This window comes from Chaetodon auriga, chromosome 6 (assembly GCF_051107435.1).
Source record: "Chaetodon auriga isolate fChaAug3 chromosome 6, fChaAug3.hap1, whole genome shotgun sequence".
NCBI lineage: Eukaryota > Metazoa > Chordata > Actinopteri > Chaetodontiformes > Chaetodontidae > Chaetodon > Chaetodon auriga.
In genome coordinates this window covers 17,443,219-17,563,355 of record NC_135079.1, presented here as the reverse complement: position 1 = coordinate 17,563,355, position 120,137 = coordinate 17,443,219, and the positions used below count along the sequence as shown (strand labels likewise).

General features: G+C 42.4%; 4 protein-coding genes across 7 annotated transcripts; 2 read left to right on the top strand and 2 right to left on the bottom strand.

Annotated features, from left to right (window-relative positions):
• Positions 1-21,753: 21,753 nt before the first annotated feature.
• On the bottom strand, positions 21,754-24,631 carry fjx1 (four-jointed box kinase 1). The gene has a single exon (XM_076734169.1). The coding sequence runs from the start codon at positions 24,261-24,263 to the stop codon at positions 22,980-22,982; it is 1,284 nt and encodes a 427-aa protein (XP_076590284.1). The 5' UTR covers positions 24,264-24,631; the 3' UTR covers positions 21,754-22,979.
• A 14,701-nt stretch (positions 24,632-39,332) lies between these two features.
• Positions 39,333-62,180, top strand: pamr1b (peptidase domain containing associated with muscle regeneration 1b). Its single transcript, XM_076732143.1, has 14 exons — positions 39,333-39,501; positions 47,306-47,482; positions 48,467-48,592; positions 49,200-49,314; positions 52,125-52,342; positions 53,097-53,204; positions 55,710-55,880; positions 56,027-56,218; positions 56,442-57,314; positions 57,404-57,580; positions 58,689-58,755; positions 58,984-59,213; positions 60,735-61,093; positions 61,173-62,180. The coding sequence occupies exons 1-14, from the start codon at positions 39,342-39,344 to the stop codon at positions 61,752-61,754; spliced, it is 3,555 nt and encodes a 1,184-aa protein (XP_076588258.1). The 5' UTR covers positions 39,333-39,341; the 3' UTR covers positions 61,755-62,180.
• Positions 62,181-71,928: 9,748 nt separating this feature from the next.
• Positions 71,929-103,043, top strand: LOC143321901 (excitatory amino acid transporter 2-like). Of its 4 annotated transcripts, none has more exons than XM_076732629.1 (11): positions 71,929-72,347; positions 90,543-90,682; positions 92,673-92,825; positions 93,231-93,481; positions 93,796-93,943; positions 94,696-94,822; positions 95,039-95,272; positions 95,357-95,551; positions 96,332-96,466; positions 96,588-96,776; positions 98,699-103,043. In XM_076732629.1, exons 2-11 carry the CDS (start codon positions 90,553-90,555, stop codon positions 98,700-98,702), a joined length of 1,566 nt encoding a protein of 521 aa, XP_076588744.1. In that variant the 5' UTR covers positions 71,929-72,347; positions 90,543-90,552; the 3' UTR covers positions 98,703-103,043. The 4 variants fall into 4 exon arrangements, with proteins under 4 accessions (XP_076588744.1, XP_076588742.1, XP_076588743.1 ...); XM_076732627.1 differs by having other exon boundaries at positions 71,958-72,347; positions 96,588-96,852; XM_076732628.1 differs by lacking the exon at positions 71,929-72,347 and adding an exon at positions 87,186-87,626.
• A 1,573-nt stretch (positions 103,044-104,616) lies between these two features.
• cd44b (CD44 molecule (IN blood group) b) lies at positions 104,617-118,245 on the bottom strand. Its single transcript, XM_076732630.1, has 8 exons — positions 117,731-118,245; positions 110,303-110,468; positions 109,589-109,731; positions 109,413-109,478; positions 107,843-108,274; positions 106,988-107,077; positions 106,746-106,824; positions 104,617-106,573 (listed from the first exon to the last, which is right to left on the bottom strand). Exons 1-8 carry the CDS (start codon positions 117,795-117,797, stop codon positions 106,360-106,362), a joined length of 1,257 nt encoding a protein of 418 aa, XP_076588745.1. The 5' UTR covers positions 117,798-118,245; the 3' UTR covers positions 104,617-106,359.
• Between the last annotated feature and the right edge of the window lie 1,892 nt (positions 118,246-120,137).

Below are 120,137 nucleotides of genomic sequence, written 5' to 3'. Positions count from 1 at the left end.
ATTAGACAGTGTGTGCGAAAGCAATATGTGCTGCTTATATCACAAAATGCAATCCTATTTTCCCAGTGAGTGTTTAAATTGTGTCAAAAGAAGTACATGTTATTGACCAGGAATACATTCATCAGAACTTCCTGCAAAGTGACTGACAGCTACAAGGCCAAACAAAGATGTATTTATTATCTGAACACAGGAAAGGGTTCAGCTGGAAGAGTAAACAAATTGTGAATTTCAACACCGATGTTAATGGCGAGTTTCTAATTATGATGTCTGCTTTCCCCTTCTGTTCACGTCCTCACCCTCCATAAACCAGCACTGAGAGACAATGGAGCAGGATTAGAGGTCTGGAAAGGGAGACAGAGAGATGAGGAAAAACAAGCTGTTCTCTGTAGAGAGATCTAAAGAGGCTATTGAGCTGGGCTTCACACAAGCAGTATTTGGCAAATCATTGTTGGCTGTTACTGTGATTTGAATGGCACACCATAAATAACCATAAACCACATTCCAAGTAAGCCCCCAGCACCCCCTTGATATGCATGATGTTGCTGTTTTTGCCAAAGTTTTTGAGCTCTTTTTGAAGAGGACTGCTCATAAAGATTGTCACTATAAACGATTTATTGTAACACTATAAGCAGAAGGGATGACTCAATGAAAACATAGCTCACTGGCAAAATCAAATTTATTTGCCTTGGCTTGAGACTCGCTTAAGCCATACGGATGTGATGATTAATACTGTGTTTTCAGAGGGCATTTAATCATAACAGATGTAAGATACTGGTTGGAGTTGAAGTTGGGATTGAGAGCGCTAATAGGCTTTTTCACATACGTCACAGAAAGATCACATCCGACCATAAATTATCTTATATTATTGAGCTAATATGAAGTTAATTGGTCACCTGACTTATTTTAAAATCCTTCACGGCATGAAACCCCGCTGGACGTTAAGAGACCGCGTCATTTTGCACAGGGCATAAAACTGAAAACAATTAAAAGGCTCATTGACTTGCAGTTCATTAGGATAAGCACTCAATATAAATACAATATGACCCGACTGATCGGAGCGGAGATTCGCTCTTGCTCTCTCTTGGCATTGTAGGGAAACTAAATCTGACACGCAGTAGGACTAAATTTGTTTACCTAAATTGTGTGTCTGCAGTTCAGAAAAGCCTGTGCATGGAATTTGGCAACACAAAGAGCATCAAACTCTCAGAAATGACAGCCAAGAGTGAAGAGGAAAGCTTTGGCAGACAGGCAGAGCAGACAGAAAACACTTACGCCTAATGCCTTGGTTTTAACATTGTCTTATCGGCTTGAGGTCAGCTGTTGCTCTCAAGATGAAATGTCCTTCAGCATCAGTAAGTCAGCACATTTATCTGTTGATATTTTATTCTGTCTCCCAGCTCCTCATTGGCCCTCTGGATCATTCTCTGGGTGCTCTTGACTGTTCCCCAACTCCCTCAACCTGCAACATAACACAGAATCAGTGTGTTGTTTTGGAAGGTTTTTTTGTGAATTCCTGAAGCCTCATGAAACAGGATACCTAAACTTTGCTGAATAAAACCTTCAAACCTGAGGTGGAACATGAAGTAAAGAGAGATGTGTTTGGTTTGATTCAGGTGTAGATAACCAGATGGATTAGTAATCTGCTTTGGGAGACAAGGCCCTGGTGCTGCACTTGCTCAGTAATGTTTATTGTCTGTCTGTCTGTCTCACTCTGTGTGTGTGTGTGTGTGTGTGTGTGTGTGTGTGTGTGTGTGTGTGTGTGTGTTTGTGGGGCAAGGTAGGGGAAGGACAGCTGTCAAGACTGATCAGACACAGTGAGTGGTGAGATACAGGTGAGGGAAGAAGAAAAAAGCACACTTTGTGCAAGAAGAGCCCATATGTAGGACAGATACAGAGCTGCATTTTCTCAACATTTTGCCACCCAAGACACAGTAAAAGCAAGATTTGACAATATTCTCTGAAAAAGCAAATATATTCAGTTTACGAATGTGCTTCAATCTGCAAAGGAAAGCTCTTACATTACTGTAAGACTCATCATCATCATCATCATTATTATTATTATTATTATTATTATTATTATTATTATTATTATTGTTATTATTATTACAAGAGCCAATCATAATGCACTTACTTGCCAGTTTATAGACCTCATTAGCTAAAGTTTACTCTGCTAATTGTAATGAGATGCTAAGAGAGGTGTTGATTCCACTTGGTAGTCATTTCAGAGGTTGCAGTTTGTGGTGCTGTTGCAATCTATGCAATCTAGGTGTTTCAAATATTTACTTTGACCTCGTTAATAGAAATTTGGTGGACAGTTTTCTGTCTACACGCCTTGTTTTTATTCATTAAACACCAAATATGGTATGTAATTTACTTCAGTAAACAACACTATGATAAAAGGCTTAACTGCTTTGAAATAAGGAATTCGAGGAAATGCAATGTGGGTTTACATTTATACAAACTGTAGAATTTTACCTGCAGTGTACCATGTATAAGAGCACAGCCCTTGGTTATCTGAGTACAGACATACACACTGCGTTATATTTATGAGCGCTTCAGGAGAGTTCACAAGTTCCTATTTCTACTTTCTTCCACCTTCCCTAAACCTCTAATGTCTGTCGTGGAGCTAAGGTCATCCATTTTCAAATTACTATACTGCAGCCTGTATTTGACATTTTTTGGAATGGATGCTCTATCATCATCATCAAGTACGTCCAGAATGCATTGTCACACGTATCACACAAAACTCTGAGTCATTACTGTCTGCTGCCCAAGGCATATCTCTACAAATCTCTCTCTCTTTGTTGCCTTCTTGTCTCTCTCTCACAGAGCAAGAAAAAAACATATTTTGCTCCCTCGTGAAAAGAGAAATACTCACTGCCACTTCGCACACTGTTTGTCGGGTGAATCCGAGTTTACGTTTGAAATATTCAAGTGTGTACTTAGAAGTGTGTGAGATTTCACACTTGTAGCATGTTTGAAACTTACACTTTTGGGATGAGGACATTTATTTTTCCTTCTGAATCGAGGACATTTTGTTGTTCCTTTCTTCTGCAAAGGGCTGCAGCTGGGTTTGTGGGTCGATCGTGAGCGTGGTAATAGAATCAGAGTCCCTCATAAGGATAAAAAAGGTGAGAGCATTTGTTTCAGCATGCATTACCAAAACTCTGACATTATGAGCAGTACAGCCTGTCACAGATGATGGTACCACATTATACACAATCTTCTCTTAACCTGTGTGTGGCTGTTGTAAGTTACAAAATCTCTTTATGGCCCTGGCCTCTATTCCCTAGAAACACACAATCGATATGCGGCTTTGGGGTTGCAGCCCTCCATCAATAAGTCATTTAATCAATAATCCCTAGAGAGCACTACCCCACATCTATTTTTAGAAGCCTGGGCTCTACTTTGGACTAGATTATTCAAAGCAAATGGACAGAGTGAGTAGTTACAGAAAGTCAGTGGGTTATCTAAACCAAACAATTGAATTATGATGCGTTGTGAATTTGTGTTTATTAGCAATGAAACAAATTAAGTGCAACCACAAATGCATCAGTGGTGATGTCTTCTCACTGATACAGAAAAACTATGCATTTTTCTATGATTAGGTAGCTATATTCAGCTCTCAGAGAAAATGATTTTGCAGACACATAAGTAGGCTACACTTAACATTGTTTTTTTTTCACTGTCCTTTTATACATTTTATCTCTTGAGGAACGTCTCTCCTGTGCACTTGAGTATTTTTCAAGTCTCAGTGAAGTGAAACTCTTAGCTATAAGGCTTTCCTTAGACACTGAAGTGCGATATCAGATGGACACACAGACATGAAGTGGGACCAAGCACGTAAAGCAGATGAACCAGTGAATCCACCATCACCGCCTATTATATCACCTCACAGTCCCTCACCCCTGCCTGCCTGTATGATCCAAACGCTGCTCTTATCATCCTCTTACACACACTCTATATCCACCGTAACTGTCCTGCACTTCTAGTCATAGTGCAGTGATGCGCAACCTGTAGTTTCCTGCGGGGTTCATGGTCCACTTTTGCTCAGTGCTGCAGAAATTGGTTGACAGAGGATGACGGTAATAACGTTCGGAATCAAACATCCACAGCTAATATGATGACTTTGAAATTCTCACTGCACTGTTTAGTGTGTGGAAGCAATTAAGCTTAGGCTTGTATTCCTGAAGCAAATTGAAATAAAGAAGCAAAGTAAACTCCATCTACGAGCTTGGAAAAGTGATCTGTGCGTAGCTTTTATCTTAGGAAGTGGCCATCCTTGAACCTACTGTTGAATTTATGTCCAAAGAGAGATTTTGGTAATGTACTGTGAGAACAGAACTGCGTGTAATAGGAATAGGACTCGCAGGTGTGAATATAGTGGGAAGCAGTCCAAATATGAATACATGGTTGCACAAATAAACTGCCACACTCAAGTAATGTCTACTTTGGAGGTGAATTCTTGTTTCTGGCCTTCACCGACTGTCACAAAAATAGTACAGAGCACAGGTGCTTACAGTGTAAGTAGGCAGACTGTGCAAAACACAGTGGAAAAAACCAACCGAACATCATATGGCAGAGGTGAGGGGCAGAATATTTTCCACCTCAGGAAACTTAGCAGCACATAGCGCAGTGCTCCTGTATGAAATAAAAACCCTTTGTGCTGTTAAATGGAGTCTGTGTTTACTTAGTTTACTAAATGTTCACTGAACAACAGAATGTACTTAAATTGTCACATGGGAATGTTCCCGAATAAATAGTCTTATTTATATGGACTTTTATGTGCTGAGCTAACAGGAGATCTTCTGTTTCAGAAAATAGCCCCGCTCTAATCTGGTTAAGATCTGCTGGATGTAGATTGATACTCTCTTCCCTCAGAGGAAGAAAAAAAGTGAGTCACACACAATGGTTGGTTTGTCTGCGGTTGTTATCTCTTGGCTTTACTCATGACATGCTCGTTTTACTGCTACATCTGTGCTTTGACAGTGGCAAACAAGTGTGAACTCTCCTCTGATTCACAGACAGCAAACAACTTACATGTTTAGGTTACCACCCTCTGAAACTTTGAGACTGAGGAAGAGGTTGTGTCAATAAAAAATATGGCTGCAAAGTGAGATTAACATCAACTATGGCTTGAATGCAAGAAAACTCAAATAAGCATCCACACAATGTTTGAGATTAACGGCCTCTTTCAACAGTCATGCGTGCTTGGCCGCAGCTGGCCGCTGTCTGCCGTGACATCATAGCCGAGGACACTATTGGTGCTATATAACAATGACATTCAGTGTTTTCCTCTGTGGTCCCTCTCAGCAGGCCCATAAACGTGGGCGCCGGGTCACAATGCTCCTCTGTGCCCCCTGACGTATGGCATCCTGGCACTGATGGACCCTGGAAAATTCTCAGGATGAATAGCTGTGCCAAGGGCCTTCGAACCCTCCAGACCCCAGGACGGCGTCCTCTGGGACTCATGCTTGATTGTCTTGACTCAGCTTACAAAATACAGAAAGAAGGACAGCTCTTAGGTGAGTGTGTTTAGAGAAAAAGAAAGAGGAAGCTTTGAATACTTAAACATTGGCCTGTTCCGACTAGGCAAGAAAAACTGGTTTTGGCGTCCAAACCAATCAAGCCATCACAATTTTGAGTGTGCTGATGATGATTTAAGGGTTTCCACACACTTTTTGTTTGGAAAAGAAATAGGAAACACATTTCCCACAGAAACCTGACTACCAGTCTTTAAAGCAAAGCCTTGCACATCACAAACCTCTCATTATCTCTTTATGCTGAAGCTGACCTTCTGAGTCATTTCATTTGTGTCCTCTGATCAGTCGAGCATTGATGTCAAGGTAACTCCACACCTGTCAGTCAAAAAGGTCGCAACGCAAACCTCATTCCTTGATGATGCGATGAGGGAGTGTGACTGCATTTGGCATAATCCCAGAGGTAATTACAGATTTAAAAGCAAATTCACTCAAATGTTCACTCAAACAAGTTTGCCTGAGGCCAACAAAATGGAGGAGAAGCTTTTGTGTGTGTGTGTGTGTGTGTGTGTGTGTGTGTGTGTGTGTGTGTGTGTGTGTGTGCGTGTGTGTGTGTGTGTGTGTGTGTGTTGCTGATGTGACTGACGGAGTGGTGAAAAAGAAGAAGACGAGGATAGAGAAAGAGAGAGTAGAGTGAGAAAAAAGAATGAGCGGGTTAGAGGAGAGGATAGAAGCAGAGAACAGTTTGAGCAAAAGGGTAGGGTAATGTGGAGAGGAGAGAAAAACAGTGAATGAAAGGATGAAGATTGAATTTCGACTTCACAGGCGAGAACACTGCCTGCGAGCAAACAAAAGGATGAAAAGATGACCTGGCACTGTTCTGAGACTGACGGTTGGACAGTTCCCCATCTTCTTGATTGGAGCCCCTCCCTCTGACTCCCTCTCTTGCTGCAAGTCTCCAACTGTCAGTGTCCAATATCAACTCTTAAAACAATTACTGGGCTGCCGGGGGCTGAGCGTAGCGCCGAGTCAGCAAACAAACATGGAAGAGTACCTGTCACAGAGCGTGGAGGCAGGCTGAGGATAAGGATAGAGGGTGAAAGGGAAAAGGGGAGGGGAGAAAGAATGGATGAATCGTTTTAAAAATGGAAATCTAATGACAGCTAAGCTTCTTATTAATTTGGCTGACACTGGGGCTGTGTGTGTGTGTGCGTGTGCACACGTGTGCTTGTGCGGTCTGTTTGTCCCCTGTCTTTGAGGGAATACGACACTCGTCACAGCAAAAGCAGATTATGAGATTAAGTGGTATGCTACTGGGAAATATATATGAAAAAAACTGGTAGCTGAATGAAGGCAGTAAATACAATGACGCTAGAAGGAAATCGTTCTTAATTAAACTTTTGTGTGGTGCGCGCATGTACAGGGGGAGTGTGGGTGTAAGGTCTGAATGACTCGTGTTGCTTGGATATGCATTCCTGTATAATACTCTACAGTACGTTGCCTCGCGTGAGATAGAGGGGGCCGAGGGGTTACCGTCACTTTGTAATGGCTTTACTGAGAGCAGGGAAATGAATCGCTAAATCAGTAGGATTGATAATCGGCTCTGGGTGGGAAATAACCTACAGAGAATCACAATGACTTTGCTTTTATCTCCTGTGCTCACAGAGTTGCCCGTCCCACTCAAGATTGCTTTGCAAGTACACCACATAATCCCAAGGGATTAAATTGTTTTTACATGGAACATGTGTAGCATCACAGTAGAGGAATTTGTAAACCATGGTAAATATGAAAAGGGGGGCTTTGATGTTAACCACTGCAGGGCCAACTATCCTTTTCCTTTTTCCTGCTCCCCTTTTGTTTCCATCCCCCCCTCCGGTCCAGTCTGTGTGTTTAGAAATAGGATCTTATAGCCTAAATTGAAAATGGGACTGCTCCACACAACACTCAACACATGGCAGCAGATGTATGGCGGGGGGGGGGGGGTTAAAGAAAAATGAGACAGTAGGAGGGAGAGACTGAAGGAAAGAGACAGAGAGAGGAAAGGGAATAGTAGGAGGAGGAAAGAGACAAATGACAAAGGTAAAGAGAGAGAGAGAGAGAGAGAGAGGAAAGGAATTGACAGACATGACTACAGAGTAGGAAGAAAGATGAGAGAGTGAGAGGGGAGGGAAGAGGAATGGAGAGGAGTTTAGAGGCTCTCAAACACTTTGCACTCCCAGCACAGCAGATGCCACATTCTGTCTGGCACAGTGATCTGTGGGCCTGCTCTATTTATACCCTCACTGTGTCACTTCAGGGCCAGCACAACACTCACAATGCACACGCACACACACACATCTAACATCAAGCTTTTGCAGCTCCTCTGCAATGACTGAAATGAGGCAGGTTAGAAAGGCTCCCTGCAATGTGAGGGCATACACAGAGACAAAATGGGAACAGGATTTTTTTTTTATACATCTATATATTTACACACACAGGTGGATACTGCACCTCTGTACAAGCGTTGAAAGTCTGCTTTCAAAGTTTCATCTGAAACTCGCATGTGAGACAAGATGCGGATTTTGCTTTTCATTAATGCCTGGCTGGTTTTAGTTGGCAGAACAGACCATGAGAAAAGGGAGAGTGAACAAACTGTGGTCTGATTGAGCAGCGGGAGGACCGGAGCCTTTTGGATCGCCCTGGTTACTGGGAATAACAGCCACAAGTTACATCAGCTTTCCACCTTAACAATGTGTAAAGTTGGACAACTCTAAGAGGAAAGTCTTAGTGAGTGTTAAACTAGAAAAAGGAGGGCGGAGGGGATGAGAAAAGAAAATAAAAGAGAGGCAGTTAGACATTTTGAAGCTGCAGCAGTCCTTTAGGCTCTTTTCTGTAAAAGTGTGTGTAGTGAGTACAGTGTGAAGATCGTATGTAAATCATCACGTGGCTTTATTCTCATCTTGGGTGGTTACTCTCAGGTGGGTGGAGGGAGAGCTCAATAACGGTGCGGCTTTAATTTAACATGCAGCACGGTGTAGAAAAAAGCAGGGTGTCTTTTCTATACTATACGTGTAATCTCATCCATGAAGCTATGTTGCATTGTTAAGAGGCAGCACCCCTGCATGTTAAATGGCCTTTGTTTGTAATCAATCAGCCCAAATGTTACAGAAGCAAAGCAGGGTTCATTACACATCCGGCTCAGAGAAACGACACCACTCCACACATCCATCAACCTCACACGCTGCGGGCCCCTGCAATATAACACTGGCTGGTTGCATTCACACACGAAAAAATACAAACACACTCACACATATACAAACATAGATAGATGCGCGTGTCCACACACTCGCACATTTGTCTGTGACCTATGATGTTATATGCAAAGTCGGACAAACAAATTCTAATAGCTCAGGAGGAGGTGGCATTTAAGAATAAGATGAATATTTTATGCAGGTGCAATAAAAAAGCTCGGAGGCAATCTTTGAAGAGTCACCTTTGATATTATGAAAAATGAAAGGCTAAATCATGTCGGTAAAGTTCTGTGTGTCTGTCAGTGTGTGAGAGTGGTAGAGGCAAACTTCAAAGATGCAAACCGACGCCTATATCTGGTCACGTAGGTTGCAAAAAAATTAGAGCAAGGCCAAAATATGAGTGTGTGAGACTGTGTAAACCAGTGAGTGAGCACTCCAGCTGTCAGAGGCACAGAAGGGGAGAGAGAGCTGTGCATATGTGTGCACCCGTGATTGTAGGAGAGAACAACAACAAACTCTTCCTCCTCTTTGAAGCTGCCCCTATCACCTTCCCACCCCTGCTCCGCGCCCCCTCCACTGTCCATCAGCAAGCCATAAATCCAAGCCCTCATCTGCCGATGTGCCTCTGAAGTTCAGGAATGCCCAAGTGGGAATTTGAGGCCCGGTGAGTTATGGGAACACCTGGGAGGGGTTACCAGAGAGGGAGAAGGGGCCCGGGTGTTCGACCATCCTTATACCTCTGAAGAGCAGCATGTTGACAGCCAACAAGGCTGATGGATTTGTTCTGGTGGTCTACTATCTTAGGTGTGGATAATATGCCTTTGAATCATGGAATAAGCATGGAATACAAGCCTGCTGACGGCAAGCACGCACCCACACACACCTATTGTTTTCCCACACACACCTATTGTTTTCCCACACACACCTATTGTTTTTACAAGACGGGAACATGAGCATGTAATACAGTCCGGCGGCAAGTTCAGATGGAAGAAATGGCAGAGAATTCGGGGATGGCAGAGAAAGGGGGGTTTTTTATATGGCTGAGGGTTATAAAAACAGAGCACGGCTGAGTCATGGCCTGGCTTGAATGTGTCGTTCCTGCCCAGCAAGCTCACATTCTTTAAGCCTGCACGCTCAAAGTCACCAACTGTCTGTCCCTGTCCTAGCTGTGTCACTACACTGCCCTCCATTTGTTTGTCTGTCAGTGAGGGCAGAGGTTTGTTTCAATCTGTGTACCAGGTGTGTGTGTCCTTGGCTCTCTTTCACTCCTCTGCTATATGCTGTACATGTATTTGCGTGGAGTGTAGAGCTGCACTGAATAATCTTTAATTTTTTTTTTTTTTAGTAATCAGTCACTTGTTTTGTCTATAAAATGTTAGAAATAGAAAACAATAAAACAAATGCCCTTCACATTTTCCAGCTTTCCATTCTCATACAGCAAATCCACACTTTACAACTATAACGGTGGCACATTTACCATTCAGCTGTAGTGAGCTAGCTGATTAGGCTAATGTCATGAATTGGTTGAAAACACTGATGCGTTTTAAAATGTATCTTCCAGTTTGCTGAAAGAGTAGTTCACGCATAGTGAAACACTCATTCAGCAGTGAAAGGGATAGATGAGTGGGAAAAGAAAGAGCAGAGGCCCTAAAAGAGAAGAAAAAAGGCCAAAAACCAAGATAAAAAAAAAATGCCTCAGTGTTGAAAGCTAGCAACATCGAAGCAGATCGAGCTAGCAATCGCAGTGAGGCTGCCTCAGAGAAACTCAGAGAGCGAGTGCCTCCTCCTCATTTGGAGGTACTAGCTCATTTATTATTTTCAAATATGAAAGACGGTGTCACATAATTTGAGAATTGCTTCCTTATGTGAATAACATGAGTAAACTGCTAGTAAAAATGAAAATCAACAAGACACAAGTTATTTTGGTTATATTTACGCACATTTTGCAAGAGAGAACTAGAAATTTCTTATTTGATGCAATAATTTCTTAAAGTGGAGGAATTTTAGTCTACGCTGGAGATTGGAACATAATTCTAAATGACTTTATTGATAAGACAAGTACAACAAGACAGAAATGCCACAGGTCAAAAGATCTCAATATGTTATTCTTAATTAAAGAGGCAGGCATGTATGAGGAGCCCCTATTTCCTAATGAGTGCTATAGATAGACACAGGGGAGGAGTGCTCAATAGCAACAGCAGACATACCACATTACAGTGTAATTTGTTAGACCATACACTTGAATAACAGACCAAAGAGTACATTATGGAGACTAAGTATTAGTATTTTAAACAATGAGACTGTTGTAAAGGAGATGAAAAAAAAAAAATTAAGGACTGTATTAAAAATAACAAGAAGCGCCAAGTAGACCCAACCATTGTTAAAGCAGTAATGAGAGAGAGACTAATTTCAAGGACAGCATAGTTAAATGAGATGAAGAGGACAAAATGTGATGAATTAGAGAAAACACTGACAAAACTAGAGAGATAACAACAAAAAATGAGGACAAAGGAGTAAGAAACCAGATAAAAGAATTAAAAAAAAAACATACTGAGCATCCAATGACGAATAGGAAAAGAAACTGAGATTCAGAAAACAAACCTTTTATGAATCAAGCCCGAAATGAATGGGATAAAATCTTGAAGAAGACTAGGCCAGGCTCTGCAGTGAGCAGCCTCTCACATTTATTCTGGCTATTGGTGTGCTGCATTGTTACCATCCTTAATTGGATACTCACCTAAGCTGTATCCCACCATCATAGAAGGAGGCTGTGATGTGAGTCAACCCAAAATACAGTAAAAATAAAGAATGTAGTGAATCATCCAATTTCAGTATTGAACGTACATTATGAATTCGTTGTATAATCTCAAAAAGAATTGAGCACTGTCTGCCTGCTTTAATAAAGGAGGATCAGACAGGGTTTGTAAAAGGACGACAAACACAGGATAACATCAGACAAACTACAGAGTGCTAGAGAGGCTGGCCTTTAATCACCAATTCATTAGGTTTATACAATCTGTATATAGAGACCCAACCACTAGAATAAAGATCAATGGCCATCTGGCAGGTAGTTTTAAGATGCCTTTGCCCCTCCCTTTTTGCATTATGCTTAGAGCCTTTGGCTCCAGCGATCAAAACCTCAGAGCTGCAAAAGGAATCAATATAGCAAAACAGGAACATATCATAGAACATTTTGCAGATGATATTATTACCTATCTCCAAATCCAAACTCAATCCTTGCCAAACTTACGACAATTCTGGAAAATGGAGACCTAGCACTGCCAAATCTCTGAGAACATTATCACCTTGCTTCCTGGAGTTTTGAGCTAGATGGAAACACATTGAGCTAATATGGGTCAGTCTCAACCTCAGGCCAGGCTAGGTGGAAAATAATATACAGATCAAAAGACAGAAAATTCTATTGTGGAAGATACACTGAGAATATGGTATGAGATTGTCAAAAAATACACATTGGAAAGAGACGGTTAACTTCTCAGACTCCTAGGTTTAGACCTGGTAAGGTGGACAGGAAAAGGGATAACAGCTGTAAGTACACTCAGAGGGACAAACTTTTTGAAAAACTCAAAGGAGAATTTAAGTTGGAAAATACGGACCTGTTCAGATATTTTCAACTAAAACAATGTTCTGATGTTACAGTAAAAATTAAAAAAAAAAAAATTTCAGCATAAGGCAATGAAGTGATTGAAATGTTGACAGGTGCACACAAAAAACCCTCATAGATTGTTTCTAAACTATACAGCAGTTTCCAAAAACAAAATGGAAGAAAATTATTGTACGTGAAATTGAAATGAGAACTAAAACTGAACATTAAACTGTCAAAGAGTGATTGGCATTCAGTGTGTTGACTGCATCAGACTTCCACTTGCTGTAAAAAATGGAGGGAATTTGGATGGAAGAATTGAATCCTCTATTTTAGTACACCCCACATAAAAAATAAACAATGGGGTAAACAGCAGCAATGCTGGAGACAGTGTGTGCAGATGAATGCTAATCCCTCGCATATTTTACGGTCATGTATAAAAATACAAACATTCTGAGACAGAGTCGCTAAGATTCTTAAGGAAATTTTATGCTACAAGACTCCCAAGGACCCCCAGATTGCTTACCCGGTGACATAATTCAGGGCAGTGGTTAGATTTTATAGAGGGAATATCTTCCATGGAAAAACTAATTCCTTTTCTAAGGACTAGAGCAGGGACACATGAACAGCACTGGAGAAAATGGACGGGTGGTTGAGGAAGGATGGGTGGTGTGCTCAGCTGGTCTGGAAAGAATGGCTCATAGAGAGAGTAGTAATTCACCCTCCTCACCAGCTGATGATCCATGTAAAAAACAAGGAAGTAAGAAGACAGCATTGATTTTGTATAGCACTGCAGAGTAGTAGTACTAAGTAAATAAGTATAAGTAAAAAGATGTTGGATGGGGTTGTTGGAAACGTCTGTCTTGCAACAGCCTCACGCACACCGCTTCAACATATGGAGGAATCGAAAGTGTGACAGGCCTGCCATGCCTAGTTGGGGTTGCTAAGATATGATTGGATAGTCGCTGTTAGGGGAAGGGGTGTTGTGATTGGCCAGTTTCCTAGAGCCCAAGGTGACACCGTCACATTACTTGTTTTGTCAGACAAACAGCCCATATCCCAAAGATATTCAATCTGCAATAATATAAATCAGACACGCTGTACATGATTAATCCATTATAAAAATGTTCAGTTTATCAGTGAGTCAGCTGATCAGCTGATCCTTTCTGTATGTGTGTCCTCTCTGTGTGTTTAAGCATCTGGAATGAAGCCATGAAGATCACTTGATTATCACTTGCTCCCTGTTACTGCCACACATGACAGGCAAAGCAGGAGGAACATAAACGTCAACACACGAATGTATAAATCACTCAGGTGCACTCTCTTTGCCCTTGCTGGAGATGTCTGTTTTCTGTCTTGGTGCATCTCACAGCCAATCTCTATACCTCTCCATTTCCTGATGGAGGCTATCAATTTTACCATTAAAACTGAGCCATGTACAGTAGCTGATCTCAGTGATATATCTCAAACCCCAAGTGTCCAATAAACCCACACCCCCTGTCTTGCTTTTAAAGGATAAATGATACAGAATAAATGAGGTGGTTCAAAAATCGAAGGAGTTGGGGAAAAAATGAAAAGAGACAAAATGAGAGAAAATAGCAGATATTCCCCTTGTGGTAGACAGAGCTATATTGCAAAAGATTGTGGAACCCTACAAAGATTTAGTTCCTTTTTCAGTGGCATTGATTTTGTGGAAGATGTCTTTGTAACTAGCTCGGATGATTAGCCCCCACCCACAATCAATCAATGCCCACAGGATCTCTTAATGGCAATGTTTGCACAGGCCCAATAGATGTGAAGAAATACAGCCCTGATTCCCAAAATGTTGGGATGCTGTATAAAATGTAAATAAAAGTGCGATCACTTGTAAATGAACTGTGTTTACCGAGACAGATTTTACAAAGCGTTCTTTAGCCCATGTAGTAGTCTCCTTTATACAGTCATGTGTTCACAAAGTGGTGAACCTCGCTCCATCCTTGCTTGTGAACGACTGAGCCTTTCCAGGATGCCCCTTTCATACTCAAATCATGATACTATCACCTGTTACCAATGAGCCTGTTTACCTGTGGAATGATCCCAACAGGTGTTTTTGGAGCATTATTTTTTACACAGTTTCCAAACCTTTTTGCCATCAGGGCAGTAGAATGAGAAGTGAAGGGAAATGAAGAGAAAAGGGTGAGAGAGGAAAAGAGGAGCAAGGAGACCTTATAAAACCAAGACAAGGACAGCAGCCACATCAGTACAACAAAGCCTTTTTGTTGTGTTGGACTCAGCCTTGCTGATTCACAAAATGATACAGCCTCCTGAATTTCCTGTAACCCCCACCCTGTCTGTCAAGTGCTCTTTTTCATTGAGAGGATATTGAAATCTCCCACATTCAGCATTTCACTTCCGTTGCCTAAGGATTCATGTTTTGCAGTGTATAAGGTTAAAACACAAAGGTTTGCACCTGAATTGCCACTCAGTGTGGAAGGAAGTGAACCACTGCACCCTGTATTGTTTCCCCTTTGGTTAGGGTAATGTAAGGGTGTCATGAAGTGCTAGACACTAAGCCTCACCCTGCAGTCGTGTCAGAGTATAATTGCTGTGGCTGCTGGCGTGGGCTGGATGTCTCAGAGTTGTTATTTGAGATGAGTCAGGTTTCAGGTGTGAAAGAAAAGGAATGTCTGTGAAAGAAGTAGTGTCTTTAAAGCATTCACGGTAACATATCATTAAAAATCAATTCTAAAAGACAAGCAGCACAGCTCGTCTGAATTTCTTCATTCATTTTAGTGTTTTTGTCCACTTCTTCCCAGTTTTGTCACTGCTAATTCATGATGTTGTCCCAGTCATTGCCAGCCATTCTATTGGCTTGGGAAGAATGAAAATGGATGTATCCACTGCTCATAGAAGTATAAAGAGAACTGGATACTGAAAAAGCTGTTTTCAATTTGTCCTCATAGCACACTCAGCTGGCCAAATACTCACAAAGATAAATGACACAAATGTAAAATGTTGAGGCTTGAGATTTGTAATTTTTAATTGACACAATGGCTAAAATTGAGTGATTTTAAGGTGCAGTTTGGATTTTCTGTAGAATCAAGCAGAGTTGTGTTTACATTCAGTGTGTTCTACCAAAACACACAGTGTGCATCGTTGAGGCCTAAGAAACGTGTTGAGTGCGTTCCCCTCCTCATCAAACATTTGCAGATCCAACTCTTTGAATATTTTAAATCTTGCTTTGTTTACATCCTTGTTTGCCAGCTCGCAGTCTTCTTCTTCACCGCCTTTGTTGTCATGCATTGCTACACTTATTTTTCACATTACTGCCAGAGACTGTCAATCCGTGGAATAGTGTGAAACCGGCACAGAGGAATAAACACGGCTTTCCTTGTGTGGGTGTGTATGCACATGCAAGTCATCAAGTGTGCAAACAAAATGGGGACATGCATGTAAAGACATCGGTCCATACTTACGGTTAAAAAAAGAAAAAAGAAAAACCTCTAGAGAACCTTTAACGAAGGTTTCTGCATTAGCAAGCAGTATTTCAACTCTGTGCTACCGAGATGTGTTTGAGCCTGTGTTTTCACTCATTTGTTGAGTTATTTTCAGAGAGAGCAACAAAAAAACAAAACCCGACTGCCTCGATTGTGATTTTGTTTTCAATGAAAACTTCAAAAATGAGAGATTTCTCTGAGAACAGCTAGTCCAAATACACAAGAAAGTGATTTCCTTGTGATACAGTAATTCAAGGTAGCAGTGTCATCAAGTGATATTATTGTCAAGGACAGAAGGGATAATAATATCTGTGAGAGATTGTCTGGCTCACAAGGCTGCCAAGATTTGTACCCAAGCCTAAGTTTATAAAATCCTGAAGTAGAATAGCCATGGAATCACATAAGCTTCATTAACTTATATGTATATAATTGTGTCACATTTTTTATACATTGCCCCATTCTGCTGTATCCTATACTAGGTAGTCCTATCTCACCTTCACTAAGGCATGTCCAATCTTGTTCAAATGACAATGATACTGCAGAGTCAGCCATAAACCCCCTAATGTTTGTCTCTAGTGAGCTCTTCCCTCTTCCCCCCTCTGAGGAGAGAGAGGCCAAAACCTGGACGCAGCCCAAATCGACTGCCTGCCTCTTATGCCTGTCTTCATCTCCACATGCCTGAGTGCCCTCCTTTTCTATCTGTACGCCCGTTGACCTGTCTACTTAACTGATTGACTGTCATGACATTTTCTCACAGTTAGCTTTAATCATTTCACAGTAACAGTGTCCCATTATGGAACAAGGCAAGCCGAAGTGGTACAACAGCCTGCTATGGTGACACAAATTGCAATTTGCATAGAAATTACCAAATTACTGTGGACTGGCGCAGCCAATTGGTTCTGTGATTCAAAACAACTACTACGACCACATGCGAGACCCCGGTACAGCCTCCAGCCAACACTAACATTCAGAGAACAAGTGGTCAGCTAGCAGGAAGGAATGTGCTGCTTCAGCACATTGAAGGTATTTTGTCATCAAGCATCACACGTCCTCTTGCCCTTCTGTCTATCGATTCTCTTTGCACTTCAGGCATGGAGAGGACGAAGCCCTTATGACACAGTCACAGCACACTGAAAGACAAACAAACAAACGAAAAAAGCCCTAAAACTCCACAGACAAGTGAGTGTTCTGAGAACGAGCAGATTTTTCATTTTCATGCTGTTGCGTAGGAGTACGGTTTTATAAATGCTAATGTCGAATCTAAATAATAAGATTCATCATTTATAAAAATTGGGTTTGCTAAGTGGTCTGTATTTGCATACACCTTTTCAGAATTATAAAAGTCATTCCTTCATTCTTGTTAGGCAGACATAACCATATGTCCAGCCGGCTAATTTGGACCAGTCAACTCTTTGTCTGGCTCTGGGGCTGATTCATAACCCCCTCCTGGCAACATTTGCATAGAAATATCTTAATTACGGCCACAGTCTCCGCTTGCTGCAGGTGGCCATGAAAAAGGTGCATTCAGCAGCAAAATGATAGATTATCTCCCCCTGAATTCGATCAGTTATTCCTTCCAGCAAAAGACAGAAAAAAAAAACAGTCATTACCATAAGCATACTAATTCACATTTACATAGAGATGAATCCAGATGCAAATGAGCGCAACGGCATGTACTTGAAACAGGTCCCCTGGCTGCACTGAGGCATCAACAGGCATCACCCAGAGGAATATCGAAATCCTTCAAGCATGTCAATCAAATGCTGTGCAGCATTTCAGTTAAAATAAGGAGGGGAAAGGCAAGGGAAAACATTTGAACACAACAAAGTCCTTACAAAGGAGCTAATGTCATGCCTAGGTAATCCTCAATTTAATAAACAAAACTGAATGTTAAGACGTGCTACGATGGCGGAATAAAGCACATGCTGAATTTAGCTCTGTTGCTACCTTTTCATTTGTCATTTGCACAGCAGCGGTAAGGTGCTTCTGGTCTGTGGAGGCCATCATTACGCACTCAGTTCAGTCAAAGCATCACATCGTATAGCTTGTTTATCTGTCAAAAAGTGTTTCACATTCTGAAATATGACATCAGACCTGTTCTCGTAATGACATGAAATGCAAATGTTTTACATGAAATCAAATGAGGCTTATCACATTCTACAGAATATGGTCTGACATTTTGGAGACAGAGCTTGAGGGACGCAGCATAACAAATAGGATGGAATTAAGTGGTGAAATTAATCAGGATTTATTTTTATGTATGCTATGACTGGCATGAAGCAAATCGTATTAAGGGAAAATAGAGGAAATCCAAATTGAGGTTTAACACTTCTTGTTTCAGAAACAGTTTAATGGATTATATGCACATCTCTGTGTCTATTTGTACACATAGTGGAGGCTATATTATGGCTCCAAATCTAATAATAACATAAAGTGACAGTGAGGAACATAATAACGTCATCTGTCTGTGTTGTCTGATATATTTCTGTCAACATCCACTGCATCAAAGATCTGATTCATTGGTAGTCATGACGAAGGGAAAAAAAAATAATGAGTGTGATGAAATGTAACAGAGTTTTGTGATGGAAAAGTTCGAGTAGGACGTAATCTTTTCCATAATCTGCAAGCATGACGGCCCCATGACAGAACCTGCAAAAACCAATTCCCCACCCAACAAAGTTTTTTGGCTGAAGACACAGGCCGTCACAGTTTAGGGAAATCTCCCGCTCAAGAAAGGCGAAATCTGACAGTTTTACGTGCTCACACACACACACACACACACACACACACACACACACACACACACACACACACACACACACACACACACACTCATCGCCCTGATTCACTCTGATTTATCAAACACTTGTGTGCTATTACAGCTGACTTTCTAAGTAAATCCATATGGTGGAGATTAACAAAGCTCGGCATCCCTTGCGATGTTTCCAGGTGCACACACTTGTTAAACTCTGGGCATGTGATTAAATGTGACGACAATCCAAAACTCACACATCTGGATAGTAATCAACTGGTAAAACTAGAGCCAATTTTAACATTGAAATGATGAGTAAAGACGAAGAGGATATACTTAGATTTGACTTCCCTTCATTTGGACATACACATGCTGATATAAAACAAGGACGGTCACTCCACATTTTTTCTCCTCTTGTTAGCTGAAATATGTGCAGCCCTTTTCTCGCCTGTCTCAGTTAGTCATTACCTTCCACTTTGTCTTGAGAAAGAATGCCCAAAGGCCCTGACCTTATGCTTTCACTCCTGGATTGGACAAAGCCAGGCTTTGTGCCAGCTCTCCAGGCTCACCACGGCCTGCCTGTCCAGCCCTTACACTGCCAAAGCCCCTCTAGTCTTAGCCCAGGCCCCCCAGTTTAGCCTTCATGGCCTGTATCCACTGGGCTGTGACTGAGTGACTCTCCCCTAGTATGTGCCGTGTTTCATAATGAAATCATTCAGTCATGCGCAGGAAGTTCCCTGCACTGTGTACCCACGAAAGAATGCTACTTATGTCCGTCCACTCACACATGGCAGGCCCGCAGGGAAGGGGACAGCTTATGTCAGTTACTCACCTGCTGTCTGGCAAAGCACCCAATTTTACTTTTTCACTCAGTTTTTACCTTAACTCGTGCAAATTACTTTGGTGTAATTAGGCATTTTTACAGGGATATTAGATTTTGTAGGTTTTGTTGCTTGATGATGATGAAATTTTGATATTCTGGTTAGACTTAGTGAATTTAGTGTTAGAGGAATAGTTTGCTGAGAGGATTGATATCACTGTTCAGTGTCAGTGTCCTGTTAGCTTAGCTTACCATAAAGAATGGAAATAGGGGGAAACAGCTAGCCTGGATCTGTCCGGACGTAACAGAAATCTGCCTCCCAGCCCCTCTACAGCTCCCTAATTACAATGTTATTACTCGTTTTTACACTCCAAATAAACCAAGTGTAAAAACAACAAACAGTTTTACAGGGGCTTGTGGGCCAGACTATTTCCTGACCAAGAGACTTCAGGAAGTCACTGCTTCTGGCCAAGAACTGGTCCGGCTCATAACCCCAGAAAACCATGACGTGTTGTTTGTGCACTTCGGTTTTTGTTTGGATTAACCAAATAAGATAGAACGTTTTAATTAGTGAGCTTTAGAGGTGCTGGTAGGTTAGCTGTTTCTAATCTATAAACTAAGCTAAGATAACCGGCTGCAGCCTTGTATTGATTGGACAGGCGTGAGAGTGGTATTGATCTTCTCATCTCATTCTCAGCAAGAAAGTTACAGAAAAAAACAATTCCCAAAATGTCAAACTGTTCTTCTAAAATGTTGATTAACACGAATAATTTTATTTTAATGTGGCCTACAGATAAATCCTGATATTAGTCTTCTTTTTAAAAACCCATGGAATCGGATCGGAGCCAACTTTGAAAACGCTTTATGTACACAGCTGGGACTCCTTCCACTCGCCTGCCTGAGAAGTGCTGGTGTGCGTGGTGTGTCCATGGAGATGATCCTCCCTCAGCTCCTCTGGAATGTTTGCAATGTGCACAAAGAAGACGATCAGCCCGAGTACCTGGGGTCTTTGCTCGGGCCTGCTGTGGGCCCCTGGCTGTATGACTGCTGGAGCCTGTGGTTCAGCCTACTGACATAGAAAACAAGCACGTCTGGAAGGAACCACACTGATGGTATGTATAAGGATGTAACTAACTGTCATACGCTGCATAATAACCTACTGCACTGCTACAAGCTAGGACAGGTTGCACTCATTAGACCATGTCACAAAGGTATGTGCATAAAGATTTTGTTGCCTGTGGGTGGGGTGGGGGGGACTTGAAGGAGTTTGCGTAGTGATCTGAAATAAGCCAGGCGGAAAGAGTGAGGGAGGAACATATGTGAACAGTTAAGAGGGTGATTCAACAACCTCTTTGATATCCACCATTAGTGTGATTACAGCTGGCATGGTCCCTTGTTAAAAAAAATGGCTTTCTCGAATGAAAGAATGCATCAGAAAAAACTAATTAGGAAAATGAAACTTTCATTTCCCATTTAGCTAACAAATGAAGTTGACAGTGATGTGAACAGTGAAGACAGATGTGCTGCAGGAAGGGGCAAGATGTGGATGAAATACAGAGGGAGGGAAATCGTGCGAGACAGGAAACAAGGAAGGGCGGCGAGTCTGGTTTAGACCTGCAGACCTGAGTTTGGCTTTGTGTCTAATCCTTGATGCCTGCAGCCTGTCGTAAATCTCTTTGCAGCGTTCGCCATTAACAGACATGCTTAGAGCAAGATGCCCAGCTGCAACCCCACACATATTAACCCTACACCCAGCACATTAACATGACCTGCTTTCCCCTATACAACAGAGCACATATTGATCCCCAAGCCCCTATTAGAGCTGCACCAGGCAGCTAGTCTGGAAAAAGCCTTCAGTTACACCTGCTTAAACCTCTGCTGCTTCTCTGCCGCTATGTAGTGACCTAGCTGGGAGAAGCATAAATCACAGATACCGACACACGTGCTGTAAGCCATGAAATGAAATGCGAGTACAAATAGAGCCACTTTTTGAACAAGATACACTCATCCCACTCTATGGAGATGTACCAACTGTAGTGGTGTGCCCTGGAGTTGGCCCTATATGCAGTTTATTTAAAAAAAAAAAAAAAAAGTTTTAAAAGAAACCAGATGAAGTGCAGAAGAGTGAGAGGCTGGAAAGAATTACGTCTTCAAAAGTTTGATCATTGACTTTCCCTCTGATGTGCTCGGAAGTCTAGAACCTGAAATCAGACACAGAGCTGGGCCCACAGTGGAACTAATAAGGAGAAGATGCTTCCAGAAGGGTCAAATTAAAGACTGATGTGGGATACAGTACAAGACAAAAGAATACACCTTACCTCCAGGCGTCATATATATATATGTACTGCTTTCTCTTGAATATCTTTAACAGGTACAGTTTCAACCTTTGAAAAACTGTAAACAAGGCTCTCTGAAGACAACGCACTAATTAATTGTGGGCTCGGCCTCTCTGCAGCACATGCGCCACAAAAGGGAGTTTTCTTACTCTTCATTCCTACAGCTTGAACCAATAAGTCACCCAACCTTGGCCGTAGCTTCACCAGAATGATGAATGTTCTGTCATCTGTCTTGTGGAAAGGAGGAAGTTTTGATATAGTTAGGGAACAGTAAAGCCCCTTTTCAAAGGATGTCAAATGATGTCAGTTGTCTCCTCCAGTTCATCATTCTGGGTGAGATTATAAAGGGGATTAGAGATTCCTGTTGTAGCGTGCCTGTGGCTGACAGAATAGCTCCTGGGGAACAGTGTGCCAGTACAAGATATTTCTCCAGCACAATGAGAGCGCTGTAATGGGCAAGTACAGAGGCTTGAAAAATCCCAGCGCTCCACACAGACTAGGTAAATATTTGATGCACTCTAATAAGGCAGTTAAGTACAAACTGCATACAAAACACAGTCTGACAACAGTTAAATTAAGTTACAGTGTATTTATCAAAAAAAAAAGAACAAGAGATTTTGGAATGTTACAATGCACGTTAAATTAGTGGAGCATCAAATTCCCAAAATAGGATGACAGACAATATTTACAACATACTTACAGCATGTATAATGGCTATGGTACACCTGTGACTTTAAGGCTGAATATGCAATCCAAACACAGTTACAGGAGTGCAGGTGCCTCTATGACAATGTACTGTGCAAACGATTTTCTATTTTTAAAAAAAGCCAGCCGGATGTCAACAGAAATACAATATTCAAGAGTCAACTTATGTTAAGGCTTAGGGAAGACACAAGGCAAGAATCCAAACACGTATGAAGCGCTGCATTATGACACCCTTGTCACAAATATAGCCTACTCTTTACAATTTAAGCTATTCAGGTGAGCATCTGTGGGGTGAAGGAGACAGGAGAAACTGGCCTTTACCATTCGTCTCTGTGAGGCATACAGTGAAAATCTCATCAGGGAGCTTATAAACATGTGTCAAATTAGTTATTTATAAAGTAGGCAACACATTCTATTCACAAGAGGTAGTTCAGCTGGATATTCAAGACAGTTTTTTTAATTCTTAATTGAATTTCTTTTTTTGTAATGCGCATCAGTTTAGCACAGGTGTGCCAGTCGTGTTGCAGAGCTCATTATACCGTGCAGGTAGCAAATCCGTCACCTGTGCGTCCTGAATGTTCACAGCTGGCTGTACTTTCCTTTGCAATACAAAATGTGTTTGTATAATCTGTCTAGCCTGTCCTGAAGAACACCAGCATGCTCGTCTGAGAGAAATCCTAATTCCGGAGACAAAGGCTCGCTGTCTCTGTAGAGCTCCAGCAGCCTTTTCCTGGAGTCTCTGCGCCTGTGCAGCTCCGCCACGCGCTGCGTGGTCCTTTTTCTGAACACACACACAGAGCTCAGGACTGTACTGTGATATTTCTCCCACATTTTCAATACACGAAAGCCGTGCACGAGTCCGGCCTCGTTGTCAATGAATACAAGGTCACCGCTGGGTGTTTTGAGGAGGTTGTTGGTGTCTCTCTCCATTACGCGCGAATCCCACTGCAGGCTGAACAGATTGCTGACGAGTCTGTCGAAGTTTGCAGTCAGGTAGTCGAATACGATCAGGTCGGTCCACTGCATCAGCTCCAGCAGCTCTGCCGTCGTCTTGTTCCACAGCTCCTCCAGCACAGGATGCAGCCCGCCGCTCTCCTGTCGGAGCGGCGCAGGTGTGACCACCCCGGTCAGGTTGGAGACCCACTCAGTGAGAGAAACCACGGCCCGATCACTCCACTGTAAACCGTCTATCCGCGCCCTCACAGCCGCCCATTGTTCACTGTCACCGCTCAGCTGGGACAGTATTAGAGGAGGCAGGTTTGTGATGCCTAACAAACTGGCAAGGTAATATGTCAAAGTTTCTCCTTGCACCTGATCCGCGTTTATCCCGTAACGCACACACGCTTTGGTCCCATCTGCAAAAGTGGCGAGCTGATTAGATATCCTGCCGCATCCAGGCTCCAGCCTCACTATCCGATATGTCCTGGCTCTCTCTCGCCATGCCCGAGCATATTCCTCTGTGAAGCCCACAGGGAGGAGGTCCTCCAGCCATTCACTCCAAAATATCCCATCCTCCACAGGGGAGCCTAACTTGACCGGGCCCTCCCGCAGCGCTGACCTCTTGTTATCCCCATTCACATGGTAATCTTGATTTCCTGCAGAGACGGTGTGATCAGTGAGGTTGTGAGCCTCAAGTCTGCCCCCCAAGTGCGGTCTTTGTGCCGCTGGGACAGCAAGCAAAACCCGGAAAGTTTTGGCAGAGAGGTCCGCTGGGAGACCTTGGTGAAAAGACCCACCGCCCGGTACCGAGAACCTGCGTTTGTGTCGCTCCAAACGGTTCTCCAGTGCGCTCCAGACGTAGAAAACACTTGCAAGGGCGCACAGGAAAAGAAGAGCGAATAAGTTTGCTGAAACAGCCTTCATGGTGAGACCACCCTACCCACCGAGCTCGGGTAGGTTTAAATGAGATACAGACAGAATCAGTGTTCTTCAATCCACAGTTGAGCTGGAGCGACTGTGAGCTGTGCGCCCCCGAAGCCCCGCGGCTGCTTCAGATCACAGGACGAAAAGGGTCTCCGAAACGGTGTGAATCTCATCCCCCGTCCTGCTCAGATGCCTTGTCATATCCTCCCTCTGCGGGGAACAGGGAGAGCATTTCGGATCACCGCGGCCGATGTCCGCTATTGAACGTCCTCCATGTGAGCCCGCTGGCGTCGTTGCCGCTTGCTGTCCGCGTACTCCTCTGCGTTTCTCATCTTCCTGCCGCTCTCCGCCGGGCGCTCGGTGAGTTTTGATATGAGGTGGTGTCGGCTCGCAGAGAGACACTAGGCGGTGAGCCACGTGACTCCAGTCCCGAGATGGTGGGCGGATCGTGGGAAGGAGGGTTCAGAGAGGAGCGGAGCAAGTGCACCGCGCTGCGTTTTGTGTGTGTGTGTGTGTGTGTGTGTGTGTGTGTGTGTGTGAGAGAGAGAGAGAGAGAGAGAGAGAGAGAGAGAGAGAGAGAGAGTGATGTGAGAGGATTGTGTGGTACTGGCAAAGGCAGCCATTATGATAATTGACTTTGGAAATAGTGTCACCATTTTTAAGTTATTTCGTGCTGAATAACCGTGTCAGTGAGGCAGAGGCAGGCAGAGGCAGGCAGAGGCAGCCGAGGGTGAACCTGCCTGAACCCAGTTTCTCCCAGATTTTGCGCCCACCTTTGTACTCTATTTTTAATTCATGATTACCATGAGGTCATTGTGGATCACAGAATGCATCAAGTAATATCAGCACATTTTTCTTTCACTTGTTTTGGCGCTGTACTCCAGCACATTGGATTTCAGATGAAAGTATCACCCGGGGCTAAAAATGCTGACTTTCAGCGTTAAGGTTGTTTGAGTGGGTTCACGTCCATATCGAATGAACAGTGTTGGAATTATTGACCTTTTTACATCCCCGATGTTAGGTCAATGATCCAGAAATAAGCATAAACAGACAAGGAAACAATTTATTCCTTTATATTATAGTGCTCCTGGCTAGCCAAGTTAGTCATCTGCTGATAATCAGACTGAAGGCAAAAAGCTCCTGAAACAAGTGAGAAGTAAAACATAGCTGCAGTGAAGGCCTTGGTGAATGGTAATGAATACAACTAAATATTAAATGTGATCATTGAGGTTTATGTAGTGATGCTCGCATTTAATTGTCTACCCTGAAATTTCACTGTCATTGTTTCTTGCAAACAGTGGCAGTGAACGCTCCAGTGTGCTGGAGCAAAGAGCCAAAACAATGAAAATACATGACTTTTCTCAGATGTAAAGACAGGACTGAATAACAGCTTCAAACCTTGCCACGATCTGTTCCTCCCATACCACTAATTAGAGGAAGACATATGAAATAATCTAAAATGTGACCTCAAGTGCACTTTGTGCTCATACTGTGTAGTAATAATTTAAATGCATTATTTTAAATGTTATAGTCAAACTTAGTCTCTCCGTGGAATTGAAGAAAATCTTAACATGAGCTCCATTTATCAGCTTTTTACAGTTTTCAACCATATCTCACCATCTCAGCACCACATAGAGTTAGCTCTCTTGAAACACACTTCAAACAAATACAGCGCTTTGTTTCAGTGTTAAATAGTTCACGCTCGTGCTTTGTATTCTTAAAGACCAACATTATTTCAGTTTCAGCTGCTAAGTATTTAACCATTTTCCTACGAACACCCGGGGCACAGTGAAGTCAGCTGCTTGTTTCATCCTTGTCCAATGCTTTTGTTAAGCCAAATGTAACATGCATGCACACAAACTCCTTTATACACATCTTCCCTCATTAAATCATGCCTCATTAGCATTCCCCCACACTCTTTACCACTCGACTCATGTTTTCACACTCTGTATCTTGAACCTTAGTTTCCTAATCAAATTAATTGGGTCATTTTTATAGCAACATGCTGGCATGCTAAATTGCCTGAGTCAAAAAGACAGCCGTAGACAAGAATACTCAATTCCACCCTGTAAACTAGAGGTCCGCTAATGTATGCTTGAAACGCTTGGAGCTCTGAAACTGCTATCTTCATGCTGATATTCGTGCTATTTCATAGCTTGAAGAAAGACATACTGAAACCACACAAAACCCATCCACACGTATCTAACAACATGTGGGAAGAGACAGGAGATGACTTCTCGTGGACAGGCAGATTGAAATGATGTGGTCTTATTGCCCATGTAGCCTTCACTTCTGATTTGCCAAGTTTGATGTTTTGGTCCTTTTTTTTTTCGCCATCAGCCGAATAATTTGTACAATTCCCCGCCTGTGTTTGATTCTGCAATGCAGATTGACAGTGGTGGCGGTGCAAAGGGAAAAACAAAAAATCCCCGGGTTGCGCGCGAGTAGAGGAGCATTTATAAGTCCTAGACTCTTAAGAAATGGTTCGTGCAGCGGTGCATGGCTGAGCGTGTTTTTCTAACATGGTCGACAAAAGACTGGGTCCTTGTGGAGGTGATTTTTTTCCATCTGGTGTTAAGAGCTGTTTGAAACAAATTAGCCTTTGCAAATTGCACACTGTGTCCCAGAAATGCAGATAGTTAGGGATACTAAATAGGCCTACTAAATACATTCAAGCATATATGGGTATAGAAAAGACACTTTAAAGTATTTTGAGTTTGAAAGAATGTGTTCTGCATGTTGTCTGCTTGTCCTGATATAAAACCCCTGCTTCGTCTTAGCTGCTTCCCTCCACTTTCACTTTAAAGCTGAGTAGCAGCACGACTCCCAAGGTCTAGACATAGGAAATGAAGAAGGCTTAAGTACATTGCTGGAATTCTGTCTGATGTGTGTTGCTTTTTAGGAGTGTGGAGTAACCGTATTTACTGACTCACATTTGTGGTGTCCCTTTCCCCCGAGCACAAGTGCGGGCATGTTCTCATATCAAACCTATCTGTTTCTTGCCATGTGTTATCTGCAGGTCAGCCAACCTCTGAGCCCCCTCACCCAACCCCCCCCCCCCCCACCTCCTGCCGCATTCCTCCCTCCTCTTTCCTCGTAAATCCCACAGCAGTCCCAGGAGAGCCGTAATACAGGGAAAAGCCTTTCTCCACCAGCCATGGCTGTCCGTGGTCAAGCGCTGCAGTGACACAAGAGAGCGCAGACCGTCTGTCATTCTGTCCGCAGCCACACAGCACACCCATCACCGGCCGTCTGACCATGCCACAGCTGTGACAGAATCTCGGGTTCTCTGTGTGGTGCCAGTCTGCCTGTGCAGATGGACAGAGGGAGGCAAAGGAGACAGAGGAGGAGAAAGTGCAGTGGGCTTCTGTCACTTCCCTCGCAGTCTAAGGTTAGTTCACGCTGAGCAATAACTCATAGGTCCCTTGACACTTTGCAGCACTCTGTTTCCTGGACTGAATAATGAATGTGCAGGGCTTCCATTAGTGTTGAAAGCTCCGATTATTTCACAGGCTCTGACAATTACTCATGCTCAGCAAATCAGGGACGGGGTCGGGGAGATCCTCAGGATGAATTCATCATCTCCTGGTTTATGTATGATGAAGATATCTGTGTGTTCTTTGGCCACGTGTGTGCTCGTATGCATTTATTTCAAAAAAAAATGGGAGAGGGAAGGAGATAATAAGAAGGAGGTATTGTGATTTGATTTAGTATTCTAGTGGTGAATGCGTATGCACACTGAACTGTCAATACCTGCCTTGAATCCAGGAACTGGGATATTGCCATCTGTTCAAGAAACCCAGCATGTGCTTCTCTCTACTCTGCTAGAATTTGGCTCCTGTTAACTTGCAGTTGAGGATGTACCATTACAATAAATACTCCAGAGACAGATAAGACATTTCTTTTAACTGCTGCTGACAGAGACACAATCTTGTCAGCGCTTATCTCAGCCCTTATCTAAAGTAACACTTCGGAATAGTGCACAAATTGCACAAAATGGGCCTTATAGTCAGCACGCTACTTTCTCGACCTCTTTTAGCAGGCACATGTTGCTGGTGTTGAATGCGAGAGGTTACGCAGTTCAACTTTCAACCACAGTGTTTTGTAAGGTGATGCAGTTTTTAAAAGTAACAGCAGTCTCCCTCCTGCCCTCATCGAGGCTAAAACCGGGGGTCTCCGAGGCAGCGAGCGGAAACAAGCAGCCTATGCAGAATCAAACCGAAGCTGTCGCTACATTGAGAGATCCTCTGCACTGCTGGGACCTGAGCGTGGCACACAGCCACCAAAGTGCTGCTTTTTTCCCCCACCATTCACTGCGGTTTCATTAGCCTGCCTTTTCCAATTTCCTGATACGCAGGCTAAAGGTTTTTAGCAATGACTGGTCGGTTGCTATTTGCTAATGAATGCGTTATTGTTAATGAATGCTGAATTACTCTCTCAGCTATGGAGGAGTAGCAGGAGGCTTGGCTTATTGATGTGCTGTACTCCCCATCTCCATCTGGTTTCCATGCAGCCGCAGTTATAAGAGGGGGGTTTTGAACCAGCAGAGGAGCGGGCCATTGAAATTCAGTGCTACACGAGGGGAACTCTCTTTCTACAGTGAAATCAGGAGGGGAGGAAGGAGATGTACGGTGGAGCCACTCGATTAAAGAATCAGTGTCCAATCTCCTGGATTACACCCCCTGACCTGCCACGCCAAATCCCCTATTAAATAAGTCAAGAATTGAATTCTTTTTACTTTCCCCTCTGCTAACTGGCTTATTGACTCAAGTGTGCTCAGTGCTTTGTGGTGAGGCTCTCCTTTAAATTGGCTAAAGGGAGAGCTTAAGAACATCTGATCTTTATTAAGAAAGTCATGACATTCAAAGCCTTGGTGTATTTTTTTGTCCAAATGAAATGCACTGTGTGATATGGTTGTGCCCCAGCTCTTATGAGGGGTCACGCGGTCAGTTAAGATTAGAGATGGTGGTTGAATGTCCTCCTAACGTTTCAGCAAAACATTTAGCAGCTTCGAGTTTAATGGGCGAGCAGCGTGAAGTGCTTGCTCTCATCATATCACACTGCAATGAATCTGCTGTATGTGAGGGAGGAGTGCTGCGGTTTGCATGCATCTTCTTGCTCAGCTCCTCTCCGCCCTCTCCAGATTTCCAACCAGTTTAAGCAATCACTAACGAAAAACATTTATCATTTTCAGCATACGGCAGTAGCTTACAGAGGGAGTACAGGGAAATCAGTGGCATTCTTTTGAGCAGATATATGGAGATGTGCGTTTAGCGTGATATCGCTCTGCACCATGCTCAGCTATCGAACAGCGCTGTTAACTTGTAGGCTGAATTGACTTGAGGGCATTTTGCTCTGTAGATCATAAAGCTGGTGGTAAGAATAAAGGCTAATTCACATTAACAGGCCTGTGCAGTGCCATATTATTGCTTGTTTGACATATCAGGCATGCCAGTTGACAAGAAACTGTTGTACCAGTCTTTGTGCTTTCATTTGGTTCTGATAGCTTCAAAGTCTCAAATGCTTCTTAGATGTAAGCTGGGCATTAGTAGAAATACTAAATGCAATATAACAGCAGAGAGGAGCTCACAGTTTGACAGCTCAGGCAGTGGTAAAAATCTGTCGTTACAGATCAGTTCATACTGAAATATCCTATAATAGGTAGACATACCCATATATATAACAGATAATTATTCAGAAAGTTGCTTTCCCCCAAGAGGGATTAATAAAGTATGCCGTCTTCTTCTTCACCTTAAATTCCATCTTAACATGAAAAACATCTTGCACCCGGCAGCATGTGAAAAAAAGTTTCTGTTATTTCAACCATGAGATTCCTTCCTCCCAGTTGTACTCCCTTTTTCCAGCTCCTCAGCAGCAGAAGTAGTAATAACAGCACTGGAGGGTTTAGGGAAGAAAAAGTCCAGAATCCAGGGCGCAAGAACGACCCCTTGGCATGTTGACCTTTTCCTATTCACCAGGCCGGTAGTGTTGACAGCACCCTGGTGGGGGAAGGGTAAACAAACGAGCCACATGGAAAAGAACTCCAGAGTTCCGCTGCAAGTAAAAACAAGAAGAAAACTCTCAGTCTCTCACTCCAAATTGGCCTGCAGTAACGACTGAGTTAGCTGCTTCTAGTTAAATTTAGAACTAGTGCAGCGTGATTGAAAGAATTGTCTAGTTTTGCAAAACTTTGTGTGTTCTTGGCACAGCGTGTCTAAATCAGGAATAATCCCTTTACTCTTATCTTTTAATCTTTGTTCCTTTCTCTGAACTGTGCTGCATAAATAACAACATCCTGCTTGTCTTCCTGAGCCTAAAATCAGCACAAGTATTAAAGATCAGCTCTTCCATGAGTTAAAATCCCAGAGAGGAGGCTCAACTATCGGCTTTATTTCACTGAAATAGAGGGGGCTTGATCATTTATGTCTGTGGCCTTGTGGAACGAGGCTTTCCCATATAGGCCTTGATGCTGAGTGTATTTTACTTGCCTATGCTTCACTGGTGCCTGGAATCTCTAATGTGGCATGTAGACGCTCGCCACTGATAGATTTGTGTCCCCTGGGACAGGTTTGTATCACTGTTGGCTGTCAGCGCATACGTTATGCCGTTTAAGCAAGAATGATCACTCCTATTAACAACAAAGGAGGCCCAATTGAATAATTTAACGTAGTGGCAGTGGCTCGTTGCTGTTAAAAGAAGGGAGTGGAGAATTGATCAAACAGCCGGCCCTCGCCCAGCTGCGGGAATATAAATAATAAAATGAGATCCGAGTGATTAGTTATGGTGTCCTGTTCCAGTTCGGTGCCTACTACTTACATTCCTTTCCCGCTGAGATTCTGGCCATGGACGTTTTGATTCCACTTTGCTTCTTGCAATGGCAAATCAATACATTCCACAACAGATGGAAGTGGGAATGATGGCATGTGCTTCATGTGAAATCTGGAAAGTGATGTGCTGCAGTGCAGGGTTCTCCTTTATTTTCTGTTCACCTTGGTCTGTACAGGTTTTTGTGATGAAGAAAATGAAAAAAAGACACATCTCTTCCACATCAGGGCTGCTTAGAAGTCTTCAAAGGCTACTTTAGATTCATCTCATTTCTCCCTCAAAAGACATTTCATGGATTTGCAGGCTCTGACTCCCCCTAGAGGAAACAGAGGATAAACAACAACATGCCTCTTCCCACAAACACTCCCACTAACTTGAAATATTTACCTCCTCGTGTACACCAAATGTCACGTTTGGGATTCGCTTTGCAGGATTATCTGAAATGGTCATCCTTTCAGAATCCTTGTGGCAAATTTGTCAGTTTCCAAGAGCATCAGACTTACTGATGGGAGCGCAATATGCATGTAAACCCAAATCTCTCCACAGTCACACTACAGTCAATGCCACATGCTGTGGCGTGTTCTGTAATCAGCTGCCTGCATTGTAGGAGGTTAGAGCAGTATGAGCAATGCATGTATGATGCAACAGTTCTGTAAGTGTAAATTTATTCGAGACAGAAACACATCCTCAGCTATCAGGAGGATTTATCGGTTACTTGAGATCATGGTGCTTTTTCTGATGAATGTCTCGAGTATCTTGGAATAACGAGTTTTGATTCAAGAACAGATTTTTTATGTATTTATTTTTTTTAGTTGTGTTATTCGAGGATGGATCGTAGGTACGTGATCCTCTCTTTGACGTTCTGCTAATTTAGTCCAGGCTTCTCAACATCATGGATTTTGCTCCAGAAAGTTTGGAATTAAGAGCCATGAATCTGTGAGGAGGATCAAAGGGTTTTAGAAATTAACTTTGTCTTTGAGAAAGTAGTGAAATCGCAACAAAAATTACAAGTGCACAGCCTCCAATGATGATAGTGGGAACGCATTAAATTTTTCATAAATTGTTAACAGTTTAAAAGAGCTGCTGCACTTTCTGTTCCTATTTAGTTTAATTTTCTCATTTTTTTAAAACTTAATTGCTCACCTTTTCTCTCTATGTCTATCTCTGTCTCTTACACACACACACACACACACACACACACACACACACAGCCTCTCTCTTTCCATTATGTAAATTCTATTACAAATCCAGACACTATTTCAGAACAGGGACACTTGTATCTCAAAAGCTTCTGGATGTGCAGTATCTTGACACACAGTGTGTCTTTTGAGAAATGCTGAAATCTTAGAATCTCAGATTGGTCTGCGTGACGTGTCTGCGTTATTTACTGTTATATCCAAAGGGAGTTTTTGGACAGATCAAGCCCAAAAAGAACAAAATGTTTGTTACATTACATGGAATGTATGTTGACTTTTCTAACCAGAATCCCAACCACCCATGAAATTGTCAGTGCCTTAAACCTCCTGTTAACTGAGACTGGCATTACATATGCATTACTGTGTGGTTTGCTGTGCGGTCAGGACCTTTGCCTAATTTCCCAAACGTTTGTGCCTTTTCATGTTTGGCCACAAGAGGCTGCTGTGCCCATATCTCTTTGGGAGAACTTTGGCTTAAAGATCACTGTGCCTGAGCTGTGTTATGTTGCCTGCTGTTGGTGCTCTTTTTGCTTGAACTTTAGTCTGAGCAAAGGGACATCAGAAAAGACAGAAAGGAGGCAAGAGGGGAGAAAAAGAAAGACTGAAGGCTTGAGAAACTGACAGTGAGTGTGTCTATTTGCACACATTCTACTGCATATTATGTTATATATTGTTTTACTTTCTGCTGATCATCTTAATTTATGAGCCCCTTAAACACAACACTGATCCAAAGTCAGTGAAACAGAAATAACAATGTATGACAGTGTGTTTTAAGTTTTTAATGTAACTCATTGATGGATTTACATCATCTGACAGAAGCAGGGAGGCACACACACTTTCATAATTTGGGTAAATTCCTGAAACAGTAGCTGAAAAATGTTCTTCTTATGGACTTTTATATCAGGCTCTCATCTTGTGTCTGAATTAATGCCATTATCTGACCATGGACCAAGCAAAAGCGAAGTGATGCCAACACTTACACCAGTAAACTTCACTTTGCTCAGAGAATTGAATGGTATTCTATTCACATAATGTGCTCTGTTACAAAAAGACACTTAGTGCCACTTAATGCTGTTTTATTATTTATGTTGTACACATGAGCTCCATATTTGACTCATTTTTTTCCTTATTTTTTCCACACAGTATCCCATTTAATTGCACTAAGGCATGCTACATGGTCAGGCTTGACATGCGGCATGGCAGAAAAAATACCACCCCGGATCCACTGTTGTTATGATGGCTGCGGAGCAACAAACCCTCCCATAAAACCTAATCCCAAATTAATGCAACTATAAATACACACGGCAGATCAAGTGTTGAGAGGGTGGAGCTCCACGTCAACACCCTGCATCCTGACGTGCTGCACAACGATCATGATCTCCCTTCTGTTTGTTTTCCACGTTAAGCCTCATTAAGGGGCTCTGTTCTATAAAACTGCGAATTCCTCCTGTCAAGTGTTCCGTTCCTCACACAAAACGCCACTTATGTCACCGAGAACATGTTGAGATCACCGAGCTCCTGTCTGGAGACTCCTCAAGCACTATAACCATTAGAAACGAATAACAAAACACAGAGAGTTCGGAGAGGAGAAACTGCTTTCAAAGTTGGAGAGGAGTAGAGGGATTGGAGCGCTGAGGTGATGTGTGTTGTAAAACGTTGGGTTTCTGCTAATGGGCTTTGGGTGACTGTTTTCCACTTTAAAGTGGCTCAGTGGTTCCAATTCTGGTCTCTCACACTGACCTCACTCAGACCAACATTTTCTTCCTTTCTACTGCCTCCTCTATATCTCTCTGACCAAGTTATTTCCACCACAATGGCCCAGGCTCATTGCTCCGCTGCAAACGGTGACAGGAAGGGGGAAAAAAAAAGATGACCAAAACAGAAACCTAGTTGCCATGATACACCAAAACAAACCCTCTCCTGTGAGGCAGTTGTCTGGTTCATTGTCCGCGTGGCTGTTCTTTAGAACCAATGACACGAGGGTCAATTTGTGATAAACACGGATCGAGGGAAGGAAATGCAGAATAAAAGCAGAGGCGCGTCTGTGGGAGACTGTGTGTCATGTCACAGACCTCATGAGTCCTTGTTGGAACCCAGAGCAGATGGAAAGTCTCCTCATTCCTCCTGCATACCTTACTTTCCCCCTCTGTCTCCTTCCCTGTCCTTCTGAGGTTTCCATTAAAAGAGTGATTTTTTTTTTTTAAATCCCAGTGTGGTTCCCTCTTCCAAGGAGGGAGTTTGGTCAGCAACTACTCAAGGATCTTTCAGTGCTACTGCTACCAGCTCCAGTTATTCTCCAACCCTCAACAATTTGATTTTCAGGGTTTTATGGTTATGCTCATAAGTCCCTTTTTTAGACCTCACAGCTGGAGTTTACCATCTCCCTATAAAATTGGATGGGCAAGACAAGATTTATGATCTTGGAAGCCGTTTGGATGATGGCCTGAGACTATTCTGAGACAAATGCCATTCACAGTATTGAAAGAGAAGGTGACCTTGGTGCACCATAGTCAATCTCCAATTTTTTTTCAAGGGGAGAGCCTTTATTTTATTGGAAAATATTGGAAAAAGTAACTAAGTTCCTTGGGTTCAAGGATTTAAATCTTGATTAAACAGTTTAAGCTTGAAGGAAGATGTGTAATAATGCTTTCTGAAGTTCGCAAACACTGGCTGATTGTGCTCTTGGCTGTGCATGGATTTTACACGGAAAGCTGATGTCGGCGGATATTTCGCATATGCTGTCATTTGGATGAAGTTGGTTCCTATTAAAATAAGTTGTTTCCTATTAAACTTTTTTTCATGTAAGGATCAGCTATGTTCAGATTTAGAGAAAAAGCCAACATTTCACTTCAAAGTTGTCAGAAGGTTTACATTATAGAGACTGACTCAACTGTATGTTCCCGGAGGTACATGTGGAAGACTTCATGCTGCATGCTGGATATTATATGGGTGTGCAGCTCACCAGGTCACACATGCATATGCATATCCTCAGACATGTGCACCGTATCTCTTGCATCCTATCTATAGACGCCCTTGAGGGTGCTATAATAATCTTTTCTTTAATGTGGTTCCCTGCTGTTGCGATCTCCTGCAGATCGACCTTTTGCTGTGGGATTAACAGGGTGTAATGGGACGTGAAATCCAAGTCATTTCCAGCCAGGGCAGCCATAGCCACATAGCCTTCCTGGGTAGAGACTCGGGAGTACAGATTTACACCTTCATAGTAAGGCGTAAATGTATTTGACCTGACTTAGTATAGATTTAGGTCAATCAAATCCAGGCAGGCACAGTTTGGAATGTGACTTAAAAACAAAGAGAGGGCGCATGTGAGCCAAAGCTATGTTTGATGTGTCTGCTTCGATTACTTGAATATATATGTATTTCGAGCACTGAGAATGCTTTGAAGCATCTGAAATTAGATGAGCAGTGGCAACAATATGGAATGCAATTCCTGAAGCACTGTATCTAGCTTAATCTAGCATGACAGACCTATAGGCACATGTGAAATGTCAGAACGGGGATTATAAACATGGAGGGGAATAGGCTTCATATAAACAGGTCAGCAAGTTCGGGCACATACCCTAAAGCACACTCAAATATGCACTGTATATCTTCCAGTATATTCAGGGTTATTTGATCTCATTTTCTCTTTCATCCTGTGTCAGTTAATATCGTATCATTAGCGCTATCTATCTTAGCTCTTTTTGTTTTCTCCTGCTCTGAAACTTTGTGTATAATGAAGGAAAAAGACTGTTGCGGTAAAAGGACAGACAGGTCCTGTCTCTCTTTAGGGACAGATAATTATGCATAAACACAGTGGCTGTGCAGAGAGAGTAGTTAACCTTAAAGGAGTTCATAAAAACAAGCTGTCTTCATAAGCAGAGTGTTCTCTTTAGCGTGCTGCACATAAATGAGAGCATATTTGGCGACCAGTTTGACACTGTCCTGCACTATTAAGTTACTAAACTGCCCCTCGTCATGGCACTATGCTCCTGGCAACAGCTGTGGCCGGCTTTGCTAAAAAGCCGCTGCAGGCATCTGTCTTACCTGTGAAGCAGACGGCCTAGTTTCCATCCGCTGCATGCAATGGAGACGGCAGGTCGTGCCATGATACAGTGAGACCGTTAGCTGCTGGGGGAAAAAAAGGCGCTCGTGTTTACTCCGTGTCTGCTCTGTAACCATAGAAATAGGATGAATGTGATGCCATGATTAGATTCCTTCATATTAAAACCACATGGCTCCATAGTCAGACACCTTCATTTTGTCTGACCCCATGACACCTCCGGGATGTCAAACAAAACCCAATCTAGTTAACGCTATTAATAATGAGCGGATGAGACAACATCTTGGGACTTTGCTTACTTTTACAAATGGCCTGTGAAAAACCTTCTGTAAGGAATGCGTAGTCAACAGTGGATGCCATTAAGTGTAATGACTCCCAGGTAATTTGTTGTGCTCCTGCCGCACCACTTCCTTCATGTTCTTGGGGTAATGAGATTTTACTGTGCGCTGTGGGCAAGGGGCCCATTCTCTCTGACCAACCACTGTCACTGTGGGGCCATCTGAGAAACTTCTATAGTGCAGCCCAGGATGAGCATGATCTGTGGGTCATGAGAAAATGTTTCCCTTCAGGAGAAAGTCTCTACTACAGTATAGTATGAGGAGTGGAGGCATCAGCAGGGCTGTGGCACGGTAACCAAAAATGGTACATTGTCCTCAAGTGAAGTGGGCAAAACATACTGATAACAACATCAGCATCAGTGTGGTGACTTTCATGGAGAACCTACTCTGTGTCATCCATTGTCAGACAATATTTTGTCAATGTACAGTGAAAACCATGCTTCTCCAATCATAGTGACTAGTGTGCATGAGGTCGATGGCAACATAAGAAGCAGTGCATGATCTAAAAAACAAACAATCTGGGTTTTTGGAGATGCACAAAATCAGCTTTCCAATTATTTTCCCCACTATGAAATTCTGAATATGTATTGAATGCTCTTACAACATATCACACTTTTGGTGTGAAAGCCCTTGTAAGTATTTCTTGTGGGCTGAGAAACTTTTTATGATAAATAAACCATTTACTTCAGGATTAAAAATACATAATGAAAGTTGAACATGTTTTCTCTGTATGTAATACAAAAAGGTGTTTAAGATCTACTCTGTATTCTTCTAGCAAAGTAGACTGCAGCTGACGTCTCTGAAAATGTGAAACCAGTGTCCACATTAACCTGGAAGCCTTGGGTTTCACATAATAAACCATTAGGCATCTGGACAAACAGTGGAGAGGTGGTGAAAGGTGGGTAGAAAGCACAGACAATATTTCCTTTCCCCCTTCTCTTCCTTGATTTTCCTTTTTTTCCTGCTCTCTCCCTATATACCCTCCAGTCTTCAGTCCTCTATTTTCTTCACAAACTCTCTTGATTTCAGCCTGTTTTTCAGCATCCCATCCAAACACACACACACACACAGACCGGGACACTGCTCCTGTGTTCCTTCTATCGTCTAAATCCTGCTGTTTTAGGAAACTGCTCGGGATATTTGATTCCCCTGCTCTGAGTCGTTTGATCCGTATTCCTTGTTAGCTCTCGCATGCTGCTTGGAGTCCAAGTGAGCGAGGAACAACAAATGAATCAATTCCAGTGCTGCATCCAGCTGAAATAAAACACACCCAAAAGATCATAAAAAACAACAAGCTTTGTTAAAAAAAACAGAAAAGTTTCTTTTCACTGGCCTCCTCTCTGTTGTTACGGTTGTGAAGTTTGAAAGCAGGTTTGCAATCAAGGGGGAAACTACCTCATTTAATTTCCTCCACTTTGCAGAATAGCAACCACATTTTCAGAACGGTAATTATCTAATTTCACATCATTTGTGCATATATGTTGGAGCTGCAACAATCAGTCAATTAATCAGTTAGTCGATTGAAAGATAATTAATCGCCAAGCAAAAATATCAAACATTTGCTGGTTCCAGCTTCTTAAATGTCCGGATTTGCTGCTTTTCTTTGTCACTTATGACAGTAAACGAAGAGTCTTTAGATTTTTCTGATGATGTTATTAGAAAAGGCTCATCTGGAAAACTTTGTCTTTTGATGATACTGTATTTGTGAATATTTTGGGAAATACCGTGTTAGAGTGAAGTGAGAGGATTTCACGTTCATCTACCGTAAACTTGTTGCTAGAACCAGTTAGCTTAGCTTCACATCACAAAAAGGGCAAATGGTTAGCCCGGCGTAATGTAACAAAATACCTACTCCTGGCCAAGAAATAGTCTGGCACATAACACTCCCAAAAACATCAAATTGTTGTTGTTGCAGTTTTTCTATGGATTAAACGAGGGAGATATAACATGTTAATAATTAAACTTAAAAGGTCTCTTGGCTGCAGCCTCATTTGGTGTACAAGCATGGGAGTGGTATCGATCTCATCTCGCTGATTTTGCAAAATACCAAACTGTTCCTTCAATCTTACATTAATCACTCACTGAACGCTATTGCTTAACACAAACACACACACACACGCACACACGCACACACTGCTTTCTGAGACCACAGACACTGAAGCTTAGCAAGGTGTGAACTTGAATAACGCTGACTTCAAGATGTTTTAGACATGAACACCAAAGCAGTGAAGCAGACATAAATCCTATCACCACATGATTGGTCTTGACAGTGTGGCAGGCACTCTGCAGAGCAAACTGGTTGTTATTTGCCTCCTTCGTTGTGTGTGTGTGTGTGTGTGCGTGCATACGTGCGTGTGCGCGCATGTGTGACAGCATAATGAGTGAAGCATCAAACTGGAGCCTGCATTCACTCACGAGCAGTGACGTCGTCTTTTGAGCGGAGTTTTTGGGAGACCACTGCAAGTGGAACTCCTTGAGAGGCTGGGCTGTAACCTGAAGCCAAAGTGAAGGGAGAGAGAGGGAAAGGGAGAGAGAGAAACAAAGTGAGGGAGAGAGAGGGAGAGAGAGATGGAGGAAGGGGGAGGGAAGGAATGAAGGGCCGAGAGAAGGTGATGTCAGCTGAGTTCAGAAAGTAAACAGAGTTCCAGACTGCAGCATGCTGTCTGTGGATCGGGGACTGCAGCTGGGGCAAACCCATGGGGGCACCCACACAATCCCCTGGACCAGCACCTTTATCTCTGGGAAGGAGGGCTGGTTCCTCTTCATCTTCCTCTTCATCCTTATCTCCTCACCCCAAGGGACAGCCTGGCCCTACGGTAAGAGACTGGCAAAGACTCTACCTTCACTGCTCCTCTTTCTGTCTCTACGTCTGGCACAGCCTCTTGGTTTATGTTCTTTGTTCTCAAAAAAGCCGGCATCAGCACTCTCTCCATCCCCTCTTCTATCCTTTAAGAGCACAACAGCGCTCAGCAAGGCTTGTAAAAGAAGACCCACAGAGAGACAGTGATGTAAAATACAGCCTTTTACAGAGGCAGCAAAGAAAACAGCACTGACAAGTTTGTGCAATCTTTGTTGTTACAACTCTTGTTCTGAAGCACAGAGTGAGGAGTAGCCCTGTGCGGCTTTGTTTATTGTCCCATTAAGACGGGCTCTGTGATCTTCATACTCCTCTCTACTCATTGCCCTTGTTCTTTGTGTGAAATAAAAGTGGGATTTTCTGTTCTTAAATAAAAAGAAGCAACAGATGGATGTGGCCACACATTCCTTGAGGTGAAGTGAGGCTGTTGAATCTTGGCACTCGTCGGCTTTTGTGTGAGAGCTTTAATCGCTGAAAATGTGTTGTGGGTGAGTTCTCCCTGAGATTCAGATCGTCTCTGCCTGTTTATCCTGGGTGACCACTTGAACTGCTGCAGGAAGACATGAGTCACGTTTGAGTCAATCACGCTGTGGTGTGTGTGTACCATACACCGTCTCCAGGACTCCAAACCAAGCCTCTGCCCTCTGCCTGATTCCTCTTTGCACGGTTATCACGCAATAAAATCATTTGTAATGCTGGTGAATGTGGGCAGAGTACAGCTGTGTGTGTGTGTGTGTGTGTGTGTGTGTGTGTGTGTGTGTGTGTGTGTGTGTGTGTGTTAAGAGAGTTCCCTCTGGCAGATTTACCTACTTATGCTGTTGTCAGCTGAGTCACTCCTTCTGAGCCCGGCTTGTTTCATAATCGTACATTATCAGCTGAGGATAGATGTCTTCGATTGAGCAACAGGGAACAGTAACTTTTTCTTTGAGCAAAACATGTTTACATGCTAATCCTGACTTCATGAACATGTATGTTTATGTGTGTGTGTGTGTGTGTAACTGTGTTTATGTCCATTTGTGCATGTTTTGTCGTCCCTAATGAGGCATTTTTGATCTATGTAAGGCTTCCTCTTCCTTAGATATGCTGTTCTTCTGACAAACTCTCTTTACAGTGTGTTCAGCTATAGTCCACAGGGAAGCTGTCAGGGCTACTGGGCAGTGTGCTGCAGGAAACAAAGAGCAAAGCTAGCATACGTATAAAAGATCGGAGAGAATGAAATCTTGGCACAGAGTAGAGTTACAAGAAGAAAAACATGGCCTCTGATGGAGCATTTGGAAAAATAGTGTGTCATATCAGAGCGTTGGTTCCAAGGTTCGGAACTAAATGCTGAAAACAAATGTGCACATCTCAGACTCCTGTTTGACCCACATATTGGTGTGTGTACATACCATTTCACCAAAGTGGATAATATACTGATAGGGTTTTCATTGGCTTTGTGGTTTCCTAGCAGAGGGAAGTTTATTTAAAGCAATCTACAGGACAACCACAGGGATCAGGGCTTGGGATCGGACTACATTCAGATACGCAATGCCCGCAGAGCTCCCCTGGGAGTTTCCCCGTTCCATGACAGCAAAATCACTCCAACCTCAAAATACCAGACAGCTGCTGTGGGCAGTAGGCAAAATGAATTATACACTCGCTCATAGAGGCACAGCACGCGCACTCACAGCTGCTGTAAAAACAACTGTTTTTTCCATGATACATCAGCATGAAATAAGCACCGTTTTGTCAGGAGGAAACTATTTATTCAGCAGCGGATATATACTGTAACCTGTCACTCTCCTCACTGGGAACTTTTTCTGAGTTCTCGCTTAATAATGGCAGAGAACAAGTATGGCTCAATGATGTTGTGGTGTTGTTGATTATGCAAAGCAGCACGGTCAAGTGAAATGCTGACTGTCTGCAGTGCTTTCTGCTGCAAGTGAAAATGTGTTTTTTGCAATTCAGGTGAACTGAATTTTGACTGAGCAATATTTTGATATTTTGCGAAATATGAGATATGTGCTTGCTTGCTGAGAGTTAGATAGGGAGATTCATACAACCCTTATGTCTGTCCGTTAAATATGAAATGCCACTTAGCTTAGCTTAGCGTACTGCAAGCAACTGGCTCAGCAAGAAATGTCCAGCACGTTTAACCTCCTGTAAAACCACATTATGTCAAATTTCAGTTTAACATTTCAAAGCCAGGCTAGCTGTTTCCCTCTGTTTCCAGTCTTTGTGCTAAGCTAAGCTAATCAACTGCTGATTATAGCTTCATTTTTACCATATAGACATAAGATGGTGTCAGTCTTGTCATCTAACTATCGCTTTAACTATTATATAATTTAGAGTGCTTTCACACCAACCTGTTTCAGTCAGTTATAACAAACCATGGTGTGTTTATGCAGCGTGTTTGGACTCGATTAGATTTCTCCTTGTGTTAAAAGAAACTATCCAAACCATGTCATCAGCTGTTTTGGACCAGAGCAAACCAGCTGAAGAGATACACATGTCCGACACAGGTGACTCAGCCACATTGCGTTGTGTTTGATAAACATGTTGAACTCATCTTGACAAAGTTCTCACTGGGCTCTGTCAAACTTTCTTTAGCTTTGTTTGGAGTTAAAAATAACTTAGTTATGATAGCGGTGTGTAGCAAGACAAGAAGCTGATAAGATACAGCATCTGAGCAGTGAGCAAGAAGAAGACAAACTCGACAATCACTGGACACAACAGAAAGCGTTGAGCATAGCTGTGTCTCTGATAACATTTGGATATCAAATTATAGCTTAATTATGCAAGTTATCTGAGACTCCAGAGGCAGCTGTGTAAAATGGGACCAAAATCGATGCTGATGCAAAATTACAACAAATTAAAAGGCAGGGGCTGACCTTGGGTTTTATTCTTAGCTGAGTACAGTGGAAGCTGCTTTCAGAAAATCATGGCACAGTTTTGGAGCTGATGCAGGCGTATGAGTTACTTGTAAGGTCAAATTCAGCACCTGCAGCACATTTTGAAGGCAGTATATCCATTTATCAATAGTGCTGTTTTTAGAGGGGCTTGTGGAATAGTTGCGTGTACCTTTTGACCGCAATATTTACGGAGAATACCTTTAAAGTTAAGAAAAATGATTCGAAACTGAACATAAATGTGAAAATAGGTTTGTGCATCTACAGGTTAGAGGGCCAAGAAGGCAGCGAGGTCAGATGCAGGGTCACAGGACTCACATGAATCGCTGTGATCACTTCGAATAATGTCAGTAATGTAATGTCAGTCTCTGGATTCCCATCAAAGCGGTGCAGCATGGTGCACCTTGGTAGCCAGTGGTTAGAACACATGCCAGATAACCACAACATCGCCTGTCAGTTTCAGCTGGAGACCGGTCACATGTCATACTCCCCTCTTCTCAGCTATCACAGTCTCCACTAGGCGACAGGGCGTCCGTTATGATGCCTGTGTCACTGCTCTTTTCATTTCTATGGCTTCTTGAGATGCATGTTGAGGAGTACATTTAGCTCAACATCTGGAATGGAAAAAAACACTTATGTAAGACCAGAAAAGACAAACAACCCACACAAAAATCCACGTGCTTAGCTGCAGGACTGAGGGGAAAAAAGAAAAAAATCTGATGTTCTGTTAAATTGAGTTTTTATGGCTTGGTGCCAGCATCTTCTCTCTAAATTCTTCTCTCACACACAGACATAGTACTAGTTATGTATGCACTGGGGAAACATGTAGACACTGTTTCATATACCAAAACACATACAGCATCAGGCAGGTTGGATGAAAAAGGTGCTAGACAGCCATGAGGCACAATAAGGAAGAACTCTACGTTATCAGATGAATGTCTTCTTAGTTACAGCACAGCTTTGACAACTGTCAGCACTTCCAGGCTGTGATTAAATGCACATTAGCCAGGGGCACACCGCACAACCACAATCTTGGGTTAAATTACAGGTCTGGGGAGTGAAATTTGCATGTTGCTGTCATTGTTGTCACTCATTCAAATACAAATTCCCGATGTCTGAAGGGGGAAGTCACGCATATACTAATGTTTTGACAAACGCCCACTCTTATAGGTTAACTCCCACACATGCACTTCCACACCTGTTCAAACCTTCCTAAACTGCTGTAAAAACCCACACGAAATTGTTACTGTCCAGCCTGTGGTTACCTGCAGGTGTTGACCTGGAAGCCTCACAGATGTGTTTTTACAAGGCAGCAAGCTTTATCGCTGAAATGAATCAATTGAAATTGCCGGGGTGCAGGCCAAAGCACAGTTATGTAAAAATGATCCTCAGTGTTGTAAATCAGTAAACACTTATTAAGAAAAGGGGATCGGCGTCCAGAAAAATAAAGATGCATTCCAGCATGCGGCCAACACTGGAGGAGAAACCTTGCAGTCACGCTTCAGAGAAAAACATAACAGTCTTATCAACAGAGCTGGAGGTCAGCAAACTGAATCCATTCACAGTGAGCAGACACGGAAAATGGTGCTGCCTGTGTTTATTTGCCTCAAGGAGGAGCATGAAGAAAACAGCTTGTAGGAATCAGGAATCTAATCCCATCAAAAATGCATGCTTTTTCATGGCACTGACTATCTGAGGGGATGCAGATGAATTTCCAGTTTTAGTGAAACAAGTAACAACCTTTTCTTCTGTAAATGAGGGTTTTCTCTGTAAGGGCAGTTACAGCCACAGGATGTCATTTCTCTATCTATGGACAAGACACACAGCAGCAATCCATGTAATGACATTACCAGGCCAGCTCATAAAGTCTTTTGACCCTTTCATGTTTACGTCCCATAAATCAGGTTTCACAGTCTCTCCGGCCAGCATCGTTTACAGACCTCAGTGAGGAAGCAGAAAAGCTGTCCCATAAGGAGGGGAATTGGTGTCAGCACCTCTCAGTCCCAAGCGGGCAACCTGTGGGCCTGAAAAATGAAGCCAATGTTGTAAATGCCAAAAATGTGAGTCTCTCGAATGGCCACTTGAGGCTGACTCCAAAAGTGAGTCAGTCCCCATAGTTCTCCAGCTTTACAGTTTTGCTCCACACAGCTAAGTTCCCCAGTCATGACAGCTGTATGTTGAATGAATTTTTATAGAACTCACTGAAATTATTTTAAAGCTTAAAGTTGTGTATAGTTATGGACATGGCCTATAGGTGATGTCATGGAGACTGCGTCCATGTTTTGCACAGTCTATGCTCAGCCCCCATGTGTCGGGCGTCACACCTTTTAAACACTGTTCTCCATTGTAAGGCAGCTCATGGTTTTGCTTTATAGACTAAACAGTAAAATTGGCCAGTAACACAGTTAACAATTGTAATGTTGATGGTGGGGGTCACATTGCAACAATTGGAATTGCTGCAACATGCCCCAAATGAATTTGGGCTAATTTTGCAATCATAACAACAATCATAGTTGTTTGAAATGTAGTTGCTTCCAACTGCATTTCAATGTATGTGAGTGAAAGCAGACGTGAGTTTGGATGGATTCCCAGTGGACCAATGCTGTACAAATTTTGCTGTAATCAAGCAATTAGCAGCTCTAATACATCATTTAATCACGTAGTGTTTTTTGGGCAAAGTGCCAGATTAAAGGAGAGCTCCACCAATTTTTTAACAGGTTGATATGTGAAAGAAGTTGATAAAAGCCATTTGTGTCTCCAAAGAGAACAGCACAAAATCTGATAAATTGCCTCAAGTGATGCCACTTGAGTCAGCCTCGGCTGGGCTGGAGACTGCAAGTCTGAAAATTAAAAAAATGTATAGGTCTGGAATAATAAAGATCTTAGCTTAGCCCTTAGCCCACTCCTTATCTGTGCTTGAGCCTAGCAGCTCGTTAGCATAACACACCCAAATCTCTGACCAAACCTTTGTTTTTGTAGGTCATGGAGGCACCAGGTTTTGACAAGGAAGAAGAATGTCTGGAATAAATGAGACAATATTTCTGGTTGTTATGTATTTGGAATTTAACCAAAATGTTTTGAGGAGAATGACAGTTCTAAGTAAGTCTGTGGTAAAACAGGTTTTCACTTGCTGTGCCATTGTCATAATGCATATTTGTATTTGACTCACGTTACAGTACATAATCCCGCTTTTAGCGCAGTGTCTTCTTCTTGTCTCAACAGACGACTCTCTAAACACACAGGCCATGCCCATGCCATGGATGTTTGTGGTTCTCACACTTGGTCAAAAGAAATCCACGAATGACAATCTGATCCCAAACTATGTGCTTCTCTCTTTTTGTCTCAGGGAGGTAGACCGCGCTAAACAAAGGAAGACAAAGCACAAAGAACGTCAGCTTTGATTGAAAACCAAAGCTTAGGGGTTGTAAGTTTACATTGCTTTTTACCACAAGCAGCCATTACTGGTGGTTAGTGTGACAGCATGGGCATTGTGTAAGGGACTAGCGTGTATGGGCTCCATGGTCTAAAAACATTTGAGTGCCATTAAATCATTGTCCTGAGCTCTATCACACGCCATGCCATAAAGACAGCGGACTGACCCCTGCTTGCTGAGCATGCTTTAAGGCTAGTACACGAATCCAGCTCAGCCCACGTTATCAAAACAATAAATGACCCTCAGAACTGACAGGAATCATAAAACAGCCTTTAAAGGACTGCAACAGCTTCATGAAGCTTAAATTCTGTCCTTTAACCCACATTAAAGTTCAGTTAGTGACACCACGCAACCTACTTTCTGTTTGATTAATGTCAATGCGAATGTCATACCTCACTGCGTCTTTGTGGAGAGATATCTGAGGAGAAGGCCAGATTGTAGCTGGACTGAGATACAATTTATGACATCATTAATGTGGAAGGGCAGCGGGGACGACTCACAGCTTTCCAAGACATCTGTGCTTCTCCTCTCGAGTTGACCGTCTGCAAACAACCACGAAGAGATGAATCACTTTGCTTTTGTGCGCCAGTGCATTTGTGCATCTGTGTCTTGGGATTCTTGCTTTCACAAAACTCTTACAAACAACAAATAGACCTAGTTTGCAACTATGGTTTTACATATAAACCAGCATGCAAGTGTGTCAGTGTGTTTTTCGGTGGGAAAGTATCAGGAAGAATAATTGGTGGGAGATGTTGTGATGATTGCAGGGCTGGGAGGAGGGTATGTACAAAACGCTGCGCTGACGTTGTGCCAAGTTTAAAGTGCAGCTTCTGTTAGTTCTCCGTCCACATCAGCCACAAGAGAATTTCCACTTGTCTGTCTCAGCCTTTAAATCCGCTGTTACATAATAGTAACCACTTGAGCTCAAAAAGAACCTTGAATCACTGGTTTCCAGTCCAATTAAACGTTGTATTTATTGGGTAAAAACTTGACAAAGAAAGCCAGTGTTTACATGCTGCTTTATAAATCACTTTCTCATTAATGATTTGATTGTGTTATTGCTTTGATTTTACCACCGTGGCATGTTTTCTGATATAAGACATATGAGAAGACATGAATGTAAACTACTGAGAGACTTGTGGTCCCCTAAAAAGGAGCTTGCAACCATATGGCATGGAAATAACCAGCCGGCCAGTGCAGAGCAGCAGCTGAGATAAACACTGAACTCACCAGAATCCTTCCGCTGCTGCTTCGGCTTCTGCGGTAACACCAAATACGTCTGCTCTCATTGTCCAACGAGGCCGATGATCACACGTGTCATTTTCTCCATGTTTGAGTCATCTTCCTGTCTATTTCTGTACACATATGAAATGGTGCTTGCATAAACAAACAGTTCCTGCTTGCTTCTTGAGTTGCTGAGCCTGACGTATTATCTTGTTTAGATTACAGGTATTTGTACAATCACTGCCCGGGCCCAGAGTGGAACGTTATGTGCAGAGGCTGCTGCGAGTATGATGTGATCCGCTGTAAATGCCCTCTACAGGGGACTCCGGTTGGCTATGCAGTGCCCTGCTGCCGCAACGCCATCAATGAGTGCGACCCCTGCATCATCCATCCAGGTAGAACCTCTGCAAATATACATATTTGAATGAGTGTTTCAGTTCGATGAGATGTTGCAAACTTCCTTGAACAGGATAAAAAATTGGCAGAGCTGTTCATTCTTTTCATAAAGTATACGTCTTTTGATTCTAGTCAGCCCATTAATCTCTTAATTAATCCTTTCTCTAATATCTGCAGACCAAATGCCGTCCATCAACTGCACAGCTGTTTGTATTGAAGCATTAGAACGACAGAAAGCCTCAGAATAATATCACACTTGGAACTTTGAATAATGAAATGGGTGTAAAATCTGTTTGTGTTACTCTTATTGTCTGTGTAAGAAGTACAAATGTGTGCATAAGTGAAAATGTAATCACCTGTGGATGTCCGCACACATGGGCTGCAGCTTGCATACCCAAACCCTTGCTTCCTTCATGTTATTTTCCTATATGACCTCCACCTACAGAAGTATGTCATGTTTTCTTCACAGCTTGAATGCACTCATGTTTTCTTTTATGAGGGAAGAAAACAGCTGTTACCTTTATGTCACGTTTTACCGTTAAAAACTCAAAAATGTTCCAAGCCCAGATGTATACAATCATAAATACCCCTGTGTGCATCCCGAGCTCATTTTAAATTATATACCTGCACTCAGGTTAGATGTTGTTGTTAACCAGAACAGTCTCTTAAGTGAAAATCCATCCTCCCAGGAAGCCAGTGCAGGGTTTTTTCTCCACATTTCTATTTCAGGAAGGAGCAATATGTTTGTACATTCTGTTATAGTGAAAGATGAGCTTAATGAGCTTAGCAGAGTTGAATTAAAGGAAGCACGGCAGGAGTCTGGAGAAGTTGATTGACACGGCTCAAGCTGTTTGGGTTCCCAGTTCTGACACACAATAACAGCTCTTTTGAAAGACTTAATGTAAACTGTTTGTGTCCTTTGTATTCTGGCCTGTCAGCCTGACTCCTGTTTAATTGTGATTTTCTTTCTGGCTCTCTTTTAGGTTGCAGTATATTTGAGAACTGTAAGCGCTGTAACAATGGGACATGGGGCCCCAGGGATGACTTCTTCATTAGTGGCAAATACTGCGCTGAGTGTCGGCCTGGCTGGTCTGGTGGAGATTGCATGAGTAAGTCTCTTCATTTCCCCAAAGAGTCAATTCTACATAGCATTGCTTTAAATGTTTTTCTCTCTTTCTTTCTTTTTTTTTTAAGTGAAATGAATACCATACTATAAGTTCTTCCCTTCCCTGCTGAATTATCTTCATCTGGGACAACAATACCACCTTGGAAAGCTGCCATATACCCAGGAGGTTTTCCATTAAGTGCTGAATGACAAGTCAGAGTCAACATTTGAGGAATCTCATAAAACAATTTAATGTGTAGCATTCGGACACTGACTATAATGTTCTTAATATGCAAATATTCTGCTGAAGGGCATAACACGCATACATTTAATTAAAAGCAGAACCTGGAGGAGCTGTTGAATGCCTTTATTTGTTGCCCCTGTGTGTATTGTGTTCATGCGTCTTTATGTTGTGGAGCACAACAGGGGGTTTATACAGTGGCTTTGGAACCTCAGACGCAATCGCTGATGGTTTGAATGGTGACCAAAGCAGCTGCATGTAGACCCTAAAAATAACAATTAAGCTGTAATTAACGGCCTCTGAAATTTAAAAAGCAGGCCAGTTTCTGCACAACTTTCCAAAATTGAATTCTTTCCCATGTGTTTTTCAGAGTGCGGTGGAGTGATTCATAAACGGCAGGGCCACTTGGTGCTGGAGAGTTACCCCAACAATGCTCGGTGTGAGTGGACCATACAGGTGGACCGTCCCTTTACCATAGAGCTCAGGTAGGACCATAAGCATTATGCTTCTGTAGTATATATTCAGGAAGGTCAATGCTGATATCTACTGATAATAGTATTTTTTGCCTACCATAAAGCATGATGGGTAAAATCCCAGGTTTGATTGTTTGTCTTCTTCATCGGCTGCAATTTCAAACAATGCTAAAAATGGTCACAGCTTGTTCAGGCTTCACTGTCACAGCAGTGCTTTAGGCTAAATGCTAACTTTAGCATGCTAACATACTCAAATTGGCAATACCAACATGCTGATGCTTAGCAGGCATAACGTTTCCTATGTTCACAATCAGAGTTTCAGGTGTTAGCATGCTAAGATTGGCACTAAACACAGTACACACAAAACCAGATGGCAATGCCTTAGATTTTAGGTGTTTCATCATAATCCAAAGAATTTGACAAATTAAAATAGGATGGAACAGCAGTAAGTTCTGAAACTTTCCGTCACGCCATGTGACTAAAAGTTACATCAAAAGATTCAACAGCTAAGTGTCTTTTCAGAGACAGTGTCCTCATTACTCTGAATAATCACAATTATTAATGGAACGACTTTAAAATGAAATGACTAAAACCATGGAGACGTCCTACAGGTTGCATCACCAACAAGTGAGCAAATAATAGTTGATACAGATATTCTGACTACAGCTTACAAATAAATACTTGCCTGTCGGAAACAGAGGAATATTGGAAACCTTTGTGTAAATAAAGTTAAAATGGACACAGTCAGTTTCATCTGGCATTAAAGCATCAGTTTTTGGGATCCTCGTTGTCCATCTGTAATAGCTATTAATGGCTGGCCTGCTTAAGTCAAATTTCCACTGAGTTCAGATATTTCCGCAAGAAGTATGTCATGGACCGATGGCAACTCTACAGCAAATTTTGGACACCACAACATTGTTTTTTTTTTTTTTTCAGGAAAGTTATTACTTTTCAGTTCTGTGATAACTTTCTATTTCTGTCATCTTCTCCGTTACCCACTTTATGGGCGAGCTTTTGCAGAGGGTTTTTAGCAGAACAAAAGCTCCATACAATTAGACACAGCCTCAGCATGCAGCGCATACACTGACGCTTTATTATGTGCATAAAAGACGTTTGATGATTCCAAGTATTTTTCTGCTGTATATGAAAGCTTTGTATTAAACGGAAGAATTGTGAACTGTGATGATAAACATGACTATAGAGATGACAGCTATTCATATGTGATATTTCAATCTCCTTTGTGACATAAATCAAACAAAACCTCTAAATGAGAAAGAGCTGCTCTGCTCAGACATAGTCTAATGGAAACTTATACGTCTGTGCCTGCGTGACTGGGGAATTGCTGGCATGGCTCTCCTGTATTTCTCTGTATTTCTCTCACAGTACACTCGAGCAACATGTTAACTTTTACAACTGGCATTAATTGTTGGGAGCTGCTGCAGGCTAACATTTAGCATTTCTGTATATCTCATTAGCGTAAGTTTTCCATGACCCCGGGGACTGTGATGTAGGGTAAAATTAGAGGATTTGGGAACACGCCAGCATCTTGTATAAAGTTCATCAATCCTTCGTGTCCGTTCCAATCTAAGGCCACGGAGATTACATCTGAAATCGCCAGGAAGGGGAAAGGAGACTCCTTTGTGTTTTTCCTAAACCAGCTGGCAGTCCTCTCAATGTCACACTCTGCCTGCGACTGAACTAAACAGCTCAAGAATTGAAAGTGTATGTAAATTTCTCCAAACAGTCATTATACTCTAATTCTCATTTAAACAGGCCCTGAGGCCGCTCCTTCTTGAAATCCTGACAAGCACACCAAGAATGTTTTGGAAATGTTAGCACATTACCTAAAAGTTCCATACCGGTAATCACCAGTTGTACGACCTGTTTTGGAAATAATGTTGATGTATGTTTATTCAGCAGTCGTGGATAGATTTTATAGACACTTAACAGCTGCTGATCTGAAATAATGAGATGCTTATTTAGACTGGGATGGGTAATGCTCGGCAGTGATTATTGCCAATTACAGAAACGTTATGACGTTTATATGTGCACTTAAAACTGTTAAATAAGCACACAATGACTGTCAACAATACATGATCTATTAAATATAGAGGTGAGAAAAAAATCTTTAGACGTCTCTACAGCCTGCCAAAGCCACACAGCCAAAAATATGACTCTGTTTGTTTTTGGTTTCTTGATTAGCCGACTGTATTATTGTTGCTGCCAGGCTCTATCGAAAATATTTCATCTTAATTCAATTATATTGGTATATTGGAGTTGATGCAGACAGTAATGTGGTCTTACAGTACTTGCCTGTACCTGTCTCAGCAGTCATCTCAGGTTTCTCTATTCCTTTAATCTGCACTGCTGCTCACAACTTAACTTCCACTAGTCTTTGTGACACACACACAAACAAAGAAAACAAACCAATAGAAAACATCAATCAAAATCTTTAACTGCTTTGGTACCTGGTTAAAATGAGGCACATTTCACAAACCGTTAAGAAAGTGAGCCATGTAATTGTGGGGCAAATCACCTTCAGCAGCTGTTAATGTATTCAGGAGCTATCATTACCGTTCATTACTTGTTTGCTGGCTGAAGGTTTTAAAGCGCCACGATGCCAGGTGGTGTGGCACTGCCAGGGAACACAGGTGCTCTCATTATCCAGGAAAACACCAACATAGCAGGAACTCGACAGAAACTTTTACGTCATGCACCAGCAGATCCAAAAAGTGGATCAAGGCTGAGTAGCGGTAAAAATCATTTCCGATGATGGAAAGTTTAGTTTGTAACATTTTCTCTTTTTTTCCCCCTACTAACAGGTTTATGATGCTGAGTCTGGAGTTTCACCACTCTTGTCGTTATGACTACGTGGAGGTCCGAGATGGGGACAGCATCAACTCACGCGTTATCGGTCGATTCTGTGGGAACAACAGACCTGCCCCAGTTCACAGCTCTGGCAACAGTCTGCACATACTCTTTGTGTCAGACGGTTACAAGAATTTTGATGGATTCTTTGCCACTTTCCAGGAGAGCTCAGGCAGGTCAAGCACTGGCGTCATTTCACAACAACAGCAAAAAACGCTACTGCTACTATTCATATGTATTTGCTACTATTAATTTACTTCTATCCTTGGTGCTATAATGCATTCCCTACCCCAAATCCTAACCCCTACTCTAACCACAGGGGAATTTTAACCTTAATCCCAAAACCAATCCTAGTCCAATAACAGCGCCCAACAAGAGCGTCTCCTTGCTTTTGACACAGTGAATAAGCAATCATTTGAAAAGTCACACTCAGTGAACAAAGATACTCCTCAGAGTCGGGGGCTACAACACATGCAAACAAGAAAGAAGTTTCCAAAGCACTATTAAAAGCATGCTGTATATTAAAAAGCCTTTAACAGCACATGACTGACACCTACACATTTCGGCAAAAGCCTTCGTCACAGTGCTGAGCCTGCTAACAGCCCCCTGAGGAAGCCAGGACCAACATGTCTTTACTTTCCAGAAATGTCCTCATTCTCAAGATCTAAAAAGACACACACACATAAGTTACCAGCAGCTAAGCCAGATCTAGTAAAAGTAAACAGAGGCTTTCTGTGTACAAATGCCCACACACATTCAGAAATGGAAAGTAACAGTGACATTTAAATGGTGCCAGCTATGAATGTGAATCCCTTGATATAGCCTGGTGTGGACAGCCATTCTGGCGCACAGATCGTATCGTTACACTGCTAATGAATAGAACATTTCTTCTCATACCCTCATGTCACACACTTGTATGTTTACAGCTTGCAGCTCCTCTCCTTGCCTGCATGATGGGACATGTATCCTGGACAGTTCTTACACTTACCACTGTGCCTGTCTGGCTGGCTACACAGGCAAGAGGTGTGAAAATGGTGAGTGTGTAACATAACTGAAGCTGCTACACTATGAAAATGCCTGAAAAGTGCTGGTTTATATTTTGGGAGTGAAGTGGATGTGGGGAAAGAAAAAAAAATGCCTGCAGGTTCTAATCACAGTGAAGAATAAACCAGTCTTAACCGCATATTGTAGGAATGACTTGAGTTTTCCATCTCTGGAGTCATCTGAAAGACATGTCTTACTGTATTGACGCTTACAAAATCTCATAATTATTTGAGTTATTTTCATCAGAAATCAGACACGCCTAGTTACAGCATATTTATGAGAATTGACTTCTTCCTGAAAGGCTTTTTTTTTTTTTTTTTGCTGTTGTTGCTGGCAGGCGGTGATTCACTGTCACAAGGGAGACGTCTGTGGTTTGGACTAGGTTCAGGCCAGCTGCCTTCCCTGTCCGTGCAGTCCCATCTATGGTTTTGGTCAATCAGCTTTTCTAGAAATGTAAAATAAGTTTCAGTGGATGTGCTGCAAATCCACATGACTGTCTACTGCTGTTTGCATGAAATTTAGCAGCACTGAACCTGACGAAACTCAGTGAGCAAAGAAATTAAAGGGGGAAGTGCTTCAATGAAAAGTAAGGAGAATTATGAATGAGGAAAAGAAAAGAGACTGTGTTTTTTAGAGTTTGGTCAGCAAACCATTCTGGCTTCTGAAGAGATCCAGAATTTGCCACCTTAAGTGTATGAGAGAGATCCACTTCATCATGTGGGGTACTGCTCAGTCAGGGTGTGGTTGGCCTGCAAGGCCTTTTATTTATGGGCATCTGGACCCTAACTTGTGTTTTTATATCCAATACACCTCCCTTAAGATCCTGCAAAAACAGACTTCCTGAACCTCACTCACTTTTTCTTGTGGTGTCATTTTCAGGGCTAAATTCGAGTCCATAAAACCAATGTTGAAACAATTCTGCTTCTGTAACGCACGCCAGCTTTTCCATTGGAGGAGACACACGTAAAAAAGGCAGGAGTTTCGTTCCACACAGCGTGCATTCATCTGTATTCCCATGAGGAATCCTCAGCTGTTAATTTTAATGGAAGAGAGCTGGGATAACGCTAATGCCTGACATTTTGTTGAGGAAATATAGTCTACATTTCTGCCCTGCAGACAGATGGAGAATTTTAAGTATGAACCTGACATCAGACGTATTTCAGGTCTCCAATAATCAGCCTGTCATCTGTTGTAAGCCCGAGCTAAAACTCATTCTGTATGAGAGAATCTTGACACGTTATCATTTAAACTCAAGATAGTGAAATTATTTCTCCCCCCTTTTCGTTTCTGTCTCTTGTGCAGTTTAATCTATTCTTGAGTTAAATCTGTTTTGGAGTGCAGTGTTTAACATAGTTTCCATGGCATTAACAAAAGGAATGATGACTTACTTAAAGTATGTGTCGCTGTGTATAGTATGTTAGCATTCCACCCTAATAACTCCAGACTCATCTCATTATGCCTGTAGACAAAATCAGACATGGCAGATGGATCATTTAAAGACCACACCACCTCAGGATACTTCGGCTTTTTTAAAAACATATTGAAAGGAGGTCAACTTCAGTTTATTTTTCCACTTTTGGTTCACCAACAGCATTCTCCATCCCCGAAGGGACTTAAGGTTGAAAATGCTGTAAGGCAAAACCGCCCAGATTATAGGGAGGGTTCCTTGGTTTGGAGCTATAAAACCACAGACAGCGCATTTCATGGATCTGACCCAACTTAAAGTCAACACCACAGAAAACCTCCTGAGGGATTGTCTCACAGAGAGTGCTGTAATGGTATGATAACCTTCCTGTTAACATGTGTGTTTGAGTTTTTGTGAACTCAGCTGTGGGTGATGCAGTCCTGTACCATAATGTTTGTGTGCACATTTGCAGTTTTCCTGTAAGATAGAAATAGACGCTCCATGCACATCACAAAATGCCAAAAGAATTGCATGATAATTTCCACATTTAGGTTTTGGATACTTTTATTTTGCAGTAGTTTATCAGAGTTGCAAACAGTATTCCTACACCACATTCCCAGTCTCTACTACACTACTTCATAAAATCTACTTTTACAACACTGGAAAATTGAACAGTTTGACCAAAGCTCTTTTATTGCATCTATTTCTCTCTCATTTACAAGCCATGTGTTAAGTCTCACTATGAACTGTTCACACTCTACCACGATGGGTGAAATTATTCATTAATGAGCCTCAATAGTAGTAGACTATGCTTTTAAAGCTCTGGACATTTTTAAATTAAGAGTAATGAGTCTGCGATGCTGGTTCGTGGGCTACCTGTCTGACCTGCAAACACCAGAAGGCAATTAACTCACTGAAGGTCTACATGTGTGGTCTCAACTGGCATTCCTCAAACTGGTGTTTGAGGAATGCTAGAGATGCTTCCTAAATCTGCTTTATATCACCCAGTATTCACTTATGAAACAGGAACATAGCGTGTGTGACAACATGTGTTCATGAATAAAATGTGCATGCCTGTATTTCCACTCAGTGGTGGGATGCCACAGGCCTCCAGTGCCCACCCATGGATCCACAGAGGGTTTGTTCCATCACTCAGGAGCACGCATCACTTTCCGCTGTGACCCAGGCTTTGAGCTGCGGGGTTATCGCACTGCCATCTGCCTGAGAGATGGCACATGGAGTGCGTCTGCCCCAGAGTGTGGTAAGATAATGATGTGAATTGTCTCTTCTGCCAAATAATTAGAATTCAAGATCTGGAAAAGTCATGCGTGTGTCAACTGCTTGTCTCTGGATGCCATACATACCGTCCCACAGATGGTGCAGCCCAATTTTCTTTCCTTTCTACAGTGTCAGTGGAAAGAGTATGTACTTTACCTCCCAAGCCAACACATGGGGACCACTTCTTGGTTTACGGCCCCAACGATGTCCTCATCGCTCTACAGTATCTGTGCTACCACCCCTATGAACTCAGTGGGAACTCCCAGAGAACATGCCTCCCTAACAACACCTGGAGTGGGACTCCTCCTGTTTGCACCCAAGGTCAGACAAAGCATCTTAAATAATGGGGATTAGAGATAATGGATGAGTCAGTGCAAACAGTGGAAAGGACCTTTTCCTTTATTTTTATAAGGATAATGAATCAGAAAATGAGTCAGTGCCTATAGCCATTCTGCATGACGAATCAACTCTGAACAAAAAGATTTGCAATCAGTTGCTGACTGACAATTCAGTAATGATCTCTCTTTATGTCCTTTATCCACAGTGAATAATACTCTGACGGAAGCAGAAAAGGGCAAAGACAAGGAAGAGGGCACAGAAACAGTTATACACAGTGACAGAGATATCAGTAAAACTAAAGAGAAAGGTCAAGAGAACACAGCTGGAGAAAAGGAAAGTGTTGGAAGGAAAGATATAAACCCTAGGCATGAGAACACAACAGCAGTCGATAAATATTCTGGTACAATTCCAGAGAAAACTGCGTCTGAGGGTAGGAATGAAGGAGAGGTAGAGGAAAGAGATACTGGGTCAGAGAAATCCACTGGAGGCAGCAAAGACAAAGTGGATGGTGAAGGCCCAGACAACAGCCTGAATACAGTTGAAAAGAAGGAACCTGAGGTAGGAAAGCCACCTGAGACAAAAGAAGGCAGTCCAGACCCAAACTTAGAGACAGGAAAGACAGATATCACAGAAATATTTGTGATAAAAGACAAAGGACAAGAAGAGAAGGAAAGAAAAGAGGAGCAGGTGAATGGAAAAAGAGATCCGGATAAAGTCGGCCCTAATGATACCAAGCTGAAGACGGTCACAGCTGAGGGTGAAAACACAGTGGAGATATTTCAACTGGAAATGACAAAAAACAACACAGTTGTGTATGATACAAAGGACACAAAGAAAGAAAATAATAGCATAGGTTCTCCAGAGACAGATAGGAAAATCATTCCCACTAGAGTCAACATTACACAGTACACCATGTACAGAGCAGGAGGTGAAGAAAGTGGGAAGCCAAAAGAAAAAGCAACAACTAAAGAGGACAAGACAGAGAAGGATTCTGCTGAGAAAACAAAGGAGGAGTTGGACAGGGAGACGGAAGAGAAAGAAAAAGAGAAGGAGAAAGAAGCCAACCAAAGCTTTACTGGTAAGACACTCGTTGATAAAAATAAAAAGGAATGCGATCCCCTTCTCCGTGGTCCTCACCCTCTCGTACTGTCTGTTCTCCTCCTGCAGAGAAACGCTGCCCTCCTCTTCCTCGCCTCTACCATGGCTACCACCAGCCAGTGCCCGGGGTGGAGCCTGAAACAGTGGAGTTCTTCTGTAACCACTCGTACGCTCTCAGTGGTGATGCCCAACGTACCTGCCAGCCAGATGGAACCTGGAGTGGCAAACAGCCCCTCTGTGTCAGAGGTACTGTCACCTGATTGGTCACTGTTTAACTATTGATGATGGTGTTTGGTTATTTGTTGAAGGTATAAATGTCTGCATATTACTGCAGTGATAATCAGCTCAGCACCTTCTAATAAGGTATATCATCTGAAGGACTTTTAAGTACGAAAGTGCACGACTGCATTGTCAATGTTTTATTAGATTAGATGATTAAGTCATTAATGAGGGGTCATGGGTATTATTAGATTTGTAGATATAAAGTACGTAAAGGGTTCTAAAATGCTAAAAGAAAAATACTAATGTTAAATGCTGATGGGTGAAGGATTCGTGCAGTATGATAATCCATCAGTCTACAGCTGGAAATGTTAATTAGTTCTTAATGGATTTTGGTCTGGATGCTCTTCAGCTCTTTGCCAAAAGCTAAGTAGTCGAACTATGCACTGGCTCGACTTTCCTGATAAATTAAAGAGCGAGGATTAAAGAAGACAAAGTAAGTCCTGCTGTGGGAGGATATACAGCAGCCAACTATATATTTTTTTCAACTTTGCAGAATAGTTGGTTCAACTTTTTCTCTTTCTTGCTGAGAGGTAGATGAGAAGATTGATACCATTCTCATGCCTGTGTTGTGAAACTGCAGCCAGCAGCCAATTCACTTGCATGTAGCTTGACTTTACGACTGAAACAGGGCAAAACAGCTAGTCTGTCCAGAGGCAACAGAATCCACCTGCACCCTCTGTTGCTCTGAAGTACAAATTTTCTTTTTTTTTCACACCAGTTTTTTTTTTTGTGTGTGTGTTTTTAGTGAAATTTAGATGCTGGGAGGCAGATTTGATGTTTAACATACAGCCTGAGACTGGTATTCATCTAACTCTTGGCAAGATATCATCTCTTTCCTTTAACCGCTGTTAAAGCCATTACTTACAACATCTAAAGCCCTCATAAAGTATGCCATATTATACAGTGGTACCGATAAAGACATGGTACTTCTGTCAGGTCATAATTCCCTGCAGTCCAGTCACTGTTCCAGTTCCAGTATCCCCATTAAATCACAGCAGATGTTAATGGCACTTTGGTGTGTATTGTATTGTATGTGTGATGTGTGTGTTCGTATATGTGTGTTCATTTGCAGCATGCCGGGAACCCAAAGTGTCAGAGCTGGTTAGACAAAAAGTCCTCCCACCTCAAACACCATCCAGGTACGTTTCCCAGTGCACCATGTTATATAATATGTGCGATTGTCAGCGTGCTTGACATCCATAAGCACTGTATAGTCTACAGTATATTAGTGTGCTATTTAGTGACTGAAGAATTAAAAGCATTAACTCTCATGTCACACAGTTCATTTTTCTAAACTCATCCTCAAAAGCCTTGATTCAACCAAAGCGGTGTGTCTGCACATCCTTGCCCTCTTCTTCTTACCTCAGGAAGACACCTGTGCACAAGCTCTACTCCTCTGGGCTGGGCCGACAGCTCCTGTCTGACAGCCCCACGAAAAGCCCCCCAGTGCTTTCCCGGCTGCCCCAGGGCTTCCACCACCTTTATACACATATAGAGTATGAGTGCGCCTCTCAGTTCTACCAACACTCTGGCAGTTCTCGCCGCACTTGCTTGAAGACTGGGAAATGGAGTGGGCATCATGTGTCCTGTTCACCAGGTGAGGGCAGCAGAGGACCACTAGTGGTCTTACTGCTGGAGCTAACCATCACACTCTCACAGAGGCACACACTGACACACATTTTAATACAGTGATTTACACCCACATATCAACAATGATGCAGTATGTGATACAAAACTATTATGTCATCACTCAGACATTTATCTAATGAAGCAGTGTTAACAAAATATTATCACAGCCTCTAATTAATGGCACTCAGTAATACACCATCAGCTTCTTCACCAATCTCTTTGGCATTCCTGCCAGCTGTAGTCTGCTCATTACTACTCAGAGAAAGTTCCCAAAGATACAAAGATGAAAAGCCAATAGCTGACATTTACGGCTAAGCTGTGAGATAGATGCACTGAGAGTTGAAAAGATCAGCATCTTCGATTAAATGAGGCTTCTTCCAGGCTGTAATCAAATGCACAACCTACATATTCAACAGTGTCTGCTTTCTTCATCATCAGCAACAAACATCTGATATCAAAGCAGTTAGTTTGGAGAATGTCAAAATGTTTCAACACAGGTGAAGATAAAATAGTAACATATACATGTCCCAACAATTTTGTCATTGATTCTTACATAAAGACTCTTGTACACATTTGTGCTGCATGGTTTTAGTAACTTGCTGATGACAATGATGCAAACAAAGCCAAACATCCTTGTTAGGGGATGAGATGAACAGGTTGAGTCTGACCAGCACCCAAAGAAGTGGACTCTGTGTGTCCGTTTTGCCACTACAGACCTGGTTCCAGCTGATTCCGTACAGTTTGGTAATCCTTGTTCAGCATATACAGAAGAAAGGACAGTGTTATTGCAGAGCAGATCAACTCACAATGTCTCAATTGGTATAATAACGTTACAAAGGAAAATTCCGAGACTGTGATACCAAATGTTGGCCCGACATCTTCCACACATAGTGGTGCACTTGGTACCTTTTGCCTCCAGGATTAATCACTTTAAAAGACTTTTATGAAAGACTATCCTCTCTGTGCAGAGTGGAAGGAAATCACGTTGGGCCGGCCAATTTAATCGCTATTTGTTGCGATCACAAAGGTGACTTTTTTCTTGGACAGCCCTAATATACTACCTTGAAAGATATTGGGTCAGTGAGCTGTGTTCAACTTTAATAAACGTAGTCTGCACACATCTATAAAAATATCAACAGCAGTGGAGGTAGGTTCATTTTTTAGGTTGCTGATCATAATATTGTGGAACAAAGTAGCAAAAGCAGCTTGGAAGTCTAAAAATGCACAGTTTAAGTCTATGTCAGACAGTTTATTACTTGGTTGATGACATAACAAATAAGATGTTTGAATATGTATAGTGCGTTTAATGAGCATTTTGTAGAGGACAGGTAAAACAGATGTCCATCTCAAACTCATGTGCATGGTGTTAAAGTAAAGGCTCTCCAAAGGGAAAGAAGATTCAAAAACAAGTGTTGACACAGTCTCCAATGTAAGTCTAATTCCTCCCTTCCCTCTCTGTCCTCTCATCCTGTCACCTCCTCTTTGGCAGTGTGTGGGAAGCATCCAACCTTTGACCCAGAGAGGCCGGCAGAGGCTCACTGGCCTTGGCTGGCAGCCATCTACCGCCGCTCCACCAATGGAGCTGAGACAAAGGTGTCCAAGGCAGACAGCCAGGCAGGGTCCCTGAAGAGGGATGATGGAGCAGGACCTGGCAACCACAATCAGGCTTCTAACTGGCAGCTGGTGTGCAGTGGGGCTCTGGTGAACCAAAGGAGTGTGGTTGTGGCAGCCCACTGTGTGACAGAGCTGGGGAAGGTGTATCCCTTGGATGCAGCCAAGATCAAGGTGGTTGTAGGGAAGCAGTACCGTGATGACCACAGGGACACTAAAGGTCTCCAGCACCTGAGGGTAAGCTATTGGAAATACAGTTTTCTAATGATCCTTTTTAATCAAACCTGCACTCTTAGCCCATGTCTTTTTCCTTTAGGTGGCCTCCATTGCTGTTCATGCAAACTACGACCCCCATATTCTCGACTCTGACATTGCTGTGGTCAAGTTACTGGACAAAGCAAGGATCGGGGAGAAGGTCCTGCCCCTCTGCATCTCAGACATCCAGGGAGAGGAGGTGAACTCTGGACAAGGGCTTGTGACAGGCTGGTCTCCTCTGCCTGATTCAAGCTTAGGTCCTGACGAGAAGGCAAGGGTTGGGCTCGTTCACCTTGCTGATATAGTCCCATGTGAGCAGCAGTATGCTCGCAACGGCGTGCCAGTCAGCGTGACAGACAATATGCTGTGTGCCAGCCAAAAGCCTGACTATGGGCCCTCTAACATATGTCCCTCTGACACTGGGGGAATCCTCGTCCTCCCTGCCCTCTCTGAGAGCCAAGCCAGCAGCAAACAGGATCCCTTTCTGAGCCTCACACAGGTCAAGAGGGAGAGAAAAGAGCTGTGGAGACTCCTGGGACTGGTGAGCTTTGGCTATGACCAAGGGGAGTGTGATCCTGACCTCTATACAGTCTACACAGATGTAGCCAACTTCAAAGACTGGATAGAGAGCAATATGAAATAAAAAGTCTACTGTCTGACTCACCTCGCCGCCCCGATGCTTCTAAAATATTTAAATCCAGTCTATTCATTCACTTTAACCTTTTTTTCTTGGCCTCATGCACAAGGGCATTTTCTTACTCAATGCAGAGGCACTGCAAACACTGGACAACGCAGTGCTCTAACTGAAGAGGGTGCTAACACATTAGATGTGCTGGGCATCAGCCTTTCATCAGGAGACTTCAGTGTTCAGGCCGCTCGACCTGACGTTACAGACTTGAAAATGACCAGAAATCCATTTCAAGCCTCTGGCTGATGCCGGTTTGTATTGTACTCATTGGTATGTATATATGTTACTGAACTATTCTATCAATTCATACGAGGAACCAGATGTACATATTGTATTGAAAGACAGAAAAATCATGGCGTTTTTAATTAAAGAAAATGTGGGTGTGGTAAAACCGGTGAGAGTGTGATTATTTTGCATCATAGTGTAAAACTCAATATGTATGCATGTATGAATATATTCTCCTGTGTGAAATCCACTGAGATGACGTGAAAAGAAACACCTTATATTTGCTCTATCAAGCACACAGTGAGCCTGTGCTGTGAAGCAAATGAATCCAGGTCAGAGCTGCACCATTTTCATAAACGGAGCACGTTATTCACAGATCAATTCCCTCTTCTGTGCTCAAATTAAATCAATTACTTCCATTCTGACCTTCCTCCATTATTCAGACATGAGTTTACATAGATGGAGCAGCTGCAGCTTATATCAACGTCCAAAGGGGGGCAATAAAGAATGCATTATTACTCTATGTTCTGGAGCATCAACAGAAGAGCTGGGCTCCGGCTGTTGGTGCATTTGTTCTTAATTTGGTGATTTCAGAAGAATAATTAGTTACAAGCTGCTTTACATAAATAAATCAAGGTTAAATCATGTCAGTACTACAAACCATAACAATGAAACAGGAAACGTCAGGCAATTAAAAGTGCAAAAATGAAATATAACACAATATAACGAAACAAGGTGACCTCAAACAGGAAGCAAAGGTGAGGCACCCTGACTATGAAAGCCAGGTCACTTCAGATGAACCCTGTCTGAGCATCTGGGGCTGCAGGCTCACAGCGCATAGAAACTAAACTAAACTAACTAATGTTTTGGTGAGTGTTTAAGTCAATAGTCATCTATTTACACATCAGCTGACATGGAGCAACATTATGATTCATTTGACAAATATCAAATAGTCTCATATTCACTCTCTTTACACCTGTTTTAATGTCTTGAGAGAAATACGTGGCTCTTTTGCTGCTTAATGCTCCACTGTGTTCACTAACAGTTGGCTGCGAGCTGCCTGTTATTTGGTGGTAGGCAGGTGTGTTTGTCAGATTACTGGAAAGGTGGATGAGAGTTAAGTTGAGAACCAGAAAGCTAAGGTAAGACAGAGATCTGACCAGGGGGACTGCTAAGGGGTGGCCAAGGGGGCCATGGCCACCCACCCCAAGATTTTCAGTGCCATGGATCTGACCAGTGAGCCCCTTCACATGATTTATAGTAATTTTATTAATTAATACAACATATATAATGTAAAGGAAGAGAACAGCAGGGACGTAATATTGTACATTCCTGACATTCGGGGCATTATCTTCGTAACGTGGCAGGGGCGACACTGGCAATGATTTGTGTCATCTGCCACCTGCCTCTTCAAATGTTCATTATGATTCAACATGCCAGCAAATTATCTCACAGTGGGTCTTGTGTGCGCAAATCAATAAGTTGTATCAGCAACCATTGCTTGTCTCTCCATGGAGACATTAAACACATCAGTGAAATGTTACCTGATGTCTTTCTTCAGATAAAAACTGTCTATAAATTGGATTCTTGTTATTCAGTGCCAAGGTCAGACATTTTGTTTCTTCAATTGAAATTCTTTCCTTTCCTGCTTCACCAGCTGGTCTATGACATGGCTGCCAGACATGCCAAAAAGAAATCACATCACATCTGCCTTGGCTGTATTTCACTCTCATAAATATTACTAGTCCTTTAAAAAAAAAGAAAAAAAAAAGTATTTATTATTTTACAACACAACTTGGACTGAACCCAGAATATATAATGGATTTTGAAAAACCTTACGAGCCTGAGCATAGCCTGAAGTCATCAGGGCAACTTAGCCTCAACATTTAGTCTCATTTTCTTACCAGCAGGGAAGATTTTTAAGATTTCAGGACAGGGTTTTTGTTTGATATGTTTTTTATTTTGTCATCTCCATTTGCTCTCTCTGTTATAAGCCCAATTTTATGGATATATTTTTACTCATCATTTGTCTTTTACCTTCAAAAGTGCTTTGTAAGATCTATTTCAAAAAGTACCTTACAATATACTAGATGTCTTCTTTGTCGTTGTCTTTTTATTATTATTAAATAAATATCCATCCGTTTATAACACTTCATGTTAAGAGGATCAGAGTTGAAATGCAGCGCTGCTACCGTGCCTTTGTTGCACTCCACAGGAACAGAATCTATCAAAGACTTTCTGTCTTCCCTTCACCCATTTACTGATGTTCAACAACAGCTTAGTATAGTCCCATATTTCCCAGAGGAGAATCCTGTCTACTTGGTCTGGGAGACTGTCTGTTCACAGGCCCTGGTTAGCTCACAGGGCACCATCCATAGAAACATGGGCAACACTCCTGACTGTCCTGGGAACAGAGATGCAACCCGGAGTAAAGTACCTGGATAATGATGAGAAAATGCCACCATGAGAACTCCACAGTTAACGCTGGAGAGGCGGAGGGGCAAAATACTTAACACCAGACCTACACAAAATATTTAGGTTTCAGTCCAGTTTCCCAGCTTGGCCCTCTGTGCTTTGTTCTCCGTGTGAGGGGAAGAACCGTTTGAACTAAGGATTCACACACAGCTCTGATGTTAGTATTCTGGACTGATATAATGTGGGACTGCTAGGATGATGTCATTTAATAGATAAGTCTGGTGTTATTCTATATTTTTTCTGGCACTTGATCTTGCTGAGAAGTCTGTAAGACAGGAGGTTTTAATAAACATTGCTCAAACGGGAGTAAATGGTGCATTTATCAGGAATTGTTTTTGGCTGTGGATTGACATTTGTTGCACTCGTGAGCAATTACAGCACTAGCATGTTTCATCTGGAATTGACTCAAAATAAATTACTGTGAGTGTGAAATTAAGTATTTTGTCTCAGTACACAGTGTGGTGTGGCGTATGTTTTTAATGGAAGTCAATGGCATGGATGAATAAATTACTGCATATCAGGCTTTTTTCAGGGCAAACCTTGTTTAAAGGATCAGCTCATTGTTGGTTTTGATCATTTGGTTGGCATTTGTTGGCAATAAAATATTATAGAATACCGCTAGCCTTATTCCTTATACAATAATGTGTTTATTGCCCTTTGAAATCATCCCTACCCCCATTTTCCACCCACCATGTCCTTAGTAACTCATCATTCTACCCCCAGAACCAATCCCATTCCAGCCGCTTCAGCCCTGCAATACTCACAGTATGAACCACACAGAGCAGGGTATTATTCAGTCATTACCTGCCATATATGCCTATGTAAAATGGGAGAGAGCCATTTATTCTACACAGCCCTGAATAAGTACAACACGGTCATGTTTCAACACACAAAGCAATTTTACTGTTTTGATGTAAAGCCCTGCCTGTGTTTTCATCCATATGCAGGCCTGTGGCTGAATTGCACAGCCAAAAGTGGCAATATGATTTATTATAGCTGTGATTGTTTGACTGCTGCAGCAGCTGAGAGAGCCTCCTGGCTGCTGCTACTGAACTGAGAGAGGGTGTGTGTGTGTGAGAGAGAGAGCTGGAGAACTGGAGAGAATACATAGATAGCAGAATTGAGGGGGAATGAATGAAAGAGACCAGAAGAGATATGCAGTATACATATGTGCGGGCAGCTGTGGCTCCTTTGTTGGCTGATAACAATCTGGTTGGTTTAGCTGTTATTGTAAACATGTGTACCATTCACCAGCACGAAGCCAATCTTTCAAATATACAAGCCTTAGCACACAGTTCAATACTTGCATTAGCCTCCTCCCCCTAGGAAGCCTCCAGAAGTCCCTGGAGTATTTCTGAAGACTTGCCAGTTTTATTACCCCTCGTAACACCTTTCTACATTTTCTGATTGCTCCTGTGAGGCCATTAACACTGGTCCATGCCCTTTAGTTTGCCCTTTAAACTGTGGCTGGTGCAAATGGTAGCTGTATATTGTATTTTTTCCCTTAAACAACTTATTAAAATGCACAACATTCAAAAGTCCTGTCTTAAAAGATAAATTCTGTTTAAAAGGATGAAAAGCAGTGTTGTATCATTGGATATGATCAGTTCATGATGTAATGTAGTATGTCATCTGTGATATTTGAAGCTTTTCATGTTGTGCTTGTCCATGCCACTATCTGTACAGAGAGGCACTCAACACACTGGAGAACAACTTCATTGGCTGTCCTGTTTTTAACTGCAGCCACAGCCAGTGAAAGGCTGAAATTAAACATTAGCAAACCACAAATTCAAGGAGGAAAAGTGAGAAGTGAACTGACCAATGCACTGAACGCTGGAGGCCCAGAGAAAGGTTAGCTATTCCCTGAAATTACATGAAGGGTTCATTTGCAGCAGCATGGAGCGAATGACCTGGGACGGCAAGACAAGCCATAGTGTTAGCATGCTACCCAGCGAACTGTAGAAATTTGCTAACTAATCATATATTACGGATTAATACTGGGTAATGCCATGCTCAGGCTCTTCAAAATGAACAATTCAGCACTCCTGTTTGCCGTAGTCTGAATCCATTTCATGGTGATACTAGCCAAATGTTGGCCCAAGTGCTAAGTGAAACCGATTCTCATTTAAAATCAGCTCATGTGGTCCACAAGATAGCCAACCCAGAAAATGAGTCAAACTTGGCAGCCATGTCAGAATGGTCCTGGCTCACGTTTTGTCCTGCAGAGCTAAAACACTGCGAAGTGCAACAGTACTCGCCTGAGTACATGCAGGGCTGAACAAACAAAGAATGTTGCTTTGAATGTTGTCTGCTTTGTGTCTGTGCTTTTAGACCTTACAGGGACCCACATCCTTCTCTCACAAAAGAATTCGAGTTATATCTTGTAGAGAGGTGAAGCACATTTGTGTGCGCTGGAGCATGATCACCGCTCTGAACCTACAGTTTGGTTAAAGCATTTTTTCACCTCAGGTGTATAATATCTATTGCCATTTCCGAGCTTTCAGTAAAATTCAAAATCCTTTCCAGGTGCAGACACAATTCACTCATCGCTGATTTTCTTTAGTAATTAAGCAGCTCTGTATTAAACGCTATTACATGTGTAGATTGTATCAATTCAGACCCTATTCAGACCCAGTTGTATACATTCAGAAGGTCACATGTCAAACGTTAGGTTGACTTTGCTCTCTCAATCTACATCAGATACTACATTTATCTGCACAAAACATTCCAGTTTTTGCCCTTCTTTGCACACAAAATTACAGCTAGATTCATGTTGCATGTGCATCGGCACATTTTATTCTTACCACCCAGCCTATGTTCATCAGAATCTCTTGAAATTGGCAGGCATGAACCTGATATTTGCAATCAGCATCCTGCTGCTCCCCCAATGCTTTATGGCTTTATGTATAAATATGTTTCCCTAGAGGTGTACCATGGAGGTGTTTTTTTCAAGAGTGACGGTCAAAAAAGAAAAAAGAAAAAAAAAAAAAAAAAGAACAGGCCTGGCCTTCAATAACCGAGGTGGTGAATGTTGTGTCTCCTGAGATATGCACTGTGGCTCCGGCAAAGGATTTGATATCAATAGTTGCATTATTAATAATAGCATGTAAACATGCCAGACTCACAAGCTACAAACATCAGTCTAAACATGACATTATATGAGGAGCAGTTAGCACACTGGGTCATCAGTCAGTGTAGAACCTAAAGACAATTAATGTTTCATAGTTAGAAATTAAACACAGAATCTGAATATCTGAAATAAAAGCCTAAACCATATTAAAGATGACATGAAGAAAGAAAAACAGACCAGAAGAGCAGAGGGAAACAATATAAATAAAGCTAAAAATATGAAGCATTTTAGCACAAATGGAATCAAGTGTTTAGATACATTACATAAAAGATGCTAACCAACAAGCTGTCTCCTTCTGACAGCTCCTCTAAAGGGGATGCTGCAATTGTAAGATGCATCAGTCAAAAAGGCAAGACATGATAAACAAACAATATATATATATAAGCAAAACAGGCAGTGGTTGAATTCCCATTATTGCACATGGGAATATTGATATTCATCTTAGTATACACTGATACTGCATGAGTGAATTCTCAGTTTGGGTGTGTGTGGTCTACTGGGAGCAGTGTTGATTGTAAGGTGTGACAGCAGCAGGGAGGAAAGACCTGTGGTATTGAAAATGACACTTATTTGCTCACTTCAGAGGACAGGGCTGCAGCTTTCTGCCGTTCCTTGAAAGACTGTTGAGTTTCTTCTCTGCATCTTGACCTGCAGATATCAAATCAAAAAAATACAACTGAAATACAACCTGTGATAGTGGTGGTAAAACCTCAGCTCACTGCCATAAGACTGACACAGCTCTCTAAAAATATTAAATAAGATGCTGCGCTATTACAAGTCACTACTAGGGGTTCTGGGGGTAGCCTGGCCTGGTAGACTGCAAAATAAGTCAATTTAACAGTTTCATATTGCATATTACTATGATGTGTTTGGTGGTAGTCTGTAGCAGGTGGTTCTGAAAACAGCCTATGTGTGAAAGAAGCTTTAGTAAGCTCACTTTGACCTTAAACCTGGCTTGTGGACAACAATGTCTCACTTTAAAGCAGTAAACTCTAAGGATCACTTAAGATATACACCTAACCAAGATTAAGTGTGGAGCATGGACTTGAATCTGTATTTAATTTCCTTTTAAGAATGTATCTGAAATGTGTCAGTAGGGCATAAAGACAATGCTTCTCAAACAGCATCGCCTGGGAAGAGGTCAAAGACGTTGGTGGTGACTGGCCAGCACCTGAGGAGCATAATGCATTGTATCAGGGTGGCCATGGCACCCCATGGCGGCACCCTTGACTGAAGCTGCTACCTTTGTGGTGCTAATGTGCTATTCTCCAGGTACAGCCAGTATAGACAAGGTGCAAAACAGCAAATCCAGCAACCTTTGATCCTAGATATCACCTTGATGACAAAAGCCCTTCATACAAGGGAGGAGACGGTGAAGGATAGCTTTTCTGGGATTGCAGGCAAAGGGTGAGATTCAGGGCCAGTTATAGACAGAAGAGCAAGAAAGGTGAGTGTGACAGTGGAGAGAGCTGCTTTTCTTGTATGCATAGATTATAGCATCTAAGCATTGGTTGGAGAAGGATGAGACACTGCAAAGGACTGGGGACAGAGCTGAAGCAGAAAACTTGTTTGCCAAAGAAAGCTCAGGTTTGTGTTGACCTGGGCCTCAGTGGTGAAAGGTGGTGATGGAAAACATAGACTCCTCCATTTCATCACAACTACAGCATAGAAGTCCAACTTTTGCCCAACAATCATCAATTACAGTCAGCAGGAAGAGCACTGTTGTAATGTCTGAATCCGGACGATCATAGGCCTGGAGGCTGGCCATCAGTTATGAGACTTTTAGAAATGACGTTGTATTAATAATTCAATCAGGAACAGTTAGCTCATATGAAGAACAAATTAAAAGCTTTTCAAGGGAATTTCATTGGATGTGACAAGTTGAAGCTGCTGAACATGTTTTATATAAACAAAACAAAAATATATATTGTTTGAAGATCTAAATCATACAGTGATGGTATCAAACTATCAGACTAAAGTAATGATAAATGAAATGACACCTGGAAGCTATTTCAGGCAGACAATACAAGAAGTGCTATAACTTTCCCTGGTGATGTCTTTGCTCTTTGGGGAGTTGCTCCCTAATAGGACAGCTTCTCTATCACCCTGCCTGTGCTCAGCCTGCTGCTGCCAACAGTCCTGCACAGTCACTGCCCCCTGCAATCACTTTCCTTTGGTTGTCCGTTCACTCCTTGACAGTGTAATGTCTTGCAGCATCTGTGTCTGTATCTGTATCTGTGACAGCGATGTGGGTAACTCGAACTATCTGGTGATACAACTGCTGCTGGAGCTGCTAGTTTAATAGTTCAATAGTTTTCTGGTGCGTGCTGCATTCGCTGCAAGAGTTGCTTTTGTTTTCCACTATACATTTGCAGCATTGAAAACTGATAAATTAAACAATTCATAGCTAAGAATAATGCTGCATTCTGCCATGCCCCTTCCATACCTGCAATTACAGCCTTGCTTCCGCCTTTTCCTCTGCGATGGTGTCAAAGCTGCAACTAGACTCAGTGAAGACTCTAATTAGTGCTGCCCACACAAATACTGGCACCCAGCAGCCAGAGCAGCTTGGATACATACAGAAGGGCTCACCCAAATGTAAAAAAACCCCAGATGGATCCTTTTCAAAAATGCAGACTTTGCACTTAGTCACTTGTGCAGTGATGCGATATCAATTCAGCTGAAAAGGTGTTCCACCACTCACATAGCAGAGTCAGTGTCTGGCTCTATTTCTTGAAGCAGTTTTGGGGGTTTTCTTATTACTCCCCATGCTCTCATTTTGCTTCTCAATAAACTTTAACGACATACAGAGCACTGACCCAAATGTAATTGCAATAACAATTTAGTTTTACCTGAGTAGTCTGATGAGCTATACGAGGATGACCTTGAGTGGCGCTTCATCGCCACCTGGGGAGGTTTTCCCGTCCAAGAGGAGTGCTTCCCTCACAGATCGGCTTGTGGCGACTTGTAGATTTTGGGAGGTTGACTGACAGGTAACACTGGGTTTTGTAGGAAACAGGATGTGTGCAGCTGTCTCCCATGTCAAAGTCACATGCTGTGATGACCAATCCATCCATCCTGAACTGTAAGATTTTGTGGCTCTATAACAACATGAAGCTACAGGCCAGTGAATGCTTGACATAAGCTGGTTTGAACAAAATGTTGTCTGACCAGGTTTGAAGGAAAAAGTGTTTCAGAACAGCCACATGCGAAGGAAAGGTCCAGAGAGGCGTGATAATCATTTAAATGGGAATAACTGTACACTTTTTCATGTCTCTTCTTAAAGACATTCAAGGTGTTGCATGCATATTAAAAAAAAAGACCTTAAGAGAGAAGATCAGATGTTTTCTATGTTGTCACCTCTGCACATATGGCCTCTGTGAAGTTTGTTGGTTTCAGAAAGTTAAAAAACTATTAGCCTCCCATAACTCCAGTGTCAGATGGGCAGTGGCGGGGGGGGGGGGGGGGGGGGGGGGGGGGGATTTCTGACAAGCAGATCAGATGAAGCATCCTGACACCTGAACTCTACTCTCCTTTTTTGTCATAAACACAACTGTCACTTCTCACACCGCCACTAGAAGAGCGTCATCAGTTCAACTTATTTAAACATATCAGGTGTGTTTTTCTTGTGAGAACATGCTTGCCTTGCAAAGGAGAAATATCACCCTTGACCTTGCAGTATTGCCCAGCATCTGTAAAATATTACCCTGCCTCTGTCAAATTGTCCAGCTAACCTGCCATCCCTCGTGCTTTCCCTCAAGTCACTGTGATGGCATCCATAAGCATGTGCATGAATCTACATTTCAGTTCTGTGTTTCAATGTTTTACATTAAACACTAAACTGTGAACTTTGTCTTGGTCTTTGAACATCTCTCACTATCGCATAAAATGTCAACCGTGGGTTTGACTCACATTGGTCATGCATTTTGTGTTTTTGTTCAGTGTAAAATGAAATGCTTTCATTCTCAGAGAAATGTATAGGCTGTGTAACTAAGATGCTTTTCTGTTGAACTGATATAAGTTAGACCTGCAGTAGATAATACACTCGAGAATAAATAGGATGTTGTTTTGCCCTGGTTTTAATTAGTTTTAGTCTGCAGTGCTTCAAAATAAAGGTCAGAAAAGCATCAAACACTGGCCAGTAAGGGCACGGGAGGCTCAGAGAACCTGTAGGACACCCTCTGTGTGTTCATGCACACTGTCATTGCATTGCTTTTTATGTTTACGCCCAGGTTTGACGATTTTCATAAAATACGGGAAACCCCGGTCCCTGCACAACAACCAATTATGGACAGATTTTACATCAACTTAGACGGTGTTCGCAGATGAGGCTGTATGTGTGAGAGAGAGCGGGTGAGAGAGAGACACAGAGACGTAGAGAGAGAGAGAGGAGTACGGTATAGGCTGCATCTTCAACCAACGGGAGTTGGCATTCCCATGCAGAAGAGACAAAGAGGGGGGAAACGGGCGGAGGTGGGTGGGGGAGTAAAGCGGCGAAGAGTGAGGTGAGGCAGAGCTCATTCAGTGGGATCGTTGAGCTGCGGAGCTCCTCGGATTTAACTGACAGAAAATCCCTCCGTTTGGTCTGTGAGGCGCCCCTGTCCTGGACCGCTGTGCGCTCTGCAGCTCGCTGTGGCTGACCCTCTCTGAAGCGGATGCGTCAAGACCCTGCAAGGGGACAAGACCAAAAAGTTTTTTCATCGTAGTTTTCAACAAAGGTAAGAGGCTGTTTTTTTGTTTTTTTGTTTTTTTGTTTTTTCTTTTTTCTTAGCTTGCAAATAGGATCCATAAACGCGCAGTAGTGGGGATGGCGACAACGTGCATGGCTTGTCTTGATCGTGACTTAATGTAGCTCAATTGCTTGTTCATCATCACAAGTTACATGTTAATTGAAATGATGGCTTTAATCAAGAAATGGCTCCAGGTGCATCGGGGGTTCATTATTAGTAGATAAAAACCGAACAGAAATGCGAGAAAACATGTTTGCACATCTCCTTTACATTACCCTGTGAGTTTTATTCTTTGAGCAATATTCATATCCCACTGATACATGATGCATAAATTAAACAACCTGGAAAAAAAAGTCCCGGAGCGCGGACCGTCAACAAAGAGCACATTACATTACACGGCTGAACAAAAGAGCTGCATTTACTCACATCTCATTTCCAGTTTCACTAATTAGCCTGCAGCCAAAGACGCACATGCATCAAATAAAAGTCGAATTGATTTGCTGTAGATGAATGATCTAAGTTTACATGTATGCCCCGTAACTTCCACTCACATCAAATGGAACAATCAAGACGCGCCTCTGCGCGTCTGTTGAGACAGCAGCCGCTGGCAACACTTTGGTGGCGGAGCAGTAGATCTAACCTCTGGGACAAACGTTTTTCTTCAGTCTCTGGCTGCTGTGCGTTCAGTGGTGCCTACAGCAGCCTTCTCTGAACTACCCGAAGGGCTCTCCTTACCTTTGCTTCAGCCGGACGCGCAATGTTTCCCCTCTCATAAAGTGTTGGATGATCCAAAGAAGAGAAAGTTGCTTTTGAACTGAATTACAATATAAAGGATAACTTTAAAAGCATTTACTTCATGGAAATAGCTAAGGCGACAACACGTTATAATGAGCCTGGGACAACTTCATGAGCAGCCTACAGTAAATCCTGTTTAACAATCACCCCTGCTCCTTTGTGCTGTGATTTTGAAGGCAAATTAGTCAACAAGTTGCATCTTGAGTTCACAAAGTGGCTTTGCTGAAATCTCCTTTTTAGACTCACTCTGACTAATAAATCGTGTAGGCTGCACGACTTTATGAACTTGCGTGATTTTCTTGTGCAATTTATTATTCCGTGAAAATGAGCATACAGCGGAGCAGCCCGGGCTCTTTCCAGTGTCCATAACCTCGCTGTGTTTTTGATCTTTCACGGTGAAAGCTTTACATCAAGAAGGTCTTTTATTTTTGCACAGAACTGGGAAACGCTCCTGGAGGGGAAAAACGGACCGTTTATCATCTTACTATCACCACCCACCTTTTGAGCCAATCGTTGCAGCCCTTTCTCTCTCATATTAAAACGCATAGGCTCGTTCACACGCACGCACGCACACAGTTTTCCAATAGCACCATCAATGTCACCATGGAAACCAGCTCTCTTGGCACCGACTGTTGATCGCTGTCAGTGTTACTCCTGGCTTGTCACTTGAAAACGGATGCAGGGTGTGTTTGTGGATGCTTCGCTCAGCGGCACGTTGACGCATGCAACCTGAAGATCAGGTGGGCCTTTTGGATTTTTAACGGGCTTGTGCTCCACCGGTGGTCCTGGTGAGAGGAGCCGGCTGCACCATGCGCATTGTGTGGCAGGGCTGGGATCTGAAGAGGCCTCGGCCTTCACTGTAATTGCTGGGGGAGTCTGGAAAGTGGAAAGTGTCCATGCAGCTAACGCGTTTTGTCCTTTTCCCAGAGGCTGCCCTCTAATACTGCACTGTGGCATTTGCTACCTTACATGAGTGAGCACGACAGATATTCAAGGAAAAGTCAGACATGCTGAAAGGCAGGATGAGTCATTTAGAATATAAATGCATGGATTTTTTTTTCTTTTTCTTTTTCTTTTTTTTTTTAAAGGGAGTGTATGTGTTTATCACGTGAGAGGGTTGCATGCTGTGAAAGCAGCCATAACAACCAGTTCACATAAATGAGAATCCACATCCAAATCAATGGGAGTCTCTCTGAGCACGTTATTAACATATTTAGCATTTGTTTACAGGGAAGAGTGGCGTTCGTGTAAGGGAATTTATGCAGTGACTTTCATCTGGGAGAGCTCCTTTAATCCTTCTTTCCCCGCATTTGTTAGAAAATGGGAGAAAACAAATTATTTCCTGGGTGCTTATGTTTTTCTGTATGTTATTCTAGGAAATATATCCTATTTACGTTTTTGCCAGCTTATTGAAATGTTCCCATTCACACTGTCTTTTGAATAGACTGGACGCATCAAAATGAATGCAGCATTATGTCAGGATTACTTTAAATTCCTTTTAGATATAATATGTTTTGACATCTTAGTCTCTCATTCAGGACAGACATCTTCATCAGGGTCACTGGTGGACAAAAATCAAAGCTACATTAATTGTGTGATATCAATATTTAGCTGTGTTTGTCACACTCACAATCAATGCTGATAACAAACTTTTTTTTTTTTCGTTGACTGTTATTCAAAGTTAATGATACAAACTCCAATGTCTAATCAGGAAAACATTTACCCCTCTGAGCACAAAAGCATCAAAGAAATCATGCACGCATACACGCACACACACAACATACAGCGGCACTCACGCCCAGACAAAGCCCTGCAGCGTCGCCCATCTCCCACTGGAAGGGAAAGGAGTCCAAATCATATTTCTCAGAATCTGTTAGGATAACCATCTGTGAAGACCTTCCCTTAATTAGAGTAGACATCGCCCAGGGTGCTCAGGGCAGAGTAGATGTTTACATGAACATGTGTGTTTGCAAGTGTGCCTTTGTGTTTAATACAGGCTGTTCTTCTGTGAGGCACACACACACACACACACACACACACACATGCATCGTTGTGGAGATATGCAAGTCAGCGGTAATTAATATGAAAGGAAAAGGAAAAGGAAGTAACAGCACACTATTCCAAAAAAAAAAAAAAAAAAAAAAAAAAATCAATATCCTGACTAACCGATAGCCTCTTCTTCATTGATTGTGCTTTACTGGGGAAATTCCATTTTACCAATCGATCTCAGGAGTTTTATTGATTGATTAAATAAGTCGTCTGTGCTTGAGAGTTATTAAGAGAGAAATCCACTGGATGGATTTGAACACTCACAGACGACTGAGAATGACCAGATGGCAAGTGAGCCATCACCAGTTAGCAGACGTGAACCGACTCAAAGAAATGGCACTGACGTTACGGAGTAAGCTGAAAGATAAATTGAATCCTATAGGACGGTGACATGTAGAGCGCAGATTGCGATAATGTAGAATTTTTCATTGGGAAGAATTAGTTTTATTTCCTGTATGACGCCTGACGCATTAGAAAGTGAGCAGGCAGCAGAGCGTGCTGGCCTATTTTCCTTGCTGCCCTCGTATTTTGTACACTGCTCTGTAATGTACTTTGGTGCAGTTTAGCACCTGAGAATAAAAAAAACCAAAACAAAACAAAACAAGAACAATGTGGAAACACTTCAGCTTCTGCCAGACAAACTGAGATTTTACACAGCCAGAAGTGTTAGATAGAGTGGGAGAGCAGCTTTAATATGTGGGAGTGACAGAAAGATGTGGAGGACAGACTGTAAAACATGGACCTCTTGCTTTGGTTGAAAAGAGATACAGGATGAAGGGAGCGAGGAGGGTAGAAGTTGGGGTTGTTTCTCCCCTTTTTGTCTGGGAACAGAGAGCTCTGGCCATGCATGAGGATGTAAAAGGGCCCGCACATGCAGCCTGAAGATGCAGCATATGTTACCTGTCTGCAGCCTCTCCTCTCACTGCTGCTTGGAAAGGCTGCAGAAGGAGTGATAAAAATAGAGAGTGAGAAAAGGGAGGCGGGGAACAAGCTGGGAAAAGTGTAGGAATGAAAGAAAAAGGGAGGAAAAAAAAGGACAGTAGAACGTGGGGAAAAAACGAGGGAAGCAGGTGAAACAGACACCAGGATACGGCGGGGAGACATCTACAGAGATGTGTATTTGTGCTGGTGTTGTGTGTCTCCATTCAGGGAGCTTCTCTGTGGTCTTGCTGGCAGTCTGTGGCATCTAGTGCTTGAGTAATCCTCATGGGAACACGCTGAAGCTGCCAAAGTGCCATCCAGCTCCTCTTTTCACTTTTCACCACCCTCATGCTCGTCTATCTCTGTCTCTCTTTTACACACTTTCTCAATACTCCTCTTTCTCTCTCCTTAGCCGTTCCTTTCATTTCAGTCCTCCCTAATTACCTTAATATCATCCAATTGCATTTGTTCCTGCACTTGATGCTCCCTCTATTCCTTTGCCTGTTCTTTGGTTTTCAGGACTCCTCTTCACTGTATTCCTGATGTGAATCTTCCTGATGTGTGGGATTCATGCTCCTTTCCTCTTTTTCTTGTAGTCTTGCCTATAGAATCAGTGCTTCAGTTCTCAGAGAGCAGAACAGAGTGAGGCCTTTCCCATGGGTTGACCAAACAAAGAGCCTGGCTCCCTTCACTTCTGTATGACTGCACAGGAACAGAAACACAGGCATTCACTAGCGAGTCTGCTGCTGGGCGGCAAAGCGATAGATCTCTGCTGGCCATCAAGGCATTTCTTCAGTTTCGGTATGAGACAGCAGCCATCACGAAGCTGCCCTGTTTAATTTGTGCTGATGAGCAAGGGATGGAGCATAATCTCCAAAAGTAGAACCATGTGTGTTTATCATTTAATCAGCGCTTAAAGAGTTATTTGTCTTTATCTTTTAGTGTCTGCTTAATTGTAAACCTTGTGTGTAGAAAAGATTAATTCCATTTCCAGTTCCAGACAACTTGCATTTGGTCCAAGAATTATTACGTGGTGGAAATTTGATTTCCCCTAATGTTCTCACAACACGGGCAAAGAAACGCACCTGACAGCTGTGACATGTGGCCAAAAGACAGTAAATACAGATGCAGATTTAGTAACTTTGTTACCAGTAAAAAATATTGTGCAACTTACCTCGGTGCAGGGCAGACATTACAACACACAACACTGTATACTAATAAAACAATCATACAAATAAAATATATTAAAGTAGACAATAGGCTGAAAACCAAATATACTTTAAAGTGTCCAAAAATACCCCAAAGTGCAAAGGTTTACAATTCAAGAGCTGGATCACAAATTTACATACATAGTTAGATGTAATTTCAACTTTTTCAGCAGTCTCCAGTCTATCAGGTGTAAAAGTGAAGCAAAAACATTTTGAGATTACAATTGGGTGTGCAGCCAATACAAGAACCATGTGGGAATTTTTTGTTTGGTTTCATCTGGTGGACACAGGTCAAAAGTCACGGACAGAGTCGCCCACATGTGTACAAATAGCTTACCGAGTCCACAAGTGGAAGAAATGTCCACCATAGTTGATAACTAAGATAAGAGTTAGGCCAACACCTCACCTCACACCATACCTCTCACAGACCTGATCTGGTTCATAGTGGCTGTATCCACTCCAGTTTAAATGATTAAATCTGTAGTTTTTATTCCTTCTTTTCAAAGGAACTCAGAGTCAACAGAATTCAGAATTGTAAATTACCATTTACACACTGGGTGGGAGGCCCCAGAGAAGCCTGATTGAGTGTTTACTGAGGTACAGTGAAGGCCTCATCCCACCCACCTCTTCACCCCTGCCACTGTCCTCCTCCCCGAAAACCCCAAACCACCCACATCCCAATGGCACCTGCTACATCGGAATTCAGGTCAGCGGGAGGAGTCACGAAATTGCTCCGAGAGTGATTGGTAAAGGGGAGAGGGGCTGGACAGGGGGGGTCTTGTTTTGTTTTTTCTCTTGGCACCAAAGACCATGCCACTGAGAACAATCACCTAATTGTGTGGCAACAAAAGAATCATAATTAAAGCACATTAAGGGATTCATTCAAAACAAATAGAAGACTTCATCGGAACAATTGTCACAAGATGCAATCTGACAGATTCACACTGGTTATCAGATGGAGCTGCGTTTGTTTATGCCAACACAAAGGCAGTAAGATAATGAACTTTCACTTTAAGAGAGAGATTCAGTGTATTATAAATGCACCACGTGACCTTAGATAATCAGAGCAGCTTTCAAAATATGCTTAAAAATACCTCAATGTGATTAAACGTCTTTTGAAAAATTCATTTTATCCTGTAGGAGGTGCTCTGCTTTTCTCCTCATATCCTTCTTTTCGAGAGAAAAGCTTTTATGACAGTTTCATAATGAGGATAATGGGAGGATCAGCGAATGGGGAATAAAGCGAAAGAGGATGAATTGGAAAAAGAAAAGGGATTCGATAATGCCTAGTGTTTCCATGTGCTGATAAAGATGTAGCTAAATATAATTTTCACATTTGAGCCCCGTGTCATCAGCTGAGGGCTGCCCTCACCAGGAACTGGGCAAAAAACAAGAAACAAAAATGAATGTAAAAAAAGTTCAAATTGAAGTAAAACTAGTGTCATTGCCCACTTTACCCACTAGCCCTCTCCATCTCACCCACCTTCCTCTTCCTTTGCCCCCTTTTCACTATTCCACAAATCCTCAATTAAGAGCGTAATGGGCCTCTGAGGCAGGTTTGTGTGCTTCTTTGTTCAGCTCTGGGGGATCGGCCGGCATTAATGTTCCTCTTGAGTATGTAAATAGCCTGAGCTGTGGGAGCGCAGAGCAGACCTGCCACTTGTCTGCTTAATCGCGGAGAGCTCCGTCACTTTCGGACATGTTAGGGAGCCAAAACGGGACATGCATGAGAACTTCAGCACCAAATACAATGCCCACACTCGGAGGAGTAACCTCAGCACCCATGTCCACCTCCCACTTCTTCCGGATAAACCCCTTTTGCTCTCTCACCCTCAGGACTCTTTACCCTTCTCCCCTCCTCTCCCCCAAACGGCCCTCACCCCTCCTACTCCACAGATCCCCGACCAATCCTCCCTCTGCATGTGTGCTGCTCCCCACTGCTCAGCCTATCCCATCCCGACGAGCCCAGCTGATGGACCCTACAGTCTGGTTTTGTTTACCTCACCCACTTGTCCAGCGGAACACACAACAATCCCCTTCATTGCATGTTTGTCAGCCCCCTTTTCAGAAGTAAAAGAGGAGAGAGGGGTGGGGGGCTTATACAAAAACAAAAATGAAGGAAACAATTAAATTGCCCCTCCTCCCCATGAACCCTGTGCTAGCGGTTTCCCAGCTCTACACTCTGTGAACTAACTTGGAGGCCTGTAAAGTGGCCCATTATTCTAGTAGGGGTGGCGTGTTCCAAGAGCGGCTTGCCTCAATGGCTGATGAACACAGAGAGGGGTTTGTTAGAGGGTTTTGGCTCACTACATTATGCACTAGTTAATTAGGAGCTCTATCTATCTATCTATCTATCTATCTATCTATCTATCTATCTATCTATCTATCTATCTATGAACTTGTTGATTACATAATAGCTTATCTTCAATGGTTTCTTGCCAGATCTTGCCAAGTTTCATGTCAGGTTAAATTAATTTGCATCTACTGTATTGATATCAGTTTTACATCCTACACGCTATGCAGAATCCTGCTGTATCCAGCTGGATCCCGACATCACTGGGAATCCTGGGTCCTCTTATTGTATGAGGATTACAGTGAAGCGGGATTTCGTGGAATTTGTGTTGTACGCCTTAAATCTCAACTGAAGGGGGTTTACCATCCTCGAGCAGGCTAAGATGAGTGTGCTCTGGGGATTTGGCAGTAAGTGGGATCAAACAGTGGAAATGTGCTGAAAATGTTTTTGCCCGGAGGTTCTGATCATGATTGACTGTGACTATAGGCAGGCTGTCATAATTAGGCGGTGGAAAAAGCCTACGCGAGCGCGTTCGCTCTCAATGGCATTCCAGTGCTGCGTGTGACTGAAGAAATATTTACATAGTTTGACAAAGTATGCGGCGAATAATGACGTGGAAAGAAAAACAATGAAGTGAGGAGCAGCAGCAGGAGTCCCTCTGTGGCTTTTCACGTGTTATCACTGTCAGCAATAGGCAATAGGTTCGCTCCTATTTTCACAGTATTAAAAGTTATGAGGAAATCACCCCTGGTTCATGTGTATCGACGGCTCTGAAAGAACAGTGTCAGCGAAGTGGTCCTGAAAAGAAAGCAGGCTTTCAGTGTCAACCAAAGTTTTGCTTTTCTAAAATGGCAGAAAAGTCATTGTTGAAAGACAAAGTAAACATAGTTCTTGGATTGTTTTCAGCCTTTATCTTTGCTGATTCATTTTATGATATTTTCACTCCATGCATCATCGAATTTGCTGATTAAATTCTCTTTGCTACACTAAAAGTTGGCCAGCACTCAGTTCACACCAGCTTTTCATACTCCAAAGATTTTCTTGGTATCCTGTGTGCTTCAGTGTTCAGAAACAGAGTGCGGTTCTGATGCCTGCCTCCGCTGTTTGCAGACATACATAGCAGATGATCTCTTAGTTGATACCTCATAGCGGTGATATGTTATGTATATACAGTACATGTGTGTGTGTGTCTGTGACAGGGAAGGACAAAGACTAAACAGAGCAAACAGGAGGGAGAGACAGTGAAAAAATTGTGTAATGAGGAGAAGAGATGCATACTGTAGATAACACACGCACAAGCGCACACAGTGAGACAGAGTGTGAGAGACTGACAGCTCTGTCCCACTTCCTTGCTTCACTGATATGCTTCCCCATTGTTTTCTGGTCATCCTTCATGTGATTTGTTTTCCTCAGCACAGACAGACAGTGTGATTAGAAAAAAAAAAAAAAAACAGCACAATGCATAGCGGGAGTATTTGCATCAAAAACATCTTTTCAACGAGATAATGATCATACCTGCATGACATGCAGCCCGTATATACCATATGGCGCATACTATCCCAGAAGCACAGGAGTCATTTAAACATGAAACATTAAGCATTACTGTGTGAAATTAGTAATTTATGTCTAGGAATTTCTGCGGTTGTACTGACAGCAGGCAGTATACAGCTACTGTGCTTTTAAAAGATTTAAAGTCTAAGGTGAGCTGCTGGCTATCGCACATTTGTTAACATGTGCTTAAACAGTCACCTGCAAAAGGCAGCTTTTCCATTAATTTATTTGGCTACCCTTTGAGGTCAGAATTATCATATTACTGCATTTTCAGGTGGTTTTATTGTCTTAAGCATTTGATTAACCGCACAAGCATTCTCTTGTTTCATTAAAATGTTTGACTGAATACCAGCCTTTAGGACTCGGTGAGTCATGTGCAAGAAATGTGGACTGTATGGTTATGTACGTGCATGTGTGTGCATGTGCGTGTCTGTTTGTGTTTGCGTGTGTGCGTGTGTGGTCATCCAACCTTGCTGGCTGATGTAATGAGCTGTGTGTGTTTGTGTGTGCGTGTGTATGTGTGTGTGCAGGAATGCCCTCTGTCTCAACACTGCGGGGTGGTGTGAGGAGAGCGGGGCATGGCCACTGCTGCAGGCTACGCTCAGTCCCTGCAGACTCCAGTGTTTAATTAGTGATAGAACATCCATCCTCCTTAGTCCTCTTATTGGCAAATCCTGAGTGAGACTGTAACCCCCCTCACCCCGCCTCCAATACCTAGGGACTGGACCAACTGAGATTTATGACCACAGACAACAGTGCAATATTGTGTGTGCACCTGCATTATATGAACTCACACAAATGTGAGTGGGGGTTTAGACAGTGAGTGGATGTATTGTCTACATATTTTTAAATCTGAGAGTGTGGCAGGTGAGTCTAGTGATGTATGAAACGTGATTTGTGCACTAATCCCATTTCACAGGGCCAGCTGCCCAACACAGATGTCAGCTCTTCATGTATCCACAGATAACCTGATAACGTAGAAACCCTTCATATAATGTATATGTAGCAACATGCTCCATCTCATTCTCTACTTCAATTGATTGCTTTAATCCGACCTTCGTAGAACCCTTTCTCTCCGCCCTCACTTATTTTCTCATCTGTTTGCCATCCCATTCCTTTGTCTCCATCCTTACCTTCATCAGCCGCACCTTCCCTTTTCCGCCCTCCTCCCTTTTTCCTTCACCCTTCCCCCATACATTGTTACACATCTATCTTTATGTGGTATTCTTGCCGTTTCACCCCTCCCACCCTTCCCTCTGTCTACCACACGCCTCTCTCTATCGCTGCCTCTGTCATCCCCCTCTCAGCGATGGAGCGGGTATACCACAGCAGTGGTTGTAGTAGGGGGTGGGGTGGTCCTGCATCACTGGCAGATTTAATGAGCTCCTGTGGGGATCGGACCAACGCCATCAAAAGCTCCGTGGTGCTATATAGCCAGCTCTGTTAAACAGATGCGGCTTTGCTAATGATAGTAGCATCGCTTCATACGTTGCCTGCAGGAATGCAAGAGCAGCTATAGGGGGAAAGAAATGAGAGATGACTGTGTCTGCAATAGGTGTGTGACCCCTTGTCTGATAGGGGAGGCTGTGGGGAAGTAATCTCACATGTCTATGGATGATCTTCTTTTCACCACTGACCTTTCGTCTGTGTAGTTTAAAGCAGAAGGTGGGGGCTGGGAATAGGGGATACTGGACGGCCAGCAACAAAATCCTTTTGGTTACAGCTTTGAAGGACACCACTGAAAACATAGCATCACAGTTAAGGCTCTGAGAAAATGATGGAGGAAAGAGTTACAGCTGAGACATGCAATATGAATGAGAGTTTGGGAATTGCCCACTTTGAATGCAACAAATAAAGAGAAAAGAGGAGACTTAAAGGTGGTGGTGCAGAGGGAAAGACGTGGGGACGAGTACTTGATTATATCTGAGCTACAACTGTAGCCTCGACTGTGAAGTGGGTTGTGGTGGGATTAGATGCCAGCAAACTGCTGTAAGTGTCTGCAGATATTATCCAGATGAATGGGAATCACCCAATTCATTCCTATAACAACCACTCCCCAGCATAATGGGCTGTTAGCGCATAATTACAGTGGGATTGGTCACATCTGAGAGACCTATGCAGACTACAACACTAGCCTCAGGATTCCCAGAGGCTCCCTCTAATGACTGCCTCATTATGGACACAAAGAGTTGTGAGCCAAACAAAGGGACACCTTAGAGGATGCTGAGAGACAGGCACGTCCAATATGGTTCAATCATGCGTTGCCAGGATGCGAATGCGCCCTGACTGTAAAACAGAGTTGCAAAAATGAAAGGGAATTACAGAGTTACAGCTGTTACATACGCTGTGTAAATCATTGTGCATTGTGGTAACTGTTATAGAAAACACACATATATATACACCAGATATTGATGATTTATGCCAGAGGTCAGTGTACAGTAAGCACGGGTGTGAGTGAAAACTGTATCTGTCTGTGTGACTTGAGGGCTCTTCTGTGCTGGGGTGCTGCATGCTAACATCACCGAGGATAAGTTGTGGTGCAGGCAGCTCCTTCAGCACTGCAGCTCAGGTCAGTGTGAGCTGAGGAAGTGAGGCTGTGTCACTGACCATGGTACTGAATGCCTGACCTGCTACCACACATCTGTCTGTCTTCAAGACTGCCCACACACAGTCAGTGTAGCCCCCATAAATCACCTGAAAAATGAGGTATTGAAGAGGTCAATAGTAGATAATATATAGTCAGAATGAAGTATTTACGACTGCAACTAAAATACAAATATGATATGTAAACTTGAATGTACAATTACAATTATTTATATTGATATTATATAGATTATGTTACATGCTCTATAAGCATATCCATATCTCCATATATTTCTAACAAGCACGTAAAATGCAGATTTGCAGGCATTTAAGTTTCATTGTGTAATCTATAGGAATTAAAGCAAAAAGCATTTGTTTCTGTTACATTGCTGTTGATGGATGTATGTGATGTATTATACTGTAAAACAGAGTGTTTTCCATTCCCATAATAACCAAACTCCAATATATCACTAACAACATGCTTTTGTAAATGCTGGAAATATAGTAAAACATTAATCGACTCATTTATTCCACTGAAATGGGACAATCAATGGACACATTTTCTGTCCATTTATTGATCAGCTATTTCCTGTCGTCAAAAGTGAGTGACAGTGTGGATTTCACGTGACTGAATATCAGTAAAAATCTGCTTCATGCAGTGTGCAGTGTCTTCGGCTCCGTGCCAGTCTTTGATCAGTACTGTATTCTTGCTCCTCCAAAGTTCATTTCATCACTGGATACACACATAACATACATTTAAAGCAGTCTTTTGGACATCAGAGGCAGATATGAAACACTTGTAAGATATGAAACACATAGTATAAGAACAGTCTTTTCCATCTTTAAACATTAGTCACAGTGGGAATAACAGGGAAGCCTGGTGTTGATTGTTGCTTTGTATTTGGGGTTATGCAAAGTTCTGAGGCAGCTTCCACCCGATGGGAAAGTTTTTTGCCACGGTGCCCCTACTCATGGGACATATTGTCTGTTAGTAAGCAGGACTCCTGGAGGGTCTGCTGTGTTTTGTTGAGCTACATTGCTGATGGAATAATCCAGATTTGCATGATGGTTAATACATCTCTCTGTCGCCGTCTATCACTAAATGCATTCATCCCGACAGCCGTAAAGCGATACATAATTGAGAGGCATAAAGTGACCACGTTTCCCTTTCTTCAGCTGCTGGAATTTATCTCCCACTTCCTATGCACAGCACAACCTGAAGTGTTTGCTGAGAGCTTCATTTGGGGGGTGGGGGGGTGGGGGGGGCTTTTTCACAGCTCCTAGGCAGCCAGTATGTGTGAGCCATTTCTTCCCACTGCATGGCAAGTGGCTGTGAGGCCCAGAGGGGCCAGATATATCCGGAGCCTGGCCCAGCTCCAGTTGTCTTTACCTCACAGTATATTGTGATGCTCCAGTCATGAGAACGGGCATCGGGCCCCTCCAGAGACCAGTGGGAAACTTGTATCCTCACTTCTTCCTGTGTGATATTGCATGGATCCCAATAACCTGAATTAGACAAGTATAACCACGCAACCAGTCGCTAATGCAAAGCGGATGGTAGAGGTATTGTATGGCAAAGCGTGTGACAGTGTCTCATTAATTATGCAGCATGGACACCAAAGAAGCAAAAGGCCAAACAGTGTTTGAATGCTTCATTAATTCTTTGTCTATGAAATGAAATTGTCTTTGGTGAGGTAAAGATATAATGCGTCTATCTGTTTGCTAATCTTTAAAGCCTTACTCTGTCTTTATGTGGTGTGTGTGCAGGCTGTGTGTTTGTTTGCTCGGTGTGTGTGCATGTGTGTGGCTGTGAGCTTCCTCTTTCCCCTTCATCCCCTTCTCTCTAAGCTGTAGAGTGTTGCTAGGACAACCCCTCGTGGTCCTTGCTGCATCGCAGCGGTCCTCAATACCAGCACTCAGGGAACCTCCTCACACTGGGAAGGCAGCATAAAATCGGGATAATCGCCGTCGATTATGGGACACAATGGGCCGCAGCTTCTGAAAGATTCATTCATCCTGGAAAAAGAGACTGTGGAGGGGGAAAGAGAAAGGGGCGCCTTGGTCCCTCCGCTGCTCTCCCACGGTGGGCACAGGCATGACATCAGTGGCCTGAAAGAACTGGCATTCTGGACATGCCCACTGCCCCCCTTCCCCTCCCCTCGCTATACCCTTATACCCCCTCCCATTCAAACCGCCTCCCTTCTTTTCTCGCCCCTGCCAGTTTGGATGCAGCGCTTGGCCGGGCGAGTTGGGGCCACTGCCACTGTTTGCGTGTGAAACAAAGCCCCTCAGAAGGAAGAGAGAGGAAGCAGAGCGCTTCACATGGTACCAGCCAAGAGCAGGGATGGCTGCCTCAGCCTTCCCCTCACAGGCCCCTCTTTTGGCTAAGAGGTGCTGGTGTGACCCCAGTACCCCTTTCTCCCCTAGTGTCCCTCTTACTTCCCCCTGTAACCCCTTCTTCTCTGCCCTACTCTCTCGCTCCCATCCTGAAAATGCTCCCTCTTCCCTGAGAGAGCCCTTTGAATGAGTATGACATGTCAAGGGATTTAGGATGAGTGATTTCTCATGACACAACCTTTGCCGGCAGAGATGGGATTCCTCTGGCTTTTGTTGTGCAGTTGGTCATTTGTTTGAGGAGGAAATAGCTTTCCAACACATTTCCCTAATTAGAATAATGTGATACTGGTCAATGTGATGTGAAGTCCCATGCTGCTGGGAGACTAGAGGGAAATCAGCGTGACACCGTCCTCACATGAATCACGTTGGTCATTTGTGCTTTGGAGTTCAGCGCTTTGGAGTTTTGTTGAATAGTGGGGACACGTAAATCTATATGTTGTAGTATGTGTGACTTGAATGTGTGGACCTTATTTTGCCAGTATCTTTAAAGACAGATGTTTTGTGTCTATTTTCCTTCATTTACATTATTGAGGACCTTATATACATATCTATCTATTATATTGTTGAATCTGATGATTTGCACATGTGGCTGTTTACAGAGTAGAGGACAGAACATACGTCATAACATCACGCTCCTGGACCGCTGTGACATAATATGTTATAGCGTATCTACAGAGAGCAGTTAACATTAACCTATCATCCGCTGTCCATCAGGATGACCTCAAAGCCCCCAAACGGCAACATTATGGATATTAAATCTTCCATTCGTCATTCCTTTGTCATTTATTCCCCTCTCGGCTACTTACAAAGCACTACTGTCTGCACTGTGCCATTAGCAGGCATCATCCTGTTCATCTCCCGCAGCCTGGCCTTTGCCTCGCTGTCCCGTGTAGCTGGATGTGTCCAGGAGGGTGCTCTCTGGGGGGATTACTGTATCCAGGGAATAGAGGGTCTCTGAGGGATTTGACTGTTAAGCTCAGATATTGACTCCTCCCTCCACTTCTCTTCTTTTTTGTTATTTATTTATTTCTAGGTTTGTTGGATGTGTGTGTGTGTGTGTGCTCTGTGTGTGTGTGTCTTGGTGTCTAGCTGGTTGTGGGTGGTGGTGGTGGTGGTGGAGTCAGGGGGTGGGGGCTGAGGAGGGTATGCAGACATCAGGATGGGGCAAATCAGGTTGCCGTGGCTGTGACTGGGGCTGTCGTCTGGGCTGTGTTGACTTGCTCCTCTCTGGATGCTTTGGAAGAGCTGGTGGACAGCTGAGAGCTGCTAGCTGTCAGCAGAGCTCTGGTGTTTGTCAGCTGCCGGCTGTACCTGGGACCTTATCTGCCGACGTCTGGCAACATTTTTGGATGGAGCAGTCGGGATCCCATTAACGATTTGTTGTGCTGATTCAACTCTTAGATACCAAAGGCTGGAGATTTGACCCTGGTCAATGTATATAGCACTTACCTCAACTCCAACAGAAATGAAGTAAGTACTGTGCATACCATTTACAGTTCTGGGCATAATATACTTTCACTTCTTTTACATTTTCTGCTCTTTCGCGTCTGTCGCTTATTGATTGAGTAACACTCAAGTAACTGATTTTAGTTCAAAGTTGTTTAAAGTGCATCAGTAGAAAATAGAGGAAACCTCTCACCAGAAGTGAAGAGGGAATTATATTAATTTGGGAGAATGTGAACATCTTTCTGTTGGGTTGACACCAGGTGTTGTTTTATTAAAACCTTCATTAATTCTTCATGGCTTTATGGTCCTGTAATGCAATTAATCTGACTAAGCCCTCGGCCAAGATTAACCGGTTCATAAGATGATCCCATTAGAGACAGAAGAAACTGTGTATGAATGTGTGAGTGCGTGTGTGAGTGTGTGCGTTTCTGTGTGTGTCCATATGTGAATGTCATGACTTTTGAGTTATGAGGTTCTGTTGGATATTTAAGTCAAAGAAACCGACACTTGAGAGGCTCTTAACATCTTAGTCACATTTCATGTATTCATGGTTTCTAAGACAAGCAGCTCAGATCCATTGAAGTCAACAGATGCTGAAAACTAAAAAAGCTTAATATCTCCGAGTTATTTTGTAGGGCACAGAGAATGAATTCGTTTCACGTGATAACATGACATGAACATAGTTAAGTGTGTGTCATGTTAATGAAAGCTAAAGTCATGTACAGCGGGGAGAATGTTCAAGCCAATAACAGTATTCTGCAGCGGTAAAAAGCACATTGTTATTTCCTATGCTGCTGTAAAATGATAGCTCTCTGCTGTAGTTTATTACTCTTAGCTGTAAATTCTCATTTTCATCTATCACTGGGTCATACAAACCCGCTCCCTCATCTGTCTCTGACTGGGTGAGAGAAGCGCTAATGAGAGGATCATGACAGAATAATGTCTGACCTCGGTGATGTCTGACGTCTGCCTCCCCTCTCCCTCAGTGCTAAAAATAATGAAAGTGAGAGAAAAGGGTGAAAATTCAATTAGCAGCACTCATCACTCTTATGGAATGGGATTACATGGTAATGCAAATTTTTCAGCGTTTTATTTCAGGGGTTTTGCCAATTCATTCAGCTTTTGCGTTAGGGTTGAAATAAGGCAGAGGTAGAGTGTAACTGTGGCTACTGTTTGCCTGCTGTGTCCTCTGCATTTCACACTTTGAAATTAACGAGAGGAGATAGGCCCGGTCCATCTGTGTGCCTGGAAGCTGATCATTTGGTCTTCCTATAGCCAAGCTCACAACGCAGCAATACACAAAGCTGGGGGAGGTGTGTGTAAATGTGTGAGCTTCTGTGTGTGTTCGAGTGGAATTATTAGTGAGCACTTGCACAGCAACGACACCATAAAGAGCCTTTTGGTTGGGAGGAAGTTTCCTATTGATTTGAGCTCGCTGTCTTGCCTTTGATCAAGTTCCAGCTTTGAAAAAACTTGACAGCCAACATGATTGATATCTATGAAGTGTTTGGACTTCATTGTGGACTACGGGGGAGGGTATGAGGACAAAAAACACTTCAACACTGAGGCGTCCATTTGTGAGTTTTAAGCCATGAACCCCAGGCGTGAGGTGAAAGGTCAGAGCCGCATTATTTCTTCTTTGCTTTTCTTTGTAATTCATCACAGGACACATTTTCATGCGCTTATTGGTGATGAATAGTAACACACAGGCATTTCCATTTCCCCATAGACAAAAAATATGTCAACCCAGCAAAGACAATTTGATAGATTATTCCTGCAACTGGTTGAGGAAATGATGAATACAAAGCCGCTGCGCCTCAGTCTCTTTCTCAGCCTCGCTGACTTTCTCCGACAGCTCGAGCTGTTGAACACCTGCCTTACTGGCATGTGACAGACACAGCTGGCTCTCTTCTCACTAACAAACCCATTCATACTTCGACGGGACCGCAGGAAACTGCTCTGTGCTGCCTATAATAGGAAATCATGTTTCACACAATGAACTAGCCTCTGTGACTGAGCCCTCTCTACCCACAATTGTATTTGAGGTCTTTTTTGCGGCTAAATTTACTGACATGTAGAATGTGTAAGTGGGTTTATAAGTCTTAACAGGCAATGTGTTTGCTCCTTTTCTCCGTACTTCATCAAACTTTTTCAAGTTGACATCTGCTTCACTTTTTCATCGTCTTATATCTCTAGACACACAAGGCCAAGTCTCTGGTTGTCTACTCTGTGAACAACCTCATACAGGAACTGAGTAATAAAACACACACGGCATGATACAATATTTTCTATCTCAATGTGGAATTTAGCTGTTTTGAAATTTGTATTCAAAATACAATCTACTTCAGTGGTCTGTGCGTGGAACACCTTTAATTCCTGCCATTTTTATTGTTAATATTATTGCAGTCAGAACAAATGACATAACATAAACATGCCAGTGGATTCTTACAAAACCCCAGACAGTTATTATTTTATCAAAACACAGAGCAACTTCTTTACAAAACTCTCTAATAGAAAGCTGTACCTAAGAAATGCAAAGATTTGTGGTTTTTAATAAACTGACTTGATGCCTTATGTCTGAAGTATCGCCCCAAAGGACTGCAATTTAACAAGCAGCAGCTTGTCGTCAGCTTCCCTCTATTGGATGCTATAGTAACATGAACAGTGTTGGAGTGACACCTTGGCAGTACACTTTAATGCTTAACATTTTTCATTGCTTGTCCAAAGGATCTCATTTCTGTATTATGCATTTTATTGCCCTTCATTGTCTTGTTTTTTTCTCACAGTGACCACACACGACAGAACGTGGCCACATGATACACATATACTGGTTAATGATGCTGTGTGGCCACCAAGTGTGTGTTTTTGAAGGGGCTCAGCTGGACCGTTTTGCATTTTGTAAATGAGTGTTTCGTTTGTTCTTCTGTCTCTCTGTGGCAGTGCCAACAGTATGCCTAAACAAGTTGAGGTGAGGATGCACGAGAGTCACCTGGAGCCCATTGAGGCCAGGCCTCAGTCCAAATGTGCCAAAATCTGCTCCAAGATGTTCAAGAACCTTCTGCTCACACTCACCGTCCTTGGTAAGTCACCTCATCACTGCTGCATTTTTGTTTCTTTCTTCCCAAAAGACCTGATAAAAAAAGCTGGGCTTGCTAAAGATGGCCACCGCTCACCACTGAGCTCAGTGTTCTGTTAAGTCAGAGCTCGATTATGCAGCTTGCTTGTAATAAGAGGAGGAGATGCCATCTGTGCTTGCTCAGTGTACCAGACAGTAAGATGACTGGGTGTCCTGACCTTCCCCAGCTCTTTGCCACCTGTTGCTATCAAAAGCTCTCTGCAGCGCTGGACACCCAAACAGCCTCTGGTGGTGCATGAAAAATATCTTGATTATAGCGGTGGCTCGCTGCTCCACAGGGGGAGATTTAATGAAAAGAAGAAAAGGCACGAAAGCAGCGATGCAATTTCTGGTTATTGGTCTTAAATCAGATTTATGTTTAACCAGCACATATCATTTATTCTTTGGGGTCTGGCGGCTGTGTGGTCCTTCCCAATCTTACCGTTTTATAAGCATAGCCTTGAATCTTTTAAAACTGTATAAATGCGTCTAAATGTGTGTATATGTCATTTAGCCACGCATACGCCCATCTATCTGTATCCTGCCTGCATGGATATGTGTTTATGTGACCATGTGTAATGTGTACATCTCACCCCACTTGGCAGGACTCTCACAAGGCAAGTGAGCCAGCATGATCATTGATCATCTGTCACTTGGCAGATAAGAGCCTGAATGGGAACTTGCAAATGGGCCAAAGAGAAGGCACAGGAAATCAAGTGCCATCCAAAACCATTGGGTGTGCAGAATCCACAGGATGCTGCTAGACTGCAAGATAGATTGAAGCACAGAGGACAGCTTACAATCTCCAAAAAAAAAAAAAAAGGAAAAGAAAAGCTGGAGGGCTTTTGATTCCAGTGTGTGTTATTAAACAGCATCTCAGGCTGTGTGATCTTTGGCAGTGGTGTGGTAGCAGAGGAAGTGCAGCCATGGGGGGGTGGGGGGTGGAGTTTTGTCTTGTGGGAGACAGACAGACAGACAGAGGCCAACTACTGGGTCTGGTAGGCAGAGCTTCAGGGGGGTTGGAGCACACAGAGGTCATCTTTAATTTGGGGGAAGAAATACTGTGTGGCAGGAAAAGAGATATGTCAAGGGTCAGCAGTGGCTTTGTTGGGGAGGGGCCGATCTTTAAAATGTCATTATTTCCAGGTTTCTAGAGAGTGAACTGAAGCAGAGGATAGGTAAGGTAGCAAAAAAAAAACCTCACTGGAAGAAGAAACAACCAAGGTTAACCTGAGATTAATGACAGCTACTGCACCTCTTTTTTTCCGCTTTATTGAATCTCAGTGTTAGTCTCTTTTAGTTGCCCTGCAACAAAGTGAAAAATCCTCGAAAACATTTTAGGTTTGCAGAGATTAAAGAGGCTTCACCAGGGAATCTGACATGCGGCCTCCTCCCTACTGCTTCAAAGATCTGATCTTAATCCCCCATGAGCTTTCCTCTCTCTTCGGAGTTTTCCGTTTTATCCTCTCAGCCCACTGTCCTCTTTAAAGGACCAGTGTGTTGGATTTAGGGGCATCTAGCAATGAGTTTGCAGATTGTAACCAACTGAATACCCCTCGCCTCACCCTCCCCTACTGTGGCTGCTAAAAACATGGGTTTTGCTGCTGCTGCAGTTTCTCCTGCACCCTTGGAAAGGGAGGGGTGAGGCAGAGGGAATTCACTTGGCTGCAATCTGCAACCTCACCTCTAGATGCCACTAAATCCTACACATTGGACCTTTAAGGAGAAAATCATGTCTCATTTGTTACTTCATAGATAAAATCTAAGTCTTTTCCATTAGCACAGAATACACCCATAGGAAATGGCTTTTCACTTTTAAAATGTTTTATTCAAATGTAATATCTGATTTTCTTCTCTCTGACTTCAAAATATCAGACTTTATTCCTGATTCTCCTCTCTTTTGCCTTCACACACTCTTGTAGTTTCACTCACTCACACTCCTCCTTGCTCTGCAGGTGTGATCTTGGGAGCTGTAGCAGGGATGTTGCTTCGCGTTGCCTCCCCGATCCACCCAGATATTGTCATGGTGATTGCTTTTCCTGGAGATATCCTGATGAGGATGCTGAAGATGTTGATCCTGCCACTCATCATCTCCAGTTTAATCACAGGTGCAGTGTTGACTGATTGTTTATGGCAAATACGTTATATTATTACAAGAATATTGCATGCTTTAGACATGTTTAGACATGGTGCATTTTATCTACATTTGATAGAACAAGTGAACAACTCATCTACAGTTGCATTTGATTACAAGGGCAAATAAACCTTCAGTTCTTTAGCTACACCATTCACTACTGTGATACGTCTCCCAAATAGACATCACGAAATCATAATTGACACTATTTCATCTAATGCACCATGCCATGCATAATGCACTTGATTGAACACCATTGTGTAATTCCCTAATGGTCTTTTTGTCCAACGTTGATGGCTTGCAGAATAAAGTCAACATTTCCATTCAGTAAGTCTAAGTAATTACCAGGTAAACACAGTCTTGCTTGTTTTGGCTGCAGGTCTGGCTGGTCTGGATGCCAAATCCAGTGGTCGCCTGGGCACCAGAGCTATGGTCTACTACATGAGCACCACTGTAATTGCTGCTGTCTTGGGAGTCATCCTGGTGTTAGCCATCCACCCTGGCAACCCCAAACTAAAGGAGAATCTGGGCGAGGGCGAGAAAAATGATGACGTGTCCAGCTTGGATGCCTTCTTTGATCTGATTAGGAATCTGTTCCCAGAGAACCTGGTCCAGGCTTGTTTCCAACAGGTAATGGAGGACGACAATAACAAGATGATACACATGGCTTAAAGCTGAAGTTTCAGTGTCAGCACAGGCACTAAATGCTGAGAAAGTCTGTCTGTGATAACTGAAAATCACTGTTATTATTGGATTGGTTGGTTTATTAACCGAGCAATACAAATGGACACTGGACTATAAAGGCAACAAAAGGCGAAACTGATTTGCAATAACGATTATTGACAGTTGAATGCGGCCTTGTGTCATAGGGATCATCGTACCTGATGCCAGTATTGGTCTTCAAACTCATGCTCATCAACTCATCTTTTCCTCCATTAACTCAGATCCAGACGGTCACAAAGAAGGTAGAGGTGGTCGTTGAGGAGGATGTCAATGCCACCACCATGGAGGGCCTGGTGGCTAACATTACCAAGGAGCCTCAGTTCATTATTAAAAAGTCCCTGCAGTTCAAAAGTGGCATGAATGTTCTGGGTATGTAACCAACTGAAAACACTCACAATATACACATGGACAATAAACATTAAACAAGACTACAAGTCTCCAGCCATCATCATGTTCAGTATCCTAGTTTAGCATATTAGCGTGCTAACATTAACACACTGATGGGAGGGTCATGAGTTTTTCAGATATTTGGTCATGAACCAGTGTATACAACAAGCTGAACTTTTTTAACCTGATGATTGTACTAGACGAAAAGTTTAGGGGTCACCATCCTAAGGGAGGCACGAGTGTCTGTATCAAATGTCACGGCATTACATCTAATAGTGGTTAGTCATTTCACTCAAAACCACCAATGGGAACCTTATCATGGTCCTGCAAGTCAGATACATCATCTGGGAAGCAGAGATGTCTGTACAAATTTTACGTCAGTCCATAGAAGATATTTCTCTTCAAGTCATTAGGATTCATTTTCTGAGCACCATGAATATTTCTATTAAATTTCATGGCAATCCATCTATTAGATGGTGAGATATTTCAGTCTGGACCAAAGTCGTGGACCAGCCAACTGACATACCCATCCATAGGGCCATGCTGCTAACATGGCTGAAAATATAACTGATATTTACATTACATTTACAGAATTTCAAACATCTGGACGAACCTAATGTTTTTTGGCTGTAAATGTAAAACCTTTCATCTAATAGCAATTCCCTCATGTGGTAGTCATCTGACCTGTCCACAGTGGTCCTCAAAGTTGACACATTTATGATTTTCTGTCACAGGTCTGATTGGTTTCTTTATTGCATTTGGCATCTGCATGGGCAAGATGGGAGAGAAGGCCAGACTCATGATTGAATTCTTCAACATCCTCAATGAGATTGTGATGAAACTTGTCATCATGATCATGTGGTTAGTATCACTTCAGAATCTCATTGACTCATCTTGAAACTCATTAAATTACTTTGAGTCAGAAATAACTGTTAATGTCAAGTTATTTCTCATGTCATCGCAACATTTTAAAAGAATTACAACAATGTGAAGCATAATTTGTGTCCTGTCAAATTCTCTCTTTTCTGGAGTAAAAGCTAAATTTAAAGAAATAACAGTACTTTTTCACCTCATCAGGTACTCTCCCTTTGGTATTGCCTGTCTCATCTGTGGTAAGATCATCTCCATCAAGGACCTGGAGGTGGTGGCCAGGCAGCTGGGCATGTACATGGTGACTGTGATTGTTGGCCTCATCATCCACGGAGCAATCTTCCTTCCCAGCATCTACTTTGTCATTGTCAGGAAAAATCCCTTCACCTTCTTCCTGGGCATCTTCCAGGCCTGGATCACTGCCCTGGGGACAGCCTCCAGGTCAGGGTCAAAATGAATGGGTAGTTCTTTCCTGATAATTACACAATTTATATAAAGCATAACCATCTCTGCTTTTCCCTCCAGTGCTGGTACACTGCCTGTCACCTTCCGTTGTCTGGAGGAGAACTTGGGCATTGACAAAAGAGTCACTCGTTTTGTGCTTCCGGTTGGTGCCACCATCAACATGGACGGAACTGCTCTGTATGAGGCTGTCGCAGCCATCTTCATCGCACAAATGAACGGCATCCAGCTCGACCCTGGTCAGATTGTCACTGTCAGGTCAGGAGATACTCATGATGGTTTACCTTTGTACTGTACTCCTGGGTGCCCTGTGAGATGTAAACATCTGTTTTGTATGAAATGCCAACATCAGTGCTGTGAAATGATCAACCTTACATGGTGTTTACGCAATCCCTGTGTGAAAACAAACCTCTTGAATGTATTCTAACTTGACTGCACTCTGTCAGACTGTGGTTCAAGAAAAGCAACTCTTAGTCATGATGGAAAAAAACTGTAATTCCCACTATTTAAAGAGGGTTTAAATGGAGCTCCGAGTATGCAGTTCAGCAAACACAAAGTAACATTTTCACAGAAGAATTGGACAGTTGAGCTAATAAACCGCCGGGAGGAAGCAACGACATGTGCCAGTGCAGAGTCTCATGCTAAGCAGGAAGACCAACACCAACCAAATATCTGTAACAAATCTTTCCCAAATGCTCTTCTGTTAATAGAGTGAGTCAAGGATGGACGACCTTCAGCCTGACATTTTTATGACATATCATTCGACGAACCTTCAAATTAAACATCCCATCGTTCACATTTAAACCTCTCTTCATTTGCAATGGAGGACCCACTCTTGTGCTCTTCGGCTGCTGCTCTTTATACAAGTACCATAGAGATTGAATGTCTTCATCTGCAGCTGTGTAGAGTAGCCATTTCATGTTGATCGGTGTCTGAGGAGTTGTGGCGGGAGTGGAGACTAGGTTGTAGACGACATTGGTGAGGTGTATTGAGTTTGGAAAATGTGACTGAGTGCAGCTTTGCCGTGTTTTCATCCAGTCTGACAGCCACTCTGGCCAGTGTTGGGGCAGCCAGTATTCCCAGTGCCGGCCTGGTGACTATGCTCTTGATCCTGACTGCTGTTGGCCTCCCAACCCAAGACATCAGTCTGCTGGTTGCTGTTGACTGGCTGCTGTGAGTTTGACATGCATACTGATTGCCCTGTGTGCTTCTTCGTTATTCATGCTTCCTAGCATATTCGTCATTTAACAAAACATGCAAAACCACCTTGCTCTTCTGGATTCTCTCTCCTCAGGGATCGATTTAGGACCTCGGTGAATGTGGTGGGTGACTCCTACGGTGCAGGCATCGTGTACCACATGTCCAAGGCAGAGCTTGAGGAGCTGGATGCGCACGCGGCTAAATCAGACGACATTGAAATGATGACGAAGACCCAGTCTTATTACGATGACATGAAGAACCACCACGAAAACAATTCCAACCAGTGCGTCTTAACCGCTACCTCTACCACAAACGCTACCGCCACTGCTAACAATTCTGTCGTAGTAGATGAATGCAAGGTACAATTAATGCTTACAGACATAGAGACTTGTATATAACCCTCTCTGTTGTTGCATGCTCACCCTGCACCTTTGCTTGACTCTGTTTTATTCATGTCATCTTTGTACATAATGTAAATACACCCACTGTTATTTCATGACAGAAATGAAGCAAGAGAACAACACATGCATGTGCATGTATGTATTTCATTCTTCTGGAATAGCAGCTTTTGTGGTGAATGAAGGTCCAAAATGTAATGAGCTGTTGCCAAAAGGATTCCAAAATTAAACAAACTGAAAAATGATTAAAGGTCAGTGCATGCAAATGAGGGATAAAGCAGTTAGCCGAATCTGATGTCTGTAACCTGTTGGGGATTGGCTCTAAATCAAAAGGCAGTGACAGATGATCCTCATTATGGCCCTGAGGAATTATTTAGCAGCCCTCCTATCTATCAAAAGCACACACAACATCCATTTTCCCCCAAAACAGCACAATAGAATAATGTTTTCCCTTTTCTGTAATCATTTTAGTTCTCGTTTCCCATTTGTTCATCTTAATGTCCGATGTGACTCATTCTGCTTTATCTTAAAATGGAGCTGACTTCAACTGTTTAACAGGTTTATTTCCAAAGGGTCATCCTTTCCTCGAGGGATTAAAATGCAAAGATGGAAAGTGTTACAGTTAATTAGCAGTTCATATATTCCCTATATACACACATCTACCACGCTGCCACTGAGTCATTCCCAGTCAGGGTTTTTGTATTTTGACACCAGCTATTTCTGCACATTGTGAGAACCGTGTTGTGAAATCGAAAGCTGTGAATATAAAACACAATGCACTTTGAGTACAGTCTTTGAATGTATTCCAGGCTGTTAGAATAATATCTGGGAGTTCAGAAAGCTTGTTCCCACACACACTCACACACACACACATAAGACCCTGGCAGAAAAGGTCTACTGATGAGTCTGTTCATTTATTAAAGGATGACAGGTGTTGCCTAGCAACACTGGCCTGTCACACGAGTGATCTGTCCATGGTAAAGTTATATCCTCCTTTCACTATTTATTAATGTCCATTTACATATGAATGTGACACAAAGGCTCGCTATTTCCAGCATCCACCATGGCTTTTCTTTTTTTCTGATCTGTTTTGCCTGTAACTTACATTTCTAACCCTTTTCTCAAAGATGCAAACCACCGTAGAGTGCTTGCAAAATAGCTTTAACACAACAATGCATTCATTCTGTAGTGTTTGTACCTCATTCTCTATGTAATCTATCTGTTTTATTTATAATTTATTCATTTGTATACATGTATATATTTTTCTTGCCTGTTGAGTTTTTTGGTCATCATAAATTTGTGGTCTGTTCCCAGGTCAGTAAAAGAAACTCCACCCTTAGGACTACCATAAGCATGCTTTTCAGTCGTCAAACAGGAGTTTTTGCATGTTTCAAAATATCTATGATACCTAAGACACTGTGTTTTTATTTGCCAAAGTTAACCAGAATTACAGACAAGAATGTCCAAAGTGGCTTTACAGTTATGAAATGTTTACAGTCATCTGTATTATCTAAAAAGATTACCTCGACAGATTACCTTACCTTAAAAACAAAGCATGTAGGTAAAGTTGTGTTTTTAAATGGCATAGCAAGCAATAAATTATTGTCAACCATGCTTTATAAGCGTGATTGGCCAATCAGATTGCTTGGCTGAAACCTTTAGTAATATGATCTCATAAGTGGGAGCATTGAATCAGTTATGCAGTGTTATTATAAGCCCTTTGATTGAAAGCTAAATGAGAAGTGAACTGTGCCTTTTGTCTGTGCCTTGGATCCACTGTTTAGATTTCCCTGCTAACTGCTTGCAGGTAACCTCAGCCACTAACGGCTCTGCTGCGGAGTGCACGCTTGTTGAGGAGGAACCATGGAAACATGAATAATGGCAGCACAGAGATCCCCTGCTCCTGGGCTCCACAAGCTTTCCTATCTGGTGATAAAAAAAGAGTGAATGGAAAAAAAAAGTCACAAGAACAGAACTACTAATTGTTTTTTTTATATAGTTTAGTTTCTTTCTTTTTTTTTTTTTTTAATAGTCCCTTTAAATGTTTTTGTAACTGCCTACCTGACTGATATATAATACTAATTCACTTAACCGTGAAACGATAACAGAGGTATACCTTTACCTGTTAGAGCACAATTATGTCCTATATAGCAGATACTTGCACAACATACTTCAAGGCTTGGGGAGGGAAGGAAGAGAAAAAAAAGTTAGATAAGCTATTTGTAGCAATACATCTACATTTGGTTCTACATCTCTAAGATGAGTGTCTGTCTGTATAACTGGGAATGCACTGAGATCATCGCCCAAGTTTCATGCATTTAGAAACACAGGTGATTCATTCTTCAAATGCCAGAAGATAAGTGGGAGTTAGAGCATTAATCATGACAGCCAGTGTAATGTTTGTAATGAACCTCCTCGCTTTACATCAGCACCGTCACAAGGCGTGCACGAGCCCGCTGCTTTTCCACCTCAGCTCAGCCTCTCATCTAAGAACATCGCTTTTCTTAAACTGTCAGAGCCTCCGAAGTGCGTCTGACTGCTGATTGCATTTGCCCAGTATTACCCATTGTCCCTAAGGTCCAGCAAACTTATGAAAGGGTGGGAGGCAGGGAGAACAGGAAAACCTACAAGCACAGTCACAGTGGAATTGTAAAGCACACATCGTACCATGGAGCCTGTTTTTATCCCCTTTTGTTTTCCCGTTTTGTCGACTTTAAAGAAAAGGGACTTTTTTTCTTTGTGTCACCCATTGAGTGAGGTATAAAACTTGTTTGTGTGTGTGTGATAGAGAGGGAGAGAGAGCTGGGGTTAAGAACATGACCAAGTCAATTATAGGGACCAAACAGGCAGAAAATCAATCAACTCACAGAGGCCTTTGAACTGCCTCCATGACGTCGCTCACACACATTCTTCAGTTTTCTTACAGTAATGTCCATTTTTAGCTGAATGGCACAGCAGTTGATATTTTTCCATTGAAGCCTCAAAACTTACACCACTGCCCTAAATATGAAACCTTATCCAGTTATTCCTTACCTCCAAAAGAATTTTGTGATGCCAATAAAATCGAAATTAAATTCGCATCAAAATGATTATTGTGAAAACAAGCAAATCTGAATAAATCTTAGCACAAAAAAAGAGAAATTATATAGAGCACAAACAAAGTGAAAGAGCACAAATAAAGCCAAAATGCCAATGAGGATAATTCTGAGTCAGAGGCGTAATCAGAATCATGCACATTATCGTTCCATGTCGACACTAATCGTATTCCAAGCTGAAAAAAAAAAAATTTTAATAACATAATAAGGGAACAGCAAACAATACTCAGGCTTGTATGTTTACTCTTTGACAGGGAAAAAAAATGTAATCCTAAAATGTTTACTCGCTCACTAGAGCTTCAAGAAAAAGGCCTCACAACAGCACAACTTTTAAAACTTTGACAATGGTGACCGTTTGAAAGACAGTCGTTTTATAATGCTGGGAAGCACATTTAGGAAGCACACAAATATATATCAGACAACATTCCATTGGTTGAATGATGCTCAACCTGTGTACGACCTGAAGGCACAGACATCACTGAACACACACAAGGTGAACCAGCAAAGAAATGACAGAAGCAGCGCAGCAGCGCTTGGCTATCAGACGGATTCTTGGCTTGCACAAACAGAGACAGATCATTGATTTAACACTCTTGCTTGCCAGCTTCTTGTTTAGCCAGACCTAAAAAGGTAAACAACGAAATATTTTAGCCACCAGAGCTCAAGACTGTTTCTACAAACCCTAGATGCTGCAGCCGTGTGTCCATATTGGTGTGAAGGCTTCTTAGGAAACTCACAACAGAACAATGGACACTTCGCACACATTATGCCAGAATGTTGCCAACTATCAGGTAATAATAGAAATATTCCTCTCATAGAACCAAATGGCTTAAACAGATCTGAAGACACACAAACAAAGCTCGGACTACTGGCTGTTAATTTTTTCTTAAGCCTGTGTGAGTGAGAGGTGAGACTTCTGTGATGTGGGTGTGCATCTGAAGTCTTTATCGTGTCCTTCTCTCCTGTCTTGTTTCCTTTCATTTGTGCTTCATGACAACCTTGCCTTGGAGATGTTCACTTCAAACAAATGCCAATTAAAGTAACACTAGGAAACTTAACAAACCACTTAGCACAGCACTCTGTCCTTTAGTTCCTGAAACACACTCTCAGAAGACATCCTTCACCTTCCTTTCTTTAAGCTCGGCTAGCAGAAGTGTGCTTTGATACAACAAGCGGCACGCTCGCTGTTCTGCTGTGCACACTGCACAGACTGATGCACACTACACGCATACAAACAAGCACGCACACACGCTCACAGACACACATTCACCAGTGTTTTTTTTTTTTTTTTTTTTCCAAAAGCACACACATAAACACACATGCAAACACTGTTAAACCTCGAAGGTCACTACATTTATAATTGTAATCAGCGAGCTGCAGAGCACAGCACTGACACCCTAACAGGCCCTTTGAGTCTGATCTTACGACCTTGTGATCTTCAGGAAAATTAAACAAAAAAAAGAAAAAAAAAACAAAAAAAAAAACTCTCCAGTGAGGAGACAATGCAGACCATAGCGTCATCGATGGGGATTGAGTGTTGGACCACTATTATGTTCAATCTCACGGTTTTAGAAGCATGAATAAAATAAAATGATAATTATTTTTTTGCACCACTATCTTAAAAGCATGATATTTTGAAGTGCCTCCTTGCACTTTGTGTATATATTGTAGGTAACAGATTTTTTTTTCTTTTGTTTGTCTATTTTGTTCCTTTTGTTTCCTTTTGGGGGGGCATTGAAATGGTATGTAGGAATATAGTTTCATTGCTGTGACATTGTAATCCTGTAGAAAAAAAAAATCATCTATGTCCTGAGTAAAATTAGATTAGACAAAATGTATAGAGAGGAAACTGTGTAATAAATTGCTTGTTTTTTTATTCTCTAATAGCTGTTAACTAGTTGTTTTACTGACCTGTCACACACCAATATATAAATATCTTTTTTTAATCTAATGTAAACGTTCTGAATGTTTGTTCCATGAAGATATAAGAAGTGTGCATTCATTTTCATTGTACATAAATAAATATATAAATGTTCTGTTCAGTGGCAATGCAGAATTTTCCGGAAATTACAGCGATCCTGAAGCAAACGTGGTTTGCATGAAGACGAGAGAGAAAGAGAGAGAGAGAACGAGAGCGAGGGGAAGTTTCTGGTTTGACAAAGAGGGCCAACATGAGTTATTTTGGTGGGGAGTACTGCGATAAAGGTTGCCGAAAAGAGAGACAAACAAAGGAAAAGGTCAAATTTGCCCTGTATGTAGGATAGAGTGAGAAATCAAACACAGTGTAGTAGTTGATCTGAGCGAAAGAACAAACATCAGACTTATTCAGCTGCCTGTCACAGTATAGAGCAACATTCCTCAGGTGACTCATCTGAACCATTTTGTCTTTTCAGTGGAGAAAACTGGCTTAAGTCTCAGGCATCTTTGTTTACCTGGTGCATGTGCATTTAAAGCTGCAAGACATGGACATCTAGATCTTTTAGATCCTGTCTTACCCCGTCTACATGCCACATCTTCACAGATTTGACGTCAGACGTGCCATCGGCAACATGGAGGTTTATAGAAATCCCACTCGGTAAACTGCCTTTACTCCACTTGCCTTTTTTTCTTTTTTTTTTTTTTTGCTTTCTACACAGAAACTTTATGCACGCACAAACACCTGAGCTAAATGGTACTGATTGAATGGAGATTGACTGATACAGTATTTCAACAAAGAGCCAGTATATCTTCAAGCTTGTCCTTTTCTACTGAAATGTGTCTTTTTGAAGAAACTCCTGAACAGAGCTGATAACCTGTCTCACTCCTGCCTACAACGCGCTTTCCTGATCTTACTTTTCTAGGCCTTCCCTCTTTGTAAAGCTGTTGTAATTTTGATGTAAAGGCAGAGTGTATGTCTGGGGGAGATATACCATCAAGAAAAAAAAAAAGACAAAAAAATACATGAATTCTTTCCTCTGTCTATGGTATACATAAAAATCTGTTTCTACATATCAATAAGTGTTGTACCTTTGGTGTACATATACAAATATAACTAATAAATGTTGATTCATAACTAAAGTTTGTCTAATTTTGATATTTTTTTCCTCTAAATTTTTAGATCTTGTTTCTGTCACACTTTCCTACACAGAGAAAAACATTTTTTGTCTCCTTCTGTCATCCAGTTGGTGTAATTATGACTCAGTCTAGACAATCAATTTTTAATGAATCTAAAAACATTACTAAAAGTAAAGCATTCAAATATGAGTCTTGAAAAATGTATCAACAGTCTTACTAAGATATGAGCTAAATAGGCTGAAATGGACTGTTTATTGGTTATTTTTTGGTCCCGTCATCTATGCTCTATCCCCAGTATAAAAAAGATAATGTGCATATTGTAGAGGTGGGGGTCCAGGTCCAGATACTCCACCGCTACCAGGACGGAAAAAATTGGAATTGGATATCCAACATTCAATTTGGCAACAACTGAATGTAAAGGACATTGAAAAAAAAGTTTTTACTTGTGTTTTAACTTCATTCGTGAAGTGAAAATGATTTTAACTACAAACAGCACAGCTTTCTTTCAAAAAACTGATAAATCAAAGTGTCATTTTATGAAAATATTGGTCTCATTGGAACCAAATCAGCCCAGTCGCCACAATCAAAGGTTGGCGTTGCATGTGTCTGCAAACCACAGATATGTTAAATCTGTCCATTTAATACATATTATATCAACGTTCCTACAATGTGTACCAAAGTGACGTGCTTCAGATGAGCAGTACATGCATATGAGCTGAGTTTGTCATCAGGAAGAGGACGGAATGCTGGTGGCGTGACAGCGAGGTGAGATGATGGCCACGCAGCAGACGAGGTGGGGATGGAGAGGTCGAGACACGCTTGTGGTGACTAAACTGGGCATTTTAAAGAGACGTCGGGACATTTTCCAGTTTGTGGCAACAAATAACGTCTAACCAAGTGGTTTCTGTGCCAAAACCTGACCAGACCTTAACGACAGCACTGTCACAACATAAAACTGAAAAGGTAAACAAATGCAACGTTTCAACATATCTGAGGTTTGCAAAAATGTACAATGCCAACATTTATTCTGGCAATTTAAGTTAAAAAAAAGATGGTATTTTTCACATACAACCATGTTTTCTGCTTGTCAATACATACCTTTGAGTCTCCACTGCATCACATAAAGAAAAAGCTCATGAAACAATAGAGAAACACATTACAAAATGATGAGTGAATAGCAGAGAATGCATGTCCTCAAGATCTGAATAATTTAGTCCACATAAGTCAGTTGTGATGGAAGAATTATTTAGACCAGTATTTAATGACTACTTGCTCTGCATAATGAATGTACGCTAAATAAGCAGTAATTGTGCTCTTGTTTGCCAGTGAACACAGTCTGGCTATAATACATGAGGTTTAACACTGTATGGAAAGATACCACCAAGATGGCTGTCTTTATCTCTTCGCTTCCTGTGTTAACATATTCTCACATCATGACCCTGGTACCATGGAAACCTCACTTCCTCTTATGTGGGGGTAATGTAACCGCTCGCATTCCCCGTCATGCCATTCACTCGCCCCCTTTTGTCTTCACGCATACAGAGTAATGAGTGAGCGAACACCACATTCCTGCACATCTCTTTCTTTACACATTTATTTCATTCATGACTTTACAAATCTTTTCAGCGACGTATTTTGTTAATTTGTAATAAAACCTGCCTACACTAGTACATTTGCTACTTCTTCTCAAAATGAATCATATAAGAGCAAAAGCAGGAAAAAAAATATATATATAGTCAGGAACAAAACTCAGTTTGCAATTGCTGTGTGTAATTCAGGGTTTTACTGAAAAACCAGGAGAAATTAGCCGTCACACAGGGAATAATATTGATATGACACAATGTATGATATACTTCACCAACGAGAGGGTCAGTAGAAAAACTGCAGCATTTTGTTTACATGTGTGAATGTACAGAGTGACCGGCACATGGAGGCCTAGGCAAGCACACAGGCATCATTCATCACACCCCTCCCCATCAGGAGCGCACAATGTTGTCACAAGCTCTTTCTTATGAAGAAACCGCTACATCGCTGTGTGTGTTTACAGCACACGGGCCCCCCATTATCATATGTGCCCTGAAGTTTAGCATCTAAAGCTAGGTTGAGTCGATTGAGTGGAAATCTCGCTTTAAAAAACAATTAATCTACCATATCCAATTGCTTGTTTTTTTCTTTAATCAATGTACACACTGTGTATATAGTATGTACACATCATCTTTAACATTCGAATTATCCTCAGGATAACATCAGGGACTTCATATCATCATATTCACAACTCTACATGAATGTAGACCATATTAACTGACTTGAGTGGTGCATCAATTGTGCAGTTTTGGATGCTATACATCAACTTGATTCATATAATGTCCACTCCACTTTGACTATTGCAAAATCCATTCAGAATCGTTTACCTCAGAGGTACTGTTTCTAATTAAATAACCCTCAAAAAAATGACACATTCCTTTATTTCAAAGGGATACAAAGCCCCTTTCTACCAAACAACAAAAAGCACTGGCAGCTATTGCTAAGGCATTTCCAAAAACATATACTTTATATACACAGACCAAGAAAAAGGGAATCAAAGCTGCATAAATTAAGGTAGTGACATCCCCAGTTTTCTTGAAAATGGAAAAAACCACACTCCAGTCCACAGGCAATGTCTGAAATATACACAAGGTTACAACAATAAGCGAACGAAACAAAGAAATGAAACACGTGGAAAACATCAATGGTTGTTTCGCTCAGAATGCTCTTTTTCTATCTGCAGTATCTCAAATAAAAGAACCCAGTTGTGACCAATGATGTGTTATTTCCCATTTAGGCTGAAAGACCCTACAATTTAAAATCCACCAATTCTATTAAAAAAAAGAGACTAATTTGTCATTTGCACAAATTAGACCCTCGCCACCCCCTCCCTTTAAAGCCCAGGTCTCTCCAACCCCGTCATCAACAAAGTATACAGCTGACAAACACAAAGAAGTGGCACAAAACACATTCACACGCCCTGTTATGCACCAATGCATGATATCCCACCGTGCATTCAGTCCCCACTGACCTGGCATATGGCATGAACACAATGCTGCACATGTTGGTTTGAAAGGCCCGCTCCCACTGACAGGCTTTGTACCTCAGTCAGACAATCTTTCTAAATAACACATACACACACACACACACACCCTTCATCAGTGTCCATTCAGCGCTGGCCACCAAAGCAGTTTTCACCCCCAGTGTTTGGAACCCCACCCCCCACCTGACCATGCCCTCGCTCTATCCCTCCTGTCCTCGCCTACTCCTTCCTGCCTGCCTCTACACTCCTCCCTCACGCCAGCTGCTCTTTGTCTGGCGACTCCTCTAGCGTGATGACGGTGAACTCCTCTGTGTTCCCGTTCTCCTGGATCTTCTCCTTGTTCATGAGGGTCACCATTTCCTGCTCTCTCTCTTGGGCGTGGGAGCTGGATGCTGATGCCGCCGCCCCGTTCCCCTCGCCGCCATCTTTGGGTGTGATCATCAGGGTCTGCTGTTTGCCGCACCAGCTGCAAGAGCACATTCAGACACATTTATTTATTATTGATTTTATTTTGGACTGTGGGGACAGCAATTCTGAAACACAAGGGTTCATATTTATGTCCAAAACATGTTACATGACAGCTCTATTAGTGTGAGATGAAAAAAAAAAAGAAAAGAAAAAAGCAATCAAAGTCATACGTGTTTCTTTTGGCAACAGCTGCGCACACCAGGAGAATAGCAGCAACTGCCACAATCACTCCTATGATTACCAGCCAGTCTGGAGGGAGAAATAACAAGCCATGAGTGGACAATATTAAAGCTGAATCAGTAAAACATAACAACCCCTGTCAATAAAGAGAGGATCCAAACAGCAGCGCCCTGTTCCCAGCATGCTCTCATTTGACCGAAGCACTGTGGGGTATATGTGAAATATTGCTCACTCGATGAACTGTCGCTCTCCTCTTTTTCAGGCCCAGGCACAACGGGGCCCAGGACTCGTCCCTTGCCATTAGGTTGTTGTGGTTGTGAAGCTGCATGCCAATAAAACAAAAGGGAAACATATGAATCATCTGGGACACGGGTCAATCACTGACATATTAAACCCACTCTTGCAGAAATTAGTATATTTAAAGCAGAAAACGAGTATCGTAGAGGGTGTCTGTCATATATGCATTTTCATCTTTGTGAGGCTGTATGTGGCACCAGAGACTGCAAGCTACCTATTAAGGAAGTTTATGTGTATTTCACTGAATTCAATACACATTTTTATGCATTTGGTGTGCTTGTTGAATATGCTGAGCCTGATAGTAAAGGAGACAAAATCACAGAGGTCTGTTCTGTAGAAATCCACTCCAGAGCTCAACCCAACACAAGGGGGCATCATGAGTGCTTAAAGTTACTCCAGTCCTCCCAAAACCTGTTGCATCTGGTGTCAGGAAATGCCATTTTTTAAGAATATAAATCAAGCATTGCCTTTTTCTATGATTACTCTATGGGATACATACAGAGGGTAGAGCAAATAACAGGGATCTTGCAATATAATGCAATCCAAAAATTACTATACAGTTCAATCAGCACTTACAGACAGATACAGATACAGTCTCCACATTAACATTTTTAACACCACAGAGGTGCTTTCCGTTGCATGACAATTATACAAAATGCATTACATTATCGGGAGTTATTTCATCCAAATCCTCAATGCTTTAGTGAGCTATGATTATACACATAAAGCTGCTTGTGCTTTCATTTGTATCAGTTGTGTGTTGATTATTTCATGCTTGTGCTTTTCTTACACTCTGTTCTGCCACCATCTCCCTCAGGCTCTGTTGTCTCATTCTGTTGCTCATTTTCAGTGGCGGGTTGCGTTGCCTCTGGTTCTCCGACAGGGGCCGTTGGAGAGGCTCCCTCCTCCTCAGAGAGGGGTGGCAGCATCCCAGAACCAGTGGGCTGGTCAAACTCTCCGGGAGTGAACCCCACAGTGCTGTTGTCACTCCTCCCAAAGGGGGTTTCTTCCCCAGCGGGATCCTGTGTTGAAGCCTCTGGGTCCTCTGGACTCAGTTCTGCGGGGATTGCAGTGGATGACAGGGTCACTATCACCTCCCCAAGAGCATCTTCCGCAGGGGCTGCGGTGGCGTTAGCACCGTTATCCTGAGGGTGTGGTTTTGGAGTGGGGTCTTCCTGGCCTTCAGCTGTGGTTGGGTCCTGATGCTGTGGTGAGGGCTCACCTGATAGGAGAATAGAGAGGGTCATGCATGGTTAAAATCACATATAACTGATCTGTTTTGTAACTTTAGTCCTATCTGTATCATGTCATGGTGTTGTAAAACCTGATTACCACCTCTCCTGGGATTTCTTTTTCTTTCTTTTCATACAAGCATTTACTGTATGTTACAACAATAATACGTCACAAAACACATTAATATGCATGGTTGATAGCACAATCACAGAGCCCTTTAAAATGGTTTGCTGCAGGAGCTACATACGTATACAAAATGAGTCATATCCTGCTTGAGTCATTCAGCTCTGTTCTCGCTGGATTTTAAACATTAAAAATCACAGCTTTGATTTTGTTATGCTTCTTAAAATTCACGTTAACTGTTAGGGCAGCTTTCTTTTTGTGAAAGCAGACCTCAGTTGGAGTCTTCCTCCCTCAGAAGGGCATTGTTTGACAGTTTTTATTTCAGTGCACTGTGCTACTGTAATTGCTGTCAAATCCATGTAAATACTTACTTCTGCTTTCACCAATCATTATCCTGTTATTATACAAAACAGTTTAAATCTCTGCAGTGACATCATGTAAAAGTGTTACCACAGCTATGGAAGGTCTTGCTTGTGCAGTTTTTTATAACAGGTAACCCAGTGCTGGGGAAACTGATCCCTCATCAGTACTCAAGGTGGTCTTAAAAAGTAACCCAGCTGCCTTCTTGTTCAGCCAGAGATGATATAGGTTAACCATGTTTCCCAGCTCAGGTAACATAGCCAGGAGGTGAGAGGATGTTGGTGTTGACTGTGGAGATGAGATCATGTGGTACATAGATCCAGGTGTTGTGTTTTCTTTGCTTACAATTGTTCATATAATTGCACAGAGGGTTTGTGGATTCGACATAAGGACCTTGAATTTCTACATTTATTTGTCAATTTCACCACAGATGCCAAATATGAGTACAATTTCAAGTCATTTTCATCACCTGGAAATGCATATTTTTAAATGCTGACATCCATCAACTGTAAAGTCAAGACAGTAGTTCAGAAGGTCTAATGCTAGAAACAGATGACAGTGCTTTTGAGCTTTGGATATATGGTGAGAAATGTGTTCTGTGTGTATCAAAACAACACAAGGGTGAATGTGCATATCTTACTAACCTGGTGCATCTGAAGATAAATGTCCATTCGTGGTGAAGAAATGGTCACAGTTCATCTCAGTCCCAGCTAACACATGGAAGACACAGAAAGCAGACATCACCAAACTGGAGAAGCAAACAGACATTTCATTTGACTCTCATAAAGTGTAGCTGCCTGTTTCCTGTGGATGTGTTCACCTTTTTCATCAAAGCAGTAGGCATCAAAGAGTTCTTCTGCATTTACTCGTGAATTCATGACAACCCCAGTCATGTTCTTTGCACAGTTTTCATGATGCGTCTGTCTGAGGATGGCAACGCTCATGTTGCTGGTCCAGCCGTTCCTGAATGGACACAACAACGTTATTATTACAGGACATATTTGAGGAACATTTGCAGCTTGTTTCCAAGAAGCCAGGTCTAAACAGAAAACAGCACACTGCTCAGAGACGTAGGGACAAAAGCAGTTGAGGAACAAACGGTGGTTTCCATTAATTTACATTGTTTCTACCACATGACAAGCGTGGTGTGTCTGTGTCGAAAAACTGGAAGACCTTCTTCTTCTTTCTAGTTTTACATCTCTTGATCAAGTGCAATGACGGTGACCAAGTGCTTTTAAAGTTCAAGTTCATTTGTGGGATTTTGTTATGGTTTCCGAGTATGAGTAATAGCATTTCCTGTGACATTTCAGAGGTGAAAAAGATCCAAAAGGTGAAGATGTGAGAGGGTCGAACTCATGGCAACATCTTGAGAAGCTGGGGTCTGTAAATGTTGTTTTTTATATATTTTACAGCTTTTAAATGTACATTTTATTCAACAAGCTTTAAAATGGTTTTTAAAAAGTCATCAGTAAATAAAAAACGTTCTCACAACAATTAAGACAAATCATTATGAAACAAAGGCTTGTGGTTTCACCTGCATGTTTCCATGCTTTTATTAAACGCTGCCTGGACTTGTTCTGCACTTGCCAGTGTGCTCTTCAGCTGCTCACACACCCTTTGAGCCATGTCAAAGTTCAGGGAGTGACGGCCTGCTCCCTCGACGTGAAACACCCCGGCATAGCTGCAGCTGCGAAAACTCACTGTAGGGAAAGACAAGGAACAAACACAGGTTCAGGTGTCTTACAGGACTCCTCACTAGTTAGATACAGTCCATGGGGATGGGAGTAGCTTGTAGGTGACAGAGTCTGTCACTGCTTATGCTTACAGTACAAACGATGCAGCCAAAGAGCTGAAGTGAAGGAAACAAATTACATTTAAGTCATTCAAGAATTAATCCGCTAATGGATATTTATGTCTTCAAAACCTCAAAACACACAACGTATTTACAACAGGCACATAGTGAGATCGAGCATGAGTTTAAGAGCCACGCTGCCTTTGAGATAATATACTTCAGCAAGGATCCAGACGCTGTGGGTTACATAACAGGAATGTATTATTTGGTCTTGATTTATATTCGATATACAGTGAAATCAGTTTGAGAGAATCAACACACCAGCTGAGAACTCATTCAGTAGTTTTGAAAGAGGACTGCTCATTGATATTTTCTGTAATATTTTTGGGATCTATGGTGTTTTGGGCATCTCAAATCGCTTACACATCCTCCATTCAGAAGTTTCATGGTGATTCATACAAGACCCTGCGATGGTGCACTCGAATGCTTTCACAGCTGTAACATGTATAATAAGTAAAATCTTGGCTTATACATGCGTGTAGTGATTTGCTTCAGTATTCAAGTGTGAGTCATGAGTTGGTTTGTTCGGCACAGAAGCATCATGAGACACCCAGCATACTCATCTACAGTGTTTAGCCCCCAGGCCTCGCTAACAGTCAGCTTTGTTCTAAACAAATTGTGCAAACAAGTGTATACGTAACAATTAGACAAGAAGGACGGACGGTACACACAGATCACACGCAGGATCTGAAATTGTGTTTTCTTTCTTCACCGCCACTGTGGCAGAACATTTCTAATGACTATTCATTTTTATTTGTCTGAAATCTATGTAGAATCAGAATTGCTGTTTTTAAAATAACGTTTCTATAAGACAAATCTGTCTGCCTCTGTGACAGGTGACCTGACATCTTTATCTGGCACAACTAACATTTGCCCATATTTGGCAGGTGGCGGGTGCTAATTCCATCCCCTGCACATACACTATGCTGTGTGCTTTGGATGAGTGGCAATTAAACACTCAATTATAGAGAAAAAGAAAAAGTTTCTGAGCACTTTGCACCACACCAGCTGACCTCTTTCTCAAAACGCCGGAGGTTTAGCTCTCATTCTGTTTAACTGGCTCTTCCACGGAGGTAACTAACTCGATAGTTAATTAGTATTCTGAAAAGCATTCAATAGTCAATATTAACTCAAGACGACAAGACAATCCTAAGAATTTGTGGGATTTAGATGGTAATCCTCAAAACCTGCTCTTTGTAGAAGTAAAAGTCAATCACTTCTGATCAGTGAAAGTTTACTGAGAAAGATGGGCCACTGGTGCACAGTGTCTCATGTGATTCTCAGCCTATTTGTTTAAGTTTGCTTGACTAAAGAAGAGACCTCAGGGAAATGACGTTCCCTCACTGAATTGAAAACAAAAATGCAAAACTACGCCTAGTGAATGAGCAGATGAATAGGCAGCATGTGCATGTGTACTCATGGAGATTACTCCAAAATTCAAAGAGCCACATGTCCATTACAAAAAGAGCGTAATGCTCGGAATTGACAAGAAATATAGTTCAGAGTTGAAACAACTGTGGGGATGTCCTGGTGTGAGCAGGTGATCATTTGCATTGAGAACAAAAGAGACCAAAGACACATCTTAATGTCAGGTGTGAACGGGGCCAGTGAAACACCACCTGGGAAGAGTCTTGTGATGAAACCAGTGACACACAGCCCACTCTGAAAATTTACCCGTAACGTTTTCTCCATCGTGATCTTTGCCCAACCTCCCACACAGAAAACAAACCGAAAACCTATTTAGAAATATTCCAAGCTATTTTTAAAAGATCTCATGTCACTGTGTGAGATAACGTAAAATTAATTCTCAACTTTGCGCGCCCTGAAAATCTGATCAGGAAACTGATTGTGATTCACATTCGTGCCACAAAACTCACCTCATAAAGCGATAAATTGCACAGTGCCTCTGGGCCTCGTATGCAATTTCACTTAAACATTAGACATTAGAGAGAGCAAAAGAAGGAACCACAAACACAGAAGTCACATGAACATATGCACATGTCCCATGAATCTGCACCGTGCACGCAGAGGAAATCCATATTTGTTTGGAGCTTGTTTAAATGTGCTGCCATGGTGACAGATACACGGGCTGTGAAAGATGTCTAATGCTACAACTGGAAGTCACTCAACAACAGCACCAGAGCTGCACAGGAACACCCCCCAGCACATAGCATCATTTTTGATGGCTGATCTTCATGCAGTGAAGCTTATCAGCAAACAAAAATCTAATCTGCAGTCACACACCACTTAAAGAGACAACAACGCCAACTTCCACTACCAGACCATGTGAGAACAATGGCTGTACATATAGTCTAATTACACAATTGTCCTGCAATGTATAAGATAAAACGTAACTTTATTGATTCCACGGCAGGGAAATGAAGACGTTACAGACAGCAATAATAGCAAAAATAAGGAGATGTAGGAAAAGAACAAATGGACATTATGCAAAATAAACATGAACTATATGTATGTGCATTATATAAAAGAATAGTGTTAAAGTAATATTTCCTTGAATATTTGATTGCACTTAAGAAAAATCGCACAAACAGAGAAATTTAATCAGCTTTTTGGTCAGTTTTGCTGTGGTTTGTGCTGTCGCTGGCATTGGATTGCATTATACTGCACAGTATGTTGTCACATAGTAATCACAAGAGGTAGTTACACAGCTTTCAGACTGCACTCTGCTTTGATTGATACTTATATCTGATCTGGAGATGCTGGATATTGCCTCGACTTTTGATAGGAAATGTGTGAAAGCGCTATTTGTTATTTTGTGGCCATGTTTATCTTCTTTCTGTGGAAAAAGCTGACTTCTAAAAGACTAGATATGCTAAAAATGTCCCCTCATTTTTCCACTGGCCATTATGAGTAAACAGAGCACTAACAGCAGCAGGAAGTTCAGCTCTCTGCTGTTAGTGGCAGTTGGACAACAAGAGTTAGTGCCAACACTTGTTTTGTAAAGCAGTTTATGTTCTTCTCTCTCTCTCTCTCTCTCTCTCTCTCTCTCTCTCTCTTTCTCTCTCTCTCTCTCTCTCTCTCTCTCTCACGCACACACACACGCACACGCACACACACACACACACCTGAAAGAACCTCAACACATGCTGCCACATGGCACAGTGTCCCTGAAAGTAAAAGGCCCTGGCCTTGCAAACATGCCCAGAGAGATCAAAGGGAGCACAGCTTACCATCAGTGAGCTGAAAAGGGGTCTGACATGAATCTGAGGCATGATCATTAGTATGCAAGGGGGAACGGTCATGGGTGTCTTTATACAGTGGAGAATCCTGCTATGCCAAGGTACTGACTCTCCCAAAGGCTGCATTGTCACCTAATAGAGTTGAAACCAAGGAGACTGCGAAGTCTGGGTGCACAGAACTTGAGAGAAAGGGAGCTTTAACACAGCGTCTTGCCAAAACCCCCAGCTGCTGCAGAAGTAATAGACAAGCCGGACTCTCCGCTCCCACTTCACTTTCTCTTTACTCCCTCTCTTTCCTTTTGTTCTGTTTTCTCTCATTATCCTCTGTTTGTCTTTTCTATGCCAGCAATAAAGTACAAATTACCCCCTGCATGCAGGTGTGCAAACACACAGGCAGATCACAGATGCACACAAACACAATTTCTTTAGTCATAACCTTTGTGGAGTCATGACACAGCATGGAGCACAGCAAGAGAGCCAGTATGCTCAGTATCTTGATGTCAAGATTAATAACGCACACAGCGCTGGCTTGTATTTTAATCTCATCTGCATTTTTCTCTTTCCTCTTGTCTTACTGGAAGTTTTCTCATGTTTTCTCAGCACATCATGTGTGCAGGAATCCCATGCTCGAACAGATAATTAAATATGTCCCACTACTGCTGTAAGATCCTGTTAGCCACAGTTGATCAGCTGCTGTGGAGAGAGACCTTGTTACCATCACCCCCACAATGATCCAGTGTCCTGCATTATCACACTTGAGTGAAGTCGCTCTGTCAGCAGGCATGTCACAGGTCCACCAGGCCAGTGGCACAGGTGAAACATGAGATCTGGTGCAAATATGATTGCACACACACACACACACACACACACAGGCAGGATTACTGGAAGGTCACAAGAAGGACTCTCACTATCTGTTTTTCTCTCTGCTGTGCCATTTCTTTTCACACCTTCTGCCTCCCTGCACCTCCACCCATCACATGCACTTTTGAAAGCAGCCCATATGTCGTTCAAACGCAAGAGGCAGGGGCCCTTTTTTCTTCTGCCTTTTAATAACCGTTCGCCTTAAAGCTCTCCTCTAAATTAAAAAGAAGCTCTCAGTGAATCCAAACAGATGATCTGTGATAAGGTCCTTGACCTCCAACATTCTTTTCAAACCTCCAGATTTGAAGATAAAGGACATATACAATCCTTGCACTGCAGTTTTGTTAGCACTTTGAACAGGTAAACTGTAAATAGGTTGCACCAAACAAACAAACGGGAAAACAGGGAAACATCTACTCCAGTGCTAAACAGCGCATTTTAAGCTAATTAACACATATTTGGTTTGTTTAATCCATAACATTGCACAAACAGAAATGTAGCAATGACACTGGACATTGCCAAACTGTTTCTCTCTTGTGCAAGAGCTAAGGCTAATTTGGGTTAGTTAGCCTAAGTTAGCCTATACAATGTCTTGTTTGCCAAATTATGGAATAAAGAACCTCTTCCTTTTTGCCCCAACATGCACTTTTCAATGCATTTGTGCATAAATTGAAGAATGGTTTCAGGATAATTTGCTGTTATGCCCGATGACACTGTGAGTTAGGAAATCACCGCCTCATGCAGGAGGATATGTGTATATTACAGCGCTCTTTCTGAGCAGTTTTCCCAAGGACACAAAGACTGTAGTGTACATGAGAAGGGAAAGCAGATGGGGGAGTGCAGGTCAGCAGTCTGAAACTCACAAAAAGGTTTTAAGAAGTAATTAGAAGGTTTAACAGCACAGAAAGAGATAGACGAAAACGTGGAACATTAGGACCCTTGCACCATTTAAGATGAGGTCAATCAGTGTCACGGGCACTGGGTAAAGGAGAGAAAATTAAAAGAGGACTAGAGTTATGCAAGATATTGGTGCAGAGCCACTCTGCTTCAGGGTGGTTGATTTGTAGAGGAGGGTACACTGGTAGAGAAGGCAAACACGTGTCTGAGAGTCTCAGGTAGCAGGAGATGGTACTCAGAGCCTGTACGTGCACAAGCCCTCTTTGTCAGGGCCCAGTCCCAGTCCACGGGGCCCCTGACCACCCCTCACCTTGAAACATAACACGGGTGCATGCAGGAGGGCTCGTTACGCCAAGGAGGCAAATACGGCCACATTAACAGGAAGTCCAGCGGTCAGGCTGGCCCGAGTGCTTGCATTGCTAATCCTGTGCATGGAGCCAGCACTCAGAGTCATGGTCAGTATGTTATTGCCTGTAAGTGGACAATCTGCACTGGCTGTGTATTTAGGAAACTCAGAAACATAGGCGAGCAGTGAGCGTGCTCATCAGATAAAGTTACTGAGAGTTGTGAATGTGTTGAAAGCTCTTTCCATTCTGATAATCAGATCATCTTAGATGAAAACTGACAAATTAGCGTATTTGGAAGGTCTCACAGATAACAGACTTTACGGTCCCATGAGTACAGCAACAAATTTGAAATAATTGGATGATTGGATTTTTATTGCTGTCCTTGTCACATATTTAGTGTGTTGTTATTCCTTGTAGTGGTCATACAGTTATGTAAGACTTTAGAGTAGGCCAATTCAATTAAGTACTGAAAAAGAAAACCTGGGTTGGAGTCCTTTTTTTTCTAGAATCATACATGCTCATAGACACTAGTGGTAGACATACAGAGAGCATCATAAAAGCTCTCCACAAATCCAGTCTTGGTTAACTGGCCTGGCCATGAAGTCCTGCTCTTAATGATATGCTTCAGGCGAAACACAGCCACAGGTTCAAAGACAACGTCTGGACCAGGACGAGCTATAACCACCACAGGACACTTCTTGCCTGACATCAATTACTCTCAATATTTTAAGACGAGATACATGTACACACACACACACACACACACACACACACACACACACATACGCACATATAAAGGCTCACAGGTCCTCGGCACACAAGGAGCGTTCACTGAGCAAGCACATGTTGAAGCACAGGGGTGGGTGGGGGAGAGTGGGTCCAGCCCCTTCCCTCTTCCCACATACAGTGCACATACAAACTGACTAGGTATTCTCGTATTTGCCTTTGAATACTGGTCAAATTTATAGCTTGATGCTGATTGTTCTTTGGCGCAGTGCCAGGGGGAGTCTTTGTGAAACAGCCCCACCACCACCTCCTCAGGGAACAAGCCAGACGAACCCAGACCTGTTTGATTCACCACCAACTTCACCTCCAGAGATATATCGCTCTGAGCAACAAATCCAATGAAAACCTTACACAGAAAGCACATGTGAGACAGAGACAAAGAGAAAAGAGGGAGACAGTGAGGGGGGAAAAGCTGGAGCGATTGCTGAACATCCTTTGTGTCAGAGAATAAGGCATTAAGCATGGCAGCACAGACTCCAGCTGTAGCAGCACAGCAAAAAGAAAAAAAAAAAACAACTCTATTTCTGCTTCTACCTGAAAGGAAGGAGAGCATCTGAAAGCTACACTGATCACCCAAAGCCCTGATAAATAACTTCCCAGTGTGTGAATGTGTGTGAGACAGAGAGTGAGCAGCAGCGCCTGTCTCCTTTGTGTCTATCAGTAGTCTCAGACTGCCAGACGTAAGCCTGTCTGTGCTGGTGTAGCACACGCTCTCCTGCCGGCATCCACTCATCCATTCTACAACAAGCAGCAGCAGCAGCAGCGGCAGCAGCGGAGCACAGCCTTTTTCTTTCACTGTCTACTCTTTACATTAACGCTTACTCAGATTCTCAACAGGGCTTAAGAAGAAAAAAAAAAAAGAATAAAATAACAATACGATCTGATCCTGAAATCTGCCAACAAAGGAGTGTTGCCAGCCAGCCACAATATAAGCAGAATAAGGTTAAAAAAAAAAAAATAAAATAAGGAAAAAACAAAAATAAAGAGCTATCCAATGGGCAAAGGCACAGTCCCCTCACCTTGAAGTTGCTCCGACCTGTAACAGGCCAGTAATCCAAAGGTGACCCCCAAGAGAAGCGTCCACATCCTGGGCAAAATCGCTGGCGATGGCTGGGTGAGTAGCTGGGAGTAAAGGTGTGTAACAGTTCTCTTGTGGTCCTGTCTTCCCTCTGCCAGGAGTGACGGGAGGTTCGTGTGTGTGCGTGTGTGTGCGTGTGTGAGTGAAAGAGAGAGAGAGTGAAAGAGTGAGAGAGCTGTAAAAACAAGAGAGAAAGAGAAGAAACCTGTCACTGTGGAGGGAGTCGCTCTGAGTGTCTGGTAGCCGCTGGAGCTGACTCAGACTTTGCCCCAACTTTTCTATCCTCTGCCCGAAAGACACAGAGCCTAGTGGCACACACGCTGAAGGGGAAGAGTGGTTCATGTGAGCACACACCCTTCTGCCTCTCCCACACTTGCCCCACCTCCCCTCCCGCCCCACCTCACACAGCCTCCCCTTGCCACTCTTGCACTTTCTCTCCCCTCTTCCTGCCTCTACACTTTGTAATGGAGAAGAAGAAGGTGATCTTTCCTTCTGTCTGGCTGCTTCTCCTTTTCTCCCTCCTTCTCCACCGTCCTCCCTCCCCATCTCCCACTCTCCCCCCCTCTTCCTCTTTTCATGTTCCTGACAGCAACAGTTTCTGAGAGCCCATCTGGTCTTTTGTTCAGTCCTCTCTCCATTTTCAATTCATCCGATTTTCTCGTCTCTGCTCCCTTGCGCTTTCTGTCTTTCTCTCTTGCCGTATGTCTCAGTGTGATCCTGTGCCACCAACTGAAAAAGGTTACATCCATTTCACAGACACTCCTCCTTTTATAGTTCGTAATGTGTTTTTATAGATCCAAAACATTGATTGAAAACTCTGAAATGTTTCATACATCTCTCTGTGTCTAACATCTGTTTTCACCTGGCTTCATCTCATTGCACTGATTGGCCAACATATAAATTCACCAGAGGAAAAATGCTTCAGCAATCACCATGTGAGCTGCTTATTTAAATCTCTGTCTACTGTACAGAGGAATAACAAAAAGGATGGTTATGTTCCAGTTACGCCTCTAGCTAGGAAGCCCCCTTCATAGAGAACCATGCTCGATGCTGTCTGTAATATCTCAACAACCACTTCCACATTTTCCACTTCCACCATGAGAAACTTGCCTCCATTCTTACCTCGGGTTTAACATTTCACTTCACCATGTGACGGATGAAGTCATCTCAGGTTTCTGGAATCTCCCCAGTGACAGTTTTGTGCTGTTTGTTTTGTGCAATATCTCAAATAAACAGCTGTGATAAAGAAGGCATGACTGGCCTGTAATTTAGTGATTTAACCATGAAGAATATCTAATGGCTCAGCATGGCCAGTGACTTTGTAGTCACGCCCTTCACTTGAACAACAGCTTGCAGCACTCAGATCATGACGTGTTTTGCTCATTTAGCCTCTACCAGGGTAGGACAAACAGAGGCATTTGGGTTAATAGGCAAAACTTGAAAAAACATGTTCGCAGATAGCCTGCAGATGCTTAATATATATGTGCTTCTCAACAGGAAAGTTCTGACACGCTTCAGCTGTGAAACGCAGGAAGTGTACCAGCGTCTTAGCAAGGCTGTACAAAGGCGCAACAGTGCCTTATGCCCAAAACATGCTGAATGTGACAAACCTAACATGTCAAGTAGGTGTAATGTTTACCCTGGTGATCTTTGTTTAGTACGTTACCATGTTTGCTACTTACCATTAAACATAAAGAAGAGCTAAGGCAGATGCTACTTAGTTTTGCAGGTATTTAGTTCAAATCCAATGGGCTTGGTGATGGCATTAAATGGAAAGTTAAAGGATCATTAAAATGATTACAATTTATCCACTGTGGACCATGAATGCCCACACATTTCATGACAATCCACCCAATAATTCTAATAACTATAACCCCACAAATATCAACAAATATGTGTCTCTAGAAGGAAAGACGGGGGTCATCAGTGTCATTAGGATTCATCCTCTGAGGGCCCTGAATGCATAACATTTCATGGCAGCCTGATAGCTGGATCAACCACATGAACAAAAGACTGACATTGCCATCCCTTGAGCCGTGGCACTAGCCAAAAATACCTGAATGCAAAGACTGTAGTAGGAATAGAAGAAGGAATAAGTGGTACTCACTGAGGAACGATGCTGAAAACAGTGAGAATGATGTTCTCCCAGTGGATCACCAGGACAAGCTTCCTTCAGCCTTTAATGTTCTCCAGTTTGAGGCAAACCACAGACTAGATCAAAAGGCCGAGTGGTTTCACAAGTGGCCATGAACAACAGAGAAGATGATGGTCTTGGGGTAAATACAAAGAGTGTAACTGGAGAACAGTTAGATTGAGTTTGGAGGACATACCACAGATTGATCACTTCA

Bases quoted from the DNA above. Each gene is read 5' to 3' on its own strand.
- fjx1 (XM_076734169.1), bottom strand. From the start codon at position 24,263: ATGAAGGCTGTTTCAGCAAACTTATTCGCTCTTCTTTTCCTGTGCGCC.
- pamr1b (XM_076732143.1), top strand. From the start codon at position 39,342: ATGCTGTCTGTGGATCGGGGACTGCAGCTGGGGCAAACCCATGGGGGC. The intron at 48,593-49,199 runs GTAAGTCTCTTC...TGTGTTTTTCAG, and splicing joins GTCTGGTGGAGATTGCATGA to AGTGCGGTGGAGTGATTCAT. The intron at 58,756-58,983 runs GTACGTTTCCCA...TTCTTACCTCAG, and splicing joins CCACCTCAAACACCATCCAG to GAAGACACCTGTGCACAAGC.
- LOC143321901 (XM_076732625.1), top strand. From the start codon at position 87,589: ATGTATATAGCACTTACCTCAACTCCAACAGAAATGAA. The intron at 95,273-95,356 runs GTCAGGGTCAAA...TTTTCCCTCCAG, and splicing joins GCCCTGGGGACAGCCTCCAG to TGCTGGTACACTGCCTGTCA. The intron at 96,467-96,587 runs GTGAGTTTGACA...CTCTCTCCTCAG, and splicing joins GTTGCTGTTGACTGGCTGCT to GGATCGATTTAGGACCTCGG.
- cd44b (XM_076732630.1), bottom strand. From the start codon at position 117,797: ATGTGGACGCTTCTCTTGGGGGTCACCTTTGGATTACTGGCCTGTTAC. The intron at 109,732-110,302 runs GTGAAACCACAA...GTGTCCATTCAG, and splicing joins AAAAGCATGGAAACATGCAG to GAACGGCTGGACCAGCAACA. The intron at 109,479-109,588 runs GTGAACACATCC...TCCATGTGTTAG, and splicing joins CTACTGCTTTGATGAAAAAG to CTGGGACTGAGATGAACTGT.